Below are 106,414 nucleotides of genomic sequence, written 5' to 3' on the forward strand. Positions count from 1 at the left end.
TCTGCACCAATAATACATTCTTTGTATACCACTGGGTACCCCCTCCCCCTCGCTCAAGTACTCCTTGGCAAAAGTGATGCCCCCTACGACAGGTTTGTCAATTACAACTCGTACAGGGTTTGTCAACGATGCTATGGAGTGACGATGCAGGCTGATCGGTGCACGGCAATTGTTTGCATTTCAGGATATCGTTGACGCACCCTGTAATGCTCCTAACGCGTACGTTTCATTAGCACAGCAGGGCTCTAAGTGCGTCTCTCTCGCACGCATACGGATTAATACATTTTTTCTACTACCTATAACTATACTCCCTTTAACTTACAACTATACTACCTATAACTTTTTTGAAAAACTCACAAAAATGGTGTCTAGACCCTGTACCTGCTACGCACTAATATTGAATTTAAAAGAAAACTATGAAGGTACAAACGATGGAACGCAGTGGAGATATACTAGAGACTATACGAGAAAATGGTGTCTAGCCCCTGTACCTGCTACGTACTTATCTTGAATTTAAAAAAAAAAACTGTGACGGTGTAAACGATGGAACGTAGAGATGTATTTACCGGAGCTGGTGCAGCTAATCCGTGAAGGCCAAGAAGTGCATCCAGAAGACACTCAGGTGGGCGCTGCACTTCCAGAACACTCACAGAAAATCCATAGAATTTCCTGGATACCGCGATAACTCGATCGCGAACTATTGTTAAATAATGATGGAAGCTAGCACCGCATCGCTGCACTCCTTAACGCAGGCAGGCATAAGGTGCTGGCTTTTGTCTTAGTAAATCTTATCGAGCTTACACTGTACATTTGAATTTAAGATTACAAAAAAAAATATTTAGGCAATATCTGATAAGCGGCCTCTTTCTAAGGGTTGCTCTGGGAATCAGTTGTAAGTTGTGGAGAATCTCTGCCCGCCAGGCTACCCGTTCGTGATCACGTTCAGCTCGGCTACGACGGGATATGCATTATCGACGGAGGCGATGATCACAAAATTCTATTCCCGGACTCGCCGCTAGGATTTAGCTTCATGTTTTTGGTATCGCCTGAAACCGTAGCGTTGTGCATCTCCCTACTGATCTCTGAGAAAACTGTGGCGCCATGTACACGAGACTATTGGAACTTTAAATATCGAGAGACTGATCAGGCATTCTACCGCGTGTAGTATCACGCAGATTTCAAAATTTCAGTTTTATGCCATAATCGAATAATTGAGAAGATTCAGATCAAGAATCAAGAAAAGTCCAACCTATCGGCTTCCTTAATCTAGTTTATCCGAGGTAACGAAATAACAACTGATTCCACGCACAGATGGCAGCATGCTCAACAATGCGTCAGGATATCAGACTCACGCGGATCGGACACATAGGAATCCCTTGGTCTATTTATCTTCAGTCGATGATAAAATTATGATAAGACAAAAGTTTGTACGGTAAATCTGCTCTCATTCTTGAGTGAATGTCATGTCAGATTATTCCATTATGACAGCGCGCGTGAACTCCAGCACGTGCGGTAGAAAAAGTGTAAGAAGAATTTAGAAAATTGTCATTTTGAGTAGCCCTAACTTTGCCATGATTAGGATGATTGGCTTCTTATGCGGTCGTTCCTCAACTCAAACCTGTTTGCTCCCACATTTTAAAAGTTAATCATCAGTCAGAAATGGATACAAGACGGAGCACGATACCTAAAATTTGAAATGATCTGAACAGTTTCGAAAATGTAATTGAAAGACTATCAGAAAAAAAAATGATATATTTCTCAAGTACGATGAATTTTGGCTATTTACCTACTTCCTACCAAGTCAAACAATGCAATACCTCCCTAAGATGTCCACAGGATGTCCTGAAACACCAAAGAGACTCGTAACGTGCGTCAGACGCTTGGAATCTCTTTTCTTAGTATAGGTACAGGCACTACGGTCCGAGAGACCTATGCTCGCCGATGAAAAACGGTAGTTCTTCTCGTAGAGGGGTAGAGCTCATTGCACCTGAACAGCTTCGCGTTACATACATACCTGAAGCACCGTGGATCGTGACTTCAGTCACCAGGAGCACTTCGAACGAACAACACTAAAATCTCCACGGAAAGAGTTACACGGAAGCACAAGGTATACTCTTCAATTATTTCAATAATTAATGTCACTCAAATCCGTAACTAATTCAAGCCGACGCGCCTTCATGAATAACAAAGTGATTTACCAACTCCAATCCTGTGGTATGGAAAGCTGTTGATATCATTAAAGAAGCTCAGTATGATTTCAAAATAGCTGCGAATTGCTTATACCTCATTGAATTTATATTTGGTCAAATAAAAGTCTAGGCAGGTTTTAATATTTTGCAACACGAAGTGATGACAAGTTTGCGAACGTTTATGCTAAAAATAAGACGGTGCATTGAACCGGGCCTAACTGTAAACCTTGGGAGCATAACGTTACTAAGAGCAGGATGTATGAACGTTATCTTGGAGAATTGTTCCGCTATAGTGACATTCTGATACGGTTCTTGTTACACGTATAGTTATATTTTGCACGTTTCATACTAATTCATATAGTGGTGAGTTATCGTGAGACTGATCAAAGCCATGATCATGAGCGATCATTGAACTGTGTAGGTACATCGTAGGTGCGCCTCGTGAAAGCCTTTATTATTTACACGTTTTTGTTAACGTTCATTGCTTCGCTCTATGGTTGACGCATCATTACGGAACAAAGAAAGAAAGACAGATGATAATAATAATGATCAATATTGTGAACCTGGAAATATTCATGTTGCGAACACGAGGCGTGAATCAAGCTTGAAAGTTTTCAATCGCAGTGTCATAGTCTCATGTAAATGACCAGACAATGAGAGTTCCGTCCGGACGCCGGAACTTGGTATAATGCTGCCGGAAACACCGGGGAAATTATATTTGTTATGGAGAATTAGTGACCCGCTGGTTGTACATTTGTAGTTAACGTTCGAGGACGATCAGATCGGATCCCAGCACCGGGCGAAAAGGTCCGAATCTCATTGGTTCTTTGATATTCTATTGTGATATTTGAAAATGTAAATTTTACACTGACATTCACATTGAATCGATTGGACTTAAACACTCCTTTGACCTTGATCAATCCAGATCCTATGTATCGCTTTCGATTTTATTAATCGACAATTATCCATTTTTTTTCTTTTCTTTTAACGGACAGGTCAAAGATGTCCTACATCCTTTGGGCGATTTTGGCCCTTTCATCTTTAACCAAAATACACGGTGAAGGTGTTGGGACAGCCTGGGACGTATCGCGATACTCGAATTCAGATTCGTTAGAGCGCCCATCCTGGCCACGTCTGGACCCATCGGCGTCCTCGTTAGCATTCGAGGTTCGCAGCGTCAGCGGCGTCGGCCGACTTTCCTCCATTGAGGAACCACAGGAGTTCGAAGATCTCCGAGCGACTAGGATCAACTTGGAGGATGGGAACATTCAGGAATCCGAAGATGAGCACTCGCGAGAGAAACGTGATTTGGAGGATTTTCATTATCGTTCGAATGAGGAACTCATCGAAGAACCTGCCTTTGAGGATTTTTTAAGAGATCGTCAAGGACTCGAGGATGTCGAGGAATTTCCAAGTGACGAAGCGTACTACGCTTATGAAAGAGAACGCAGAAGTATCTTGGACGAGCCGATGATGCATCATTTTACTAGACAGCATATAGACAGCATGGGACGAGCACCAAGAGTGCGTCGCGAAGCCGACAGTCAAATGGAGAAAATTTCCAGTTCGAAGAATGTCCGCGAGGCACGTCTGAACTCACCGGAAACCTGGGCGAAGCAACCAATTTCAGTAGAATTTCGTCATCGTACCAATCTCGATCAAGTATCCAGAAATAATATGCCGTCTGACAATGGACGAAGTCGTCAAGCACCAAAGACAGATTTCATAACGAGTCATCGACGCGATTACCCGGATATTCGAGAATCAAGAGAGATGCCAATATCCCGAAATTACGGTGATTACGTGCCGATGTATCGTGACAAAGTAAGAGAACGTGATTTCGACATGGCCATACCTAGGAGGTTCTACCCTGATCGCTACAGAATGGAACGTGACTATTACCCACGTGGATCCCACGAATCACCGTATTATTACAATCGTCATCACGACGACGAGCTTGACATCTACGGCAGAAACAGAGGAGCCCAATCGGTGACGGCAAAACCGAAAAGAATCATCTATTACGCCACTCTACCTGAGGTCATCAGAAAGCCAGTAGATCTCAGATCCTACGGACGTCCTTATGATGACGTTGTCAGGTCGCATCCTCTAGCTGTCGCCAGTTCAACTGCCTATAAACGTATACCAGGCAACGTTGATCCAAATAGATTCAGATACAAATCTGTACGTCCATACGACACATATGACTCGTATGACTCTTACCCTAAACGTGCTGCAGGATATTACGATAGACCTTATGCACCTTATCAATCCAGGATTGAAGATCACGATCGGGCTGCGCTCAAAGAAAATTCTATGCATCTGGATTCTATGGATTCTGACGACGAACGTAAATTAGCTAATCACGTAAATGCACGGGATGACACGAGGGGTGGTCATGGGCTTCCTTGGTCAGTGCAGATCGGGACGGAAGTTAATGTCAAGGATGATGATAGAATTCCTGGTAGGAAGATATTCGGGCAGATTGATAATTATGATAGGTACCAGAGCGCTCAGTTGCAAAAAGCTGCTCCTGATTCCGTGACGTCTAACGATGACAGGAATGGCAATTAGGTTTAATGATTATCATACTTTAGGACTTGATTATCATAGTAGGCAGTGAATGTAGCTTCTTGACTGTAGACCGGTGCTGGATTCAATCGGTTTGGAATTGTCTATTTTTTTCTAATGCGATGTTAGAAGATTGAGAACGACATGTGGACTCCACATATGGGTGACGGTTCTTTTATGAAAACTGGCCGAATTCCATTTAGGATGAAAAAGATACTTTTTCAAAAAAAAAATGGAGTTTGGCCACGGTCAAATGATTACCTAATTTTGTTAGCATACCTTTAATGAGATGACAATGTAACTTTAGTTTTCCTATCAATAAACTTCGGTCTGCCAAATATTTAAGAATTTTGTCATTTCCTTTGTTCCGTGACTTTCTTAATCAAAAATTTGGTCAGGGGTTGCGAGAAGTTAGCTTTTGCTGTGATTTTGTGAAAATCCAATAACCAGCAATTGACCTGCAATAGTAACATTTGTTTATCTAGGTACCTTAACGATGATTCTATCGTTGCTGTTGCTGCTCTTCGTACGTACTGTGTTTGGGGATTTGTCTTTCATGAATTTTGACAATTGGCCACGAGTCATGTTCAAAATTGCACAGGCCGTTTCGTGAGCTTCTCGCTCGCTGGCTTCGCTGGTACTCAATTTTTCCTCAGCCTCGAGTTCCGTTTGCCATTCATGAATTTCTTTGAGAAACTCCTGATTATACATATTCTCATTAATTTACGCGCAGAGTTTAAAAACTTCTGATCCATAGAAATACCTTTATGGCTACAAAATATTCAGCATTGCAAGTTTCAGATGCATTTAGTTTACTTTTCAAGATTCTGACAACTTCATCGGACTTTGCTTTCATGGCATCCATCTCGTGTAACACTGACTTCTCATGCCTCGATGTTAGTCGATTTTCAAGCTATTGTTGAAATGCGTTAAAATAAATGGCAGTTACTTATAGTTCAACCTATTAATTATTACAATACCTTGTCCTTTACGTCGCTTTGTAATTTCTCCATTTTTTCAGACTCAAACAATAGCTTATCCTTCTCGTTGCTCAATAGCGAAATCTACATAAATGTTACAAGCGTTCCTATTGCTAGACAATATGTGAAAATGAAAGATGTACCTTAGCTTTCAACTGTCCATTGTTGTTACGTAATACGGCCATTTCGTTTTCTAGTTCTTTCAATTTTACCACGTACTCATCTTTTTCTTTAGTCATATCTGCCAGCTGACTTTTATAACTGTTTAACAGGAATCCTTTGTTCGCATTAGCGGATTCCGAACGCAAAAGCCTGTAAATGATGAGAAAATCATTTGCTGTAATTTTAATTATAATTCAATTTTTATTCGATACTTGTTTCGCAGCTGAGTTATAGTAGCGAAATCCTCTTCTGCTTTGTTTTTCATATTCCTGAATTCCCTGTTCCTTTGCATTTCCTTGTATTGAGCAAAATTTGATTTTTCATGACGCTCCTTGCCGATCTTCAATTCTATCCACTCTCTGGTGTCTTCGAATTTCTTTCTCAGTGAGCTGTTCTCTTTTATGAGACCATTCAAATTGACTTCAGCTGTTTCCAACTCGTGCTTCAGTTTGGCGAAACAACTGTTCAACGATTCGTACTGTGCTGTTTTTTCTGCCAAAGCTTTTCTCGATAAAAGAAGCTCTTGGTTTAGTTTCTTCGACGCCAGAAGGATTCTTCGAAATTTCGTGTTCATTTTTTTGGAAAATTTTTTGAATGACTTGAGTCGCTTGTGATACTTTGAAGGCCGAGCAACTTTTGTTTTACGGTTTGGTGCAAGTTTTTGAAGAATCGATGAATAAATATTAACCACTTTTCCCTGAAGTATTTCATTATCATGCGCAGCCTCCAATTTGACATTACGTAAAGCCCTATTGTAAATGGAGGACCAGAATTAAATAGCTGCAGCTATTTGATATGTATTTATTATACCATTTCTACACGTGACGGCCACGTATAGAAAATATTTAACCCGTTGTAACCTTCTGTATTTTTCCTTAATAAGATAATTTCTCTTGAAACTCTCTTTCAGCTGAGCTTTGGCATCCTCTAATTTTCCTTCCATTTCCAAAACAATATTTTCATATCTCATTGTCAAAGATTCGTTATTCTCTGCAATATCCTTAACACAATCTGCCTGATCGGTTTGACTTCTCTGAGCATATTTAAAATTTTGTATGAATACTATTGAACAAATTACTCATTAATGTACTAACTTCACGTTCCTTATTGAGGGCTTCCGCTATCAGCCACTGAGGTGCAGGATCATCTAGATTCCACTTGCTCTCATCTGCACAGGATCTCTGAGATGTGACAACCTTCAAAACTTTATCCTGACAAATATCTAACGATCTTTTACCAGAATTCACATCAACGACTATCGTCTGAGTAGACGCACTCTTCATCCGAACGCACGTATCTTGATCTGAAAATTATCATTATCAACGAACAGTAAACTGAAGTTTATCGTGTGAGTCCAGGATCTCGTAATAAGCTAATAGGTGCTGCCGCCAAGCGGCGGCGCACGAAAACTGCTACTAGTATTCCGTGGTAACACTTAGCCTGGCGTATATCCCATCTGGCCTATTCCTACTTGTACCCACTTTGCAGAGACTCGAAACACTGTCTCTTGGTAAATGCGTTTGTGTTATTACGAAACGCACTAAGCGAATAAAAAAAGATGAGGTTAAAAGGCGCACAGCGATTACAATTTTCTATGGAAGCGTAGAAGCATCGTTTCTCACAGTTGATAAAAACAAATCGTATGAATCAACGATGGCATGACTAATACGATTACACTCAGGTTAGCAGAGTAACAAGTAAGCTTTGTGATTAACGGTAAAACGTGTAATACGTCACGTGAAATAAAACTATAGTTGGATAATAATAATAAAACGTTAATTAAAGTCTGAAAAGAATTGTGCCAATCGTTGCTTTGATTTTTCTAAGGGACTGCGGGATGTTGCGAGTGGATGATAAATTAAATTTAAAAGAAGGTAGCTCAATTTGGAAAAAGGGCATTCAAAGGGATTACAAGAAGACAGAGAGGGAGTGTATGGGAGGATGGCCTGTTATATTATCGGACATTATCGGACCATATGGAATTTGGGCCTGAAAATAGTCCCGTGCAGGAAATTGCTAACGACTTAAACGCCGGGGCGGTTCCCTGGGTCTCTCTGGGACCTACGGACCCTGTGATGGATGGACCTTGGCACCACTGGCACTCTGTAATTTCGAGGCGTTATGTGTGCACCCCTGACACGTAGGTGTGCGCTCAAACTCCGCATGACGTAGTTTACGTCCCCAGTATCGTTCCCCTTCGTCATTACTTTGTACAAAATCAGAAATCGATGTTGGTCACTTTTTTCAAAATCTAAAGGGCCCTATTCGAACGATTGTCCATTCTCACGTCCACGTGAGGTCTCTTTCCAGGAGCTCTACCTGCGTTGTATCGTGTATACAATATTCTGCAATGTCGAGGTATACAGAGAACGAGGGCGTTCATCGAAGCCCAGTGTAACGTGAAATTATTCTAGATAATATGTGGATAGTTAGTCCGCGATTAGTCTGTCCAACGGATTATATTCCACCCCTTTTCATTCTTCCTTGAGCCTCGAGGCACCACAAGACGCCGCCGTGATAAATGACCGAATCTTTCAGAGTTTTTAGCCGCGAACCGCTTAGCTCTCGTCCCGGGCGAAGGTCGCCCGCCACAATTTTGCCGTAAATCACTGTAAACGTTGACGTAAACGCCAGGGTAATTAGATACACTTACCCAGGATAAGTCGTGCTTCTTGCGCAGCGTCGTGGACCAGTTTCTTCGCCTTTTGTTGTTTCTGGACAGACAAAAAATTCAATCTTAGATATCGCGATCAAATTCGACCGACACAATAACACGTAATTGATTTCATGTGTTCTTTAGAAAACCCTAGGGAATTATAGTAGAGAGAACCTTCAGACCCCATGGAAACATCGTTCTCGGCTTGATATAAAAATTAAATGGCAACCGACCGTAATGAACGGTGAGACATGGAATAAAATAAAATAAAAAATTAACCAGTAATGCTAGTAGTTCGTTTCTTTTTTTTTTTTTTTTTTTTTTTTTTTTTTTTCTATGGTGGTACATCGCTAATCCATTGGACTAACCCCTGTTCGGTAGTAGCGCTATGGGGGATTTTTATGCAGATTGCGACGCCCTTCGTAATTTCAAGACTCAACGTTGTTTATTGCCGAATCCTTTTAGCCTTAGATAGGGCGTACGACCCGTTACGAACAGGACGCAAAATCTGAGGGTTGGGGTTCAGCATGTTCCCTTTTTCTTTTTTTTTTTTTTACCACGAAATAACTTACGATGTAATATTAAAACCACTAATTCCCACGATGAAGCTATTTCATCCTAACGACATTCGCACTTAGTTCATTTAGGAGCCGTCGGTCTTAAGTTTTAATGGAAGTCCTTTTAATCGAACCTAACCTAACCCTTACTTGTCGCAGTCATTTCTTTATGACGCACTTCAGGAGTCTTCTGAGACAGGAGTGCAATGTGATGTAAAATATTATAGCATCTCTAATGAGGTCTGAAAAACTGTACATAGTCAAAGTCCTGCACGTGCATTGAGGATGGATATAAGGAAGGACAGGATAAAATCATCTGGATCAACGAGAGTAGGGGTAGGTCCTGCTTCTTTTTTCCAGGACAACCTGCTCGCAGAGTAGTTCATATACCTGCAATTTGTAATGCGGCTCAACAACGGCCTAATGGAAAAATGCGTTCCGGCCAATTTTACGCGCAGCCGTCAGGGCAGGTTGTTGGCCGGAGTACAGTTGAGAAGGATGAGAGGGAAGGTAGGGGAAAGAGAAGAAGAAGAAGAAGAAGAAGAAGAAGAAGAAGAGAAAAAGAGAGCACGGGAGAGAATAAGGGATATACGAGAATAGAGTGAGTCGGTAAAGAAGTGTCGATGTGCAAGCGGAGCAAAGCAAAAGATAGACAGCAAGAAAGAGAAAGAGAGAGATTTAAATATGCTAAAAAAGAAGTAAATCTGTAATAGGATTATAATGCCGATCGCGTCTGAAGTAAACGCGGGCGTAGCACGTGTTGTTACCTATCCGGACCAAAGTACTTCCTTCCGAAATAGATTCTAACCTTTTCTTAAACTCGTTAAACCATCTGCTACGAGTAACCTCTCCGTACATTATAAACAACAAGAATCATCGCTCTCATAGAAACAAGAATTGGTTTTAAAAAAAAAATACGATTTTTCATCTTGGCATTATTTTATACCTGAGAGATATACGATATTTATACAATCAATTGGAATTATATCCAGGATGACTATTTTCCGTATTACGATATTTATTGATCCTCATATTTCCATTAAAAGTCATTATAATATACGTACTGGTATATATTCAGGTACAACCATGAATATCCCGATGGTATTATTTAACATATATGCAACAGCACGATACTCTTCAGCAAAGACAATTATTTAACTCGTCAATATTGAGCAGCGTGCAATTAAACCAGAATTGAAATGAACACCATGAATGGCCCCGCGCCTGCCAACCGGTGAACCGTCCAGCGACTCAAACAGTCGGATATACTATATTTGCCAGGTTCCTTTTAAAATCCACTATAGTTTTGCAATTCGCAAATGAAAATGTACAGGCACAGGTAACAGCCCTGGTATAGTAGGAACGCATACTTTAATATGAAATTTTGAAAAATCCTGTATGCCATTTCATTTCGTTGGATTTAACGATCGGCGGCATTAATGATAATTAAATTTGAATTTTGACAATACAAACTATGGAATATTGTACCGATGATTTGATATCAATCAGCTATGGCAGTCTCTACGATACTTGGTCCTGTGTCGGTTAGATCGTTAGTGTCAATGCTTGGCATGAGCTTTTGATTAACAGCAACGTCCGCACAGAGAGCGAGAGAGAGAGAGAGAGAGAGACAGCGAAGATTCGAGGACTGTAGCATCGAAGTATCGTAGCCCATGCCATAACCAAGTAACAAGCCAAGCACTGAGGACGTAAAGATGTCTCGGCAGTCGGCTCGGTTATATCTTCATTATATCTCGGCAGAGTTACGTACTGCGCGGCTCGTGGTGCTCAAAATTATGCTCGACAGCGAAGATTCGAGGACTGTAGCATCGAGCTTTTGATTAACAGCAACGTCCGCACAGAGAGCGAGAGAGAGAGAGAGAGAGAGAGACAGCGAAGATTCGAGGACTGTAGCATCGAAGTATCGTAGCCCATGCCATAACCAAGTAACAAGCCAAGCACTGAGGACGTAAAGATGTCTCGGCAGTCGGCTCGGTTATATCTTCATTATATCTCGGCAGAGTTACGTACTGCGCGGCTCGTGGTGCTCAAAATTATGCTCTGCCTGAAGTTATCATTGCCTTCGGCTCGACTTGGCAAATAATTGGCTTCCACCTATATAATATACACGGTACAGTTCTGGAGGTTGCATTTCCACTTAAGGCAATAGAGAAAAGGAGAGTCTCGGTTCGTATCTGTACAATTGGCATTTAATGAGGTCGCAAATACCTTGCGTGATTTGATATTTTGTAACAACCTGTATATAAGAATAAATTGATCTACAGTAGATCTTTTATTTTTTCCGTGCCCCGTCCCAACTACGAAATCCTGGCGTTTCTTACGAAACGAACGAAATGCATAAGTATTTCCGGCAATATTCCATCGCCGAGGGAGGATTCTTAAGGTGACTTCCGGTTGCGAGGCGAGCTAGTGTCCCTAATTACCGTGTCGGTTCATGAATACGATTGCTGCTGCGCGGCACGGAAGCTAGCGTGGCGTCACTGGTTGTTACTTGCTCATGAATTTATGTATCTGCATTCTGCAACGCAGTTCGAGGTACCCTGGCGAATCCTTTGACAGTGAGACTTGGCTTTCAAAGCCATTGGCCAGATGAAATATCCGAAGCTGATGTACCGAGGCCTATAGTGAATTTGAGTAATCTTTCATCACACGTTCCCACACGTGATAATTCATTATGTTTTTCCTCCTTTCCTTCGACATTGGTAAATATTTAATTGTCGTCAATGTGTCACAGGGTGCTGGGAATACTGGATGGTTCTTAACGGTGGCATCATACGAGCACCTCGGAATAGCGGACAAAGGAAACCGTCGCGATTTAACATATTAGCGTTAATTAAGGCAATTATGTCTCCGTCGTGAGCATGAGAGTGTGTCCGCTTCTCGACTCATCCATATTCAGTAGCCATTTCCGAGCGTGGTATGAGACTCTGGCTCTGTCTCACCTTATGTCTTGGCTCACCATATACTTGATGGCTTTGCGGTCTGCGCGTTGACAGTCATCGTGGGACTCATGACTGTCCCGTTCACCTCCGCCATATTCTCATATACACCATCCACATCCATACCAAGTGTTCCTGCCCCACCGAACCTCCAGGACACTCGGTACAACGTAGCTGGATAACTATGTTCCGCAGTACACGAAGCCTGAGCATGCTATGCACGTTCCTACACGGTGGTAACAATGCTTCCTGCCACACGTCCTTGCCTGGACCCTATCCTCCCTTCTAATCAATCGTTTAATCATTTCACTGAGATTCTCCCTAACATGCCAGTCCAACCGAGATCTCTTGCTGATGTGTTCCGTAGATCTACCAGGTACCGTGTAGCAACCAACGAGGTGCCTACCGGCGAACTGACACTCTCTTGGTACATAATCTATCCAGAATCTTTTCTCAGCCGTGGAGTATCTTTTATCAAGGATGGAGACTACCGTGAGTACCGCAGGGTTCCATCGATATTGCTCCAGGGTGATAAATCAAAGGGAGCAGTGCCGTCCACGCGATGTGCACATTAACGCGTGACTATGCACGCGTCCCGTGTGTAGGACAAGTTGCGCGGGGATTTACTGCTAGAGATTCCAGCACCAGTCTACGTGTGTTCGTATACAGGCACGGAGACATGTGCGCTTGCAGCGTCTACGAACGAGCTAGAGTTTGCGCGAACGTTCTTTTTGCTAGGATCTAATAGGAGATTTTCAAGGTGCGGACCACGTGTCTGTACCATCTGATAAGACAGGAAGCACTGAGTGCCTGTTTGGCACGTAATCAAGGATTGAGGTATGCACTGGTTCAGCAGAGTCCTGGAGGACGTGCGAAAAGGGTTGGCATGGGTAGGTGATGGTAGAAGGTGCAGTAGGTAGATGGTCCTCCAGGAGGAGGATAAGGGAGGTTGGTAGGTGGGTAGAGTGCTCGGACAGACGTGCCAGAGGAGATGTAGGAGAAGTTGAGGAGAAGTCGAGCCAGTCCAGGAGGAGAACCAGGAGGTGGAAAGGAGAAACCAGGCACGTCTAGCCTCCGCGATGACCAATGGCAGACGGGGACACAGCGCGCGCCGTTCGTATCGATCCTCAGCTACTCCGGAGCCCCGGGTCACCTCATCCGTCCTCATCTCGAATCTCCATCTCCATCTCTGCTTTTTACGTCCAAACTGTATCGCTACGAACTTTCAGATTTATCCAGCACCCTCCCAGACGTTGAAGACACAGCGAGGTACCAGTGAGATATATTCTCGACTCTTTTCGAGATTATAGCACAATCTTGGACGATTGTACTCTATGTAACAATTTCTGGCCTCTTGCCTTATCTTTATTTTTAAAGAAAGGTACCCAATAAAATTTGGATTCTTAGGATGTTTTTTAGCGAAAAATTATATATATATATATAAGTTTAATATATGGGTTTCAGATACTTTGACATATTTGACTTTCTAGCAATATTAACGGAGGATACTGGATTCGTGATTGGTCCTGATCTTGGTATCAGTATAGGTATATATACCAGTCGATATCCTTAAGGGCGACATCCTTTGGAACGCATGCGCTATTGAGATTACTCTGCGACACGGTAGAACTCCTGGGCTTGGAACCTCCCAAGAGGAGAGCATTGGGACTCAGCTGGTTTCGGATTGCGGGAGTGCGGAAGTGTGGGAGTGTGTCACCACGGAGTGCGTGTCGCCACAGCACTGTGGTGACATCTCCTACGGTCATGCGTACTGCTCCGACCTATCATTGAGTGGGTTATTAAAATTTTCGAGCCAATGAACATTCGCCGTCTCCGTCGTATGGGCAGTACCTATTCCACCTCATGAAGTAGACGATCTCTCGCAGTAGGCGTAAGTATCATCAGGAGTGCGCAGGACAATCAATTAATAAATATTGCACGATCTGATAAGTCCATAATGCAGAAACAAAAATAGAAGCCCATTCTTATAATTTTTTTTTTCTCTTAAATCCACAGATTAAAAAAAAACAAATCATATTCGCAGTATATCTGGGTTATCGTTGGGGCGGTTGATTGCGATGATCGTGGAGGAAGAAACCAAGACGATTTTATGGTCCTGTTGGTGAAGCGGGTTCGTTGAAAGTCCGTTTTTGTCTGTGAGTCTTTTTCTCAGTGGATTGGTCCAGGAGGATGCTGAATACTGGACCCTGAATACTGCCATCCAGCATCCTTTGTGGACCGCCCACTCCATTATCTCAGTGATGATGAGTGCCCGGGCGGGTAGACCTCTCGTAACACACATCATCCAAGGATTACCCTCTTACCTTTGGCTGAACCACCTTTACGCCCGATGTCGACCCACGTGGGCTAATGGCCCGAATGATTTGCGATCCAAAACGTATATCATTCTGGGAATTTTTCAAGTTGACGAAATACAAACTTTATAAACTATCAGCATTCTATTCTTCATTATCTTACATTACGTGTCGAGCTCCGAGCTTTTAGGTTATTCGTCGTACGGGTCCCTTCTTTGTATAGGATTTTACTTAAAGGCTCTCACGGCAAGATTCTCATTTTAATGGTCGCCACCGTCGCCACCGAGTGAACAATCTTATCTCGCATGAGAAAAAATTGAGACGTCAGGTTGTGCCTTTGTGAGCCACCTCAGACAGATATAACTACCGGTGTATCGGGTTTTATACCACGCGATGTTTCGAGATACCGAGCCAGGCAAGTTTCTGCGTAATCAGAGACGCGCCGGTATCACTGTGGACAATATATGAGATCGTAACTGAGAGTCCTGTGGCAGTGTAGGCACTGGGGACAAATCGGTTAGGAGAATACTATCCGATTCGATCAAAATCATAATATTTCACGTGCTTTTGCTGAGAAAATAAAACCTTCTTACTGAGGTAAATGAATAAATTTCTAGGAAAAAAAAAATCTAGTCACTTCGAGTCTTTTAGGTTTACTTTGTATAAGGATATTAATTTGCTGCAGCTGACTGTCGCGGTTTCTATTAACGCGTCCAGAGAAGGACACAGAACCGGCGACGCTGAAAACGAAGGTAAAACCAGAAGGAAAAGGGAAAAATAAAGCCTCGGTATTCCGGGGCGTCGGGTCGGCTCTGTATTATTCTGTGAATATTACATTTGTGACTTGGTGCGGGTAGCGCAATAGGGGATGAGGTGGGCGTACAGGGCTGTTTGCCCGCGTTTCCTAATTTCCTTCGGGAAACGGCGCTGGGTAACGTCGCTCTCGCAGACTGCAATGCTCAGCCGTGCATTATTTACCGAACGTACAATTGTCTTTTTTCATTGTTCCTCCATTTTTTGGGTCGAAGTTGCGGCCACGCATTTCCATGAAATACCAACCAAAAAAAAACAAAGTGTAGCAATCGCTGCAAGATTCTTACTTGTGTATACGTGTATCTACATACGTATATCTGTATGCATCTTTTCTTCATTTTAATTCCCAAACTCCGAATAAAACCCTAAAATAAGGGTTTTATTTTTTTAGAAATACTTTGCGACGAAATAGTTCGTTCCATGCGAGTAGAGTCTAAGGGTATCACGGGCCGCACAATTTCCACAAATTTCTTACTTTCCCCAACACTCTCTTAATAGCTATAGTTGGTACGCTTGCTCTCACTTTGTTTCACCATCTCTGACGGGGAGGAGCGTTCCCTCTGTCTGGTGGGGGTCCGTTGGGGGTTTGGCAGGGTTGTCGCCGGAGGAAAACATTTTCCCTGGGAGTTATGATTATAAATAGTCTTCCTTCAGAACCAGTAAAGAACCCGGTAGAGAAGGATAGACAAGGGCGAGAGGGTGAATGAGCGAGAGGGAGAGTAGGGAGTTTGTCAGCGAGAGGCAAATGAAATTGTATTAAAGTTTCACCTCGCTACACGGGGGTAGGTTGGGGTTACGAGTACCCTCCCGAGCGCAGGGATATTAAACTTGTCGCTTTAACGCAAAATAAAGCGAAGACAGGGCTGCGAAATGTTCTTTCGAACCAACTCCTGGTTCTCCTCTGTCTGTGGATGAATTCTAGTAGGTGGTAAAAGTGAGACAGACAGAGGCAAGGGGAGAGTTAGTAAGGCCAAGTATAAATTGGAAGACGGGGAGGAAGACGAGCGGGTAAATAAATGAAGAAGACAAAAAGAATGGCTGCCGTTCGTGAGATCGATAAGGTGCTTATTTTTTTTTTTTTTTTTTTTTTTAAAAAATTCGAGCGGGTAAATAAATGAAGAAGACAAAAAGAATGGCTGCCGTTCGTGAGATCGATAAGGTGCTTATTTTTTTTTTTTTTTTTTTTTTGAAAAAATTATGTAGCAATGCACGGCCGCCTCGATAGTCGCGTTTCACGACTCGAAAGTTATGCTCGTTATTTATACTATCACGCATCGCCAACCGCGAGGTCTTACCTTATGTACTATAGGATCTTAGGTAGTATATATATATAGGTAGTATATATGTATATACTCTACTCGCGTGGTCTCCACGGCTCGATCTGTCTGACCCTCACGCGGGCGCATCCACTTTTTACGCAATTTCCCGTTATCGCATTAAAGTCGACGAGCGATCTCTTCTCTGGTAGAGAACTTCTCAAATACTTGTTATAAGGGTGTTGCTACATCAGGGATGCTGCAAGTGCAGCATCGGTTGCTGCTATTACGATTATCAGCAATACGAGAAAATGTGGAATGACGGTATTGATTAGAGAAGCAGAAAACTCAGTGTCAGAATTTATATTAGGCTGTCGCAAGGAGTGTGCTTTTCAGAATTGAGAACCCAACAGGTTTACTAACGGACGCCTTAGCTGCCAATTTACCAGTCGCACGCAACTAGCCAGTCATATTTTATTTACGATATAATTGAGATATATTGAAACGTGAGATACAGACGTCCAGCTGTGCTCATATAGGATCTTGGATATGGAAGTGTACCTACGTTCTGCTAAGATGCTGAGCTATAATTTAACCTCACTACAAAAAGATTCCTAATACATCTTATTAGATGGAATATTCGATCTTAAGTAATAGCTGGACCAATGATTCGCACAGTTGGTACTACCAGCTGACTCAAGTCCTATCCTAACATGATCAACTTCACTGTACAGGGTAGTATCGTGGTTATAATAGTACATCTTTAATTTGCTCCTTAATATAGTACGTTCAGAGAATTCTCTATCTAGTTACTGACTAATAAATTCCGACGTGGTAAAATCTCATGGAACCTAGGTGCCTATGTAATAGGTAGCTTCTGTTGTTCCAAAGAAATGAATTTCCGTCGAGATTCCAGGGCAGGCCGCTCCAACTCGGTAGGAAGTTAAATTTTAAAAGCGTTTAGCATCTACCACCCCCGGTAGGTCGCTTGTCTTATGAGAGTAAGAGGGCGAGGATAAGGATAGGGGGGTGCGAACATAACCTACTTTCAGGTCCCGTCAAATTTTAATATCGCGCGAGCATTGATTTTCCATTTTGACGCGGAGAATCCTTAAACAAAGCAGAACTAAACTCCCTCCTGTAGCAGAACCAATATAATGTACCGAAGCGGTGTATTCTTCAAACTAATTCCTATTCAGAATATCCATACCCATGCTTCCATTTACAGAGTGACTCAAAGTGGCAGTTCGTCTTCTGGTCTTTCCTACTACTCATTTATCCTCACTTCGGGGTCCGTGGTCCAAAACTCGAAGATTCGACTAGAATCTCCAAAGCTCATATGGGCGAATCAAGTGGGAACGGCTACCGCGACAAGATTTATCCGAAAATAATCACAGAGGTCCTTCGTAAGCATTGTTATTTGAGCATTTTAATGCGAGAGTTGAACGGGGCTGTTATTATTCTTGCGGTTTTGTGGTTGTCCAAGAAAATTAGCGGTTACTTCAGAGAAGGCGTGCAGGGTCTAGACTTTGATTTCTGGGTGGATGACCACCACCAACATTGCCTGTTGCTTGCCATTCTGCCAACGCTACACCGGCAAGCAATCTCAAGACCACCTGTCAAAGTTGTCATTGACTGGGTACTTGATAAAAAAAAAATGATAAAATTTTGAAATAATCAAATTTCACGCAATCCAAACAAATTTACATATCCGGACGGAAATACAACAGACGGGATCCTTAACTGTCAACGTCCGTTACTCGAAGTCTGTTTCCTGCTGACACCTGTCACCGACGTCCAGGCAACCTGTCATTAAATTACAGGCGTAAAGGCAAGCTAGCCTTTTTTAAACCATAAGTTTTCGAATACCTCTATTCAAACAAATCTTTATTCAAGTGAATGGATCCTTTGGAAATTAGCAATAACTTATCGAAATCTCCGGGACGCTGAGAAACGATCGGTTTGAGAAAGAACGACGTCGAGCGTCTGGCTGTGCTGTAGGTTATAGCTAGATACATAACATACATGGGTAATACGTCCGGCCCAGACGGAATTGAATTTCGGTTTCTCATCAAGATGGTGATTGTCTCGCTATCTACCTTAATTACAGACGAGTCGTCGATAATGCCCACCTTCAGAAATGCCATAACAACAGCGCGCCGTAGCGCTCACGTCAGGTTGATTTATGTCCGGGAAATGGGTCGTGCCTTCCAGGCTAAACCGGCTGGTTTTAGAAAACGGTTAGGCCTATTAAAAACTTGGTAGCCAGGGAGTCCAGGGAGACGCTTGCTAGTAGTTGTAGCCTAGACTCGAAATCATCTACTAAACATCAAAAACTGTTTACAGAACAGATCAGTCAAGTATCGTGAATTCCACCGGCTACTGATGTTAGGATCGCATTGAGTCAGATTCAACGTGTATCATAGGACCATCATAGTATCATCATAGATGTGAAGATTTCTTTGTTACTAAATCTTATAAGCTTATTCACGTCGTGTATAATCTCGTCTAGAATCTCTGCCATTGCCCTATAAAATGTATCATTATCCTATCACACGATCCCCTCTCCGCTCAACGAGGAACCAGTATATCCCTTGACTCTTTTTTTTTTTTTTTTTTTTTTTTTTTTATCATAGGACCATCATAGTATCATCATAGATGTGAAGATTTCTTTGTTACTAAATCTTATAAGCTTATTCACGTCGTGTATAATCTCGTCTAGAATCTCTGCCATTGCCCTATAAAATGTATCATTATCCTATCACACGATCCCCTCTCCGCTCAACGAGGAACCAGTATATCCCTTGACTCTTTTTTTTTTTTTTTTTTTTTATTCTTTATTACATTTACACTTATTGTTACTCCCGGTATTATGTATTATGCATCATCTATCCAACGCCATACTTGGCTTATTTAGAACTCTTGACAATTATCTTTCCGGTGGGTAAGAAGCATGTAATATTCATGCCGTGAATGTAAGTGGACGAACGGACGGCACACAATACCAGAGATTCCGAGATTGCTCGCTAACCGTGACACTAATACCGGGAAGGAAACGGAGAAAATCAGGCTTAATTGGGACAGCACGAGGAGCGTCTCGTTTAACTTCCTAGTATCGAGCGTCAACCGAAATTGCTGTATCCTCTTTATACTCTATGATCTTGTGAATTCATTTTTTTATACATCGACAAAGCAAGATATTGGATTCGTATTCGTTTCTCGGGATTCTCTGTAGCATGAGAATGTCTACAATCGTCAGTCTCTCAGATTACTAAGAAGCGCTTTAATAAATAGTCATTCACACTGCGCAGCATTGGTCATCATTATCTAATAGGAGAGAAAAAGACAACGGGGTGTCTCATTTAAAAATTGTTTGGTGAGATATCATTTCCTTTGTAATAAAATCGATTTGCAGCATCCTCTCGAAGTCTTAAATACAGTTTTTCCTGGTACCGATTGGTCATAGAATTATTGGCTCGCGTTTCATTGGTTCCTTCGATGTCTACAGTTATTTGGTACGGACGAAGATTCTGGTTGAGATGAAAAAAATAGAGAGGGTGTTTATAGCGAAGGAGTGCTGAGGTACGATTTGTTTTTGACCGAGGACCTTCAACCTCCTTAACCACCACCTCAACCTCCTGTGTTGTCTTCCCAATAAACCAATTATAATTCCGGCTGTATCGCCACCGTTATAATTGGAGCGGAGGCTCGATAATGGGGTCCAAAGAAGATTAAGAATAGGATGCAGCGCGTATGGGGTGGGTATGAAAAAGGGCAGAAGAAGCGGAGTCAGAAAAGGGAAAGGGACCCCTAGGTAGTCTCGATGACTTATGTGGCTCTGACGCTATCAGCAAGGCGTCTCTCTGGAGTCCGGCTTGAGCCCAGGACGCCAGTCCTCGTAAATCATGCCGATCCACCCACTACCCGCCATTTCTACGTCCTCTTTGCTTCTTCCTCGCATCAAGCCATCTTTATCTCTCGACTACCTCTCCCGTTCTGTCTCAAAGGAACTCTCGACTCTTCCTGCCAATTTCCTTTTACGCGGGACAAGATTGCGTGCATTGATAAGATACCGGGATGATTGACCAGGTCGGAGGTCAGGAGTTCGACAAGATACTGATTCTGCCGCTGTCGAGAAATTACAGTAAGACTGTCAATGGGTCAGTGTCAAAGGGAATAGAGAAAGGGTTAAGGAATAGACGCTTGGGCCAGGAGGTGGACAGAGGACAGAAGTGTGTAGGTGGTAGCTGAAAGTTTATGAAATAGTAAATGAAGTCCCCAGAGATAACGGTCCTCGGTTAGCTTTCAGCGCCGAAGTACTCGAGCCCTTAGGATTCATTGTCATTCAAGGGTGGCCCCGTCGAGATACAAATGACAAAGATACCCTTGGCCGAGCTACCATATTTGCAGTTATCTGCGAGAACCATCGAGAGGCCTTCTTTTTCGGGTCACTCGAGAGACTTTTCTCTCCTCCCTTTGTGTCTCTTTCCCGACCCACTGGGAGAGCGGTGTAACATTTTTATTAGGGCAATTCCGACGACCCACAAGTGGTTGCGATCCTCGTTTTGAATAGGCTCTGTTCCGCTCCATGTTCTGAATCTACAGGGCGATTCAGCTTAAACGGAACATTGAGATTTCACGTCTGCCATGGCATGGTCTTCATTAATTACGTAATACAATTAAATTTGAATTACCGCAAGGTGTTTTAAATATGGCAAATGACAAAAATATCCCGGTTTATTTTTACTCTAAGTTTCTCTTTCGAAAAGTACCATTAACCACAAGTGATTTCGACAGCTGTCAAAACTGACCAGTGCATCCTGAGATGAACGACCCTGTACTGTTTCCATACATATACGTTACGAAACCCTCGCGGTATTCAAATACGCACTTACGCACAGTCACCCTACCTGGCGCATAGCGTAACGTTAAGGCGGATTTAAACGCAACGGCAACGCGACGTTAATGCAACCAAGGGACGAGAGGGCGTGCGGCATGATGTGTAGCGTTGCGTAGACTTCGCTACCGCGTGCGGCCGAGATGTCCTCAGGATAAATGCAGGCTTTGTTCTTACCTTATGAATAAAACATTCGATAACGCATCTTAAACCATAGCGTACGTACACACAAGCCCTGATCTTTCTCTCTTTTACTTTTACTTCTTCCCTCTATCCCTCTCGCTCTTCTTCGACCCTGTCTCTGGGTTTCACTTGTACCTAATTCCTTTCCCGGGGACGTGTTTCTCGGGTTGTTGCCTATATTCTTTTTCTTCTCCTGTGTCAACGTACATTGTCTCAACGTTTGGCTACTTTCGAGTTAACCTCTCGCACTCGTACATATGGTACGTCCCACGGGACATACACGCTACAGTCACACAATAGAGGGTGCACAATAGGATCAGGATATCCTTGCGAGATCACAAGGTGTTAAATGACTGTCATACTGCATTTCAAGTATGTCTACTGTACTGTCTGACGGCTGTCTTACCATACCTACTGAACGATCGGCAGGTGACCTGCTGTCAGAAAAAGAAAAAACGAAGGGACCAAGATGAAAAAAATGAAGGAGCAGAGAAAACGAGGAAAAAAAATAGAAACGAAGAAAATGGTAGTCCAGGTATGCTCTTTTCTCGGAAAGAGAAGACCAAGTGGTTGGAGAGTCCTGTACGTGGATTGTAGGGCGATACACCCGTAGGTAGGGCGAAAGGGGAAGAAGCTAAGAGGGAGAAAAGTAGAAGTCTTCGTCGTGTCTCAATGTCTCCCTGAAGGCGCTCTGGCAATTTGTGCTTTCATTCGCACAAAGCAGCACTGCGGAAAATGCCGACATAAAAGAGAAGTTAAAACTATGCCGTCGTTCTTATTACTGCCTCGAGCCACCCTCTCTGCTGCTCTACCTTGAAATAAACAAGTAAGCAACTCTGCTCCGATGCTACCACCCGTCTTCCACCCACCGGTATCTTTCGCTCTCCCGTTTATAATGGGGTAAATATTTTCTTTTTGCTTACTTCGTCGGAGCTTAGTTGCTGCTCTCGTGAGCTTGATTAAATAATTTATAATCCGTACTCAAACGTGGAATGTCATTGAGAGGCTGCTGGGGTCCACGAGGGTGGCTCACTGCCTGTCTGTCTGGCTGGCTGGCTGGATTGTACAGGAGAGTGAGCGAGTGAAGGTACGAAAGAGCGAATACGTGTATTCTGTTTGCCAGTGAAATCACGGGCTCGGTTAACCCCGTTAGCGGTGAATTTGTATTCTCCAAATACTTACGCCATACCAGACCCCTATTTTACCTAATTATATTTATTCTTAGCGAATATCGTATATCATGGGGTCAGCCTGTTTAAAAAGGAATAATGACTCAATATGAACTCGACAAATTATTTATACCTTTATTGCTTACGGAAAGTATTTTAGAATTATTCCATCGTTCCCATGAACGCTTCCCTACGACCCCTAGCGAAATAGTTGAAATTGTATAGTGGAGAAATTTTACTGCAAAGGTGGATACAGATATGAAGGAGAGTCAAAGAGACCACGAAAAAATGGAAACATTCAGAGCGTTCTCTGCGCTCTTCCTACACTTTCCAAAATATGTCAAAAATCTGACTGAAAGATTAAAGTTAAAAATTAAGAAAAAATAATAGTACCGTTCCTCGACCAAGTACGCAAATTCTTAGCATACCACGTGAAATATGTCCCTGGTCTAAAATTTCAGGTTGTTGGGTAACAAATTTTCTAGTTATAACGCAATGGAATCTCGTGTATATTCTTAAAAAAAAATAAAAATAAAAAAATAAAAAAATATCAGAAACCAAAAACAAACCCAAGTGATAACTAATATCGCACAGCAGAAGCGTAACAGATTATTTTCATAATATCGTTTTTGATTCTCTCGAAAGTTACATACGCATCGATCAAAACTACCGAGTGTGACTGCGCCGAGCTGCGACACGTCTTCTTGACAAAGAATGATCACGTATCAGCCGGAAAGGACCACGTGCTCCTTTCCATGGCCTTTGCCTTTACGAGTGGTTCGACTGTTTTTACTTGTCATTGATTTCTTTCTTTTTCTTCTATACTCAATAAATCGCATGCTCCACGATAGCTTCGATGTTCTCATTTACAGAGACACCTTTTCTTTCTAACGGAGAAACAGAGCAACCAATAAAAATTAGCAGCCTGAGATTGGCAATGGGAAGGACGACGCGTGTGAGACAGCGCAGCTTGCGAATATTCGAGAGTAGATATGTATCCGAGTAGTTTATGCCCAGGACGCGGTGTGTATGAGTACGAGCCGTTGTTATATTCAAATTTAGTTACTTGGCTAGTCCATGATTGTACTCCAGGTGAATATTCTAATATCCCAACCAAGGACCGTATTGCAATTCTATTACGAGAGAAAATCCCACGATCTGTACGGAGAATCGTCTGTTTGGAATTTGCAAAAGGAAAGATATGGCACTTCTCAAGGAACAATGAATTGAAATCGTTGGTTCAAGCTTTTCGTGAAACACGTGCTGAGCGATATCGAAGTCTCGAATAATTTGGCAAAAAAAATATTCCAAGATGGGATAACTGTACTGTTCAACATTGCTGATTTTCTCACAGCTCGTCCGACTTGCTCTATCAGTTATTTGGAACGCTTCGGGCGAGAGTCGCCCCGGGATGCGATATGACATTTAATTAAGAAACTTGGGCGAGCGCGCAGAGTGATATTTGAGGTAATTAAAAATGTATCCGTCGCGGTTCTTTGAGACAAGCTGTTTTCATTGCTGCACAAAGGAGCCTCCCGGGGCTAATCTCCGATCCGTTATTCTCTCTTAGGTTTCTTGCGTCTTTTCGCTTCCTCTTCTCTCTGTATCTTATTGCACTCTCTTTCTCCTTCCTTTACCCACTCACGACTTATCTCTGTTTTCACTTCCCGGCTTCTCGTTCCCCCTTCTGGTGGCATCTCTTCGAGACTTATCTCTCTTTCCCTCTCTCTCTCTCTCTCTCTCTCTCTCTCTCTCTCTCTCTCTCTCTCTCTCTCTCCTTATGTATTCACCGGTTTACGGGGCCCCTGCCCTAAATCGAATAAATTGATTTCTCTCTTTCTCTCTGCTCTCGACTCCGAGCCGAGTGGATGGGCGAAATTACCGGGGGCCAAGGAAATTCTTTTAATCGTTTGATAATCTTGTTTAAACCTCTCGCCCCGTTCAGCCCCCGGGCTTGTTGGCTCAGTTTGTTTGTACGTATTATGAACAGTCTCAGAACGAATTGCAAAAAGTTCTCCCCGCTCGCGAGGACCTAAATGTTACAGAGATGTTTTTTAATTTACAGGATATTTTACACTTTCTTTTTCTGTTCACGTAGAACGTACCGTCGAGCGAAAATCATTTTGTGCTCTATGGATGGTAATAAGGATTCGAATTTCTTGAGAATGAAATCTCACAATTCACAGAAGTAGGTAACAGAGGATGACTGGACATTTTTAGTTTTTATCCTTACTCTCATCTGGCAAGAAGTCACAGAGGACAATCCCTTTGGAAGGCAGCGGAGGATCGTGCATGTGTGTCGCATCGCGTCGCGATGCTTCCGATCGTAGATAGTAAGATGACTGGGCTTCCGTAGAAGCAGCCCGACATATATCTATATACATGTATATATACAGATATACACAGCTATAGATATACGTATAAATATACGTATGCGGTATCCTAGCTCATCTGCATAACAGCGGCGTACGCAGCCTCGACATGAATATTTACCGGTCATTTATAAGGCTCTGGTTTCTTATTAAGCCAGCCGTGCCGTCGGTTATATTGAAAGCAGCGGGACGTACGCTGAACTCCTTGATTGATTTCGCGAATATTTATTAACTTGGCGAATCGCAGGGATGCTTTTCGATCATCTTTCTCAAGGTACACAAGCATTACTAGTTGTGCGATGGAGGCACAAGGAGGGATGCTGGAGTCTCGAAAGCGCCTGGGGCCCACTGGACTTCTATGTGCATTTCTAGATGACTTTTCGCTCGTTTGCTTTAGCGCATCCACGACTTGTACTTTCGCGCTCGAGATAATTCGCCCTGGTGAAAACGTACACCTTGTGCCCGTTTGGCGCTAGTTAATTTAACAATCCGTGACTTGGTTGTTGGGCTTCGCAAAAAAAGCCAAGGGTGTATGAGAACGAAGATGAGAATGAGACGTGAGAGACGGTGGATGATGAGGATAGAGAGAAAAGAGAAAAATATCGAAAAAGGAAAGAACTTGACGTGGATGGAGAGCCAGCGCGGAGGAGAGGAGAGAAAGAGAATTTTTCATATGCTTACCTGCACAGAAATAATGAGCTTGTCCATAAATAAAGAATAGAGGCAGCCCGGGGCGAATTAGTAATGAAGTCTCTCGTGGATAATTGTTATTATTGGAAAACATTGCAGCCTTGCATTTTTCACGTAAACGATGTTGATGCAGGTAAATAAAGTCGTACGTCGACAAGCTCAGTTAGCGGCCCTATTCGTTCGTTTCGAACAGCAGTCACAACCCGCCCATTATTTTCACTACATGCCTACTTACGTTCTCAAATTTATTCTGCTACCCATATATTTATTCTTCAACTTAGAATTTACACAGCAGTGCGGAGCATGAATTCGAGCAAGCCGTACGAAGGGATAAAACAAAAGATGAAAAAAGTGATCCGAGGAAATTCCTTCTGTGCGTTTGAAGGCAAAGACTCGAAATAGTTAACACGCGTGGAAATGCAGAACGTGCGGGATAACATTCCGGACGGAATGGAGATCTCGAGTAGAATCAGACGAGAGAAAGCTGCAAAGGGTGGTTGACTATCGACGTATATATCGCATAGCCAGAAGGTCTAGGCTCGGAAGAGAGGGATGGAACGAAGGTGGTTCAAGGGGTGCATCACGTACGAAGCTTTTTAATTAAACGTACCAGAGGGCTCGAGGTTTGGTGGGCTCCAGGGTGCCCAGAGTTCAAAGCTGTGCCTCGAGAAGTCAATATCAAATACCTCCGAGCTAGACGGAAACCAGTGCACACAGCAGTGTAGTAGTGGCGTAGCAGAGCACTCCGATAACACCAGAGACAACCCCCGTTCGCAGCATCCGAGGACGCGAGAAATTCGTCTTCATCCCTTTCGCCCATTTCGGTTCATCAACTTTCTTTTTTCTTTTCACTTCGTTTCAACGCAAGTTATCGTTGCTCGAAAGCAATGGCGTAATCGACTAATGTCAATGGCCGTCATCCAAAGATGCCGATACACATGAGAAAATGAGACTGGCGAAGGCAAAATACACGCGTTTCTTTCGCGACACGGAGAATTTTTTGGTAATTTTTCCTGGGAAATTCTCGATTAAATTTATCGTAGAAACCAGTAATCCTGGGACGTAGGTACCGTTTCATTACTTATTGCTTATAACATATATTTTGAGTGCTCACCGGGGCTGGTTTAGCTGATCCGTGAAGGCCGGGAACTGCATCCAGGGGACACTGAGATAGGCACTGCACTATAGCACAACACTGCACTTCCGAAACACACGGAGAAAATCTATAGGATTTTCTGGATAAAGCGAGAGCAACGCGAGAACACACAAGCGAGGCGTTATATACCGTGTATGAAAAACTGCGAAAAGAAAACTACCAACAGATAACCCGGGAGCGCGAGGTAGCTCGAGGCACCTTGATCGGTGTCCCAAGATAGACTGCTTTAAAACAATCAATTGACAATGGTCAAATTCGGGAACTAATCATTCCGATTGGTCCAGATCCTTGTAGCCGATAACGCTTATCCCTTCCCTCGAGTTGTCCCTTTAAACTAAATCGGGAGCATTTCTTAGCGAATCGGACTTCTTAAATTCAACAAGGTAAAACCTTAAGTTGGACACTACATATTTTTAAGTTTTGACATTTTTACCCTACACTTCAGTAACATCTGACGTGTTATGCTTTTTTTTCCGTCATTTTCGTGAATTACTCTTCAATATACAGATAGTATGTTATGAAATACCATGTCCCGTGAATACCGCGAATTTAACGGTAATACTTAATGAAAAATTCTCTCCGTATACGTCTGTCCGTACCTGCTGTCGTTCGATTGGCCGATTTGGTGGCGTGCGTACCCTTGTAATTGGCTCCGTGAGCGAGCGCGTTGCTCGATGATTGTCGCCAAGGCGCTCGATATACATCACCCAAAGACGCGGATGCAGGTCTACCTTCGTTCCTCGTACCAATGAGAACCAAGTTGAAAACGTGTAAGCTTGGAAGTCGAAAGGGCCGAGATAGCGCTGACAAGCGGCCACCAGGAGGCTCGCGTGCAGCATCGCTTCTCTTACACTCTCCTCTCCTTCCTTCTCTCATTCCTCATTCTCTACAACTGGTCCTCGTGCACTTCCTCCTCGCACCTCTTCACCGTCGCTATCTTCACTGCAGTCCGGATACCGATGGCCCTGGTCCACAGCTTGAACCTGCCTCCTTTAATTCTCAGCAGCACATTCTTTTGCGGCCGATCACAGATTTTTCTTCTGACCGGGATTCTAATATACCTTAATACTTGGAGTACGAGCGTGTGATCCTCTGGCGTTAAGTACAGAGAGAGCATTAGACGGGCAGCATTGGTCGCAGACTTCTTCACATGTTCTTCGCACGGCCTTCAGCCACGGAAGGCCTCGCATGGCGGGGCATAACGTTCAGCCAGGTTGTTACCGAGTTTTTGCAAAGATATCGCATCATCAGTGGCACCGGTCACGGTTACCGATCGCCACTGGACGCCGATGCAGTTCTGCTTCTCACTCTGTCATTCTCTTCCTCTGTTTAGCTCATTCTCACATTACACCACCAACTCTGTCTCCCTCCCCGCGAGGACTCTTCGCTACGTCTAAGCGACACGTACGCGGGAAAGTTTTCTCTCTGGTAACGCCTTGTAGGTACGACGCTGACGACAACGACTACTACGACGACATACCGACGCGGCAGGCTAAAGCGACGGCAGTGTCGCCAAGACGCATTGCGTGCCGCGAGCTATCGGCAAAAAGCACCTTCTCCAATTGAATTTATTCGCCTAACGAGTCGAGTCCCTTACCGGGAATGGCCGGGACAAATGGCATTTGGTACGACTAAGAGGAAGAAGAGGAATAACAAGTGGAAGAAACTCTCTTGGATTCATTTTATCTCCCTTTCGCACCTCTGTATCCTCTTCCTATCTGAGCTATAGTATCTGGAGTCAGGACTGAGCCTTTTGGAATCTCTGGTCCGAGGAATAAAATGGCAGACAAGTAAGGGACTTCCGGGTGGTCGAGGAAGTCTGAATGCCTTTGACTCCGACCCAAGTCCAAGTTGAAAGGTCAGGTGATTCTTTGTACAGGTACACTTGGATAACATGAAATCGTGTATTCCGAACCTGACTTTTATCATTGTCCGTGGAAATCGAATCTTCACCGAGTTCATCCCATGTCTCTACCTATGCTCAGGGTGTACCCGAGAAGGTAAACTCTGGAAAAGAACCAGACTCTTTTGATGTGATCGTTCTAGGGTCCACCAGGAGATTCACGAATCCAGGAAGTGGGTAGAATCTTCCGCGGGCATTGTTGCGAGCGGAATGGAACGGAACCGAACAGAGCGGTCCGTACCGCTCGTACGGAATGAAACGGAATCTAATCTGATTGCGCTCGGGTCCACCTAATGGGCAACCCATGTCCGGGGACGCACCTTGGACTCCTACCGAAGTCCCCGTGTCCTCGGAAAGCTAAAGTCGTGTTCGTCCATGGGCTACGTGATACCGTAGTGACGCAACCGCAGTTGCCAGTGTAACGCATCCAGCCAATCGTCGATCAGCCGATTCCCCGATTCACGAATTTTTCTCATTTCTCTTTTATTCCATCTCATAGAACCTTTTATATGGCATATCTTCTTCCAAGGATGGATACTCCACTAGGTGCATTATTATTACTCTACGGAAACAGGGTACACCCGTGAATTGCACCGTGTTAAACTGCCTTGAGGAAAATTCCTGAGAATCCTCAAAGAACAGAGGGTAGAGTTACTCGCGAGTAACCACGGACAATTTATTCGGCGTCTGTACAGTCCCTTGCATTTATGTATCTCGCGTAAAATCAGTGTCCACGACGTCGTGAAAGTTGGATTACCGTTGGTTACATACACGACCGACGCGTACTCGCGTTCGCTCGACGCCTTCCACCACTTTTATTTTGTCCCTTCTTACTGGGTTCTTCACGGCGACTCTTCTCACTCTTATACCCCGTTGACTATTCGCGTGTTCCTTTTCTCAGGTCGATGTCGCGACAATGAGTGTCTACTATGGTCTTGCTATATCTTTTTTTTTTTGCGATTCCTGGATCTCGCGGATTTCGAGTAACGACTAGTCGATTTGGATCAGTCCCAGATCGCTCAGACATCAGGGACTTACCTGCTAGCTGAGAAAACCTCACGATAAATCCAATGCCGATCGACTCGTATTGGTCGCGTAGGCGCGAACAGGCACACAGGTTTGTCCGTGTTCACCATCTACGATTCAGGATTGGAATCAGGATCGTTCGTCCTATCTTCGCCTACCCACATTTATGCGAGCCGCGTTCAGATAGCGACGATCGCGTTTACATGAGCGAGAAAACGAATGACGGTGAACAATAGACTGCCACCCGGACTTGCTTACTCACCTGACATGATCTCCCTGATTGTCCTGCTGATCTCTCAGGATTCAGTCTGTACGATGCCATAGTCCTGAAACAGATAAAATTTCATTCCTTTTATCACTGTACCAAATGTTTAAGATAATGTGGGCTAATCCTAATCCTATTGACCCATGATCAATTCTGAATAGGTATTGCGATGATGGTCCTGATAAAAAAAAATCTTGTCCCGATCGTAAACGATTATTCTTAACGACAAGCGCCGTGCAATCGCCGAGTTGCATAATTGCCATCCGCTCTGCTTGCTAAACAGGTAAATCGGTCGTCGCGACGCTGGCATGTAGTATTACTTTATTAACGAAATGGGATAATGCCATGGTGTGTGACAAATTGGGAGCAACGCACGCTTGCGTACACGGAGGAAATCCATGAATCCGTGAACCATGAATATTCATGACGAAGGGCAGCGCCGGTGGTTGCTGGGAGATGCGGCTGCTGCAACCGCTCGGCGCACCTAAGACTCCGTTCACACGTCGACAATCCACAATACGTATAGAAATGGTTAAACATTTTGAATTGATTTATTTGAATCTCAATAAACAAATAATCCCAGTTATTTATTCCTTTAATATACTAATTGACTTTCATCAACTTGTTCGTCAAAGACTTCCGTTTCGATTAACTGATATTCCCTCGATAATATCCACAATGTCGAACTGTAAAGGTTGTTTCACTGATCCATATTTTTTATTTCTACTCTGCAGTTTATTCTTAGGAAAATAAAGTTACTGCGACGGAAACCTTATTCCAAGGTATAGGATGGTTTTGCCTTATTCTTAGATTCCCAACGCTTGGCAAAAGGGGCGGCCGAGTCATTTCCGCAAACTCCGAGTATGAACCAAGCCTTAGCCTTAGCTTACGTGCCGAGTTGAAATATAATGTCCGGGTAATGAATCGCAACATTCAATTACGTATTAATAACAAGGCGGCGGAGACGGGCCCTGATTAACTTGCACCGGACAATGTGTGAAAGGCAGCGGCTTCGTTTATAACAAACAAAGCTGACGGTTATTGCTAACGGCGAGGACAGGAACCATAAATACGAGCGTGAAAAGTAGTTGGATGATCTCTCCTTCGGCAAGAAGAATTTCCATAATTGCTCGGTTGGTCAATTAAAAACTTATTAAGCATCCACTAAGAATTTGTCCTTGTCAATTAGTATCCAACTACACGATTGGTCCGCCTATACAATATTAACAATCTGATTTCGTGATAAAATTCTCAAGTTACGTTATGTTCCACATTCAAGATTATCCTTCGCGACCTAAACCGTGACGTAAAAGTCAATAGTGGTACTCTCAAAGATTTCTCGCGGTACTGTTACACTTGGCGCTGCTTAATAAAACGTAGTGGCTCCAGTCACGCACCAGGTTCGTGCTGTCAGGCTTCGGAGACTCAGTCCGGTGATTAAAAGGTAATGAGCGATGACCGGTGATGAGGTTGCATCTAGAACCATCCCGTAAGGGAGTAGGAGAGTTGGTAAAGGTATATAAAGTCTTCTAGGCAGTTGCGAAGTTCTGCAAGAACGAGAGAGTCTAGGAAGAAAAAGAAGTGGTAGAAGAAGAGAATATAATGGAATATAAATGCGAAGGGTAGAGTGCATTCGTTGCAACGTGTCAACGTGCAATTCGTTGCACTAGAGCATGTGTCAACTATAGATGCACGTCCTGGCCACGGGTGAACTCTTCATCAAGTGTCAAGATAACAGCAATGCTTGATACTCTTCCCATAGGAATTGCTCATGTCAATTTTTGAATTAACTGCGCACGTGTAGTACAATATATCCAGTTATTAACCGTACGTTTCACGGTGCACTTTTTCATACCGAACGTGCTCGTATCAAGTGTGTCCTTATGCAAGTAAGTATCGTGAGAGAGTACAATGTGTCATGCTTTATGTGTACTGTATATTCCACAGGTAGAATAATTATGGCCCCGCTGCGGTGCGCCAGGGCACGTAACGCGTCTCCTGGAAGGATTCGATTCCTGGGTCGGTAAAGAGGAGCCCCAAGTATTCGAGATTTATACCCTTCTGGTATACAGACTCGTATCGTGTAGTCCTAAGGCGAGCACGATGCCAGTCATGTGTGCAACGACGGCACTCTGGGTGTTAAATGAACCGAGGATAATCCTTGGACGATGTGTATCCTTGGACATCCTGCGGATTTGTCTCCTTTCCCATCCGTGGTCAGCGAGTAGCGTGTCCTGGGATTATGGGAATGTTCGGCTATCACGATGAAACGCAGTACCGTTAAAGTCATTGCTGCTACCAATAGTGGAAGGACAGGGGAGTTTTGCAGAATCACTATTGGACCGAAAAAGATTGGATTGTTGTATTCCTCGAACTTGTTCGTCTTTTTCTCTCGTGGCTTTGCTATGTCGGAATGAACCGACTCTCCACTTTTTACTGGGGTTTATGCCCGATGATTGCTCCTTTTATTTCTTACGATTCCCATTGGCCAGAACAATGCAATAAAGACGTCCGTGACGTAAGAGTTACTACGCTTTACATGAACAAATATGACACTCGCCTCTTTCCCAGAATGAACATATTCACAAGCGGACATTGCTTTCGCCCACATTTGTCTTGGCTACTGTATAGGGGATCTGAGCCGCGATCTTCATTCTTCCTGGCTAAGGCACTTGCGTGCTATTGTCTTCGGTATTAAACTCTGGTTCGTCTGTTACGCTTTAGAATATAGGTTGCATTACGGTTTTGTATCTTGAAGAAGATACGGATGAGATTTTTTAAGCGTGGACCATCTATCTTTCAGCAATAAAGTTCTAAGCGAACGTTTACTATTCCAATTATCGGTTTGGTAACCGATCAATTAACCGATGGAAAGCTAGGGAATTTGATCGACAACCGAATACGAACGCATATCGCATATCAGTCGAATAACGTTGAAGCCTTGAAAAAAAAAAAAAAAAAGGTGACTTCTCCTCAGACCACTCGCGGTCCTATTGGTTTTAATGCAGCTTGCGGTAATCGAGCTGGAATAGAAGAGGGACGCAGTGGATCCTTTATCATTTAAGAAAAAAATGATCATTTAATCACAAACTCACTCAACGTGGGGTCCACGGACCCCCTCTGGTCTTCAACCAGACCTTCTAGATATTAATGGCAAAGGTTTGACCGGCACATCTTTCCTCGATGATACCTTCTATTCTACTTAAGTTTATTTTCTACACGGCACTATACAAAACTTTACTACGGACCAAAGTGCCTCCCACCTAGGATTAATGAGTGTTCTAATTATTTTTCAAATAAAGAGCATTCGAATCATCAATACTCCGAGGCAACGCTCATTATACATTCCAGACGTAATAATCAATATGGTACACACAGCTTCCATAGAATCTGTCATCATAAAGATATCCATATGTATTTGCATTATTCATTGGACAATTCAACCAATCAAATTCTTACGTCCTCTGACTATTCGATATCATTTCTAGCCCCAGGGACAAATTCGCATGTGAGTTCGTACAAGTGAATTAGCAGCATTCACCACATACTCATACGTGACCCAAGATCAGAGTAGGATATCATCAGGCGAGAAGTTTCTCATGTCGTCGGTGAAGCATTATCAGACGTATTTTAAACGTAGATCCTAATAAATCGTTATCACGAATTACGAAAAATCATTACCCATCTCCTACAGCTACGTATAACGACAAATGAGTATGATCAACAAATTGAAAAAGCATTACAAAAAAAAAAAGAAGAAGAATCAGCGTGGGAGCAAACTCAAAGAGAATCTCGCTCACTCGCTTATTCCATCGAAGAGGACTTTCTCTCATCTCGCGGCAATCTTGAGGACACCGGCCGACCCAGTTCACTGCACACACTCCGCAACACGTGGAGTCCACGTATAAACTGTTATACAGTCATCGGTATGTTGCTTGTGTTTGTGATCAGTGGCTGCATGCATTACGCGTCAAGCTGCTCCCAATGCCGGTAATGATGCCTCTAGGCGGCTTGCCAATACCTTCTTGCCGCACGTGAAATACGTACGTGGCTACGTGTCAAATACGTAGAGACACGTACAACCACCTACGCCAACGTAAGCACCATAAGCACTGAAGGCATGCGAAATGCGTAACGCGTGCTGATAAGAAGCCGCCCGCGCGAGCCACCAATTTCCACATCTCCTCAAGCGACCCATCTTCTCTTGATCTTGATCCTCTTTATTCATCCCAACCTGCATCTTTGTTCTGCACTTGCAGTTTTCTCTCGAGGGAATTATTTACGTGTTACGCTGACGTACGTCCAATTACCAAAGAATGAATTTACTCGATTCGTGACTCGACGCATCTCGATGCAATCCGGAATAGAATATTTTCATCAGGGCAATTTTGATTTTTAAAAATTATCAGTGTCTATATCTGGAACGATTTTTCTCTTAGGTATAGACAGGTATGCCAAAGGCTCTAAAAGGAAAAGTTTCAAAGAAGCGCATTCAGCTATGACGATGATCGCGATTCTCCACACCTTTACAAAAAGTCTAAAGCCGTAACGTCCCGGTTAATCGCTGATTAAAAACTAGCCCAAGTACATATAAGTAACGTCCGTATAGAGTCAAACTAATTGACGCCTTAAGAACAGCTAAGAAAATTATAACTCCTCTACATGAACTCTGTACGTAACTTCGAGTCTTTCTTTCGTGACTATTTACCAGTGATAATAACGGTAATAACAAAAGTTTTTATGTCCTATTCAACCCCCGTACTAAACTCTGATTTTATTTTTTTCTCCGGCACGTCAGTCACTCTCGGTAGGGCTACCCGAGGACTTATGAAAGGTGTAGAGCCAAGAACGCCGTAGCGTAGTCGCGGCATAAGATGGACGTTTCAGGATAAATGTAAACACGCCACTTGCGAGAGCATTTGATCGATGCGGCGGCCCCTTTGCCGCCTGTGCCGCCGCCTCTCCGGCCTGCGCCGCTTGCGCCGCGGAACCGCTATTAATAAGTTACTAATGGAATCTCGACTTACGTAGGCGGATCGATAAATTATCATGGCAGAAGCGTACCAGCAACTGGCTACATGCATGCTCCATGTGATTATCGAATGGTGACAGTAATTAACATTTACCGTTGCGACATCTTCGCAGTACTCGGTACTGAGCTAAGTACCATACCGAATAGGTCGGACCAAGATCCGAAGAAGCAACCTCAGTCTTGGGACCATCGAGACTTTTCTACGCAGCCACGCACTCTCTCTCTCTCTCTCTCTCTCTCTCTCTCTCTCTCTCTCTCTCTCTCTCTCCTGCTGACTAGTCTCACCTGGGACTCCTCTCTCCTCGTGCGTACGCTTTCCTCTCTCGAGGGAGCAGATCGTCTACGTAACGAAACGCACTGACTGTATCAGTATAGAGAAAACACATCAAAGTTGTCTTGGAAATCGTGAGATCCTATTGACAACGTAGTGACGGGTTCGGTTCAGAATGGTGGATGTTAACGTTACAGCCAATTACGGATATATTTCGAAAGGCCGCCGAGAGCTTGTAATTGTCATAATGGGGACGGTATTGTGGCCGCATGTCAATTATGGGTACAAATGTGTATTAGTAGAATTGTAAACGGTGGTGAGTCTTCGATCCGAATAGCCACGATGCGTAACTGCTGTCTGTCATAACATTATACTGCCCCATAAAGGTAACCACGAAACCATTTCTCCTATTGCAAAATCTTCGAATCCCCATCGACATGGCTGAGCAGAGTTCATAAAAAAAACTTTACTCCTGTCCGGCATGTGGTACTCGGGTACCAACAGTAACAGCAATATCAACAACACGGATCGGTATCGATCCAATCAGAGCCCTATTGTGTTCTAGAGAATTAATCTACTTGAGCGATGCGTAGAATTTCTCCGGGTGACCGTCAGTGCCAAGTAAATTACTCCAGCATGGTATATTGAAAATTACCAAATATTCGATAGTCATAGGTTTACACGCGTACAATTTCTCCAATCGAACTGTACTTCAAGTAAATATAACGAAACATAGATCTAGCAACGATTTATCACGTGGTCTAATGACGTTCATTCGGTTATTATGGACACCATAATTCTTTGATTATCCATAATGCTGGGACGTTTTGCCAAATGCCAGAGCCAGACCTCATTGTAACGAAATTGGGCCTCGGGCATCTCTGCGCCAGGGAATTGCATGCTGCGCTATGGTTGCGCGAGGTTACATGAGGTTGCATGCTGATATCGCTATGCGTGGGCGACCGAGCGAGCAGCCGAGTAAATCGGCTAAAGCGAGTAAGCGAACGGACGCCGGGCAGGTGGATGGTTGCCCCTGGCGCTACCACTGCCAAGTCCCAGCCCATGCGATACCGCGCATCCTTTAATTCCTTCTCATCTTAGTTCCTCTTTATCTAACCACTCGATTCTCCTCTGCCCCGTTCCGTTTTCATCTACTCAATGCTCTAGCCAAGGTAGCAACCCCCATCAAGGTACAAATGATCTCGCGATGTATTTTTGGTTATGGAAAAAGACGCTTCCGTAAAGTGTGTTAAACTCTACGCAGGTACCGAGACACACAAAGTCTTAGAATCGCAATCAGGATGACTCGAGATTGCGAATGGCGTTCCGCGCGACTTCTCTTGCCTCCGTAATCGACGTGCTCCTTTTCCGCGTTATCCTTTCCGTGTCACTAGTCACGGAAACGTGCACGAGCACCTTTGCTACTGCAGACTCATATGCATTTGCTTATGCGTTAAGTACGGTTTTATAAAAAAAAATACAACTGGATGAATCGTGCGTGCGTCCCTATACAAAGAGGACACTCAACCATCGCCTTATTGGCAATGAGAAGTTTTAACGACGCGGACGTGAACTTGAAGATTTTATATGCCGGACGTAATAATGGATAGGAGTAACATAGGGTTTGTTTGTGTTCGGTCAGGAGCTTGGAAGCATGTGCGGTGATTGCCGTAACCATTGGGCACGCCTGCCTGCTTGCCCGATGTTCTGCATCCCTACCTTGCTTACCGACCTGCCTGCATTTCCACTATCTTTGGCACAGCACCGCACCGAATACACTTTACCTCGGAGCCCTGCATTGCATCGTTGCACCTACGTGAGTATGACTTATCTACCTGTGCCATAGCAGTGGTTCTCCATTTATCTAACTGGAGTATATTACGTCTCACGGCTACAAGATCAACGACGATTAATCGGATTTACATGATGGATGATTTCTTTAATGGATTGAAAATTGTGAAGGCGTAATTGTCAGTCGGAGGATCAGAGACGTCAGAATCCGAATGTCTCTGGTTGTACATGAATATTCAAACTATGCTGTTTCGTGCTCCGCTGCTATTGGTAAGGACTAGTAGGGGTTCATCAGCATGCAAATCGTTCGACGAGGTCATGGGTTCAAACTTGAGATTCATATTATCTGTTGGAAGAGGTTACCACTCGATATCGAGGAGACCCAGGTCCTGGACACGTGGTACCCGTCCGACATCACGCATGTCGATCACGTTCAGCGCAATCATTATCATTGATCATCCCACCGCCTTCCTCTACCCGTCGGCCGATCTACTAATTGCGACGGTACACTCGACTTATAAGCTAAAATAATAATCCTTCCTGGTTGCGCAAGAGATATCCGTACCCCGTGGATGCCCACTTTGCGCAGTGCTCACCTGGTCATTCCGTGTGTGAAATTGAAGATTAAAAATGCCACGTGCGATGCTCAACGAAGAACATGAAGAACGGAAGTCAATATCAGTCCTACCGATGGAGTTCCAATTTTACATGAGATTCACCATACGAGATATCGGATGGAGCAGAAGCGCAGAGAAAGGATCCCGATGTACTTGATTACCGATTGGATGATCTACGGAGAGCCGTGTCGTTCCGTATCGGGATCGATGCTCTCTCAACTTGTTACGTAACCGCCAACGTGTATCGATACGCTCTGCGTACACGTTCCTTCCTACCACAGCAACTCTCCGATGCTTTCCCTCAGCGCCAGGTTAAACCGTTGGGTTAAATCGAGTAACCCCTCGGCTCAAGTCGGGCTCTTTCAAGGGCAGCAAACGGTTTCAGCTCACGTGTACTGCTCGCGAGAGTCTTTACGCGGCTGCGCGCGCGCGCGCGCGCGGAGAAGATGAGCCACTTAGTATTCCAGCCGCGGATATTCCGGCTAAGAGGAGTCGCTAAGAATACCGCCGAAGATAATCTCGGACGCGGAACTTGGATTAAAGGAGTACCTTTAGCGGAAGGAAACACGGCGGTTCCACATATTGAATTGTTGTCAGAAAAGCGAATGGCTTGGCTGTTATCGATGAGAATTGTTGCTTCAGAGATGATACGATTTTTAGAGACCCATTTAGGTAAATCGCTTGGGTCCGCGTTGTCCTGAGACATGTGGACCGATAATGCATGTAACTTGGTGTATATACAGGTGCTCGATATTGGTTTCTGATAAAGAAGACAATGCAAAGCGATTAACTGGAGGCTGGAAGCATCGTTGATCGTCAATTCGAGTGTGCAAAGTTAAGGGTAAGATGTTCTGCGGGAGATGAGAGGAGCGCGCGAGTGTCGTAATAGATTATTAATTTACACGTTGGTGCTCGAATGCAGCCAGGCCATTCCGAAGGGTTGACGGTATACCGCCACACCTGTCCCAAACCCGTCCCAAACCCGTCCCAGTTGATTATCTTGCATTATGCAAAAGTGCTTTTATCGAGAACCGCGTAATAAACGGTTGTCCGTAACGGTTGACATAATACGTGGGCTATTACGGGAAATTGAGTATTTTAACTTGACAAGATAACCAAATTCAGGCACAAAGTCATGATCGTCAATTTCATACTGTAATATCACTTTTCTTAATTTCTGCATCAGAAATACTCATTCCGGCTTACTTAACTCTTTTACGTGCATTCTCGCACATTCTGTAATGCAAATCTAAGTGTACGCTTATGCCATATATGTATACACGGGGGATACATCGAGTCTCACGGTGTGATTCAGGATGCACGCGGACATATCCTTACCTGAAATTTACAACGTATCTTATTTACGAGGCTTCCAAGTTCAGCGCACCACATGTGTATCATACGTGAACTTCATAGAGTATTCCTAAGATAGGTACTGTCACGGTACGTTATGGAGTTTGGATAGCGTCCCGAGGCAAGAAGTCGTGCGTTTTCTGGGATTAGCATTAATATCGCACACCGAACTCAGCAGCGGCTATAAGAAACGCATGAGCGCAATGTGGATGAGATTAATGGCCGATGTCGCCACGAGGTACGACATGCTAAACGTAAAAATATAAAAGTTTACCGGTCGCACGTTCAGTTCCTCGCCGGTTGGGGGGTTGCTGACTGGGGACTGTATACATATACTCCGTTAGAAATAACTCGCTCTCAAGGAGGAACGAGTAGCGATCATTGGCAATGACCAGCATCGCCACTGCATCTTTTTCCTTCTCTCCTGACACGGCTGGATAGTCGAGTCGAGTCAACTCGGCCACTTGGAGCGTTGCTGGTAAATGAAGGTAAATGCACGTGCACAAGGTGCAGACGCAAATCTATATACACATAGATATTCCCAACCGTACAGGAATACGCTTTGCAGAGTTCTGCCGGCGAGCGGATACGTAGGATAGGCTAAAGGCTCGTTTCTAAAGCGATTAAAGAAAGCGACACACTGCATATGTCACAGCGTTCACACGCCCCAACTGGCACCCACCGCGCCTATACCCACTGCCGCCGCTGATAGCGAATCGCATTGCTGGTTGCCAGTCGCCTCCCGATACTCTACTACTCTCCTCGTAGCTGAGTAGTTGCTCCTCTATTGCTGTTATACATCCTTGCTCACTCCTGCTCCCGGTGCAGCAACCATTGCTGGTTGTAAGCGCCGCGTGACTCGTGACTCGCGGCCGAGAGATGCAGGTAGCTCGAAAGTGACCTCACACCGTGGCAAGTGTATATCCGCCTTCTTCCACTGCATTTCCAACGGTGCGATGCACTCTTCCTATGCACCGGTCGGATCAGCAATATGCTCCCTTCGCGATAAGATCCATGTAAAAGAAAAAGGTTGCCATGCACTTTGATCGTGCATTTTGCTACTTCCAAATAACGTATATTGGATAGCGAAGAATCGTGGTATCGGATCTTCCTCAAGATTTCTGATCTTAAAGTGGACATGGCAGAGGTCATTGGAGCCGGAGAGTGGGACTTAACCGTAAAATAAACAACCTGGTAATAAACCGGCAACGGATGCGATGTCCAGCGTTGTAAATTACACTGGCGGGCTCTGACGCTATGTACGGACCACGTTTTATGGAGCGACCTGCACAATTCCCGGATCTCTAGACTGATAGCTCAATACTAACAATAACGATGCACGTTGCTTCGCGCTGTCTTGTTCCACGTAGCAGGAATGTGATGTCACGTCTCGATAGCCAATACTTATTTGATCGACGAGCAAAGGTATCTGGAGCGACGTCATTTTTCTCCTCACTTCGTATTCTCTTGATCTTGCTCGGCAAAAAGATTACCAGCTATTAATGTGCCACGAGTCATTTAGCTTCGTTAAGGAATTGCTGAATGCTAAATTTTTTCTATAGCTATTCATTTCTTTGCCTTTCTATTCTTCCTTTTCTACTTCTTCTTCGTTCGACGTACTCCCGACTATACTCTGTCTTGGACTTTCTCGGCCTTACCAAATGCGAAGGACGACCAATGAATGGCTGACCTTACGCAATCGACGATCGATCCAATCGAGCGATCGAGTTTCAATAAAGAAGTGCTTACCGATTGCTTCCTTCAGGCGATTATCACTTACGCAATGAGCATATCCACTGGTAAAAATACATATTATCTATCCTGTGTAATTCGAACAGTGTCATTATATTGTAAAAGAAAAAGAAAAAAGGAAGACGAAACTCCATAAATTTTCAAATGTCACAATATTTGGCATCTATTTGAATGTCACTGAACGGAATATAAAATAGTCCCCAGGAGTCGGCCTTTAACGTTATCTCTCTATCATTTCTCATGTACTACCAGCGACAAGGCACTGCTCGATACCATCTGCGAGTATCTCCTTAGATAGGGAGTAAAATGGAGAATGGTAAAATGTTTACCCACAGGGAGACTCGATCGGGCACTAACTTCCATTTAATCTGTCGAACGGACGTGGGGGGATGTCACAGTATATTCCGACTCGGCGACGGCTTACCGGCCCGTTAGCAATGTTAAATGAGTCCCACGGTATCCCAAGACACGAACTAATGCCCGCGTCTTAATGCCTATCGGCTACTGCGCCCGATGTAAATGCGAGGATTCCTAAGACCTTAATGAATCCACTTTGCGCCGCGTCACTTTTATGCCCTCGCCGAGCGTCCTTCCTAATGAAATGTCACAGGTGTCCTACTGATTGCCGACTTCAAATGCCGCGCGCTTCCCATACCGCGAGCATGTAATAGCGCGTATTGCGCTACCACTCTTTTTTATTTTCTTTATTTCTTTTTTTTTTTTTTTTTTTTTTCTTTCTTTTTCCCTATCCTCTCGTTCTCCCTATTCCTAACTCCACCTCAGGTAGGTATCACGTAAGCCTTACGCAGGTAACAGTGTGCCCGATAGGAGAAATGGACTGCGTCCACGCAATTGGGCGCACTCGATTCCTCAGGCTTTTTTCCATAATCATCGTATCCAATCCATGCAGATGGCACTTTCCAATGAGCTCATCCAGGTCAAGCATAGATTATTATTTTTTTCACTTTTGTCAGTTCACGTTCTTCTAATGTCCCGCTATTACACAGTAGTGGTCAGTACGAACTGGTGAACCTGGCTCTTTCGCATACGTATGATGTATATGTACGTGTGTAATGGGTCGATGAGTAGGTCCCTGTGTATCGCAGCAGAGGAAACGCAAGATTGTTCCGCTGGTTCGTCCCCTCAAGGCTCGAATGATCCACCCACGAGGAAGCAGTTTCTACAGGCAGGCAGGCAGGCAGGCAGGCAGGCAGGCAGGCAGGTGAGGTGTCACGAGGCGTGCGAGTAATATATCGTTGGCTGAGTTCGTAGGTGGGTGTGCTCGTACGTACTCTCGGCCTCTTGGCAGATAGCCATGTTGGTATCTTGAGCCCCTGGCGCTAAGAGAAACCAGAGAAAGACGGGTAATGCCGGTAATGCTTTCAGATTGCCATTAAGAAATGCCAACGTGAAACATATACGCCCGCGCTCACCTGCCTCTTCTATCCTCCAATAGTCTCCTCCTTCATCCTGCACCACTTCGATACTCTTCCCTTGGCCTGTAATACCATTTTATACTTGCTTCGCATAAAGCCCATTCAGTCCTTCCCATCATCGAGTGCACACGAACACGAACGTATGTGCGGATCGTGCGAGTCAATCGAATCGACTTATTTCCATTTGCTACAGTGCATACGTACGTGTAAATACGTATATGGGATGCCGTTGCGGAAAGCTCTGCTTTCTAATTTAAAGCCGAGTAATTGCCGTGCTAGGACTAATTGGAAGTATTACGATTTATACTTTGACACGGGATGTAACATCCACCCCTCCTGGAACGTCCTGTATTACCAGTATGGAGTTCAGTATCCATGCGATCGTAGGCAATCATACATATTAATAGCATATACAAGATACGGGCCTCGGGATCCTAACGGGACGTCTAGATGCTTACACGTTGGTACTCCTTAAGCGTATCCTTCGTACAGGACTCTTGGCCCGTAAAAGGACTGCACGTTCTGGCTAATTTCACGTGTATACGCCGAGCAAGTGATCCGAGGGATATGTAGTTGGATATAAAATATGCTTGTGTGGTCGGTAAGAAAGAAGGAGAGCTGACCGGGAGAATAAATATTGAAAAAAAAAAAAAAAAAGAATGGGTACCGAAGCTAATCACAGGCCGCGGATTCACAGTAGAAAAATTAGTTATTTTATTCGCTGGACGTCAAGGTAGAGAAAGTTGGACGCGTAACCTTAACAACCTCGAGTTGGAATGGCCGACGAAAGGAACGAAGTGAAATGTAAATCCTAGATGAGAGACGGTGCCGAAAGTGATCTTACAGGAAGGTGTCAGGAGGTGTGCTGATTGTGCCGAAGTGCTCAAGGAATTATAAGTGCTGGAATTATAAACTCATCTCGAGCACCTCGGGTCAGCTTGACGAACGTTTGCCGGGATGATTAATCGGTCAGGTGGGGAACGGTGAATGGTTTTGATAAGAGAGAGAGAGAGAGAGAGAGAGAGAGAGAGAGAGAGAGAGAAGGGAGAAAAAGAATGTAGGGAAAAAATCACGCACGCAGCCAGAGGGAGCGCGCGATTAAATTATCTACACGCATCTTGAGTTCCGGCCGCATTACCGTTTCATGAAAACGCTCCACGACTCCGCGAGATCCGCGTTAGCACGTAGATATTTAAAGTTATACGTCCAGAGTTGCAGCTATGAGAATAAAGAGAAGCATTGCTAACGCGTGCCCTTTCGTTTCTTTACGGAGTACGTGACGCTTCTGCTGGACCTAGAAAGCAATTTAATTTATTATCAGCTTCCAGTTACGACATTCGTCCCGTGATTCCAGATCAACCCTCTTAATCAACTCGAACCCCAATTTTTGTTCGCATGGGTCCTACACGTCCAAATTTATTTACATATTTACAAAACTATTGCGCATGATCATTTTCTCAAGGCTGATACTTACTGGAGAGAGAAAAGGAAGAAATTTGAAATTATTTGATAATCAGAAACCAAGTATTTGGCTGATAATCGAAAATTTGGTTGCTGTTGACGGAAATTGAAGAAAGCCCTGCGAAAGCCAGACATCCCTGTGTAATGTATTAACGTGCGAGGAGGGTTGGCTTGACATATGGGATGTACCGGTGAGTGCGTGACTGTGCGTGACCGTGCGTGACGGAGACTCGCGTGCACCAAGCATCTTCGTCCAAGTGAGTTGTTCCTCGTCTCTCCGCGACAAGAAAAATATGTTAACAAGATCCCTCATGGAGGTGCGCACTCGGTCTTCCAATTCTTGGCGTTAGTGCTAACGCGAGACAGAGGGAAATAGGTAGTCCGAAAATGCGATTGGCACGAAACGCGTGAGAGTTCTGGTCCTTTCCTTTCTTACTTCTCACACATTGAACGTAGTAAACGCATGTAAAAAAAAAAAATATTAAACGAACGATCGAGATGCGCGATATTAAGTTCATAAGCGTCAGCACGCGTCTCCGTGTGAACCGCAGACGCAACTGTAGCATTACATAATAGGAATGTAAAGTCAGCGTGGACTCATGGAATTCTCTTAGAAGCGATACATCATTTCACGTAACTCCAGTTTGCTCCAATTTCCAAATCGTTCTCGTTATAAAGTCGTCGAAAAGTCATATCCGTCTCTTTCTCAATGAGAAAAGAGAATGAGAAATAGTAGATGCCATTATAGATGCCAATTGCCATAATGTCATCCTAGCCAGTGAGTAATGGCTTATAATTGACAAACCAATGAAATTGGCAGCTGCGATGAATTTGAAATGCTTTGTAAGAGTGAAAGGACTTACTTAAAGCGAAGATCGGGAGCACTGGGTCTCGATGGGTTAGGTTTGTCTCGAATTTATCATTGACATAAAATAATAGTTAGGCTCCTCTCCGTGTAACCTCGAGCAATTGCATGGCTAGTCCAGGCACAGAGATTGCGGTCGTTACGGATCGTCGCAGGGATCGCGATCTGGGTGCGGAGACAAGTTGTCGAGGTCCAGGATAGCGAGATAGCAAGTGTAAAGAGAAGGTGGCAAAGATAGAGAGAACGTAGAACATAGCGAGTGGCGGATGTAAGAAGGAAAGGAGAGAGAGAAAATAAAGGAGATGCTAGGCGAGAGCCGTTTGCCATACCTAGTAGGACAGTAGAATACGTCGGCCCATATAGCCAACATCCTGAGTCCCATTGCCATAGATGGGATAACGATCGAAATCTGCGTACAGGGAAGTGGTAGAAATGGCAGAAACCGCAGAAACGGCGAACTATCCGAATGGCTGAAGATAGGTACCTGTTAACCATTGGATAATTCTGAAGAGGGTCCTGCTCGTTTTTGTGGATACGCAAGGTGCGCGGCCACTACCATTTGTGGGCGAGGCGATCGGATCTCAGGTTGTCCGCAACAGTTACGTTACAAAGTGCTGCGTGGAGAATTCTCAGCGATGGAGATTCCCCGGCGGTGGTGCGCAGTTGCACGGGCACTGCCCGCCACCGCAACGTTACCTACCCCACTGTTCTGTCAGCCTACTGTTCCTCAGCCGGCCGCTACTTATAGCCTTATAGCTAGTGGCCGCGCAGACCGGCCGGATTTCGAAGGAGAAGACTCGCCTACCAACATAAATTTGCCTGCCGTTTGAAATGCCGCCGCGTAACTCAATATTGGAGTGCCTTAACTATCCGCCGTGCGGGATTTAAGGATGGCCAGGTTCCACGTCGGGGCCCTCTAATGAGGCCGGGTGCCGCGCGCCTCGCTTGGCGTGGGTGAACGTCTAGTGCGCGCACGATTAATAGTACCGCAAGGACGGTATAAGACCAGATAGAAGATTCAAGCGCTTAGGAAGAGGCCACGTACCATACGATAACATCGTCCGTGTCCTCTTCCTTTGGTACCTTACAGCGCATCCCAGCTGATTCGCAAAATCCCTTATGCTCGATACTACTTTGCTATTATCGGACCGACGCTATTGGCATCTAGCAACAGGCGAAGAGACTTTGTGCTGTTATTCATTCTCCTTAATGTCAGGGACACGATTCTTGACTTTTGTCACAAGGACTCTCTTCGAAATTATAGTCGACAGATTTTTAAAGTTCCGTGTCTATACTGATGCAGACTGCTGAGTTATCTATCATCAAGAACCGATTCAAGATTTGGCATTCTGAACAGTATTATTTAAAGTAATTGGTTACGTAATTATTATAAAGCTACTGTTTCTATAGCAGCTGTCAATGTTTATTGGGGTGTTTCAGGCGGAGAGTCCTGTAGGGTCTTCTACGTCACCAGCACGACCGATCTTTATCTCTACACTTAGTTTCAACCACAAAGCGCAACAGTCCCACGCACGCCTCCTCGAGTTATTAATCGCCACATAATTTCACAATTACAAAGGTTAATCCGGCGTTTTCACGCTGCGGGTTCTGCTTTGTCGCTGCTCTCCTGTTGCTCTTGTATTATGGTTGCCGGCCGATACTTTCGCATCCTATTGAATATCCACTCGCAAACGCCAACTCGTCAAATATTTGTATTTCTCATGTTCGTTAGTCACCTTCTTTCATCACGCTACAGCGTATACTATTCAGACGTATAAAGTTCCAGTTGACAAATTCTCATCGTGAATAATCATTAACATCAAATTATCGGTTCGAGTGTTATTTCCACGAAAATATGATGTCAGTCTATCTCGAGTTACCCCGGTTATTCTGTCAGATATTTCTTTTTTTTTTTTTTTTTTTTTTTTTTTTTTTTCCCTTGCCCATGTAAATCAACCAACAGGAACGGCGCACGATTCCAAAACGATTACCATTCACTTCCCGAGATGAACGTAGCCTGGGGCTGCGTCTATTCAGGACTGGTGACACCGTAACTCGGTATTTCCCGACGCGTAATATACCGCGACCAATGCATAATGCGTAGTTGAAAGCTAGACTCATTTGTTATGTTGCTCGACGAGAAGGAAGGATACGGCAAGAGTTGGTATACATGTGACTATAAGTAAGGAGGAAAAAAAAGTAAAAAAAAAAAAAAAAAAGAGAGGAAAGAAACTAGTAGCCTAGTTGTACCGTGACGGAATTACTGTCGAGTGATTAGTCATCGAAAATGGAAGAATCCATGGGAATCGCGGAGAGGCTCTTGTTGTTTTTCTTCTTCCTACTGTTACTGTGCACCATGAGTGTTGCCTGATGGTCTAACCAGGATTATGCGTGTCTGGTGGAAGTAGCGTGACGCCTGGCCGGCGAGCGTGCCAAAGCGCGGAGTCCTGTTAGAAAATTATCATCTGGACGCAATTTCCAAGTGTAAGGAGTGCCGCCCAGGGAGGAATGAAAATTTATCGCGCATTACATATGAGAAATCGTGCCTTTCGAGCGCGTTGCGCAAAGCCTTTCTACGATTCAGGATAGGAGCAGCCAAGAAGTAAGGAAATATTAAAAGGATAGTGGAATTCAAAGTTTGTCACCTCGAGTTATGGACAGATTTATCATTTTATAATGTATACGCGATCACCTCACACGAAGTCTGGAAGACTTGACACACTGTAATTATAGCCACGAGATCATTATCTCCCTTGATAATTACTCTTAATCCTCTTAGGCCGCGGGTACGTACGACTCGAATATACTGTGGCTGTAGGGACACTGTAAAGACATGTTGGGGACATTGTATACTGTGTGGGATATGACTTTCTTTCCCATTAGGGTACTAGAAAACACTAGTCGAGGACAGTCGGTGCTCCGAGACATCAGGCATTGTCGTTTCGATACGGACCAGCGAATATATGCTTCAGCCGGGTTGTCTATATTGTAGAATGAGAGAGAGAGAGAGAGAGAGAGAGTGAAGAATAGAATGCCATCCCTTTACGGAACCTCCTTTCATAGTTACGTTTTATCTTCGTGAGCTACGTGAATGTTCCAGCGTGGGTGTGGCAAAAGGAGCACCTTAGATCAAAGATGACGCAAGAGACTCGGAGTGTCCAGGACAGGATACGATTATGTTTCCGTGTGTCATCATCTTGTAGTACCCCAGGAGAGTGCTCAAGGAAAGAAGGCCGAGAGGTTCGTGATCCTGATATCCAGAAGAAACGCTGGTGAGGCAGGTCGGCTGCTCAGCAGCTCGTGTCGGCAAACGTGATATAATTAGCGGAGATGCTCCGATTGGCACTAGAAGCGCATTCCAGGCTGCACAAGCCGGTTAAGTGACATCGACTGAGACATAACGTCGTAATCTTTCGCATCGATGTCCGGGGAATCTAACCAATTACCCAGAAGGCAATTAAAAGGTGGCATCGATGACTCCAACCAGTAAGTGGGAGTGTGTCAGACGTTAAGGACATGCCTGAAATCTGACAGGATGCGATGGCTGGATGCTGGGTAATGGATATTTAAAGAAATAAAGATTTGATCTTGCATGCATTTCCGGCGCCTCGTTACATCCCTTCAGGAATCTCCGTAGCCCATGGCCGGCACTCGCAAGGATCAGCCTCCTGGAATTCGCTTGAGAGTCGTCAAAGACCAGAGGAAAATGAACAGTGCGCCGGGATTATAGTGCCTGTGGTGGAGAGCAGCAAAGAGGAGCCGCTCCCCGAGTTATATGGCGCTATCAAATGCGCATCTTCCGCTATCTTAGCCATGGTCAACGACCTCTTCACCTTGGTTCGCCTTATTCCACTTTATAATAATATCCCTGGACCCGTGCCCTGGCAATACTCCCCTCTGATCTCCTCGAGTACGCTGGGATCAGGGTAAATCTGGTACCTAACTTGGAACCTTCCGACCTAGCGGAACGTCATCACCTTCCTTGATGATGGTTGCCCTCTTGAATTACCATACCTACCGGATTATCTTTCCGGCAAAAACATCTCCATCGTCCCGAGCACCGCGAGTAACCCGATAAGCGAATTAAGATTAGCGGCTTCTGATGAGCCGCTGAAAGAGTGAAGATTGGAATTTGCATAACGCGCCCAAAAACCGGGTGACATGCGACAAGCTACTTCTCTTCTCTTTTGGTCAAAGATCCAGGATCCAAGATCGATCTGTCTTTAAGAAGCTGTTTGCTACTCTCTTGGTCGGACCATCAATTTCTAGCTGATGCGCTTCAAGATCATCTAATCCTGGACCGAAATTCGATATTGATTTCCGACCATCTGTTCCGAACTTACTATCTGGACCAGATCCTCCGAGCTGTCATCTCGCGGTTGGTTCACTAATTTCTGTCTTTATTATTATCTTTCTTTTTCTTATTGACTTTGGTGACCTATTACGCATTAGCTCCTAGCAGGACTTTCCTAAGCGAACGCCTCGCTTCACCTGACGACTATTCCGATACCGCTAAGTGGAGACCAATCGTTTAATTCAAGAGACTTTATAGGCCTGGATGTGACGTCAGCGATACAAACAGAACATTCTAAACGACTGAACGGCAATGCCGGTACTCTGTGTGACTAATGTCGCGCTATGAGCTTTCTGATAAAATAAAAAAATACGTGAAAGTGTCGTGTTCCCACGTTACGAGACCGTTCTCGTGTCACCGCTCCTTGAAGGAAGGCGTTATCTCGATTACCTTTCCCTAGATCCTCGTTGTCCGCGTTCACTTGGATCACCACGGAAAACCATAACTGTTCAGCAATGAAAAAATATACCTGTGGTTTTCCGCGATTACTACTTCGTTTTATAGCCGAGATCAATGAGACGAAAAACTCCACGAGTTCACGAACCATACGGACTTTCTCCATTGATAATTCAAAAGTCATCCGACAAAGACTATCTGGCAATGATCGTGACGACCTGTCATTAAGATCTGTTTTTGGTTCGATAAAGAATTTGACACTGTATCGCCCAGGACACTGGTTCCTCTTATCCGACTCTTATCTGGCTCACGGAGATTGATTCTAGGTGAAAGAAAAACGTTTTCACAAGAGACAATGAAGCGAATGATAATGTCACGGTTATAAATCATTGGTCACTCTCATTTCCGAGTGCAGCGTTACCATCGGAACGAGAAATGACAGTGAGAGTTCAAGCACAGCTGATACATAACTGTAGAACTTTTTTTTTTTCAGAAAAACACGAGGCAGGTTATTTCGTGACAGAGTGACACTTTCTACGGATGGAAGTTTAGACTCGGGGTCAAGCAAGAGGGTAGACGGCAATCATTAATAGTCATCGCACGAGCAAGCAAGCCAGCGAGCTATGCAAGCGAGTTGGCAAGCTCTCCATTGTCCCAAAGGGAAGAGAAGTGGATGACTAGAGGAAGCGAAGCCATCGCGGCGTTACGGTTCTGTCATTATTGTGAATTGCGGCAATGAAACGAAGGCGCGCGGGACGTCCATCTTGGCCGATTCAAATGTCAAGATAGCCGCTGCCATCCACTCTTCGGGAATAGATTGAACGGTGAATTATTCGCCGTGAGTTTATCTCAGCGAGAAATCAACGCCGGACTCGACACTAAATTACAGGGTGGCACTGGTGCATACACAAAGGTGAAAGAAACGTACCATGTGATGGACGCGCTAACACCTTTTTCAGATCACTGAGAATTTTCCTCGTGGGTACCAATGTGTGTATAGTATCCTCTGGAGGTTAGACGAAGCTAATTCCATTTCTGCATCAACCTATAACGTCCAAGGATTGCCACCGATCAGGAAAGGACAACCCGACCTGGCACCAGCTATCCGGTAGCCCGTGTTCCAGGACTCTGAAATTATTACAGCCAATCGCATGGTCACCTAGTACCTTAATTCCAAGTTATATACCGTTCGAAGGAACAAGATCCCCCAAGGCACCTCGCACGCCCTCCGGGTCAAGGCAATCCAGAGTGCGTAGGTACTTACACTGCTGACTCCTTCGCTATCGGTTCTCAATGTACAAGGGTCTATCCGTCTCTCTCTCTCTCTCTCTCTCTCCCTCTCTTTCTTGGTCTCGCTCTCAAAGTGAGAGTTTCCAAGAGGACAAGAAGTATAGTGTATAGCACGTATAGTAGACGGAACCTTCTCAAGATCTCATAGTTTGAGCATTTGAGCATTTGAGGACCCTGAGCACATAAGGAAGGTATGCTCCTCCCACAGCTCGTAGCTCACGTCTTAACGCACTGACAGTTGACAGCTGTCACCTTAGGCTCGGGCGACAAGACACGGGGACGCGGTGATTCATTCTCCATGGGGGGCTCATGGATCCAGCAACCTCCTGTCAAGGTTCCCTCGGCACGTACCGCGAGGTGACATCGTTCTCCAGGTAGATCTAATCGTTAAATAAACACTCCGCCATCTGGAATGTCATTCCGAGAGACTATGAAATCGTATCGATTATATCCTTGCCTTCGGGACTATGGATCGAAGGATTTGCATTGGGAGACAGTATGGAGATGATTGGCTCGAATCACCGTGAAAGATGAGCTGCTTCGAATGGCCGCACTGTGTTACCTAATGGATGGACCATAATACAGTGACAAGGTGATTGTGTAATTGCGTGTCTATCGGCGGATATGCTATCAACGTATCTATATACTCATCTGCAGAGCAGAATTTTTCTAATTTCGTCTTATGCTGGTTTCCTCTCTCAGTGACTAACGGAGTAACGGACCCCCATTACTTCTTCTACAGGAGATACCAAGCCTCCCCTCCGCCCTTGTCTCAGTCACACGAGAAGCAGGAGAATTCTCATCGATTATCTTAAGAGACAAATGACGGGAGACTCGTGAGATTAATGAGCTCTCGCGAAATTGGCTTCCTTGGAGAGACTGAGACAATCTCACATATTGTCTCGGCGAGGAGAGGACCAAGAGGCCTCTATGGGTCGGTTTGTTTTGAGAGAATAATAAAAATATTAGTCGACCATAAAATATCGGTTTTCGTGACAAGTTAACTAGTTAACTATAGTCTCTTTGTATTAGATATCTCAAAGGTTGGAGGTGGCAGTAAAGGCATGCGATTTGTATCTAGAGTGCCTGTATCTGCCGTAGCATTATACTCCCAGTTTCGCAATTTTGGCGCTTTAGATCTCTGACGGCTGCTAAATTAACGAGCCTTGGTAACTGGACTCGAGGCTGTGGCAATACTCATGGCGACGTGCGCCACGTTCACGATGGTCACCTGTAAGTCTATATGGTGGACTGTCAGTCCGGTACCGTCTCCGGCGACGTAATAAGGTCGAGCGAGAATGCTGCGAAAGAGGTCACATAGAGAGTCGATCTCGATGAGACCAGAATGTAAGAGGAGGGAGACTTCTGCCCGGCTCACTCGAGGATACGTAGGATTCGGAACACAAAAACCATCTCACGAGATACTGTTTTCTTTTACGCGCCTATATTTCGTGAGTGCATAATGAAAAAAAAAAAAAAAATGTAATGAATTCAAAGCACTTTGAAAGCAAAACTAGCAACCCTTTGTCAGAGTGACGAATGAGAAAAGAAAGAGAGCCGGATGACTATGAGGAAACTCTCTTCGCTCCATTTACTTTCTTTTCTCTCCCAAGGGTACAACAGATATCAGACTTTATGCATGCATTTCCATCATAGGGAGCGCCGATTAAGATGCGAACGGCCTTTAAAAATGCATGCAATTAGCTCTGCCGGCAACCCTCTCGCAGCCTTTTCTTAGCGCGGTAGTTTTGAGCGATGCTACCCTCGAAACCCCTTCTACCCTGTGACAAACTTACGACCCCCTCGCCGTCGTTAATATCAACGGCACGGGCGAGGGGCGAGTATGATCTGCGAGCCGCGAATCCCATAACATGATTTCGCCAGAATTACGAGTCGGGCCGGAGACTCTACAACATGGACTCCTCGAAATCGATATTCGCCCGGGATCGAGTACACGGCCTCGGGGTTAGTCGACGGAATCGCCCTTGTTCAAGTCCTCGAGCATCCCCAGGGACAAGTCGCCAGACCGACGGGAATCGTTTCTCGGTACACGATACCGATCTATCCGGTCAAAAGATACTGTTACTCATTTACTCATTTACTCATTTACTCACTTGATCTTTTTACATTCCATCGTGCAGAACTATCCAGTTTATGCCTTTGACTTTTGACCGGCACGGTTACGCTAAGAAGGTTCGTGCCGTTTAATGATCTCGATGACGTTGTACCGGAACTTGCGTATGTGTTATGCCGATTCCCATAACGATAGCTATCTGACCTGAGACGCGGAGTATCGGATCTCGCTGCGACATAACCGAAGCTGAATGCCGATCTCGTCTCTTGAAGTTTACGACGGCATAAATTACCTGGGGGGATAAGTTTCACTTATCGTTCGAGGAAACCACGTGAGACTTCGATGGGACACGCTCTTACTGTGGTTACGAAAAAATTCATGGGATTAATAATACCCGTGGAAAATCTCACAGAGAAGGTCACGTATCGTTCTGTGTCAACTTTGATCTCCTTCGTGGGAAGAAAGTCCTTGGCGATACTTTGCCGAGCTGGGATATAAAGAAGGGTTCTGGAAACTCTTCTGGAAGATGATAGTAATCGGCTCTGATTATATTGAAACCGTCAGCATCCTCTTTGGACGGTATGAAGACCTCACGGTAGCGACTTTTTCTACACTGATGAGCTTCCAAGGACTGTACAAAATTGTTGTGCCGGGATTGATCAGGAAATATATCTTCCACGCATAACCCGACGTGCTGATATTCAGATCTATAGAAATTCCATGTTATTTCTAAAAAATTGATTCTTTCGTCTCGTTACGAATTTTTGGGCGCCTGCTTACCAATCGACTTAACGTACAATACTTTGGACACTCCTAATGCATGCATGGAAGTCGATACAAGAGCATTGACAGTTTTTTGTCTTGTGTCATTATGACAGGCCAAGGGACAAAAGAGTGCCGTCGACGCAGTCATCTGGAACAACGGCACCGAAAGACCAGGTATCCGCAAAAAAAGAAGAAAATGAAGTATACAAAAGATCAAGCATAATAAAGTAGAATACGAGTATATAAACCGAAAGTATATATATAGAACAGTTAAGAGTTCCTATAGAGACTTTTTATTCCTTTTCTCGATTCCCACCAGCGCCAAATAAATCAGCATCCAGAAAAACAAAGTTCAGAATCCTAAATGTGGATTACAAGTGCAAAAGTTAATTCGCTCGATGAGCCGGAACTGTCCTCCTGCCGGTAGAGGCGATCCACGCAATCAATTTGCACGAGCGCGTATCGTGCGATCGCAGGACCGAACGCTGAATCAGGCAAGTGGCGGATTGCGGCGTGGTCGACGGTGCGTGACGCCATGGCGAACCCACAACAGAGAAGGCCGCTTCGATGTGGACGTTCCACTTGCTCCTACTTGCCGGGCGAAAAGTCCTGCATGCCATCGCGCGCTATTTCGCAGCCGCGCGTAATCGTGACGTCGTTATCCCGCGACAAGGATGCCTTCGCCACAAAGATACTTGCCGACACGGACAATATATAAATTCCATAAGATTTTGGTAATTTAAAAAAAAAAAAAAAAAAGACATTCAAGACTCAAATTCCTAGCTCTTCCATACGGTACAATACCAATGAGAGTATAAGTTCAGTATTACCTTGCGTTCTATGTAAGATGGGAAACAAGGCAGTGTCGTAAGAAAGCAATATAGCAACCAGCCGTTACGTTAGGCACCAGCCGGAAGTCTGTTAAGGGATAATCGCTTATCGGAGTCACGTGACTATCGAACTAGCAGTTTCAAAGTTTTGGCCAACTGCTGTCTGTTGCGGCTACCTCAATGGTGGCCGAAGAGGCTGAAGGGCTCACTAGCCACATGGTGGGAGCGCTAGTGGGTGAGCGAAACGGAGACAGATACAAAGACAGAGAGAGAGAGAGAGAGAGAGAGAGAGAGAGAGAGAGGGGGGGTGGGGAGGAAGGGGTTAGATCGCACATTCTCACAACGAGGTAACACCTTCTACGTCGCGTGATACCAGTAATTACTCAAAAATACCTCGCTAGGAGGCCCTGTTCTCGCTTTAGCTTAGCCAACAAAACGCCTGGCAATTGGTCGTTAGGGTATCGTGCGAGTAAACGCTTCGCGTTTCACCCACTTACTCGTTAAACACCTTGAATATCGCTGAATATCGCGTTTTCACTGGTATACGCGAACCTCCGCCCAAAAAATGGGGAAAATCTCACAAGTCTCATTTGTTAGTTACATGGCTCGTTGGGAAGCTGGGACGTGTCTGGGAGAAAGATTTCCAGATCGATCAGCCATAAGTAATTCTTGTGTACATTCGAATAGCCCTGAGCGCTTAAAAGAAAAAGAACGCTCGTAACTTAAGGCTAATTCATACCCCAATTCTCTTGGGTGTCCAATGTCTACTGTCTTTTGCGATATCCTTTACATGAAGTCGTTACCGCAAGGAGTGACACTGTCGATTGGGACCCTGATACATATAAATATCGACCAGAGATACTGATCTTACAGACCCGCAGTGTTATCGATCGATCGGTTACCTGTTTATCTTGAAAACAGCTAATACCCGATTTCCCTGCTAATAATAAACATAGCAAATTAATCGTGCAGCAGTGCCCGTATCAAAATGAAAATCGTATTGCTTCGTAGAATTTCAATGCTTCTCGATGAGTTCTATCTCTCCTCTCCTTCCCAGTAAGGAAGGTAAAGCAGACGGAGAAGGTAGAAAAGGCTATGGAGAAGGCCAGGGTCATGGTGTTCGCTTCTGGCATGTACATACTCATGTACATACGTAACATCGTGTACGTATATAGGCAGGGGCCTGTATAAACGGACGGGAGTCTAGTCCCAGGACTAGTAAAACGGACAGGTACAAGGGGCCTTCCGCCATTCCAAGTGATACCGAGAGCTTTCTTTTTATCCGGGTCTCAGCGATTAAACGACTCGCAGCAGTGGCTGATTGGCAGCCACGAAACGTTTAATCGCGCAAGCAGATGTAACTTTATTAACCCCAGAGGACCTCGCCTTTCTCATGCACTTATCTCCCGTTTCGTACGGGATTGATATGCCAATTAGCGATTGCTCGGGGGCCCCGATTCTTCGTACAACCACGCGTCCCGCAACGCTTGGTTTTTCGACCTTTTTTTATTCGCCAGTTTAGAAATGTCAAATATCCGAGCTTTCGAGTCTTACGGAAGAGTCGAATGAAAAATATTGAACTCTCTTTCTAAATCGGGTCCTCCCATAAGTCGGGCAAAGTCGAAAAAAGAAATCTCACTGCTACTTTCTCCCGCGAATTCGCATTCACTTTTTTTCGTGTCAATTTTGCCATGTCTTTTCGGATTTTATAAATTATCTCAACTCGTTAAATATGTAACCTGATGTCTTAAGAGATTCGACCGTACGAGGAAGTCTCGTTATGTGAGGTCATATGTGGGCAAGCGTGTCCCGACAAAGACGGGAGGCAGAGAAAAATAGCCAAGATGAAATCGGCGAAGCTGAAAATGTATGACAAATAACACGGGTGTCCACTCTGGAATGAAACAAAACCCAGCAGCGAGGATGCCACACGCTTTGTTCCCATTGTACTCGGTGTCACTTCGAGGTAGCGTTGCATTCAGTCGAGTGCGGTGTCGGGTCGCCATCAGATGACGCTTGATAAAGGGACAACAAATTGGTACCACCCGAATGACTCTTACTCTTCACGGCAGAGTACGCGTCGATAAACAGGTTACGCTTTTCGTTTGCGGGTGGCACTGAGGGATCCACTTCCAGGTATGATCTTTGACCTTGCATGTAAAATTGATAACATACTCCTCTCGCGATCCTTCTAGATCCGTTGCTCTCGATTAATGATTTTCAAGATTTCAATATAATCTCGTGGAAGTGCCTTGCAGCTGCTCTTCGGTTATGAACGTTAGAATAAGGACTCGACCGTCCCAATTGGAAATTGTAGCTTGTTCGAGGAGATGATGTTCCTTGTAGTCTGACAGCTCGTCGAGAACTGGGCGGAACCAGTGATTGACTGGGATGACATTAACAGTTATTAAATCAAGATAGCCAACGGAGCGGCAGTACAGCAGTGATGCCCCCGACCATGAATGCTCTACGGATGAAATAATAATGCTTGAGTTTGTACAAATACGTCGTGACAAAGAGAAGACGGTTGGCTGGCTGGCTGGCTGGCTGGCTGGCTGGCTGGCTGGCTGGCTGACTGACTATATGGCTGGTAGATCTGGGTGTTCGAGAAGCTACGAGGCAGTTCAATCACGAAGTACACGCCATTCCGAATGAGAAACTCGTGCCGTCGAAGACAGTGGCGTAATCCTGCCGTTGAGACTCATCGAAAGCTTCTATGGAGGATCGAACAAATATTTGGAGAAAATTTGCTTCACGATTTTATGTCAAATGACAGAATTCATTGATATCAGGTAGAAAATTCATATTTGAAAATGGAACAGAAACGAAGGAGTAGCCGAGGTGGTGTCCGAGACTCTCTCGAAAGGAGTCCGTTGACTAATGAACCGTGTTCTCGGGTGCTTTATGCGGTCAGCCAGTCCCGTTTCGTTAAATTACAACCATTAGAGGTACTTATTCGCAAGAGCCGATTATCAAAATGTCCATCCGCGGGCAATTTTCGTTAAATTAAACGGGCCGAATCAATTACCCTTCTGCGGGATAACGACTATATGAAATACTCAACGCCATACAGAAGTGCTTGTGTATATAATACATACATTACGTACATATTGAGACTTTAATATACCGTCGAGAGAATTAAGTTTTTCGGTGAGTATCATAAAGTTTCTCAAAACATAATTTTTTAAAGAGACAATCTACGATGGAGGATTACTTCAGCCGCTACATTGTCAATGCCTCGATTCCTTTTTGCAAAGACCTCACTCCACCACGGTCAACGGCTAACCGAATCCTTAGTCAGAGAGGATTGCATTGGCAGGTACATAAACATGCCTTGACTCTGAAACATGAGAGTTTATTGTATGTCGATATAAGGGGACATGGGAAGCGAACCGAAGGTTGACAAGCGTGACGGATGAGCTCCAACGCGGGTCAAGGAGCGATACGCCTTTTAAGGTCAGCGACGTGTGTCCCAAGACCAATTTTCTGAGACAGGCCTTAAATACCTACGAAATCAGAGTTACAGCAGCTCCACCTTATAACTGAACTTCCATCATCGATTTTCTTCATCCGTGTGGGTCGAGATGGTTCGGATTGATAATAGTCGACTTTGGATATTTTTTTGGGGAACGAGGACATCTTCCGCCAATGGCGAATGATAATGGCAGCAGTTATTGTTGCTGCTGTAGTTGCTCAGGCAGCAGTTCTGAACTCTTGGCTGATGGAGAACGACGAGCACGACGTGACGTGGCATTTAATAAAACTTTACAAGAGACGAGATAGATCAGAGCAGTGGTCAGGTTGACCAGATGACCTTAAGTCTGAATCACGTGGTTCGAGTGGAGCTACAGAGAATGGATTCACTAAATTTCTGTCGATGCGTCCTTTCTCGCCTACATCTCAGATGTGTCCGTTAGAGAAACAGAGAGTCAACTACGAATAATATTGATTCTTCAAGATCGTTCGACGCTTAAGCAGTAACAGGAAGCTAGTGTCCCTGTTAAATCAGTATATAGTAAAAAGAAATGCAACAAATAGATCTCTAGCATCATTTTAATGATAAATACCTAGAAGGATTCTCTTGAACTCTATTCAGAAAAAAAAAACTAACGAAAGCCTCCGTATGTTCAGATTACTTATTATGGTAAATAATAAAGAATCCACTTAGGGACATTCAATTCGTACATATGGCTTTCACAGACGACTCACGTTATACTTCATACTTCAAAAAGAAAAAAAAAGAAAAAAAATGTTCGAAGGCTACGAATCTTGGATAGAATTCCGGAAGCTCATCAGGGACGAGAAGGTCGCGCTATATCTATGGCGACGCGGAAACGAATCGCGAAGAAATATGATTTATCGACGCAACCTCGTTATCGTGAAAGCTGAAGAACCAAAGAGCATTATGCGAGAGGAGTTGCTTCATTGAGATGAGCAGTCCAGAGAGAGAGAGAGAGAGAGAGAGAAAATTTAAGATGAGCCAAGGTGGTGGAATTGCTGGAAGAGCCAACGGAATCGTATGGGAGCAAGAAGAGTAACAAGAGAAACAAGAGAAAAGCGCAGAGATATATATATATATATATATATAGAGAGAGAGAGAGAGAGAGAGAGAGAGAGAGAGAGAGAGAGAGAGAAAATTTAAGATGAGCCAAGGTGGTGGAATTGCTGGAAGAGCCAACGGAATCGTATGGGAGCAAGAAGAGTAACAAGAGAAACAAGAGAAAAGCGCAGAGATATATATATATATATATATAGATAGAGAGAGAGAGTGAGAGAGAGAGATAGAAGACTATGGTCAATTTGTTAACGTACACACCTGCCGCCATTCCAGTACAAAACTCACTCACTATCTAGATCTCTGGAAAAGGTCCTCTTACAGTAGTAGCAACGGAGCTGGTGTGATATCACCTTAAATAATCGTGTATAGCGTTTCACTTGGAGTCTGGTATAGCCATTGTCCTCGCTCTTAAATAGGAAGACACCAAGAGCCATCTTGACTTGTTCTATCGGAGCAACTATTCCAGCTGTTAACTTATATTGGATTAGACGCCGTGCAATGGGGAGGAGGTGTCATTAATCTAGCCTGATGAACAAACAATGTCATCCATTACGATCACTTATTTATTTATACCGGATACCAAGTGAATCCGTGTTGGTAGTATCTTTCGAGAATGTTATCCAGGATACTCGTGACCCGCAGGTTCATGCGAGTTGCGCCTTTTATATTTTATTTGATGCGAGCCGCGTTCCTGTGGAGCGTCGAGACGCGAGACGCAAGGAGAAACGTCGGTCTCGCACATCGATTCACTTCTCCTGTCGAGAATGGCGCCGTTCGACGTCCCGATAATCCGCGACGACGTTCGATGCGATTGGAAATTAAAGATCGATCGGTAACCCGGTGACTCGAGTGAATCACAATCCAGCCGGTGCACTCGTGTGCCACATGCACTTTGTATGCAATGCCAAAGGCCTGCAGTGCTGTTACGCTTAACACGAGCTCAGAGCGTCATGCACGTTCGCAGGTACTTGCGACGAGTATTCGCGGAGAGCGAGTATGCAAATCGCCAAACTGCAAGAGAGTGTCGACGGATGCAGATAAAGGTGCACTCGAGATACCGAGTGCAACGAGATGGGGAAAGACAATCGATGGGAAAAGTCTCTCGAGGAACCGCCCGAGGAGTTTCCTAATCTAAAACAGTTCGATAATGTCAATTTGATATCGGCTACCTCAGTGGCTACCAGTAATTTCGAGTGTCCAAAAGAAGAAGACGGGAGCTGCCAGATTCCTCTCTCTCTCTCTCTCTCTCTCTCTCTCTCTCTCTCTCTCTCTCTCTCTCTCTCTCGAGCTCCCAGAAGATGCACCGATCGCAATCGCTCGTGAAAAGAAGCTTCGATCGGTCACCGATAGTCATGCTTCTTTTTTTCTCCTTTTCTTCCTTTCCTCTTCTTCTCTCTTATTCTCCTGGGATGAGTTTATTTTCGTATCGGCAAGGACAAGAGAGATTTCTTTACTGGTGCATCTTAATTGGTCGCTCGGTATGCAGTCCGATCGGTGCATTAAGTTCCTCAGAGGAGTTGGCCGCTCTTGCACAAGATGCCGGACATGCCTTACCTCGAGTCCCCGTTAGGTTTGTCATTCTGTCCGAGTCTATCGTCTTTTCCCTCTTTAAATGCCTCTCGTGGTGTCACGAACCTTCGGCTAATTGGACGCGATAAATTCGCTACACAGTCGCGGCGAACGCTACCACGAACCGCAAGAGCCAGCAGTCCTTTATTTGAATCCTTTTAAAATCGAGTCAGAACCGATCGGATTCTCCAATGGCACTGAATAAGGAAATCCTTGCACATGCGCGTATACATGTACATACATATATATAGTCCGAATTATTTCCGAATTTGCGTTGGGAATTGATCGTTAATCCATTCCTTTATTTTTCCAAGGAAATATGTCTTTCTGACATATAACCTGAAACAGGATCGAGTATTCGGACGGAGACAGCTGCACGTACGTGTCCACGTATGTAATACAGATATACAATGTACGTTCACACGGCGCGTCTGGGAACGAGCTGCCACAGCGTGGATACATTTTCAATAATAAATCGTGCGGTCCCTGTAATCCGTGCACTATGACGCGTACAAAAGGCAAGTCAATAAATCTGTCAATATTAATCCACGCCTAATTGATTCCATTAGCGGCAATTCTCTAGGCCGTACGGGCGACGTAACGTGAACGTGAACGTGGACACGAACATAACGTAAGGTGAGTATATTAAACACACATGAAGGCTGCCAGCAGCGGAGCGTCTGATCTGCATTAGCTATATAGCGTTGCGGACCTAAGAATGGGTTCGTAGGTCAGAACTTCGACGAGAACAAGGGGTCATGGGTCAGCTCCCTGTTGGATCCTACCGTTGTTTCGGTTTGAGATATTATCGCCCTTTCGATCCGCGCTACCATCACCAGCACTGTCTGCTTCTTCATTTTTCAGAGGCCCTCGAGGATACGATTCTTGGGAGCTCTTTTCTCTCCAGACACTCGGTTACTGAAAATACTTTGGTTACACTTCAATCTTCTTTTACCCGTTCTATTGGATCCCGAATACGTGGGATATGCATGTGCCGTACTCGTCACCGGATTAATTTTACCACTGGCAACGTGCTCTCGGTTGGCAATGCAATTTCGACATGGTCCCTATGAATTTCGCAAAGGCACGTATCACAGCAGGGGGCACTATACTTTGAGATACCATACTACGTCGATCCTCCGTTCTCGCATTGCAAAATCAACCCGGACGAAATCTATTGGGCAGGATCATTTGTTTCGTACAATTGTATAACAGCGGACTGTCAGAGTTAGAGCAGAGCTAAGATGAACTCGATGTCGGTAGCTATGAAGAAACGAGAGAAAGTCGAACGATTTGTTTAAAGGACACGTTGAAAGTCTTACGAGACTCTTGACCGAGAGGGATGCTGGGGACGCGTGACGATCAAGACTCCACTAACCCTCCTTACGGACATACCGTGTTATAATCAATTTCACACATTGATTAATACGAAGTAAACGAATACCTGGGAATCGTTGCGGAGCTCAAGGCTCATGGCTCATATGGCTCGGATACCGAGGATAAAGGGGACAGAGAGGATACGTGGATACGGAGTACCGAATGAGTGCTAGAGAGATGAGCTGCAATGTACAATATAGGCAAAGTGACGGGAGTGAATGTGAGAATGGGAGAATGAGAGAGAGAGGAGCAGAGAGATGATTTATCCAGCGTGGGTCGCGGGGTGCCAGCCACGCGTAATTATCATACGACAGCCGATTAAAATTGCACCGTGTTCGCGCTCAACATCAATTTCAGCTAATTACATGCATTTTCATGTCCATGGCCGTTTCCAGTGTGCCGTTTGCCGTTTCCAACTTGCGGCGTGCACTGTTGCACTGTTGCAGCTTGTAACTTGCCGTCAAGGTATATCCCGTGCGAACCATCCTCGTAGGAAAAATCGGCCATACGTGCTGCCAGCTCGAAGACCGCTTGGTCTAGCTGGTAGGTAATCATTTTCAGCCATTCCAGGGAGAAGATCGACTTCGCGAAAGTGCTCGTAACTTTGGACGATTACAACGTCGAGCCTCCCCGACACTTTTTCCGAATAAACAGTCTGCCTGGTTATTTCGGAAATTACCCTAAATCACTTGTTCATTGCTTTTCAATGTTCTCGAACGGCGCGAACGTTTAGCTATGTTGGTTTCGATAATTATAAATGGCTTAGACGCACGTGAATTGTAAAAAAGAAAATTTGACTCACCCTGACGTGATCCCACTGATTTTCCTTGGATGATATTGCGATACACCGTCTTCTCTTTTCATCCCCAGCTCGAATCCTCGACATCCTCGACTCTTCCTACGAAAGCTTCGTTTCGTTCTCATCCAGGGTACACTGGAGGATATCCTCGCGGGATACCTCGACTTTGGTTCAGCTTGCAAGCTCACGTTGGAGCTATTCGTCAGGTCCTTCTTCTGCGCAAAGCCGAGACCGTCGCCCCGGTCAATCGGTACGTTACTCTTTTCCAGACTCTTCATTTCGCAGCAGGGATCGCCGAGAAATCTTGGTCGATCGGTCACCGTTGAGAACAGCTCCTTATCCGAGACTGATGTTCTTGAACTTTGTAACTTTAATTTCGGGACACTGGACTTTTTCGATCCACTTTCCGCAAAATGATTTCTATCGTCCGATGCTTCGATTACACTCTCTTTGGAACTTTGTGAAAGTTCATGTTTTGATTTGGATCTACCTTCTTCGCAATAACAAAATTTCTTGATGAACTGTATCGACCCCGGAATTGATAGGTAGGAGGACGTATCGTTTCCAAGAGTCTCGTTACTCGACGATACGGAAGATTCACGAATACCGATGGCGTGTAAATTCGCAGCAGTATCCTCCAGCTCAGCCACGCGCTTTTGCAAGTGTGCGATTTGTCGATCTCGCGCGTGCAAGAGAATTAAGACTTTCTGAGCGCGGATTTCTTCGCTCCAAGCATTTCTGAAAATGACAAAAAATCAAAACATTAAACAGGCAGAGACAAATAACACACAGTGTCTATGACAATTTCGTAATCCTCAATATATTCGTTGAACATGTCCGATTCGTATCCAGCGCTCTCGTTAATGGCCGGAAAGTATAGCGCAAAAGACGTTGCTCGTCTCGCGAGTTGGCCGCGACTTAAAGTGCTTAAGGAAACCGAAATAAATTACGGCGCAGAGAGAGGTGCATATTTAATTCGAGCAATTAATGCCGTCTTGTAAAACACGCCGCTGGGGTGGCTGTTGCTCTGTAGCCACCCTCTATTCCAGCCAGTAATGAGCCCGATAAATCAACTGCCTCTGCACTCGAAACTTCGAATAACATTGAGCGTCTCTGCAGCACGCGCTACGGCGAGGGCTGGAAGCTCCAAGCTTTCCTAAACGCCCATAGTAAACTGAGAGAAAGCTCAATACGTCATATAAGAGAAATCTGCTAGGCTGAGAAAAATACGAGAACGATGCTACTGGTTGGTTTACTTGAAGAAAATTGCATCTGGCGTTACGGGCACTACTTGACAATGCCTTGTGTCGCGATTAGGCCCTTTTTTCTTTAACGGGTCTTATCAAGACCTGGTCTCATGCAAATCCCACTTAATCTCCTCCTGGAGGAGCAGCCTCTTTCCTCGCAGATTTATGACGATTAATTAGGCATAAAATGCTCGTCGCCAGTTGTAAGGAAAAAAAATGCCACAGATTGCTCGAGCTAATCCTCCTCCCCAGGCTCGGGCTGCCGCCACGGGGCTGCAAGGGATGATGACGCGTCGTGAGGTTAGTCTTAAAAATTCATTAAATTTCCGCCACATTTATTAGCGACGTTCCCTACTTTCTAATTAAATAAGGCAAGAAACGTATAGTCTGGCGATTAAGTCGAATCTGTCTACAAACGGCCTTGGATTAGCCTATTGGATTAGTACGTGTCTCCCTAGTAGGATGCTACTAGACAGGAGAGGACAGAAGGGACAATTCCTGCTGTGATCATTATTCTCTGTACGTTGTACGAGATTGACAATAACTCCGCTCGGTTATTACGTGTTTGATTCTGCTAAGGATACTCAGAAGGTTTCACGACTCTATCCACAGCCACGGGCAGTGCCACTGACGTGGCTTATTAAAATTACAAATGGTCTGTGTCGAGGGTCTTGGACTGCTAACCACAACTCGTCTAGGGACGAGCCCGCTCGGTAGAAAGACGCCGAGGAGGACAAGGACGAGTACTAAGTCAGTCCGTATGCGTGCTTTGTACTGCGAACCAGGACGTTGACCACCAAGGATTACTCTGGCTGACTTTACACGGAGGTTGGCTGACCGCGAGAGGAGCGCTTCTGCCGCAGCATTGTCCTGGATTAATGTTATTGCCTTACCGATTCTCTTGACCCCATGGACAAACTTGAATTAGCTATATCCAGGGGACGCGAATCGGCACGGGTTCCCTGGAAACCCGAAATTCTACCTAGACCTGCCTCGAGTATTACGCATACCTCTGCTGAGTCTTGGATATTTTGAGTTCAGTAAGTTTGCCGTGTTCCACCGAGTCTCTGGAGCCCGTTGAGATACTACCTGAAGATGGTGAAGATGGTCCACGATAGAGAATAAGGGCATTGGAGACTAGCCTTCCCGACACCCTGGCTAGCTATTGCTTCGCCACCGATATTAATAACGATAATTGCTTGCCAGATGATAAATGATCGGCCGTGTCATCCTGCCGAAGATGGCTGCCCTATTCTATTCTATTCTATTCTATTCGCGACAACGATCTTCATCTCTTCATAATTAAAGTCGGCTAATGAAGCTTCCATAATGACAGCCGACACGTATCTACTCCCAAGCGCGGTATTATGTCTACGATCAAGATCGTCCACTTCGGTTTTATTAATAATATTCGATTGCCTGGATCGATTTGCGCTCCGTTCACACAGCATGGAAATGTCTCAGGTATCTCAGTACCATTTCATAAGCTACTTCGGGTCGATCCACCAGATGGACGTCGTCATTCCGTATAGCGCCTCGTATCGAGGCTTCACTATTAGTATCTTTAAGAAGTTCTATCCTTAGGCGTCGGGACAACCAATCGGCACCGCGATGTCAAAAGCCACGATGGAATGTCGAGGAGTCATCCATCGTGTATCCATCAGACAGAATTCTCAGCCCGGTTCCCACTAGACATCAAAAAATAAACAGCCCAATTACGTTTGTCGGGGACGCTCGTGACAAGGGCCATAATTACGCTAAACGATTTCTAAGCGCGTTCAAGTAGCTAACGATTGTAAATGTGGCGGCGAGATAGAAGGAAGCAGCTGCTTACCCCGCTGACCCCTCATTGCAATCGGCTGCCATTCGAGACTCGTGTCACTACTATGGATCACAAGTCCAGGAATAATCGGGCTGTACAAACATACGTATAATGGACAATGAAAAATTTTTCGAATTTTTTCGCCAAATGGATTTTCGAGATTTCCGAGGTTTAACGATACTCGTTCTTAGGGCATTAATGCGGTATGGTTTAGCCAGGTCGTTAACGATCCCGCTCCCTTTTGCCAGAGGGTTCCATGTAACTGACAATGAGTATACGTAATACATAAGGCAGTGGCAAGGCACTCGAAGAAAAGGCTCGAGAAGGTATCTGTCTGTCCGGCGTAGGAGCAATCGAGGTGCAAGTCACGCCGTTGGGCCGATCGGGGCTTCTGAGGTTAGAGAGACGAGTTCTGGGCGTCCACACCTCACTCTAGTGTGGCGCGGATGGCGTGGCGGTTCCCTCTTCCATATAGGCGGCTCCTCTTTTAAACCCCCTTTACTTTCCACTACCGAAGCGGCTTGGAATCCGCCTTATTGACAGGTTCACAGCTTCCGAAGATCCCCTTCAGATCCTACTCGACGTACCTACCTACCTACCTACCTACCTACCTACAGGCCTATCGATCTTCTTATTTACTAGTTTCCCGGATGAACCGAATAAATGTGTGTTCTGTCTCGAGGACGAAAAATGAATTTTGAAAGACTTCGACTTACCGGATGCTTACCAAATAATATGGACCAGAATTCTTTTTGAGTTTTTTTATAACATTGGGAAGGGTTCGTCGAAGACGGAAAAGGGAAGGACGGCGAAAATGACGTAGAGGCCACAGAGGCCATTAACACCTCCCGGACAAATCACTCGATTTTCTCGGACGATTTTCCCGCAGCACGTCCAGCAAATAAGGAAACACGATGTATCACCCGAGGGAGACGACAGGACGGGAGAAGCAGGATAGCAGGGAGGTGGTTTACTGCCTCCCGGTAATGACGAAACAGATGGCCTCCTGCGGGATGCGAGACAGAAAGTTCGAGGATGTGAGGCAGGATCCCACGTACGTGTGTCCCACAGGAAGGAGGGAAAAAGGGAAGAAGGATCTCCCTGATGAAGTGCTCCCATTATCGGTACAGGACAAAACCTACTTCTACGAGTCCAGGAGACTTTATTACCCGCGAACCCGCTTCCTTAATCCTCTTGCGACGTTGAATCCTTCCTCCGTCTATTCCGTAATTAACAGCAAAGCAACAACCAAGTGCACGTTTTCCCCTTATTCCGTTCTTCGTTTTGTCTTTTCCACGTCCCTTTCTTCTTCGTTCTCACGATCCAACATACAAACAGTACATGCACTCTCCTATTCTATGCGGTAAATTCAAAATAGAGCTTCGATTTTTGGAGCTCAGAGAAATACCATGATCCAGCGGGCAGGGTCCATGCTTTCGTAGTCAGTGCAGAACTGTAGTTTCGATGATGCCATATACCGTTACTCGCTCGTGTAAATGCAACTGTATCGTCTGGGATAGCAACAAGTTTTTAACTATCACGAATATGATAGTCAACCATCCATCCGTGCTCAGAGTCATTTCAATTAGAATTGGATGTGAATCACAGGGGATCGGAGAACTAGTCGTGAGAGAGCCGTATTAAAGTAACGCGGCTACAGCGTGGCGAGACGCAAGCGGAAATCTGATTCCAGTGAACGATACTCGCTCGGCACAATACTCCAATTAATAAGTCAGCCCCGAGGCTTTCGGACTGGTCCTAGTATCAGAGTCAGAGCCGTATTCAGGTTAGCCACGTACAGAATCTAACGTGATGAGACATTGTGCAGAAGATCTCTAAGGTTGTACAGAATCCACCTTGCTAGTTCCACTACCTGGCTAAGTACTTTTCCTGCTCGCTGCGTTCGATCCTTTTCATCCTTTTTGTCTTATCTGCTCAGCTTTTTCAGAAAAGCCATTTATCTGTTGCGGTACCGTTCCAATGTTCGGCTTGTTCCAGCTCGACTCGTATCTCCACGGTAGGCGGTTAGCTGTACGGGTGGTTAACCCACGAAATACAATATCTCAGGTGAAACGAACGATGCCGATACGTCTGTTAACCTGGTAAACTGTTTTTACATTTAGTGGTTCGGTAGAGACGATACCGTTTTATACGCATTAAAAAGTGGAAAGCAGCCAACAACCAACTCTCAGGTAAATACAATACCAGGTACCCAATCAAAGAATGTATGTCCTAAAAGTGCCCAGAAGTTCTTAAGGTACTCGCGACAACGGGGCCTATGGAAACTGCATAGGTGTCAAGAGAGTCATTGATGCATCATTAGCTCGATGCACGCAACCATGGTACACATGTGCGTGACTATTCACATGAAGAAACATCACTGGTAACGAACTATTCATAGCAATCACTAGGATCCATACTGCCTATGGTGCCTATGGATACTCTTTAATATTAGATGCCGTAACGATTGCACATTCTCTTTACCTTATGAGATGAGGAAACACATATATAGATATAAACAGGATTTATATATCCCATAGGACGAATATCCTCCAAGAAAAATTGAGTAACACTTATCCCGTTAGTAGTGTGAAACCGATACGCCCATGTGATGAATATGCTCCAGATTTTTATGAGCCGACGAAGGAAAGAGAATTCAAAATTGACATTCTCAAAAAAGGACATAGCCAAACATTTTCAACGGACTAGGTGGATGATACGAATGACGATGACGACGATGACGATGATGATGAAGCGTTACTAGAAATAGCTGCGATGACGATCGTAGTAGTAGTGCCAATGGTATCGATTGCGATCTCGTCGAGCGCCAGTAAATTAGATTAGCACTGTGTGGTGTGTGGGTTCGTTCGTGCATAACGAGGCCGCAAAAAGCGATCATCGAGAAGTCTCGAAGATGCACTCGCAATGCTACTCAATCATCGAGTTCAAACGGGCATTCGAGACGAAAACACTCGACAAACTTAGGGTAACCGTGCGAGAGATGAATCTTAAAGGCAAGAAGGAGTGCTGTTACAATGCGGAATACGTAGCAAGAAAAATAAGTCTAGAGGAGAGAAAGAGGATGTAATAAAGGAGACAAACGATACATGGGCAAGAGGATTAAGAGGCAAGGCAGAAACGACGAGTGGTCCTGATCTCTTTCTTTTTCTCCTTCGTTTTCTTTCTTTCTTTTTTTTTTTTGATTTTTTTTTTCCCCCCTCAAGAAAAAGGCAAAAGAAGTGTCTTTGATGATCGAAGGTCAAAGGCAGTCGACGCGATTCCCGAATGAATCGATCGGCGCGCGGCTGTTGCGGTGGCCGCGCGCGGTGGTCGCGCTTTTTCTTTTCTTCGCGTCTCAAAAGAAATTCCTTCGTTCGCCGCGTGACACAAAGGATTAGTTAGCTCGGAATATCACTCGGCCGGGGACAATGTAAAAGTAATTTGATGTTAAATGTGTGTGCGAGAGAACCTCTCGGATCCCATGCCACGTTCTCCCGCAGCATCCTTCTGGTCCATCTCGTCATCCGCCACAACCGCATCTTCTTTCTGTCTCTCGATTGGTGTTTCCATGTGTTTACGTGTATTGTCCATTCACGAGGGTGTGAGTCACGTATAGAGGGACACGTGAGCTGCCGTTCCTCTTCAGGATAAGCAACGTCATCGTCCGAAGAAAAGGATCTTGCTTTCCGAGGACACAGCATCGCTCTCCTGGAATGGATCTTCACTCGGATCTTCTTTTCTCTGGGTTTCTCTCCTCTCGGTCGGGCCGCCACCATTACCGCCTCCATCATCAGGACCGTCACGAACATTGCCAGTCGCCACTGTCAGCATAAGCAGAGTCACCATAGGGATTGCTCCTTTAATGATCTTTTGTTTTACAGGCATAGACGGGAGGCTGGAGTGATCTTCCAATGTTTTTTCTTTTTTTTCTTTTTTTTTTCCCCATTGCGCAGCAGATACTTGTGAACGCGTACTTGGGTGTCCGTGCTATCAGGTACGGGCGGAATAGCCTATCTGCGTTATCGGGCAGGATACGTGCCGGACGGAACTCGTGTCTCGTGCAAACACAGATGAACTCCTGGGCAAGCTATTTGCTCTAGGGATACGGAAAAAGTTTATGAGCGGTTTATGAGCGCAATAATCTCTTAGTGAGTAACACAATACAGGCTAATTATAGAGGATGGTCCCCAGGATGCCCGACACGCATTAACGTACACGTAAAACTCGCGAGACGGCCTGGGTGGCGTTTCCTATTTTTGTCATTTTTTCCTCCCCTCTCTTTTATTTTTCCTCTCCTTGTCCCGCCACTCTTTTTTCTTCTTTTCCTTTTCTCTTTCCCTCAATATCTCTCCCAGTCCCTCACTTTGATCCTCGCGCCTCGACGCTAATGCGTCTCTGTTATTTCAGTCCTTGTAACCCGGTAGTCAGTCAGTCCCACTGACTCCGTACTAGACCCACTGCCAGATTCTGGATTCTGGTAAAGCGAACAGGCTGCTCTGCCACTGTCACTGACAAGTCACTAGTGAGACTCGAAGAGGGACGAAGGGGGTTAACGGTACCGGGGAACAAATCGCAGGGACAAATCTCCTGGAACTGTAATAAAGAAATATCGAAAACTTTCAGGGATGCTTCAGGCTGGCCAGTCGAAGGACGACAGATTTGTTACTGGAAGGGAGGTAGGAGGGATTGATCTGGTACGGAGGGACGGCTGTTTAAGGAACAAAAAGCAGCCCTCTTGTCGTGGGTGACGGGGCGATTTCAGCGACCCTCGTTTTGTAAACCAGGCGCGAGGGAATTTCAAGCTAAAAAGCAAGTGATTAATGATTTTCAGGGTTGAAAAAGGTCTCGCTACACTTAGCCTGCCCTTCCCGAGTTCTTTAGCGCTACGATGTGTCCATAATTGATTCTGGATTACTTGTCGTCGTCGGCGAAAAACACGACGTAACTATTATACGATGACTATCAAGACTTCTCGACCTTAGCTACTACCTATATTCCATCCATCCAACCACTCCGTGAGAATGAGATACGATTGAACTCGTTCCTCTCTCCAGCCTGGATTCCAACTTTTCATCTCTTTACATATTCTCTCGAACTGTGACTAATTATAACTGCTATTACCAAATTATAATAAACAAAAAAATAGCTGCTACCCCATTCCGAAAATGATAACTGCCAAAGTCTATTAGTTTGCCAAGAGAGGAACTACGAAATGCCTGACGCTGTCGCTGGGAGTAATATTTCAAAGGTGGAACACAGCAGAAAGTGAGGAGAGGATAGAGTGAGCAAATGACTGTGTGAGCTAGTGCGAGAGAGAGAGAGAGAAGACAAGAAGTATGTGTAAAGCACGCGTAATGCCAAGAGTAATTTGAACAAACGCACGACAACGTCTCATTTGTCATGTAGGTAACGCGCGCAATGAGTGACAGAGCGGTAGCCGTGAAGAGACCAGAAATAAACCGATACATAGACGGCAAGTTTTTCCCGGTTGCGGAATCCATACGTAACGGGGGTTCCGTGTCAAAGGATTTATTTTTATATGGCCAGGGGATACGAGAACGATGCGAACAGTTCAGAAATAGTTGAGCGCCCTTCGAGTTCCATCTGGTACCTATGCTCATTACCTATCTACCGACATGACGTTTCTAGAACGATAATATCAAAATTATCATATACATCGTATTAATCGTTATTCTTAGATTCCTCGAGTTTATCGCGAGTTACGCGTGACGGCTACTAAGGCCGTTGACAGACAGAATCCTCTGTATAGAGAAATCCAAATCTTACTCTGTGTACGAAGAGTAAAGCTCGATAATTAAAATTCTGCAGTCCACAGAGGATATCATTCGGTAAATGCCTCCAGGCGTAAAGGATGATCAACGTGTATCCTTTACTCTTTCAACCCTTTCCTCGCGATTAATTCGACCCTCCATTGGATCGTCCGACCTTTTAATTGATATACATAATCATGCATTAACCATGGGAGCGCATACTCACTCAGTGACGAAGTTTTCTATTCTCTTAGCCAAGGTTCTCGGCGACTCCACGAAGCCGATACTGGAGTCAGTCTGGATTACATGAAAGAAAAAAGTAAAAGTGATTAATACACAAGATAAGTCTATAATTCTCAGTGTCCCAATTGCCCAGAGACGTAAGAGTGAATAGAGAGTCCGAAAGAGAATTCGTTTTTCCTACTAGACTATTAATAATCGGAGTAGCGGCGCGTGCGGCGATGATACTCGGATGTCACTAGCGCGAGTAAACGCAAAGTGAGGGGAGCGAGGAGGGGCGCGGGGAGTCGCTCGAAATGTTTGTTTGGTTCAGGGCGCTGGCGCGAGTGACAAACACGAGCAAACATAACGTTGGCCCGCGCTCGGCGATCCCTCAATGTTTTCACAAGCCGATGCGCCACGGTGGGGTTGTCGTGGGCTGAAAATAGTCCTCCTCCTCGGCGGCGGTCCACGTCGGGGAGCACGGAAAGAGATTTATCAGCTTTTAATGGTTTCGAAATCGTAAAAAAGTGCAAACTGCATTCACGCGGTCCATGCGCCGCGGGAACACACAAGGCGCACTGCCGACGAACCGTCGAGATTTTTGTCAACGCCTTTGTCAAAGTTATGTCAACAGGGGATCGGTGCCAACAGCTGGTCCAGGCTGCTGGTTATTTTGAATTTAACGATGCCTTGTTTACGAGAGGACACGCAGCATCTTTATACCATTCACTCACAATGTCCAAGACAATTCATCTCCTCACTTTCTCGTCTCGACTCATCTCAGGCTTTCATCTCGTTTGCCAAGAGATGCTTCACGCCGAAACACAGAGGAAAAGTTCGATGCGTTGGGTGAGCTTGAAAACTTGAACACTCATCGAGAGAAAAGTCGGGTCGATTGTTCTTAATAATTGGATTTGGATAATTCAATTTGGCTTCTTGGACGGACAGTAAGTACTACCATCCTGAGGAACATCTGAGACACGATCAGCTTATTCCACTCTGGTGGCCTACCGAGTAACAATGATGCGATTAGGTCCCTTGGTAAATTATGCCATTACGCGTTAGGCAGGTGCCTGGTCTTTGGCTTTGGTTTACTCGAACGCTTCTCGTATAGCCAAGAGATGCTGGGTGGATCTTGAAAAATTGAGAAACTCATGGAAACGTACCGAGCGTGTACCACGAGGTAGAAATGCGTCATCGTTTCCCGAAGCTGGCTAGTCGCACCAGGCCTTTTCAACATGGCAACGATTTGGCGCTGATGTGCCTGGTGTGCGATCTGTCAACGAGGAGGGCCTAGTCCTGGTATTAACTTGGATAAAAGTAAACAGAGATACCGGGACGCCGACGACAAGCAGGGCATCGCTCAGCAGCCGTGACATTATTAAAATCCATCAAGGCACTCATCGGTCGCTTTATCATTTCCTGCTATCTTTGTTGACACTTTGATTTTTTCACCTAGGATTTAATAACTGCTCGGTAAACGTATAACCGGCGGCCCAATGCATATACCGGGCTATTGTAATTCCACTGTGACCATGGCTCCGATACAGAAGCCGCACCCTCGATCCTATGGATGAAATCACGTCACTGTCATTAGCAGTGCCCACGAGTTCACCCGGTTGGACTAGGACCTTAGGCCTTCGGCTTGGCGTCCCGACGCTCGATCATCGCCACGCTGATTCCTTCTCGGCCGATCAAACGTTCGTCACGATACGATTAATAACCGCGGGACGAGTTATTGTGTTTCGTCGAGGCTAACGCGAAAACGATCAGAACCATCAGCTACGTCGACGTTATACTGCGAAGAAGAAGAGAGTGGCGGAAGTGAGATAATGAAAGAGAGAAAATTAGAGAAATCAAGTGAGAAGGATGGAGAGATTAAGGCTTTTCCATTTACCAAAAGCCTTTTTCAACAACGAAATGAGCCGAGTCTAGCGCAGGGACTTGGAATTCTGATAGACCCGAAGCCTGAGGTCCAGGCTCCGTAGAATCTATAGGTCCTAAACTGAGAACGACGTCGCTCCCTAAATACCTGTCGCTCCGACGAGGAGACGTCCCTCATTCACTCCTCGAGTGGGAAACTTTTCATCCCGTCATTTCCGGCCACGAGAACTCGGGCTATCGTACTCGGGAGCGTGCATTTCTGCCTCCCCATATAGGAAAAGAGCCAAGGACCCTAAAGTGTCCTATCGGCCACGATGGATTTCATAGGGGAAACGGCGAGAAGCCTCGAGAGTCGTTGAACGATGTTTACGCTACACAAAATTGCAAACTTTTCTACTCGTCACTGACTATTCGTACTGCTACAAAGTTTCTCATACAGCATCCATTGAGATCGGAATACGGCACTTTCGAATTATTCCATATTATCCTGGTACATACCGATCCGTGAAAACGTGTCGCATGCGTGGGGTAAAATGGACAGTATAATCGGTACGTCGAAATACGTAGCTCACATCAAACATTGACTGACGCGTGTTGATGCTCCCACGCGGTAATTACTCGCTCGAGCGACCCTATTGGTCGATGAACTTGCCCGATCATTATCTCACACTGGAACTTGGACCCAAGAGGACTCCTACGAAACTGCTAGGGACATAAGAATCATTCCTTTTCACCTTTTCTTCCGCCATGCGTTGCAATGTCTAATAGTTAGCTTGGCTCTCCTTGATTCTCATTTACCTTTTTTTTTTTGTTTTTCCTTTTTTTTTTCCTATTTTTTTCCTTTCCCGTTTTTAACTCCTCTCTTTTTTCTCGGTAAAAGGTGGTAGCGATCCAAGTGCAATCATATCGCGTATCAATAGATTTCGCAATTTCCAGCGGAGGTTGCGGGGTGAGGTCGCCCGCGAGGCCTGCGATTGACGTCAATTAATCACAGGTCGTGTGCTGCAGCGAACGACGTGGTGGTGACTTGCAACAATACCGCCACCTATCATATTAACGGATAATTGAAAGGTATCCGGCTAGAAAGCATACTGAGATTTTTGTAATATCACCGTTGTAAGTGCATCTGCGATCAGAATGAACCATCGGTGACTTGCAGAGGGTCATTTTGCGTTTCTCTTTATTCGCGACACGAATCGATCGACTTGTGGTTTCCAAATAGACTCATCGGCGCGCGAAGATGTTGATCTCCTTTTAGTTGATCTCATCGCGATATTAATACATACCAGCCCATTTTCGGCTTCTTCGACTTTCATAAGCGTTTGACTTGGCTACGACCCGTGACAGCCGGCCGTCATACGAAAACATTCTCTCGTCGATTTACTTTCAGGAATTTTCGCATAAACGTTGACGTATTTAAGGGAATCTGTAAACCATCCACCTATTTTTAGATCTCCCGAACACTCCTAAAAGCCGAGGTCCCCGTTCGAGCTAACATTTTTCCTGACACCGACTACCAAGTTGTTAAGGTAACCGAGTTCCCTCTTTTTTTTCTCTGTCGACACGACTAGCCCGAGAGAGGAAGAAGAGAGGGCAAGGAGTATCAGAGAAAAAGGGAAAGAGTAAGAATAACATTTCGTCTCGCAGCACTAGCTCTCGTCGTCTTAGCGTCGGCGATGCTTGTATCGGAATGAGTATCGCTACCGTGAAGAGAGGAGAGGACAGACGAGTCTCTCGCTTCGAGATTTGCTGGTTGAACGGCGCTGGGACAAGGAGTTATGATATCGGCATCGATCGCCGTGCCAAGTGAAAACACGCCGGCGTGAGTAATATACAGGCATAGGGTGATCTTTTATAGTGCAGCAAGCGCGAAGGGAATGATCCACGCTAACGTCGAGATGATATCGTCCTAACCCCAAGAAAGGGAGAGGGTCAAGGAGAACTGAACCCGGAGCACTCGCCGCCTCTAGTCGTAAATAAAGTCAAGCGCTACCACTGCCAATCCTGCCCTGTCTTCTTCTGTCCCCTGAAAATACTGGAACGCGTGGTTCAGAGGATAAAACTAGGCTAACGCATGCTACTGGGATGCCTAATGAAGTATCGGCGATACTCGCGCACGACCAACGAGTATCTCGGGCGACTGGTGAACCTGGTCATGGGTTTCCAATAGAAAAGATCGGAGGAAAAACAGGAATGATAGGGAAGACAGAAAGATCCGGAGTAGTTTAAGGCGACACGCAACGCATCACTGATCGACATAAGATCCCATAGGTCAAAGGTCATCCAGGAACCGGGACCTTGATCCATCGAAGGATCCATCGAAGATCCAGAATTGGACGTTGCACGCGAGGAATGAAAATCGCAAAGTGATCCAGGTAATGCGTCTGCCAATCAATAATGATCTAAGAAGAGGAACAGCTGCTGTAGCTATATTAGGAGAATCATCCATGTCTAATCGTCTAGTCTTCGGCTACGTGATCGCACTCTAATCGTAAACCAGGGCCAGGCGTTATTACCATCAAATTACCGGCAGACTTCGTGGACTCGTTTTAGTCCCCCAGACTGACTCCGAGGGAGACTAAGAGCCACTGCCCGTGTAACCGCGTGATCGTGGGCCCTATCTCCGAGCAGCGGCAACTATTTGAATGATTAGATAGCCGATCATTCAGAAATCGTGGCGATCGGCCGGCTGCTCATCAAATAATAGCCTTGAGGGGCCTCCTTCGTGACCGGCAGACACGCATCGATGATTTCGCGGCCGAAAAGAACGGCAAAGTCCCCGATAAATTCATATTTCCGAGGCCGAGCACACTAATGCGGGACTTGCAAGTTGAAAGGCACGCACCTGTGATGGGCCAATACTTTGGCACAAATGAAAAACGTATAGCTACTCTTCGTCGAGTTTGGTTATCTTTTTGCCTTTTATTATCAGCCACTTACCGCGCTGCACGAGCAAACCTGAAGATCGACCGATCGACTTCCCCGGTGGTTCCCGCGCTCGTGAATTTCTGTATTTGATGGATTCACGCAGGGTTCCATTTTCCCAGTTGGGTCCACGTCAGACCGAAATATTCGAGGCTATGTCGATCTGATATTAGCAGCACTGCAGTTTAATACATTGAGAAATAAATGACATTCCATTTGGCAAACAGCAGAGCCGCGTCCAATGATCCATAGATCATCAGCTTTTAGATGGTAAACATTTTATTCGATTTTTTTTTAATGATTGTATTCTAAGGCGAGAGGATTTGATTCTCCGATTTCTGAGACGTTGTGGCACGAGTCCTTGTTTGTTTGATCCTATCGGGACGCAGGTGAATGTAATTCTTTAACTCATACATTGTTCCATCTTCAAAATCATTAGTCACTGAAATCCATCGAGTCCGTCAAAAAAAAAAACCCTTAAACTTTATCAATAAAAATCTTACGTTTCTCACGACGTTTGTTTATGAATTCGTTATGCTCATTAATCCAGGAAGGGTCCTTATTAATAGTCTTTCCTTTAAGAGTCAACGGCTTTTCTACAAGATGACTGATCTCTATAACAGGAGATCCAGTGATTACCTCGAGATAAGGAAAATAAGAAGCTTAAAGATTCGAAGTATGCAGTTAAATCACACTAACCACTTTCCAATAGATTTTCTAAATTTTCATCTCCAACAGGAGGACTGATATCAGGGTGTATGGTTTGCGCTCCGATAACATCCACTTCGTTACCAAAAATCTTGACCGATCGATCCGTCACCTCAGTGTCGTGTTCCCTCTCTTGCTCAGACCAAGGATGATCGTCAGGACTTATCTTAGGTTTCATCGGCTCCTCAAATTCCTCGGATCCATCAATTCGATCTTTGATCTCAGTAGCTCGCTCCTGTGATTCTAGGATAAGTAAAAGCTCTCAATTGGCAAAGAATGATTGGCTCTCGCTCGCTCATGATCCCGTATAACGTAAGTGCCGGTGCGCTGATCACTACGAAGAAGGAGGTAGGAACCGACCAGTGGAATTAGCTGGGGCAACGTGGCTATTTACTCCGGGTACACTTACGTTATACTATCATGCCCCGACGAGATGAACACCTAGACGAATAGGCGAGAATGAGTGCAGCGACCCGGGGTAAATACTCACGCTTCCCGGACAGCGTCAACTTCAGATATATTACGAAAATATGTTAAGCATCGTCCTGTTTGTCCTTCTGAGATTCACTCGTCTCAGTTTTGTCATTCAGGATGCTTCTCCTGTCGATATTAAAGAGATAACTCTCTGCATAGATAGCACGGGGTGACAGAATGGGATTTCCTCTGAGGGATGAATTTTGTTGGTTGGTACTGAAATTCTGTTTGCTATTATTTCGTAGACAGTTTGGCACCAAATGGTTTTCTATAGCTGTTTTATAGTAACGTAATGGCGAATGTTCTCTAGCTTCAGAGAGTTCGCCGAGTTTCGAGATAGATGACGTTTTCCTTTCCTTTTGGGTAGTTCGTGACATTTTCCGGACGGGCGCCTGATGCTGAATGGAATCAGTCTCCATACGGTGGCGGGAATCGGAAAATTGTGTCGCGGCTCGTTCAGAATTAGGAGAACTTGCAAGCTCGGATACTTTATAATTATCGTAAGTCCGGACCGCTTCGTTGGCCGAAGTACTCAATGGCGGTTGAGCGGAGTCTTCTTTACTGATTCCTTTTCCACTTGGCACTTGCCATCTCTTTATATTGTCTCTACTGTAAGGATAAGGATCACCTGGCATCCTTATAAAATCTCCGTCGATGATAAATTCATCGTCCTCTTCATAACCCTCTTCCTCCTGGGAATTTGAGAGTTCATACTTTTCCTTTAGGTCATTCCTGTTATGCCAACTGGAAGTTGTAGAATGCTCTTCATTGACTAGAAATTCGGGAGATTCTGAAGATTCCGACGTCACTCTTAACGATACAGATTTCTTAGGGGAGTCAAAGTTCAAGAAAGACTTTTCTTCGGAGTCCGACGAAATTTCCTTGGATAAAAAAGCTTCCGCAGGACCATCGGATTCTGTAGATTCGTCATGCTCCAAATCTTCGCTTGAATTGACGTGATCATCAGACGCGTCTTCGTTGGATGAAATTGCAAGAACCATTTCAGCTTCCCGTTCGTGCGATAATAGATTCGAATCCTCCTTAAGGAGAGCCTCGTTATCCTCAATTTTATCCACAGTCGCGCCCGAATCCTTCACAGTCAATTGAGTTTTTGTTTCTTCCTGATCAGACTGCAACATTCCAGTAACAACTGTAGAGAGTTTCGGCTGAGTCGTTAAACTTTCCAGGTCGATTGGACTTTGAACCTCTAGTTGCTCAATAGGATTCTGATTTCTTGGGATTTTTCTAATCTTTCCCAATTCCGTGTTAAATTCCTTTCTGGAATTACTGCCGGCAGAAGAGACTGTATTTACTTTCATTCTCGTTCTTATTATCTTGTTAACAGGCAGGTTATTGTCGAAGTACAGTGTATAGGGCGAGCACGTACTGTAGGTGTGTAACTTTTTTTGAGTAGTATAATCAATTTTCCGGAAAGCACTTAGAGGATCCATTCGATTAAGGGCACGTTTGATCTCCATTGACCTCAGTGCTTTGTATTCAGATCTATTGACCTCATCCTCGATATCATCCCACTCATTAGCGGCTCTTACGGTTTCTATGTCCAATTTCGGTTGAGGAGGTTCGGGTCGAATGAAAATTCTGCTCGAAGATTTCGTCGGCTTTGCGGATGCCCTATTTGCCGCGAGACTATGTTCACGAATTTTTGACTTTACCGCGACATCTTCCCAAGCTGAAATTTCTCCACCCAGAGGTATATTTTCCGGAATATTGTAGTCGCAATCTAAGCAACGTTCAAACTGTTTGCTATCCCTAATTTCCTTCCCAATACTTTCGGACCTTTCCGAATGAATCTCAGCCCTCTCGGCAATACTTCTGTCATCATTTTCCATATCTTTGGATATATCATTCCCAGTAGAGTCTGCAGTACGACGATTCGAGGCTTCCAAGGAATCCCCAGCTTGATGAACCTGAATATTTTTTAGTTGTAATGGACTCTGCGGAGCGTCACCTGAAGTAACGTGTGTACGCGTCCTGGCGTTCGATGCACTCCCAAGATTTACATAATTCGCATCAACTTCCCGAGTGTCCTTAGCCGTCTCTTTGGGTTCAGCTTCTGATGCTGCAGTCGCTGCTGCTTCTGCTTTAGTCAAGTACTCCTTGACGTTCACGCCCCATTTTTGCTTAATAACATACTCCGGTATATTCCGTAATACAGGTTTATCAGAACGTGCGGTACTTTCAGCCAACTTCACTCCCCACTGGCAATTACAATTTGTCTCATCCGAATGACTTATTTCCTTTCTTCCCGGTTCCAAAATATTCGTTACTTCGTCAGCACCGTCCACTCGAATAACTGGCTTCTTTTGCTTCTTCTCCTTTTTCTCCTCCTTTTTAGGCTTTTCCGGCATATTCGGTTCTCTGATTGGCGGTTTTGTATTTCTCGATGAAAGTCCTATCGGTTCGCCCATCCAACTCATTGCCGTGATACCCCGATCATATCCAATGCTGTGAGGATTTATTCTACAGCGAATAAGCCGCAGCGAATGTCGATCTAATCCCGAGAGACCCTGTATAGCTTGGTCATAATGCAGGGCAGTACCGTACTGGTCCATTTCATCGGATGACGTATGATTCCTGCAAGACTCTAAGACTATCGACGAACGTGTGAAACTACGGAATTTCAAAAAAACAAAAAAAAAAAGATAAATAAAATGTCATTTAATCATACCTGCTGATCGATTGAAAATATCTTTCAATTTTGACAGGAAGCCATCGCTGTGCTTCTCACTTTTTTGGGCTAAACATACGTTTGCTAAAATATGAAATTCACGTGAGAACTCGAGCAACTGGGAGAAGGTAATATTTTCATCGTTTAACCAACCAGCCGATATGTTCCTCTGGGACAGAGGACCGAGGAGTCCTCTTCGAAGTAAATTTCCATTGGAGGATGCTGTAAATGCACTCATCCTTGTGGGAAACTAGTAAAATTTGGAAAATCCGTCGGGAATATCCCGAATTTCTTATATCAGCTGCGCAATGATTTATTTCATACCGAAATTTACACTAGACTGTCTTTTTTTCAGACTGTGAAAACGTATGTCATTTCGACTCTCGCGTGTTACGCAATTCGTATCGCACGTATCTTCACAATAAACAATTTCCCATAACAATACCGTTGTTAGTAATTACAATGTAATTTTGCATGTTACTTAATTCTTATTTTACTTTTGCCCTGCTGAAACTATCACATTAAATTTCAATGTGAAAATCGAAAAGTAGCTTTTTGTTCGCCGAGTGCGAATAAATCACGTAAAAAAGTTGAAGTACGTTGAAAGAACCTATAGTACACTTATGTACGGAACAGTACACGCGTAGCGAAGGCACCAACTTAAGTTCGGTTAATCATTGGCAAAACTTTTTTTCCCATGAGATTTCGAACCCCTGTCCAGACATAATACGATAATGGAGACTATCCCGATAAGGGATGTTACTCTCCCCATAGTAAGACCTAACTCTAAATGTTACGTTTAAGAATTCGATTTTACGTGACAATGTAAGAAATGGCGTTAGAGTTCAAGTGACATAGCAACAGCAATAGCAATGCCATCCACGTACATTGATAATCGTTAATACAAGTTTAAAGGACATTATCGTAAGAATTGGTTGGGACATTAAAAAGCGCACGTGTCCTTAACGGTATAGATCCAATGGAATTTTAAAGAGCTATTCTAGCCCTTCCTTCCAATCGTTCCGGGTGACACATGTCCCCAATGCCGCCAGACATGCAGAGAATCTCCGTGTAGAATACCAATGGTCCCAGTTAGAAAATCAGAAGAAAGAAAGGCCGCAGGAAGATGGAGGAATATGCGACCGTCGGATGGACGTGCCATTATTCAGGAGCACAAGAACGTAACACGTAAGGTATTTCCTAGCGCGGGACGAATTATTCATGTTGGTCAAGGTTCATGGGTCAATCTCTCCGATACAAGAAGAGGGGCAGGACATCTCGAAGGTCTGTTACGAAATTACAGATATTTCCTGGCGCAGCAACAAGACGGGACATTAACCATAAATTCGTGAGTCCCTTGTGCCAAATAGCCGCGCGCCATGCCAATTGTATAAATTGCCTATGACAAACTTATAGTTTCGGGAAGCATCCCATAATTTCTCCAGGATATGTTTCGTCCTCGGACGTGATATCAGATACGTTATCCAGGACTGCCGGGGCCAATATTTATCCCTGGCAAAAGCCGCGGTGCAGGTGCGTGTCAGGGTCCCTCGTGGTCGTTTGAGACATCGTTCCCAAGAGGTCTGAAAACGTGACGCTCTACCTTTCCTGATCACGTACTCGTCGTAGGTGCGCCTTTTGGCTTCGTCCTTCGGATTTGTCGCGTGAAAAAACTTTTCTTTCCTTCGGGGGAAAAAAAAAAACCGAAATTGTCGAAACCTTCGATAGCGTCACCAGGACACTTTCACTTGGACACTACGGATACTCGAAATCGGAGAACTGGAAAAATGGGTGCCACGTTACTCCAGCAGGAACGATCAATTTAAAAGCTGTCGGCGACAATCGTTTAAGTCGAAAAACGATTTACACCGCGGACACGGAGTTGCCCTGTTGCCGCGTAGCTTAAAGCGTATCGCTTTGGAGAGGGTGAGTTTACATTCAGGGGCACCGTATAGAGGGTGAGTGAAAACCGCTCGTTTATCAGTGAGCGACTGTAGTGAAAGCGACACCAAGTCCCTACGCAATGGGAATAACAATTCTCCTGCTTTCTCTTGACGCTAACTGAAAAGTATTGACGTCACGCTATCCCTTCTGCATTTCGAATGCCACCAGCGTTCCCGATGCGGTTCACCATTCTTTGATATTCAAAGTTTAAATCGCTACTCTCACACGTCAGAATGGACTGACAAGAAGTTAATACGAAGAGACTATAGGAGGGTTCACAGACAGGTTATGCTATTGCCAAGTTATAACTGAGCAAGATCGCAATTTGCAGAAGGATCGGCGGCCGCTCCTAGCCAGATAAGAGGTTCTGCTTGCCAGTGAGGAATGACAGGGGCACAGCTGACCAGGAGTCGGAGACAAATCGGTTGTTGTACGTCACTAGGAAAATTGAGTTCGAGGACTCGTTTTATTGGCTCGTATCCGTGCCGGAAGGTTAGCCTATCAAATTCAAACCAAAACGGTCTGCTTGTCACCCCATTTTGCAAGTGTCGTCGTAGCGCCGGGCTAATTTGTCAGTTGTCGAGTTAGCGTCCTCCTGGGGATTCACAGGCAGCCCTTACAGAGCCAGGACGGTAATCAACCGGTGAATATCTGAACTGGTTCCGAAGGGGGTGCAACGCCCCGCACCCCTTCGTTCTCATTTATAAAGAAGAGGCCAGCGGCACGAGGCGCGATTGATCGAGCCCCAATTCAAATCCATTGGGGAAGGCCTTTTCCGTACATAATTCTCACCGTTCTTTCTTTTCCATTCATTCCCTTCTTCTACTTTCCCCTCGTAGCTTGACTTTTCTCCCTCTTTGTAAGGACCTGCTGAAAAACAAAGTAGTACGCGTACCTGCGACGCATGCAATCGTACGCCCTGACACTTTGACATCAAACCGTTCTGAGAGCGTGTAAATGAAACGATGATGTGAAAAGAAAGAAAAGGCAAAAAGCGAGAAGCGAGGAAAGCAAGGAGAAAGTAGAAAGTAGAAAGTACCAATGACCGACGCAGGAACGAGGAACTTTGAAAAGTGGCAGCTAATACGACTGACTTGGCAGGTGGGTTCCCTCTGATGTCACACGAGCCCGTAAGCTTTCCAGGGTGGCTCAGCGGATTTTGAGGCTTTGTAGTCATCCATTTCCAGGGCAACCCCGGGCGTGCCCCTACACGTACATTATTTAAATAAACAAGAGAAGGGGAAGATTGGCTGCTGCTCAGACGCCTCGTCTCCTCCTGCCATCTCCGTTCCCATCCCCGAACCATCCCCCATTCTCATTCCCGTTTTCGTCCCGTTTTCAGTGACGAACAATTATCCCCTCCAAAGGCTCCAAAGTGACAGACAGGGGGTCGCTTCAAAATGGTACCAAGCGAAGGCCTCCACGCTTCAGGCTTCAGCTTCTAATGAATTTTAAATTGGTTCGCATTTATAATACACCCTCGTTGACAGTCGAGATGAACCGGAGATGACAAAGTAAAACGTTACCTAAATAACACTGAATTCCTTCAGCGCTTACCCTCCCTCTCTCCTTTCCACCCCTTATGTGCGGCACCCACCTCTGACAAACACAAAAGTGACAAATCTTTTGCCCGTCTACTACCCGGTCGTTCCACTCTCGTTCGCAAGGATAAGTACAATTTTCACCCTATCGGAAAGCGAAGAAGATGCAGCTACTTAGAACTTTAAGCTCCTCTGTCTAAATACAAGATTCTGAGCAGGGACTTCAGACACAGGGATCAACCATTCTGGATATCACGCGCAACATTATTGATCTTTGAACTATACCAGATTAATGTGAGAATTCAAGCAAGTGCAGTACGACAGTGAAAACAAGTGCCAACGTCAAGTGTTTCTGCTTGTTATATCATAGAAACTGTTGCACCGATGGGTGCATCTAAAGTCCCTACTAGCTAACTAGCAGTTGTCCGAGTTCAAGCAGTTCTGAATATAAGAGGAGCGATGCAAGAGACAGGTAGTTCCGAGTGTGTACACCGAAAATAGCCAAGCCGCCATCTGGGCAACGTCGTAGACGGTACCGATAAACAGCACTCAAAGGTTGGGTCAAAAAACTCAACTATCGTCCGTACCACGAGCTCGCGTCTTTCTTTGATCTCATAAGCCATCCAAAGTCCTTTGGCCAGTTCGCTAAAAGATCTTCTGGGTCAACTCGAGGTGGCTCAGAGATGACCTCCCCTCTGGGATTTACGCTGGTCCATCGAATAACAAATCCAGAACCCTAACAGACAGATCATACTGTATCTACAAATTAAAAAGTCTCCAGACTGGTGACTCTTGAACCTAAATTGACAATCAGATATCTACAGCAGCTGACAATGGGGAAGGATTTCTGAATTCACTGAACAAACACTCAGCTACTACGCGGACGGTAATATTAACAGGGTAAGTTTTCCCAGCAAGTTTCCTCGCTACGACCACGTGTGCACGTGCGTAGGTGACGGTGGACGTTGAGACAGTGATGCACTGGAAGGTACTTCAAGTCCTCGGGCTATTCCGAGTCTGTAACTTAGCCACGTACAATTACCATACATCTCGATGCCGCTAAACTCAGAACTCAGTTACACAGTTACACGTTTCAATGGGCATTGTGGATGGATATGCCAACTACCTCTATCTCTCTCTCTCTCTCTCTCTCTCTCTCTCTCTCTATTTATCTGAACCTCTCTCACAGTGCATCTTTCCACCACTGTCTGCCTATCCATCCATTTCGCTGACTGTATCTAATGGTGCTGCACTTGAAATGGATGCTGCAGTACGAGACACTCTGGACCATCGAGCATCCTTCTTAGTAAGCAGACAGTCTTGCCAATGCATCATTGCCCGAAGGGATTACGTAATTTCCCGGTGATAAAGGAACTCTGCGCCAGGAATTTATTTTTGAGAAAAGTCCAGCGAGAAGAATGATTCCAACACATCCGTAATGCCGTCGTTAAGATAAGAAATCTGTGAGCAATTCGGTACCGACCCTTCTGGGGGTGGTTAAGGGTGAAACCCTTTTATACGATCTTATAAATGTCAGCCAAGCTGTTGAATCTGTCACAGGGATGAGTCTGTGGTTTTTTTTTCGGCGTTCCTACTGCCGTGAGGGTGCGTCTCTCGCGTCCGTTAGACGAGGAGGGGCGAGATTTAAAACAATTACAAGGAGTCGAGGCCGAGGAGGGGAGCTAATCTTGAGGGTGGTTTAATTAAAAGTGGTGCCAACTGACGGGTGGCCATCGATCAACACTCCCACCTAGCGGCTTGACGTCTACGCCGCTCTTCTAAATAATGCTACCACGGATTACACTCGTGAAAAACAAATCGTGGTTATTCTTTGTCTTTTTTTTTTCTACCCTCAACAAAACTCACCCCTATCATTGCCTTACACGTGCTATCACACAGTTGAAGAATTTTTTGCGCCGCAAGCCAAGAGAAGCTGTGGTCCATTTCTTGGGGTGACTGTGGAACAGGGTGAGAAAAAATCACTAGATCGGCAGAGAGTGACAGTGAAATGGACAGATGGACCGAGAGGGATGCTGGGCTTCTTGGAATCCGAAATATGTCCGACGTGGAACACGCGTCGGATCACAGCTGCTTGGTATTCGAGCAACGCTCGGCATGTGTCAGGAATGTCCACCAGGTGACGTTTTAACGGGCTGTTGTTCCTCGCGTGCCGAAGTATCCCTTTGGACGTCTTCCAACCCTTAAGATTACTTGGGCAATGAGTATACTCGGTTCTCAAGGCGAATCGACGCCCCGGACGCACGTCACTTGCCGCGACAAGGAATTGGCTGGACTGGACGAGACGGATGCTGGGTTGGAAGCTAGCGAAGATTCCGGATTCGGTGGGACGTACGAGGGATGCGAATAGGAGGGTCGCTGGCATAGGATAAAACAGAAGGAACGGTGGTGTTTAAAATTTTTTCGTGCAGAAAGATCGTTAGGTCCACGGATGCGGGTTTGCTGCGAGGATAATAAGTAAGATCGCAAGAAAAGAGCGAGCTCGGGATGAGGAGACGAGGTGAAGGGCGAGCGGTAGGCTAGGTAGGGGTGGCACGGCAAAAGAGGGTGAAGCAGGGTAGAGAAGGTGATGGTTGAGTAAGGGGATGAAAAGGATCGTGGGACTTCGCGTGCAGCGCGGTCATCCCTCGTCTTGTCTGAGAATTTATGCTCGGTGTCCCTACACCATCCTAACTGGTACACCCACTTACTTACTTACAACCCTAAGGACTGTCCGTGGTAAAGGAGGAGTAGCAGAGGGCAGAGGGCGGGCACCCTTAAAATATCACCTCGGCAGCTTTATCGGAACCACTGCCCGACGACCCGGCGAATGCCCGAAGTCGGTTCTCGGTTCTTTCGTTAAAAGCAAGCCGTCCGCTCTGAACTGCTACCCTCGACGTAGACTGCACTCACCGCGGCGCCACCCCCCTTGGGTCTCCAATCGGAAATCTAGCGGATATGTAAAACTTGAATTTACATACTGACCAACAGTTTTATCGGCCTGACTTGGCCGAGCTATCCGCTGGGATCTGGGTTGAGGAGTTGCGAGCTTACTGCGATATATGGACACTGGGTCAGGAAGTAACTCGCCCGATGGATTTATGTTCATCCAGTCTGTAGCAAAGGAGAGATGCAAATCGTTTTTGGTAAGAGGTTCAGTTAAAGTTTGTCCGATTAGCCATTGTCGGTACGACACATCGATTCTCTTTGAAATTTCATTGACCTTCTCGAAGCCACTTCGCGCAGCTTCGCCTCTAAAGCCTACCAAGACACGTACTCTTCTGGAAAAGGATGTCTTGGTTCAGGCATTCAGAACGGAATAGCCTGCACTTGGGGCACCTTAACGGGTCGTCGTTACGCACCCCGGGTCGGTAACGAACCGCAAATGTCCTGCTTTAACGACGTCATTAATATTTAACCAAATATCTACCCGGGTGCCGTTTGCGACCTTCGTTTAGCGGTTACTGGAGGATCTAAAACTTTTGAATCTTCCGTATTACTTAGTTTCGGTACGGTAGTACGATGCCGAGTCATAGGCCAATAATGATGAGCTGGAATGCCTCGAGTGAAGTCCGTATAAAAATTGTTCTAGTCACAGCGCGTATCTTTCAGGAAGTACGTAGCCAGCATCAACTCTTACATTTGGGCCCCTTAATTGCGTCCATTTATGCCCCTTTGGTACCGTTCGCTCCTTGAAAAGAACTACGTGACATGTTTATGAACAGAGTCGGGCCACTAATGCCCGATGCCCTCAATCAAGCTATCGTACTCTCCCACACTCCTCCCGCAGACACCCTCTATGACTCCAGTCTCAGGAACGTATTGATCTTTGGGGGCGCTTTGATCTACCAAAGGGTCTCCCCCCGACCTACGGCTTATACACCCACATACGAGAAAACTCACTCGAGTTTCCTGGCTGGCTGGCCGGGTGGCTGGATGGCTGGCTAGTTGGCTGACTAGCTCACTGGCTCGCATCCACCGTTCTGACGGCACACGTACATGGGCCAGCCTCTAAGTTTATCAAAGAGTTTCAGTCTTTTCTCCTCTCCTTGACTCCGCGACAGAAGTGCTGGCTTAATTAGAAAACTGAGTTAGCGCTTCGAAGAGCGTTAGTTAGCAAGAAATTTGTCATTCCAAAGAGTTGCAAAAAGTTTAGATTTCTGGTGAAAAGACTATTGGACCAATGCGATTTTGGATTCCATCGTCTTTCATGTCCTGTACCATGTACCGCAGAGCATAGACGTTCGCGTCAATTGGATGCTGGATCCGTGCATGATCAGAGGATACATGTAGCAATGATTATACGTGCAGTCCTAATTGTAAAGGGCAAAGGTAATCGTCTGGTTGAAAAACAGCGATTCAAAGTAATTTAGCTCGACTCCGACGGCACTATAGATCACGGCGCTTCGGTGTGAGAATATTTAGGGCGGTAATTGCCGATATATTTTATTAGAATTGCACGAGCTACTCGGCTGTCTCATAAATCTCTTCCTGGATGTCCCTGCATTATAACTTTTACCATGCGTACCAACCCCCGTGCTCTCCTAATTAAATCCGTTGGTATTCCTGACTATGGATGTGCAAGTAATAACGTCCAATGTAGAAAGAAACAATAAATGTAAGAAAAACTTAAAAAAAAAGTCGATAAATCCTCGCGATATAAAACGCAAAACACTCCCCCTACCTTATTACCAGCTTTGGTTGGGCAAAAGAGTTATCGAGCTATATATACCTTTGTCTCCTCATTATCACGGTAATTAAACTCGACGAGACTCAACGACATAGCCCTAAGGTATCCAATGAAGTTCTCGTTTGTAGTAGCTAAATGCGTTTGACAACGGAAGCTCTTGTCTCCCCTTTCGGGCTGGTTTTAGCCGCAAGCAAAACTGCGCCACGAGAAACAATTTCAAGACACTGCCAATGTTCCTCGAAAGATCAGAATGGTACTACGTGACTGTCAGGTTGGCAAGATAACGACGGGGAAAAAGTAAGAGACAGGAAAAAGATGAGAGTCATACAAAGAGAAGTGGACATGTGGAGAGGCTGGGCAAAAAGGGTTTTCAGGGAATAATGCGAATCCTCATGGGAAATTCTTAGCAAATAAAGGAAAACTGGACATCGACTGACCCCTTCTGTTGGAACGGCTTAAGTTTGCCCCCTAATATTAATTTAATAACGTCGAACGTGAACAATTGACAGGCAATAACAGCCGGGCAATCAAGAAGCGTCCGCCCCAGTAGTTAGGAACCCTTCCTTTCCTTGGGAGAGCACTGCGAGAGAGGCACGACGGGCTGGAGCGAGAGCGGGAAAGAGAGGGAAGAGAGATCGGGAGAGTTTACGGGGTAAAGCAGAGGGTGGCTAAACGAGAGACGGGTTAAACGGCTCAACCCTTCTGGCAGTGTCATTCGTACTGGAAGTATTTCGGAATACAATGCTAGTTATTCTTGTTGATTTCATCGCACGTCCTTCGGACTCCTTCTCATCCCGTGGGAACAAAGAGAGGGTCAAACAACGTAAGTATTTCTGGGAGGGAGGTGCCGTCGACTGAATTATTCCGCCTTGTAACCAAACTGGGAATGAGCATGGAGCCAGCATCCGGAAGACACGTGGTTCGGAATAAACTAAACGATACCTCGTAATTCGGTATCGATTCTCAGTGAATTTCAAGTGAACGGCCCACGCATTCGGGTTGACGATAAAATCGGTTCGCAGTTTGGGACGGGCCGAAAATGAATGTGAATATTTTTGAGTTCACGGGCATAAATCAGTCCCGAGCGCGTCGGTTGGCACGGAAAAAGATAGGTTGATTGCTCAAGAGCGAGGATGCCGCGCGAGCGTGTCGTGAGGTCACACCGGCGGTATAAATATTTAAAGTCCCGAATTAAGTTGAGATGATAAAGTGCTTCCAAGTAAGCATCCCGGGGGCTCTGGCTCCTATCAGCGTGCGGCTCGTGCCTTTCGCTTGGAATACTCTCGGAGTGTCTTCTCGAGGGCTGTCAATCTCGAGCGACGGTACGGAGACGCCTTGAGCGTCGGTAGCGTCTCGGTGCGCGCGCGCGCGCGCGCGCACACGCGGTCCTATATCGAGAAGCCACTCTAGCGACTGAGAGATCAGAAAGACCTTCGCCGGTTGCCGGGATCACAGCGTCCTCTGACGTCACCGGACGACGCCCGACAAGACCAAAGTGCCCGCAACAGACACGCGCCTGTACGCCACTGATAACGGCGTCGATTTTCCAGAGCAAACAAATCTCTCTTGGCTACAAATATCCCCTTTGCTTCCACTTGCGTATCCTTGACGATTAAAAGTTTCACAATAAATAGCCCACTGGCGCTCTTCGCTATTTCGATGTCTCCTTTACTTTGGCCCCGAAGGAGCCAAACGGCGAAGAGTAACATCATTTTTTATCTTATCTTATATACACTTTCGTCTGGATTCGTTCCTATTTCTGGTAGGTGGACCTTCGCTCGAAAATATCCACACGAAGAGATGTATCTCGACGGCTCACCGATTCATTGACGTCCTCGGGAATCTTTGTGCTCTCGGACAGAATTCTCTAGTCTAATGACTTCTGAATATCGAGGATATCGAGGATATCGAGGATACTTATGAACAGAGCTGTATATGGTACTCTCGCGAGTGGTTATACGTAGCTGGTAGCACGGGTGGTAGATCGTTCGAGCCGCAATCCAGTAGGACGTGCCTTGATGCGGCGTGGTGGCTCGAGATACGTGCGCGAAGATGCTACTTCTTCTGTACAACTATGGGTAATACCTCGACGGCCACCGCGGCAAGTGCATCGAGAGCACTGCAACCAAGATAATTTGCCCTCTGGAAAATAACAGGGTGCGTAGCGCTGGTTGCGCTGGTGGAACGACGTATCCCACCGACTTGGCCGGCCACTCGCTTGCTTGTCTGGCTGGCTGGTAACGTAAAAGATGATAGAGGTAAACCACGTACGTAGAATCGACGTATACACAGAAGCAGGAAAGATATGCGAGCACCGTATACACTTATGTGCGCATACACGGGGAGCAAGGAATAATCTAAGAATCCTAATAACAGAAGAGAATATTAATTGAACGAATGGCTAAAGATATTTCGAGGAGTCCATTATTAGATATGGAGAAAAAAAAACAACATAGGTGGTCGGAATGAACTAACCTCCCAAAGCAATAGCAACGGAAACGAATTTCAAAAGTGGATGGCCAGTTCGCTCGCACTGCTGGAAGTCATTCGTTACGAGACTGCGAACAAGAGCAATAAACGTGGCAGTACGGTAACGGGTGATCCGTATGGCTAGCCGGCTCCCTCGACCTTTGCTTTATAGGTCTACTTTGGCACGACCCCCACGAGACCCGATTTGTCAACTCGTTAGTGAAACTCGTTTGCGCCACGTTCGGAAGAGGCGAGGACTTGCCGCTTCTGTTACTGCTGCTGCTGCTGCTGCCTCTCCTTCTATTCCCCAGCTATTCTCCTCCGACGTGCTAGGTTGCTCGTCTATGGGAGAGCAATGCACATTGACCGATAGCATCGATACAATACCACCTACCACTGCCACTACCCTTGGCTAGCCGAGAGCTGCCGAGAGCTGCCACCCCCTGCCTCCTCTTCTCCTCTAGCCCCGATCTGTCGCTTGAGAATTTCCAGAGGGTGCTCCAGTTATAACGGTCCGTGTAGAATGAGACTCGTGACGGATGACGGCCCGTAGCCCATTACACCGGATAGAGAGCCATTGGTCACTCCGACTGAACGTACCTCAAATTGACGAATGGTAATGAGTTCGCGTTGTTAAACGACCACCGCCTAGAACTACCTTTCCAGTCGGAATTAAATTTCCAATTCGCCAAACCAATAGTACTGTGTCTCGTTCCTCCAGTATTTCGATATTGCACTGGGCAGGCCCTTCCAGTGTCCGATTATACGTTTTCAATGATCAACGGAGAAGGTCGGACTTTGTCTTTGACATAAAAGTAATAATTATCCCAGACAATGGCAATGCCATGTGCTTTTATCATGGGGAAGAAATGAAATAGGGATCCATCCTATAAGAATTCTGGTAGCAGCTTGTATTATTAACGAGTTGGTGAGGAGAGGAGAGACGAAGATTTGGCAAGGATCGATACCTGTAAAAGGATCCTTGGATCCCTCGCGAGCCGGCACAGCCGCAATACCTAGCGGAGTTTATTCGACATTGTTGAATGGCGGCAGTTGTAAAAATGATAACGGATGACCCGTGAGGCCGGGGGCTCCTGGGTAATGAAGTACGGTCGGTGTGGGCTGCCCTTTGCCGAATGCCGGCTTCCTAGAGTAACCATTACCCACTAGAGTCCACTGGATGTCCAGTTCAATTTAACCCCCCACAACATTCTGTCCAATAAGAAGGCATCTAACCGGAGGCTAACTTCGGACTCTCAACTTGAAATGTTCTTTACATCCCTTAGTTCATTGATCACTGAGGAGTGTAAAATTCATTTTTCATCCACCCGACATCTAATTCCTAATAAACTCTCAGCTGATAGTATCCTTGGATGTCGTCACTTCCGGCTAATGCAATTGGAAACTCCAAAGGTTTAAGCACTGCTTTGACCATAGAAGAAGAGTGCTTCTTCCACGAGGAAACGCGTTAAGCATTGTGGCCTCCATAAAATTCCAGGCTATTACGAGGAGGCAGAACGCACTTCGTAATTAGCAGTTCACGATGCATTAGTACTTCGAGGTCTCCCTCATCTCGCGAGAAACGCCCTTGCAATAAACTTCGAATGACCATCGACTCCGCATTGTGCTTAGAAGGGCTGGGGTAGTTACCCCCCGGGAAATAATAGCTACTAGAGATACAGGACGTCTTAGTCCGATTCTTTTCTCTTTGCTAACCTCGAACTGAATAAGCCCTTGACGTGTAATTATTGGGGAGCATTTTGAATATACACTGCGATCAAGGTGGGTCGTTAGGAATTTTGACATTAGATTCCTTTTTGTAAAAAAAAAAAAAAGAAAAAAAGGATGCTTCCAAGGCATATATGGAACTTTGATTTTACGTCTCGTCGTTAATGTCCCGATAGTTATGGGACAGAGTATTCGTAGAACTGATGACCACGTATCGTTGCCAGGGTGTGAACTGAGGTATCGCGTTGTGTACGCGGCCTAAGGATACGGTGGAGAGCAGAGAGCTCCAAGGAGATCGGGAGGCGTGGAAGCGAGGTCAGAGTCGTATATGTCATGGGCAGGTTGTTACGGGAGTTCTTGCGCATCCTCGAATTGCTGCTATTTTGTTGCATATTCGCGCCATATTTTACCTATCGTTATTGGCTACGCGGACCGTCCGTAACTCTCTTGAAAGGCTTATCATCCCAGTAAATTTAATAAAGGCGACCCGGGATAGGTGTCTCCCATAGCCATAGAATTTACATAGATCCGGTCTCAGCTAGGTACCAGCAATAATAACACAGACTAGCAATTTTGGAAATGACCACTCGAATCGGTTGACAGACTGAACAAGCAGCCTAGAATTATCTCTCAGATTTATCTTCCAGCCAACCTACCGACCTGTCTACCCATAGGGATGTGCTATGGTGTCCGTGCCGGTTGCTGATGCACGCTCCGCTCTGTCTGCCGTATTTCTTTTATGGTGGGCGCGGCTCCGAGCGGCCAAGAGGTCGTACAGGTTGCTGGGAACCGATTGTCGCTGATCGACTCCTTCGAGACTTTCAGAGCGAGTTGCACGCACTTTCATTCTCGGCCCTGATGCAACTGCGTGTACCCGTGGATAAGTACTGCAGCGCGTCATTTGTGAGGATTTCACAGAGGGATCATTTGCGAGGACGCAACATCGAGTGTCGGAAGGTGGATTCAGCTTAATGTAAACGTGTGCAGGAATATGAAATACGTAAGAGTCTGGAACGTGGCGAAGAATGCAAAAGCTTGCTGAAAAAGCCTTCGGGGCCAAGGCTGAAGGATTTCAGTTAGGTAGGTGGCTCGATCTAAGCAGCGTTGTATCAATCAGGTGCTGAGGTTGCGTGCTGAGGTCGCGGTACCACTCACGAGGAATATGGCGGATCGCTGATCGGCCTTGGAAAAAGCGAGCAAAATCGAACCAGGCGCAATTACGCCTCGCGAGGTAGAATCATCGAAAACAATTACAGAGCTGGCTGGGACAGGGTGTGCAGTGCGCTGCAACCGTATTGCACAGTATGCAATTCTGTCCTGGGCTACCGCACTTATAATTGCATCGGAAGCAATAACACTCCCGGAAAAATGGGCTTAAACACCTGGAAAAATTGTTGCCCGAGATGAACCGAGATGCGAGTTACATTCTTAGGAATGGGGAATCTATATATAACCACATATGCACCTACGGTGCCGTGTGCACCCTCTGTGTACATTATCGTACCGGAGACTGTAGAACGAGTTTCTAATCAAGCAATTTATTCTCGGATTAATAAAGAAAAAGAAAAACTGAACCTCCAGCTAAATATATAAACCTGATCCAGGAAATTGGCATTTATTTATATTTATACCTTATAAAGTTAAATAACGAGCCATTCTGCATTTCCCAGGGTCTCCAGCCTCTGCTCGGTCATGTGTGAAACAATGAATACAAAGAGAGAATTCATAATGGTAGCTCACGCATCCATTTGGCATAGTAGCGCAAAATCGTGCTCTTCGCGTCGCATTCTACAATTTATGAGATCGAACCGTGAGGCCACAGAACATTCCCAGCTGCTATGCAGCATCCCAAGTATATGCATCTCTGGATGCTCAGTTTGTCAGACTTTCCTAGGATGCAGCCCCTAAACGAGACCATATCCATTGGACGTATACGTAAAGCGGGTAGGAAGAACCGCGATTGCAGGGTGAGTAGACGATCCGAACATCCCCCCTGCAGGCAATGGGGATGAAAGAGACACGCACGTATAAATCTCACCCCGTATTATCTCTGCCACCCCGCAAATAGTAAATGCTTGTTCGTAACGCCCTTGCATCAAACGCTACGAGGGCAAACATGCCCAGAAGTAACTGTGCTGCCACATCACACGCCTAGAATATTGAGGTCCTTGCGTATGCCGAAGGGTCCAAAGAAAATATTTGGCAAGCGACTCCGGATCCATCCCAAAAGTTTCGACCCGGATCTGCAAATGATCTAGCGGCATCAGACCTGAATGTAAAAAATCCCTCAAATAACTAATTCAACACAGAACTGATAGTAGTGTACGGCATGAAAATCGTTTGAGGTCACATGGACCAGTCACTGGTCCATATAGTATCTTGAAAATATCTATACCAACGTTGAATTGATATGTCGTCGGCGTTACGTACAAAAGCAAATTGAGCTGTTAGCCATTCATAGCCATTCATAGTCATGTACCACTGTGTTCAGTCTCAAGTGTGTTATTCGTTAGAAAAAGTGTATAGAGCGGCTAAACACACACGAACGGGGAACAATCTTGTAAACGTGAACTCGGTCAATTTGATCGAACGAGCATAGTGAATAGTATAAATCCAGTCTGCTGTCTTCGGGTGTGTATAGCTGTACATAAGAGAAAGGTATGCCGTAGTAGTCGAGAGTTTCGTAATTAACGTGCACGCTTTATTGAGCGGACAAACCGGCGGCACCATGCGAAATGATTTACACCCGCTGCCTGACAGCACGCGGAAGTATCCGAAACGACTTCTGTTTCACCACATTGCCCGTGTTTTGTGATGCTAATGCCCCCGCGGGCTATTAACGTCTAACATCGTTAATACATTGTTACGGGGCCGAGACACGGGGCTCACGTGGAAAAGGCTCCAAGGTATGTCCCGTTCACACAGAGTCGCGGGGAGCGCGCCTCGTGCAATTAAAAATTAGCTGCGCCACGGCGAAATAATAAGAATGATTTGTTGGCGCGGGTATGAGAGTGAGTCGGTACGCGCGTGCAGGAGTGAGTGGAGGTGCACACGTATTCGGTGTAGTACATTGTGCCGGTAACGTAGTAGACTGTATGAGTGTCGGTAATTATTTCGACGGAATCGGCTCTGACGGGTTTAATGGCTGTGAGTCGGTCTCAGTGCTCTGGCAATTAATCACTATTCATTAGAACGAAACCGGAAGTTCGCACAGACCGAGAAACGAAATTAAGTTTGCGTAAATACGTTAGCAAAGTAATGCGACAGACTGTACCAGGATGATTAACTTGGAAATTACAGTTTCGAGAGATTCGTAGATTTTACTGTAAGAGGAGGATATTAGGGGTGAACTTTTTGATTGTACATTTTTTTTTTTTTTTTGAAATTTCGAATTTTATCCGATGTCGAAATAGCTTCTATAGCGAAGCTGTGTGTTATTCGTATGATCCGTCATATCGAGGAACTACCGAAAGGCAAGAGAGATCAGGCGCGCCGGGACAAAACCATCGATTCCAGGAACCCACGGAGGATTTGATTACAATGTCAAGCCTCAATTAAGCCGGTAAAAAAATCCCCGTAGGCTGTCATCCCGAGACACGATGTTGTGCTCTGGGAGGATCGAAAAAATCGGGCTGGCTTATACGTGACGCTGAATAAGCAAATAGCCTGAACCGGTAAAAACGATGACACGAAGAGAGCGGGCCCCTTTGGTGGGGCCCAGGGAGGATCAGTGGGGATCAGTGGGGATCAGTGAGGAAGACGGGGGCCTCCTGGTTTCGCGGAACCGGCCCAGCAGGCGAACCGCCGACGTGACGGACTCATCTTGTCTTCATTATCTGTCCTCGATGTCCATCGAGAAGAGTGAGGCTGTAGGGCTTTTTCAAACTTCTTGGAACAAACTAAGAAATGTGCGGCGACGAGTTCCTTCCTCGACATTTTATACCTCCCCTGCGTCTCCGCCGACACTCTCATTCTTAGTTGAGATTAACAGCGTCGCTTCGGTGACGCTCTGCGCCGACTTCGCTATGGCTGTCGAGTAGAAAACTCTTCTGTAGTCACGGATCTTTTCCAGCTCTCAATTTCTGACTAAAGTCCCATTCCTCGAATGCACCGATGTTCTTCTTGCGAGGAGTCCCGTACCGAGCGAGGAGCAGATAATCGCACTTTATCGGTTTGCGAAACGGGCATTGACTACTGTATCGAGGGAACTTGTTTCTCGCGCAAGATATTGATCCTGACATTTCCTAGAAGCTCGGCCTGACCCTAGACGGTTTCTAAACAGTAGCACCAGTGGCACTACTGGTGCCACCATAAGATGGCAAGAGAAGGGACGGGAGGCGCTTCCCACTAAGGGTTGCTCACTCTCTATCGACGAGCATTACTTTTATTCCGTGTCATTTGATCCCACACTCGGCACAGACTCACCCTCAGGAATGAGCCAGCCACGTCCCACGGATGTAATAGATTTTCTCAGAAAGTGGTTTTGTGGGCTGCGCGTTAGCAGTTTGCCTCAGCACGTTTCGACGTCCAGCGACTGCTTTAGTTTCCACAGGCACTTTATTTATTAGATCCGATTGCTGATTCTGCCTTGAAACTCACGTGAAAAGGTTAGTCCTTGTCGCGATTACTGTATACTGCCTGCCCTGCTGAAGCGCAAGAAAAAAAACGAAAAAAAAGAAAAAGAAAAAAAAAAGTACAGAAACGGGGTTTCCTATCGAGTGGAATTTTATGGAGGGTAGAAGAAGGATTCCGAAACGGTTCGTCCGAAAGAGCAAGTGGGCTCTACAGTAGTACTTGGCAACATGAGCGTGGAATTATATAAAGATGAAAAATTAATGCCCACGGACTTGAAGGGAGCATCGGGGGTGCTCTAACCCTCAATCACTGAGGGTTCTTATGACCCACCACGATCCACCAGGGAAAATTCTGGCGATCATGGAGCATGCGATATCAAATATGCAGCGCGGTCGAATCTACGGTTATGTCGTATAAGCGAAAAACATCAGTGAGACCAGAGAAACGCGTCCCATACTCGTATCGTCCTCTTTATGGAAGTCGGTTTGTCAAGGGGGTGACAAGGGGCGACGGCAGCGCCAGTTGGCCCACGAGGAAACTCTGATGTGATTCCGGGAAAGCCTACGGCCCCTTTACTCATATTGGTTTACATAAAGGGTGGATAATTATTTCCAGGAAATCCGCTCAACCTCGAAACCCTAATGCAGCGAGGCAAGAGTCGCGTCCAGTTCTTTAGTCTTTGGTCGATGAGCGTGAAGCAAGCGACTCTTCTTCGTCGACAAGGCGTTGCGCGAGCAGCAAAACGAGTCTTTACCCGAAGTCTCCTCATTTTATCATTTCTCCGTTCGAATTTTCTTTCGCGTGGGTTGGTACCGTCGACGTTAAAGAAAAAAAAAAAAATAAGGTTTAAATCAGAGTCAGCGTTCAAGATTTCGAAGAGCAGGTTCCCCCCTCCTGATGAGCGTCGAGACGCCGTGACGTCTATTCGCGCGAACGTTTAATGTGACGCATGACAGCCGCCGCTTGAACACGACTCCCAAGTTCCAAGTACGACGTAACCTATCGGATGGCTGAATAATGAATGTACAGGACAGGGGCGGTCACGCTAGCTAGGAACACCGGCTTGTCACTCGAAATGTCAGACGAGGACGGCCATGGCTGACTCTATGGGCTATTAATTAATGAACCACCGGCCATTTTGCACTCCTCCGCTGAGGAGAGGTCGACACAGCCAAGAACACAGCTCCTAATCATCCACGCCAATACAGAAGAGAGAAGTGATATTCCTAGAGACCTTGAAAGAACGTCACGAGTCCCGGCTTCCGTGAGAAACTCGTAGGACAAAGTGTTTGTGCGAGAGCGAACCCATGGACTCATGGAAGTGTTCTTAGAGCGATGTATGCAGATTGCCAGAGTGCCATTATGTCTCTTTCGCGGCAGCGCGAACCACTCGGCAGAGTTACGGCGCGCAATGCCTCCTCTTCCTATGGAAAACGTACGGCGATGCCACGATAATTAGCCTTGATTACGCAATAAGCGCGGACGCTAGGGATCTCCGTGACTGTAGACTCGCACTTTACGAGATCCCCACCACTTCGGAAGGAACAGACTGTCCAAGAATCTACCAGCTACCATCGCGAACGCTGGAACTTTCTCATAATATTCTCACGCATTCCGGACATCATTTATAATCCTGTGATCCTATAATTCCAAGACACGATCTTGGAATTGCAGGAAAGTTAAGGACTAGGAAGTCTAATGACGACTAGCAGTTGTCTCTTTGACGATGAACTCAGTACAACAGAGGTAGGTAGCTTAGGGAAGATCTAGGCGGTCGTGTGTCGTATGTCAGTTGGGTTAGTTAGTTGGTACAAGGGGCTCACGTTAGCCCTGAGGCTAGTTAAACCTGGAAAGGGAGCAACGAGACGTAATGGCGAGAAGCTGCTGGAAGACGTAAGGACAGTTTAGAGACGCAGTCTGGCCACCGCAGATTACTTAGGTAATTGGTAAATACGAGGGGTTATATTGGAGTCGCGTAGTTGTGAGGATGGGGTTTTAGGTTTTGGGGTCTCTACGAGACTGAAGGACAAGCACCCTAAAGGCAGGAGAATTTCACCCTCGCGCAGGATATTCGCTTTAAGGGGGGAAATGAGCCTTAAAATTGTTTAAAGCGGTCGGAAAGAGGGTCGCAGAATCCCCTTAGACTTACGCAGGATGTCCTGAAGATACTTGGGGAAAACCAGACACTTTTCACGGATTCTTACAATTCCTATAGATGTACGAGTCATCTAGAAATACTTGCGTTTATTATTGTGACTTCTGAACCCCCGAGTGCACGTTCGCTAATAAGATTGCGAGAGAAGTTCCAGCCTTAGTCTGAATGCAGCGTGACTTGTACGAGAAAAATTATATTGGGACTCACCGAAGGAAGACAAAGGCCCGGGAAATGAAGCTGTATCGAATTGGACCACCTTCCAGAGAATGTGGTCGGAATCGAATGACCAAAGCAACTGGATACATCGTAGAGAAATTTGGCATCGCACAGTCTTGACAGACGATTCGACGAAAACTGCGTATCCAAGATACACTGAATAACCTGAAAACATAGAAAATTATTTATTAAATAAAACTAAAATTTCTACTGATGTGATTCTCAATAACATTGCAAACCATGCACATACTTACTGCATTTAAAGAAGAACCAGGATACCCAGGCTGGAGGAAAGTTACAGCTCCACAATGTTACATGATGTTTCAATAATCTCTGTTATTACAATACACAGACATCCCAGCAACAAAATCAATTCTATTACACATAATGTGAAGTTACATTGCATTGTTGTTTGTATCACAAACAGTCCTGATTTAGACTTCGTAGTCTTTGATTAGACTTTGCTCATGGGTTACTTCGATATATTATAACGAGAGATTGTATCTGGAAGAAGTTGCTATACCTGAAACATTGTAGCAGAACATGTGAGTATATTGACATATGTCACGTGTGCGAATCACGGACGAGATTCTTAAACCCATAGAGACCAGTAGGTATAAATCTGTCCCATGATGGCAGTAGACTAATGGGCCACATCACTTGTATGACTCTGTAAGGGGTTAAGAGTCGTCATCAATGATTCTGGGACAAACATATAAGCAGTGGAACACATTGAAATATGATCACTAAGAATCAATTAAAGAATGTTTAAAAACAGATAAATAAAATACATCGTGATTCAGAACAATGCTGCAAAAAAATATGCACGTGTCAAATAAAAAGAGGCACAGTCATTATGTGACGAAAAACAATACCTATAACGATTTTCGATTCTCCGAAGAAAGCGGTATCCTAAAACTAATCAAACGTTCCAGAAAGTCTAGCCTACCTCTCTACTAGACAGCAAAAAGCATTTGAATTGTCCCTCTATGTTCCGCGTTAAAAATAATAAAATAGATCCGCGTTACAAGTGACGATGCAGATGATCGAACTGCTGAAATGAACAATGAATACGCCTTTAGCTACCCCGCAAGACTGGTACTCAGTCCGAAAGGCGGAAAAATTTATATAAAATATAAATTGATTAATAATAAGATATATATAGATAACAATAAGAATAATTAATAATAAGATATAAAAAAGAAAAAGAAGACAAAAAGAAGCCAATTTTAAAAAATATTTGACAAATCTGTGAAAGCAAAACTTCGGAGACCAACCCTCCTCCAGGGACGCAAATTTTATACGTGTCACTAGCGATTGCATATAGAATAGGCCCAATCGCGATCACTATGCACTTTTAAATATAAATTACAACTGACCTCCGTGTCGGTTAGGATCTTTCGCCCTGTGACAGGATTGAAGGCCAGAGGAACTTAAGGCCTACTTACCGCTCGCGGATTCCCGACGACGAAGCGATGGCCGCTCGCCTGCTACATCCCCCTTCGCCTGCACTGTCTTTCTGTAATCCTCTCGTCTTCTTGGAGCACAGCTAGATGCTTACTGGACCTCCCACGATTTTCACTGTTCACTATCTTGCACCACTTATCACTGATAAATAGAGAAAAAGATTTTTAAAAACGCTTAGATACACGTGTAAAATATTACACACGTTTGAATATAAGCAAAAATCACACGTATTTGAGTAACAAGGTGGTCGCAAACTGTAAATTTATTGTAATTGAAAATAGATCCGAAGCAGCGAAGAACTAATTTCGAAATATTGGCCGCCATGGCGTGTTCTTAATTATTACGCAACCGAGAGATAAAAATAAAAGAATAACTTACCAATTTTCCAATGGCAATCACTGCCATGGCCAAGATTCACTTAGAAGCAATAGAAGCAATAGCGGGACACAAAAAATCCAGGAATCGGTTGTTTCTATAGCTGCATTCCCTTAAGAAAGTCCATAGTAAACAACTGTGCCCTTATGATACATGCGTGAGTGGCCATTGTTGAATGTTTCATATAAATTTACAAATATTTCGACTCACAATCACTGCACTTGCACGTTATTACTTCCATAGTTTGCCAACATTCTGTAGAACTATTTGATCAGGAATGTACACTACTTTTTAAAAAACTAATAACAATTTCCCGAAAAACTGGGCAACGCTTCGCACAGCCGATTCGCTATCACTCGCGCCAAGAAGACAGTTACGATTCGTCGCCCCCGCCTGCCCCGTTGCGTCAGTCCCGTAAACTAACACAAATCACGACAGCAGGGCGCCAGCGACAATGTATTATATTTTCAAAAAGTTCACTATCGTTTATTAATACAAACTTTTAGCGTTTCAGTATTGGGAAACAAATTATAAAATTCATACGATAACGGCAAGTCCCCTTTTCTTTATACATTCATCTTGTGGGGATTTCTAATTTGAATTAACGATCATCGTCAATCAACGATCGAAGCACAGTGCCACTAGCGTTACTTGTAATTTAATAAACGCAGCCCGCGCAGTTTCGTCAGCAACATTGTATTTTATCGCAGAGCCGAGTATCTTACCGAAAGTTGCATCACTTGGATAAGAATTGAATTTGCAAAAGGCGGCCATACATTGTCATCGCAGATCTGTTTAATTGAAAGTGTAATCGTTTAATGCGCAACAAAATGAATCTTAACAATGAACAAGGGGCACAGTTTACGCAACTTTGCAATACATTGTCGCTAAGGGAGGTCGCGCAATACATGACAGGTCTATTGGAAAGACAGCGGCGTCGCGACGACGGTAAAAAATTACCCAGTTTTATCGCAAGGAATTCATATTTATCTTTTGAATTGCACAAAAAATTCAAGTTAAAGTAATTCGGTGTGCTTTGCGGAAATTACTGATATAGCTCTTGGCTGCTTGAGAGACAGAAGAACAGGTGGTTCGAAATGGTTTTATTCTGTTAGAAAGTATAACACTCGCACCCAGCTAGGATAGATGAATCGAGTTTCAAATGAAAATTGTGCTAAGTCTCGCAGGTGAAATAGTTCTTGTGGGATACTGGCACATTGACATGTTTCTATTCTCCTGTTACTGCAACAGGTAGCTGTCATTGTTTGTGTCTATGCTTTTTCTATGTGGCTACTGTTTCTTAAGGTCATTATCTTACAAGCAATAAATATATTGTTCAGTACGTTAAAGAATTTACTGCTTCCTGTTCGAGTAACTATTAGTGTATTTGCTTTGGTCTTGTATGTTTCGTTCTTCAGCTAACAAACTATGAAAATCTAACTCGATGAAAATACATATATCTCAAGTGCATACACTTTCACCATATTATATTTCTATGACACGTTGCCTAACGAATGAAGCATACACCTTCGAAGCAGGTATATTACTTTCTTACAATTTTTACAAATATTAATATGCACGCAGTAGTGTGGTAGCATAAGTGAACCATGTATTTGACTTAATAATTTTTCAAAGAAACCTGGATATTAAATGATATTGATATGAAAGTTTATACTGATAATGCACAAATCTTGATCTATGAAGGAGTATCGTGACAAGTGTAACAGACTTTGTGAACATGCATACTATATCTGATAACTATTTTTATTAAAGGTATCATTTACAGTATAAAACCAATGATGTATCTAACTTTAACTAACTTAAAATATTAATTACATCTACTAGATAATTAAATGCTATAATATAATACATTCTACTACTAAATGATTTATCGCTTCTCATAGATTAATTGGTTTTCCATGATTGTTATTATACTATCTAGATGTGTAAGGTGGATCTAGATGGGCCATGGATATACCAAATGAAATTTCTACCTAGAATCAGATCATCGTGGGATAGTGTGGAATTGTATGATTCGTCGAAGGCGCATTTTTGGCTTCTTCATGACGATTTTGGGTATGTATTCTTCCACACTATTAGTATAGATCATAGTTGTAATTTCATTGACATGCTTATACAGCACGTATTGCTACTCTACCTATGTGTCTTGGCTTCTATACATAATGTACACATTATACCATGAATCTATCCTTTTTACTGTAGTTACTGTTCTGACTATAGTTAGCTTCAAGCATCTCTATCCATAGGCAGTATAAACATAGCAAAAACGTCTCAACTGAATCTCACGTAAGAATAGACCGCGGTGAATTGGTGAACTCATACTCTGTTGTATCCGGGACCCCGGGATACACGTGGAGAACTATTGTAACCATATAGAGGCCGTCTATAGGCTTTATGTGATAAACCGCGATAATCTATTTTTCTATGAACACTATTTCATTAACGATTGGCCTGTTAATCCTTGAATGTAGACATACTTAAATCTCTGATAACACGAGGGCACTACTGTACGGGATAGGAAAGGCATTTTCCGTAGGTCGTAAATGGGCACAGTGACCTAGTAAAGGGGATAGTCATGACGTCATTCAACATCTCTCCGACAACGTTCTGTGGGGCGATTCTGTATTGTGGGGTGGTTACACAAGTTAGGGGATCGATAATATACTCCATGGGGTAGATTGTGCAAAGGTTCCTTTATGGATACTTCGGTCTTTAAAAACTATCTCATTTTTTTATACTACACGCTCTGCACAGTTTTCTGGTTTTGCAGGGCCATATTGTTATTTCAAAAGCAATGTATTTAATGCTTCTTGAATTCGAACCATGGGGACACAGATTGGCGTCCGTAAGACTGGACCTACTAAAACTTTTCTAAGCCGTACGTCGGATCATTGGCTGTCCTGACAAACAAGAGTGACAGAGTTCCGTTAGGGACGGGAGTTTTTGCCAGGATTTCTACCGGGTCGAGTTTTTCCTTCGGATTTGGTGCTAAGACGATAGCAATACTGACACTGACACTAACACTGTTTGGTAATCGTCTTTTGTTCCATGGACCCCGTAGTTCATCGGGACGATCAGACACAGCGGGGCGCCCAATTCCATCCTTTGAGAAGCAGAGCAGCGTCGCGAACCGTGCTTCTTATATTCTGTTATTCCATACGAGTAAGATACGCGTAAGCATTCGTCCACTTATCTTTCTATTTTTCATTCTTTTTTTGTTATTCATTACATCCATCAGCTTGATTGTTCTCACTCAACGTCTATTCTCTTGGGTTACAGTGACCTGGGAATTCTAATTGACGAATTTTCAAACGTGGACGTCGTGCGAATTGCGTAATATTTGTTACGGTGATGATGACGCGCTGGCAGGAGGGAGAATGAAAAATAAAGGAAGCGAGAAAAAGGAGAGAAAAGACATCTCAGCTCTAATTACCGGATCCGCGTTTCGATCGGTAAATTCTTAACGTAGCCTACGGTCATTATCGCGTACGAGATAGTAATTAATTTTACTCGGTCGCTCCTACCAGCCAATGGACGTTAACCATTTTCTTACGCAGTTCCGCAGGTGAATTTCGTGCTGGTATTTTTGATTGTCAATGAAAGTTTTAGGAATTGCAAGGAAATTCATGCTGTGTGAATTCAGTCTAGTATACGCTTTAAATGTACAAAACAGTCCGGTAGAATCCCATTTAAAAATAATTACGTACTTGCAATGATTTCCTGTGCGTAGCTCACTGCTAATTCTTTATGATCTCCAAGTATAATAAGGTAATTAAATACGGCCTGTAGAACTGGCGGCTCTTTTGCCACAAGTCAAATGAACCCCTTGTCTAAGAAATTGTTTTCATCAGTTCTTGGTAGTCAGTTCGCTCTTCCGTGACAATTATCGATTAGTATCGGATCCATCTAATGATTTTTCTTCTTCTAAATTTTCTCATTCTTCTTACGATACTTCGTCTTCACAAAATCACAGAAAATTGATCTTTCACGAATAAGAATCAATTAGCATGCAGTTGTATATACCAGTTGGTCACTCAGGAGAAGTACAGCTAAAATTATAGCCGCAGTATATAACTATATCACATACAGATCTTTCGGCTGTTCTTCTTATGTATACTATATAAGTGATATATATATATATATATATATATATATATATATATATATATATATATATATATATATATATATATATATATATATATATATATATATATATATATATATATATATATATATATATATATATATATATATATATATATATATATATATACATAAAGCGTATATGCATTTATATATCGCAGATGTTTATATGTTCTTATATTATACGTATAATACGTACGTATTATGGTTGATCTCGTTGAAAAAAGCATATGTTTCGTAGTAAATAATCCTTTGTTTTTGTCCTTGCCAGGTATCGGTCGATCGGCATCCCCACTCCAAGGTATTGTTGACGCTCGCTGTACAAAGTGTATTCGAAAAATTTGTCGCAGGAGGTCAGCGCTTTCGACACATACTCGAGTGGGAGGGGGTATTAACTGTTATACTGAAAAATATTTCGAGTTCACGGTTCATTGTTCCGGGAGTGATACTACTACGTAGACGTATTTGAAACCGCGTTCTTTAGTTCTTCCTTTCTTTCCCTTTTCGCAGCATCAGATCTTATTCATCACATCTCTCTTCTGAGGTATACTTTCTACTATTCATCTACTTCTCTCTTTCTCTGTCTCTCTCTCTCTCTCTCTCTCTCTTTTTTTGTGTTACCTATTTTCCCAATTTCT

The 106,414-nt window shown here is 44.8% G+C and overlaps 3 protein-coding genes across 5 annotated transcripts; 1 reads left to right on the forward strand and 2 right to left on the reverse strand.

The window, feature by feature from the left end:
• Positions 1-1,951: 1,951 nt before the first annotated feature.
• LOC107274105 lies at positions 1,952-5,100 on the forward strand. The gene is made up of 2 exons (XM_015752883.2): positions 1,952-2,107; positions 3,185-5,100. Exon 2 carries the CDS (start codon positions 3,192-3,194, stop codon positions 4,761-4,763), a length of 1,572 nt encoding a protein of 523 aa, XP_015608369.1. The 5' UTR covers positions 1,952-2,107; positions 3,185-3,191; the 3' UTR covers positions 4,764-5,100.
• On the reverse strand, positions 5,077-76,695 carry LOC107274106 (nucleoprotein TPR). Its single transcript, XM_015752884.2, has 13 exons — positions 76,597-76,695; positions 71,777-71,847; positions 62,714-63,448; positions 30,118-30,181; positions 8,556-8,616; positions 6,997-7,205; positions 6,763-6,935; positions 6,115-6,651; positions 5,884-6,052; positions 5,741-5,824; positions 5,524-5,673; positions 5,295-5,459; positions 5,077-5,218 (listed from the first exon to the last, which is right to left on the reverse strand). The coding sequence occupies exons 1-13, from the start codon at positions 76,693-76,695 to the stop codon at positions 5,114-5,116; spliced, it is 2,622 nt and encodes an 873-aa protein (XP_015608370.2). The 3' UTR covers positions 5,077-5,113.
• Positions 76,696-77,387: 692 nt separating this feature from the next.
• On the reverse strand, positions 77,388-80,829 carry LOC112495321. 3 transcript variants are annotated; one of them, XM_025091385.1, is made up of 4 exons: positions 80,606-80,829; positions 80,453-80,536; positions 77,780-80,374; positions 77,388-77,524 (listed from the first exon to the last, which is right to left on the reverse strand). In XM_025091385.1, exons 1-3 carry the CDS (start codon positions 80,688-80,690, stop codon positions 77,823-77,825), a joined length of 2,721 nt encoding a protein of 906 aa, XP_024947153.1. In that variant the 5' UTR covers positions 80,691-80,829; the 3' UTR covers positions 77,388-77,524; positions 77,780-77,822. The 3 variants fall into 3 exon arrangements, with proteins under 3 accessions (XP_024947153.1, XP_024947152.1, XP_024947154.1); XM_025091384.1 differs by having other exon boundaries at positions 77,391-77,532; positions 80,606-80,828; XM_025091386.1 differs by lacking the exon at positions 80,606-80,829 and having other exon boundaries at positions 77,391-77,532; positions 77,780-80,358.
• Between the last annotated feature and the right edge of the window lie 25,585 nt (positions 80,830-106,414).

This window comes from Cephus cinctus, unplaced genomic scaffold (assembly GCF_000341935.2).
Source record: "Cephus cinctus unplaced genomic scaffold, Ccin1 Ccin1_scaffold2262, whole genome shotgun sequence".
In the NCBI taxonomy this organism is placed as follows: Eukaryota; Metazoa; Arthropoda; class Insecta; order Hymenoptera; family Cephidae; genus Cephus; species Cephus cinctus.

Bases quoted from the DNA above. Each gene is read 5' to 3' on its own strand.
- LOC107274105 (XM_015752883.2), top strand. From the start codon at position 3,192: ATGTCCTACATCCTTTGGGCGATTTTGGCCCTTTCATCTTTAACCAAA.
- LOC107274106 (XM_015752884.2), bottom strand. From the start codon at position 76,695: ATGGAACCCTGCGTGAATCCATCAAATACAGAAATTCACGAGCGCGGG. The intron at 5,674-5,740 runs GTATTGTAATAA...TTTCAACAATAG, and splicing joins AAAGCGACGTAAAGGACAAG to CTTGAAAATCGACTAACATC. The intron at 5,219-5,294 runs GTACGTACGAAG...TTACTATTGCAG, and splicing joins AAGACAAATCCCCAAACACA to GTCAATTGCTGGTTATTGGA.
- LOC112495321 (XM_025091385.1), bottom strand. From the start codon at position 80,690: ATGAGTGCATTTACAGCATCCTCCAATGGAAATTTACTTCGAAGAGGA. The intron at 80,537-80,605 runs GTTGGTTAAACG...TTCATATTTTAG, and splicing joins CCAGAGGAACATATCGGCTG to CAAACGTATGTTTAGCCCAA. The intron at 80,375-80,452 runs GTATGATTAAAT...GTTCGTCGATAG, and splicing joins TATTTTCAATCGATCAGCAG to TCTTAGAGTCTTGCAGGAAT.